This window comes from Chlorocebus sabaeus, chromosome 20 (genome assembly GCF_047675955.1).
Source record: "Chlorocebus sabaeus isolate Y175 chromosome 20, mChlSab1.0.hap1, whole genome shotgun sequence".
In the NCBI taxonomy this organism is placed as follows: Eukaryota; Metazoa; Chordata; class Mammalia; order Primates; family Cercopithecidae; genus Chlorocebus; species Chlorocebus sabaeus.
The window spans coordinates 123671926-123792469 of NC_132923.1; the positions used below are offsets into that span (position 1 = coordinate 123671926).

Sequence of the window (120544 nt, forward strand, 5' to 3'; positions counted from 1 at the left end):
CCCACAAAGCCCCACCCTGTCTAGTTCTGCTGATATTAATGAAAAGAATGCTTACATTTGGATCCAAGGGACTTTGGGGGACACTCGAGGAAACAAGTCGTTCCTGCCATGGCAAGATTTGTGGCCACTTTTATCTGCAATATTTCTCCAGAGACTTTCTCCAGAGACCTTTCAAATCATGTTCCCATACAAATACTCCATGTGGCCCTCACGTTGTCTGTGGAAAGGAAGAAGAAAGGTATTTTTTCCTCAGTTTCAGGATGAGGAAATCAAGGCTAGGAGTGGTATTTCTCAACAGGTTTGTTACTGAGAGCCCCTCTTAATATTTTACCACCATACATTCCCCTGTTTTGCAAGCCGTTGCCAACTAAATACTTGCATTTATTAAGGAGAAACTCATCTTTGTTTTTCTTTTGTTTTTCTTTTTTTTTTTTTTGAGACGGAGTCTCGCTTTGTCCCCCAGGCTGGAGTGCAGTGGCCGGATCTCAGCTCACTGCAAGCTCTGCCTCCCGGGTTCACACCATTCTCCTGCCTCAGCCTCCCGAGTAGCTGGGACTACAGGCGCCCGCCACCTCGCCCGGCTAGTTTATTTTGTATTTTTTAGTAGACACGGGGTTTCGCCGTGTTAGCCAGGATGGTCTCGATCTCCTGACCTCGTGATCCACCCGTCTCGGCCTCCCAAAGTGCTGGGATTACAGGCTTGAGCCACCGCGCCCGGACATCTTTGTTTTTCTTAAAGTCACCTATGAATGCCAGTTCTGCACAAAAGGACTAGCGCTACCATTAAGTTCACTGCCAAGAATTGCAGAATTTAATGCGGGAGACCTCCTCAAAGACAAAGGCCTAATTTTCACCAGACTTTTTTAAATTTGGAAAAGACTTCCTCTTCATAGTATCTGGGGACCCGGGCTGAGAAGTCCCCAGAGAGATCAAGTGGCTTGTGAAAGATTCTGTGGCTAATGGTGGGGCCAGGACCAGACCCAGGGTCTTGATTCGCACAGGCCAGTGCTCCAGCCAACCAGACCACTTGGCAGAGAGGGCTCGTGTACACGCTCGGACATACAGATACACGGCATGCCCATGCAAGATGGCAGCCCAGCCAAATGCAGGTGTCATGAAACAATGATGCTAAGGGCTCAAACCAGTAATAGGTTCCCCTCAGTACAGGAGGGAGCAGCCAAAGCCAAGCCTGAGATTGGCAGAGTGCAACAGTTCGGTTCAGGCTGCTTTTGCAGAGTTGCAAGGGTGGGAGATGTGTTTATTCTGCCACCTGCCTGCACTTTGTGTGACTCTTCTGTAATGTATGCATCATTGACGTAGGCAGAAGCATTTTCATCCACTCTGGGAGCATTCAGAGCACTCCTCCGGGCACCTGCCTCTTTAAGAGCATGAGACCGGGGTGGGGAAGCTGAGCCCTTGAAGCTGGGGATGGCAACGGCAAATTGGGCACCCTGGGAGAGTGGAGACAGAGATGGAGAACTCAGGGAGGTCTGGCTTAGTGGCCTGGAATGTAAGTAGGGGAAGAGCTGTAGGACTCCAGGTGCCTCAAATCTTCCCCCTGGGTCTCCCCCGCCTCTTCCCCAGGGCTCCTGCAAATATGCTCATCTGTTGAGCCCTTGGCTCCATCCCAGTGGATCAGTGCTTTCATCCCATGGCTCAGAGGCATCAAGTCGGCCTGTACCTTTGGAAGAAGGCCGAGGGCTTAGCTTTATGGCTTCAGAATCCGAGGCTCCACCAATCCCCAGCACGGCCAGGGGCCAGGGCAGGGTCTCCGGGGGCCCGCTGCCCAACAGCTGTTCCCTGGGTTATTTTGGTCTAGTGGGAGTCTGTCAATTCCAGGCCATTTGGACCAAAATAGCCAACAGCAGGACAATCTCTTGGTAGCTCTGTGGGGACCCCTCCCCATACAGAAGTTTCTATAATGAGAAGGAAAGGAGTTTGGCATGGGGGTGGTGAAGAGGGAATTTTCCTGCCAGTGTCGGAGGCTGATATCAGCAGTTCTTCACTGTCCTTTCATCTCAGCCTTGGCACATTCCCGACCGCCTCCCTAGGCTATCCAAGGTGGGGTTTTGAGGGGGAGAGATGAAAAGATAATTTTTGAACTTTGTTATTGACTTCTTGGTCCTTCCTCAAAGCTGGTGAGATATATATTACCCTTTCCCATTTCACAAATGGCGCTACCAGGTTCAGAGAGGCAGAGGCACTGGTCTGAGGCCACACAGCTTGGAAGCCAGAACTGGCGACTCCAGGCCTCAGAGCCTCAGATGCTGGACCTGTCAGACCCGCAGCTGATCCTTGTGTGGATGCCGGTTCCATCCAGAAGTTCGGGGCCAGCATGAAAGTGCTGACTGGCCCTGGCCTTCCTTTAGGCCATAGCGGGGGCCCTGGCAACCACCTGCCTCACTCACCCTCCGGCCTAAGATAGTTCAAGTGCAGGTGGGGGAGGGAAAAGGGAAGACTAGCCACTATCTCTCTCCTTGGAACCCCGCCCAAATTCAGACCAGCAGCCCCTGGCGCTGCACCCGAGAGACTGCGGGGATTGCCCCCGGAGCAGAGTCAGAGTGACCCAGGTCCCGTTCCCTTCGGCGACATGGGGTGGCGTGCAGGGAGCGTGATTTGGCACCAGGCGGGCGCGAGGGGGCGGGGCGCACTCCCAGGACACGCCTTAAGAAAACCGCTCCTGGGCTTGGTAACTGAACTTAGACGTCAAGTGTAGCCGGCCCAGTGCAAGCGGCGTCTTACTTCCCGATCTCGGAAATCAGCTGCCAGGGTGGGGCCGCGTTTTGGCGACGGCCACTCGGCCCCCCCTACCGCTCCTGCCTCTCCCAAGGGATTTTTCTAGCGGGTGAATTTCCTGTCCAGGGAAATCCTTTGGTGAGTCCCTCGCCCCTCCCTCCCCGCCCCTCCCCTCTCCGTCCCTACTGTCCGGGCTCCCCCAGTCCTTCTGCGCCGCGCTCCATAGCCCTCGCGCGCTCGGGCGCACGCCCTCCCCGCCCGGGCCGCCCTCCGGCTCCCGGCGCCCGGCAGCCAGTGCCTCACCGCGCCGCCTCGCGCCGGCCCGCGCCAGGACTCGCTCCGAGAGCCGCCTCGGTGTCGCCGCGGCCGGCGCCGGCCCCCAGGCCATGCGCCCCCGCGCCCCAGCCTGCGCCGCCGCGGCGCTCCGGCTCTGCAGCCTCCTGCTGCTGCTCGCGCCCGGGCACGCGTGCCCCGCGGGCTGCACCTGCACCGACCCGCACACCGTGGACTGCAGCGACCGCGGGCTGCCCAGCGTGCCCGACCCCTTTCCCCTGGACGTGCGCAAGCTGCTGGTGGCCGGCAACCGCATCCAGCAGATCCCCGAGGACTTCTTCATCTTCTACGGCGACCTGGTCTACCTAGACTTCAGGAACAACTCGCTGCGCTCGCTGGAGGAGGGCACGTTCAGCGGCTCGGCCAAGCTCGTATTCCTCGACCTCAGCTACAACAACCTGACCCAGCTGGGCGCCGGCGCCTTCCGCTCGGCCGGGAGGCTGGTGAAGCTTAGTCTGGCTAACAACAACCTCGCGGGCGTGCACGAGGCCGCCTTCGAGACCCTGGAGTCGCTGCAGGTGCTGGAGCTCAACGACAACAACCTGCGCAGCCTCAGCGTGGCTGCCCTGGCCGCGCTGCCCGCGCTGCGCTCCCTGCGTCTGGACGGGAACCCCTGGCTCTGCGACTGTGACTTCGCCCACCTCTTCTCCTGGATCCAGGAAAACGCATCCAAACTGCCCAAAGGTGAGCCGGGCCGGCTGGGCTGGGGGAGGGAGGGGGCCAGGGAGAGGCCACCCCAGACCCCAGTCTGGGTGCGAGGAGCCTTAGGTTGAGTTTGGAAGAGGAGGCTTGGGGGATCCTGAACTTTTCCTGGGTCTCCGCTGAAGAAGTGGGTGGAGAGGGACACATCTGGAATTCTTTGGAGTTTCTGAACCCCGAGGCTGGACTTCTTCCCCTGTTTCTCCAGTAACTCACTTTCCCAAGTTAGGGACCTTCCCGTTCTCGGGATGCCCCGGATCATCTCCCTGGGCTTTGGGTCCTAGGACTGGCGGGTGTGGATTACTTGTAGGTCTCTGGTAAGCAGAACGCAGCCTACTGTATGGGAAAAGGCCCTATTCTCAGTACCGTGCACGGGGAGTCAGCCAGTTCCACGGGCTCTCCAGCAGCCTCCCGAGCCTAACCTGGCCTCTCAGCTTCTCAGCTCCAGTTTGCTCTTCTGTCTAATATGGGTGAGGAAGATTTCTGATGAGGAATAATGGCAGCCCATTAAGAGCCAATGATGCAGTCATGATTTGTAGTTCTCTGTGGCTTTTCAGCCAGATGTGAAAAAGCTGAACCAAAATGGAGTGGGCTGGTGCCCCCTTTGCTTTCCTGGTGCACCCTTCCAATGGCAGCATGGGTATACATACCCGCTTGGCAGACGGGAACACCAGGGCAGAGGGAGTTAAGGGGCCCCATTAAGGCCCACAGGAAGGGAGCAGGGGTGGAGCTGAGAAGGAGGGGACCCCAGCATCCACAGGGATGAGTACCCAGAGTGAGGTGGCAGGTGGGTGTCCTTCCCCCAAGTGGATTCCAGGCTTCCACTTGTGACCCTGTGAGCACCAGTGCCCGCAGTGACCTCTCAGAGCTGAACTCTGTCTCCCACCTTGCTCCCAAGATTTCAGCAGAATTGGAACCGCAGCTGCAAGGCACACATCATCAAAGGTGACATACATGCAGATTTAGCTTCAGAATATCTTTTTTTCCCCCATTTATGGAGAAATCGAGGATGCTGCTCATCTGTGTGCTGAACTCCTGCATTCATATCTTCATTCCCAACTGTCATCAAACACACCCCCTGCTTCGGGGTGCTCGCTCCTCAGCAAAGGCAGGCCCCTGAGCCAACACTTTCAGCCCAGGCTGGCTGAAATGCCGAAAACGATCTGGCCTGCAGGGTGCAGAGTCCCCACCTTTAAACTGTGTCCTCATCCACTTGTCTGGCTCCCCAGACCCTCCCCACCAGTAGACTCGGTCCTGGAGACAGGAGTGACCGGATGAAGAGCTCACGGTGGGATGGGGTGCACCTCAGTTCTGCTTGCTTCCGCCTTTCGTTTTCAGTGGGGTTGACACCATTCACCCCTGTTGTTGGTTGGGTTGGTTTCTTGGCTCCAGTTGTCTTCCAAGTGAAGGCAAGGTGTTGTGAAATCAGGAGCTGTGGGTTTGTCTCAGTTCTGCCATGGTGGCTGTGACCTTGAACAGGCCACTTGTCCCATCTGGGCCTCAGTTTCCTCATCTCTAGAATACTTGAGTTGACCTCTAAGATCTCCAAAGAGCCCTGGATTTGGAGTCTGAAGACATGGGTTTAAGTCCTGGCCTAAAATCTGGGGGACTCTGGGTGGGTCACTCCAGTTTTTTTTTTTTTTTTTTTTAGACAGAGTCTCGCTCTGTCACTCAGGCTAGAGTGCAGTGGCACGATCTCGGCTCACTGCAAGCTCTGCCTCCCGGGTTTGAGCCATTCTCCTGCTTCAGCCTCCTGAGTAGCTGGGACTACAGGCGTCTGCCACAATGCCCAGCTAATTTTTTGTATTTTCAGTAGAGACAGGGTTTCACCCTACTAGCCAGATGGTCTTGATCTCCTGACCTTGTGATCCACCCACCTCGGCCTCCCAAAGTGCTGGGATTACAGGCGTGAGCCACCGCGCCTGGCCAGGTCACTCCACTTTTTTAAGCTTCACCTTCCCTTTGAGTGAAATCAGGATATGGGTAATGCTGTGCAGTCCATCCGACCCAGTGGTTGTCGGGATCCAAACAAGGTGATGTGGGTGAGAGTAACAAGAGCAATCGAAGCAAAATGTTCCTCCTCCTGCTCTCTGTGATGTGGGGAAGAAACTGGACTAAGATGGGAAAGACTGGAGGAAGGATGGACAGGTTCAGAGCAAGGAGCTGTGTCCAGGGCCCTGGGAACAGGGGTTGGGGGTGTGGCTTTGTCTCAGCCAGTAGGGAGAGGATGGACGCAGCTCCAGGGCACCTCGCAGGGTGCAGTGCCACGAGCAGCTCTGGTCTCACTGCCACTGTCCATGCTGTGTGGCCCGAGAGTGTCTCCTAAACTGTGAGCCAGATGCAGGGTGGGTGGTGGAGGTCCCAGCACATACCTTGAAGTGAGACCCACATTCAGGTTTGGACTCAGGTTTATAATCCTAGGCAAGTCCCTGACCTCTCCAAGCCTCAGTTTCTCTGCATCTGGATTCAGAATGTGGTAACGGTGTCCTCTGCCATGCTTGCTGTGAGATTTAAATGAGATCATCTCTGTAAAGGACACTGTCTTGCTTAGCGTGCAGTAGGTGCTCAATAGGTGTTCATCGCCCCCTCCCTCCTCCTCCTGCATTTGTGCTTTTTCTACTTTTCACAGAGACAGCTCAGAGCCCAGACCGGCACCAAGCTGCTTGCCTTCAAATCGTGCCTCTACTTCTTACTGATTGTGTGATCTTTTTGTACCCGTTTCCTCACCTGTAAAATGGGGCTGATATAGTACCCACCTTCTAGGCTTGTTAGGAGGGTTAAAAGAGCATTATTTATAAAGGACCGAGAACAGTGCTTGGCTTACAGTGTGTACTATATCAGTGTTTTAATTGGCGCTGTTGTTATTATCCTGTTTTGACTAAAGAAGTGATGTAGTTTGCCTTAGATCACACAGAGAGTTAAACCCAGAGCTGGGGGTGCACCAGGATCTCCTGGCTCAAAGCACCTTCTCCCTGAGGACCACCCACTTCCTGCCAGAGAAAACCAGGCTCCATTAGGGTACAAGTTCCGGGGCTTTCTAGGCAGGCCTTCCGCCTCTTCCGGGGAGGAAACTGAAGGAAGGAGCAAAGAGGAGCCTGCCCTTGCTTTCCCTTGCCTCCCTGCCCCCTTGTCCCCCAGATAAGCAAGACAGAGCCCAGAGCGTTCTCCCTGTGACCTTGTCTAGCTGTGACAGTTGCAGACATTGTGCTGTCTGCCAGGTGAGCCTCCCCCTGTGGCCACAGGGCTGACGGGGAGCACTCAGCCCCAGAGCATGCAGCAGAGGGGAGGAAGAAAAGGCTGTCAAGGCCCAGTGGTACCCTCCGTCCAGGCCCTTCCATGGTCCAGGGGCTGGGGGAATCTGAGTCTGAGGACTGAGGAGGAACTGCCTTGCTGGTGGGAGGAGGGCCAAGGGATGCCAGAATACCCAGCAGCCAATCAGCAAAAACCAAAACACAACAATGCAACAAACCAAAACACCCAAGATGCCCTATTAATGTTGAATTTCAGATAAATGACAAATAATATTTTAGTATAAGTAGGTCCCGTGTAATATTTGGGACGTATCCAAAACATTATTTATTGTTTTTCTGAAATTTAACATGAATTGGGGATCCTGTATTTTATCTGGCAACCCTACCACCCTACCTTATGGGTACCAGCCGTCTTGTAGTTTACAAGTGCTGTCTCTTTTAATACAACAGCAGTGCCTAGCAGATACCTTTACCTACGGCTCACCCAACAGGAAACCAAAAGAGGTACAAAGAAGTGAAGAGGTTTGCACAGGTTACATAGCGGCTGAGGTGAGCTTGAATTCAGGAGTGTTGAACCCACACCCAATTCTTTCTGATAGGCATAGAAAACAAGAATGAGGCCAGGCGCAGTGGCTCATGCCTGTAATCCCAACACTTTGGGAGGCCTAGGCGGGCAGACCACTTCAGGTCAGGAGTTCGAAACCTGCCTGGCCTACATGATGAGGCCCCCGTCTCTACTAAAAAAATACAAAAAAAGTTAGCTGGGAATGGTGGTGGGCACGTATAATCCCAGCTACTCAGGAGGCTGAGGCAGGAGAATTGCTTGAACCTGGGAGGCGGAGGTTGCAGTGAGCCGAGATTGTGCCACTGCACTCCAGCCTAGGTGGCAGAGTGAGACTCTGTCTCAAAAAAAAAAAAAAAAAAAAAGAGGGAGAATGAGAGTATCCCCAGCACGCCCCGCCCCCGACATCACTGATCCATTTGGGTGACAGTGGCCTAGTCTGGTGGTTCTCCTGTGAGACAGTGGGGTTCCAGGCAGTTTAGGACAGTGTATCGCCAAAAGGACAGTGATGATCTCTTTTTTTTTTTTTTTTTGAGACGGAGTTTTACTGTTGTTGCCCAGGCTGGAGTGCAGTGGCGCAATCTCGGCTCACTGCAACCTCTACCTCCCAGGTTCAAGCGATTCTCCTGCCTCAGCCTCCCGAGTAGCTGGGATTACAGGCGTGCATCACTACACCCGGCTAATTTTGTATTTTTAGTAGAGATGGGGTTTCACTGTGTTGGTCAGGTTGGTCTCGAACTCCTGACCTCAGGTGATCACGCCTCAGCCTCCCATAGTGCTGGAATTACAGGTGTGAGCCACCATGCCCAGCTGATCTCTTTTTAAGTATTAGAAAGGGCTCCAGATCTGGAAGCCAAGGCAGAGCGGGAGAGTGAGGAGGGCTCAGAGGAGACCAGGAAGCAGTGCAAGGACACTGTCTTCACCTGGCAGTGATCTTCAAAGCCTTTCACATCGTCCCATTATCTTCCCTGCATAGCAGCCCAGCCAAGTGGGCAGGAGATAAAGACACAAAAGTCGGGAGCACCATGGTGTTTCTCAAAGTGTCACCTGAGAACCACCTGCATGAGAATCTCCAGGGGGGCTTGTGTGAAGTACAGATTGATTCACAGGCCCCTAGATCTACGACTGAATGAGGGCCTGGGGGTAGGGGGCTGAGGCCTGGGGATCTGCATTTTAGCAAGCTCCACACCTCCAGGGGATTCCTATGCATGCGAGAGCTGGGGCTTTTCGCTGGCTCTGTGGTGCAGTAACTCACTGTGGGACTGTGTATAAGCTGCCTGTCCTCTGTGCCTTAGATTTTTCTCTTATAAACAAAGAGTGTAGGTAGGAAGACCATAAGGCTCCTTCCAAGTCTGAAGTTCTACAGTTTTAGGGAAGGGGAGATTGACCTGGTTTTAAAAGTTAGGAAGTCGAGGCCCCCAGGGGAGGTGACCGCCAAAGGCCCCTCTGCTGGCGTTCAGGGGACCGTAGTCTCTGTGCATTTGGGAGGGCAGAGCTCTTGGGTGCACTGGGGCTCTGGGCTCATGGGCCTGAAATGCTGTCACAGTGTGGAAGGACTTTACACATGTTGTCTCTAGCCCTGGTCCTGGGCCATAGGGAGAAAATGCCGCTGGGTTTGAGAAACCGAGGCCAGTGGGCATGAGGCTTGGTAGGGGTCACTGGACTCTGGGCTTGGCTTTGGAGGGGCACAGAGCAGCTGACACAGCCCACAGCATGCCTGGGAGTGTATCGTAGGAGGAGCCCTTGCAGGTGCCAAGGTGGGAGGCTGCATTCACCCAGGCACCCTCTGGCACCTCTCTTTCTAGCCGCAGCCACGTGTAGCCTGAAGGTCACAGCCTACAGCACTAGGAAAGAGATTCGAGCTGATTCTCTCGCTGTATGACCTTGATGCACGGAGGTGTAGGGAGGGCAAGGCTGGGAGGAAGGATGGACTGGGGCGGAATTAAACAGAACCACATGTCATGCCTTGGGTCTGTGGTGAACCCTGGCTCCTGGGTGGAGACAGCTTCCCAGAAAAGATCCACTAAAGAGTGTCTGGAGCATCTGAGCATTCAGGGGCTTGGCTGCCCCATGGGGCAGACCCTGAAGGCACCATCCTGTCTAGGAAGGGCATCATGGCAGGCAGGTCACATCATTTAACCCCATCAGCTTACCAGGCCTCACTTGGGGCTTGCTGGGGGAGCCGCTCCCTATCTCCCCGAAGCTCCACTTCTGTTTTCTGATGTCAGACCCTGTGAGGGCCTGGGTTGGTCAGAGGAATGAGGAGTTCTTGTCATACTGACAGCATAAATGGTATTTCAGCCTGAGGGACAAACCCGGTGCTTGCCTGAAGGTCACACTGGTCGTTTCTCCCGGTGACTCTATTTCTTTTTCTTCTTTGAGAAAATAAAAGCAGCTTTATGTTCCTGTTGATAAAAATAACAGGCTCCTGTTATTAGACTGGGGAAATGCCAAAAGTATCATGAAGAAAATAAAAGGTATCCAGAATCCCCTTGCTATTAAAGTTTTGCTATATTTTATTCTAGTTGTATTCTTACATATATGTATATTTAAACAGATTGATATGATACTATACATTCGCAAAATGATTTTTTTCTGTTACTGAATTGGGGGCATTTCCTGTCATTACAGTTGTCGGAGGATTTAACTTGAAATGGCCTTGAGAATAGATCATTTTATAGATTTATGAATTGGACCCATCCCCTGTTGTTAGAAGTGTGGGTTTGTTTCCTTTTATTTTTTGTATGTAGGCAGTGCTGAGCTGAATATCCTTACACATGGAAAGTCTGTGGAAACCTCTGGTTATTTTATTTGGGGTGGAAACACAGGGTAAAAGTCTATGCTTTTTTTTATTTTTTTGAGACGGAGTCTCGCTCTGCTGCCTAGGCTGGAGTGCAGTGGCGCGATTTCAGCTCACTGCAACCTCCGCCATCCAGGTTCAAGCTCTTCTACTGCCTCAGCCTCCACAGTAGCTGGGATTACAGGTGTCCGCCACCATGCCCGGCTGATTTTTGTATTTTTAGTAGAGATGGGGTTTTACCATGTTGGCAAAGCTGATCTCGAGCTCCTGACTTCAGGTGATCTGCCCACCTTGGCCTCCCAAAGTGCTGGTATTACAGGCGTGAGCCACCGAGCCCAGCCAAGTCTATCGTTTTTTTTAAACCCCTGAATGCCTTAGTGGTGCCAGCTGCCTGGCACCATTAGTAGAGAGTACACATTTCCCATTGTTTGTGTTTGTTTGTTTTGAGATGGAATTTCGCTGTGTCACCCAGGCTGGAATGCAGTGGCATGATCTCAGCTCACTGCAACCTCCACCTTCAGGTTCAAGTGATTCTCCTGCCTCAGCCTCCCAAGTAGCTGGGATGACAGGCGCATGCCACCACACCCGGCTAATTTTTGTATTTTTAGTAGAGATGGGGTTTCACAATGTTGGCCAGGCTTGTCTCAAACTCCTGTCCTCAGGTGATCCACCCACCTCAGCCTGGCAAAGTGCTGGGATTACAGGCATGAGCCACCGTGCCTGGCCCCCAACATTTTTTATTCTCATTTTAAAAAAATGTTTTTCAATTTGCTGGGCAAAGCAACAACATCTCCTTATTGCTTTAATTTGCGTTATTTGCTTACCGGTCAAGTGAACATTTTGCGTGTGTTTATACCTGAGAGAGCCGTGTTCCTGGGCAGAGGCTTACTGAGGTCTCAGTTTTCATGCAAGTAAAAGCTGTCCTGCTGTTGCTGAGTCGGTGCAGGTCCTGTGTGCCACAGTTCACTGCATGTTTAACTTGTCTCTTAGAGTTGAGTCACTGGGGTGTCACCTTTCTCACCATTATCAGTGTCCAGGAGCCAGGTGCCAGCTCTTATGGGCACTGTGGTCTGGCTTTCTGGTGCCAAGCCAACTGCAAGCTTCACCTAAGGCAACCTCACCGAGGGGTCTGCCTTAGGTGCTCCCTGGAGAGCCCCCACAGGGTCATCCTACTCTGGCCTCAAAAACCAGATCTTTCTGAAAATGTTCCACTCATCCAGTTACTCTATCAATGAACTCAAAGGGACCCCTTTTTGCTGAACAACATAAGACAGTGGACAGATAGCCCCAGGGAACCCAGGAGGGGATTTGGTTTGGAGAGGACAGTATCACCAGTAGGTACAGCAGGCAAGTTCCAGCCGACTCAGTTACCCAAAGTGTTAAGCCCTTTAAGCCAAGTGGCTGTGTAAGTTCCTGCTGTCCTAGCATCTTGTGGTCTGGAACATGGTTTGCAGGGATGAGGTGCTTGCCCGGCCTTATCAACCTTTGGGTTGGTGCAGGCTGTGAAAATGCATCAGGGCCAGGCGTGGTGGCTCAAGCCTGTAATCCCAGCACTTTGGGAGGCCGAGGCGGGCAGATCGCCTGAAGTCAGGAGTTCAAGACCAGCCTGGCCAAGATGGTGAAACCCCATCTCTACTAAAAATACAAAAAACTAGCCAGGCACAGTGGCACACACCTGTAATCCCAGCTACTTGGGAGGCGGAGGCAGGAGAATCGCTTGAACCTGGGAGTTGGAGGTTGCAGTGAGCCGAGATCATGCTACTGCACTCCAGCCTGGGCGACTGAGTGAGATTCTGTCTCAAAAAAACAAACAAACAAACAAACAAAAAACCAAAAGCATCAGGACCTCCAGCCTGCTGCTGTCAGCCGCACCCTGCAGGAGACTAGGAGGGTCTCAGTGGGGCTGTGGGAGTGAGTGAGCCGAGGAATGCACATTCCTAAGGGTCATCCAGGGACAGGCCCAAATCACTGGCCTTTGTTTTTGTTTTCAGCAAATACCCCTCGGTGACTTCAGTCAGCAAAGCATATCCGGATTGCCTTCAGCCAAGGCAGGGCCCAGAATGCACATTCTCAGGGTTTCATTCTGAGATTGGGTTGTTGCCATCTTGGTCAAATCCCTGGTAGCCTCCTGCTATGCAGGAGGGAGGGAGCGGCTACTCTGCCCCCATCTGCGGGAGTGGTGCTAGGAGGGGAGAGGAGTCCTGGAGAGGCGCTGCGATGTTCTTCCCTCCTCTGCTAGGCACAGCGGGCGTGGCTGATGGACAGAGTTCAGGATGCCGAGGCCACAGGTCTCAGTTTAACCCCAGCTGAATTGGACAGCTTTGCTTATCAATTCACAGAAACAGAAACCAGCGTCATCTGGAGTAAGCAAATAGGAGAATTACCCTTAAAGACGCAGGTTTGGCCAGGAACCCTTGGTCCTCAACAGTCAAGCCCCAGGAAGTCATGGGAGCAGAACTGGGGCACAGGAAACACGGCACCCACTTTCCTTGCTGATATACTTGTCTCTGCTTCTCATACTGTTTTTTCTTTCTTTGTTCCTCTTTTCTTTTCTTCTTTCTTTTTTCTTTTCTTTTTTCTTTCTTCCTTTATTTCCTTCCGTTTCTTTTCGCCTCCCTCCCTCTCTTTTTCTTTCTCTCTCTTCTTCTCTCTTTCTTTTCTTTTTCTTTCTTTTCCCTCTTCCCCTTCCCCTCCCTCCTTCCTTCCTTCCTTTCTCTTTCGTTCGTTCTTTCTTTCTTTCTTTCTTTCTCTTTTTCCCCCTCCATTTCCCTCTCCTCCCCTCGCCCTCTCCTCTGTCTTTTGACATAGTCTTGCTCTGTTTCCCAGGCTGGAGTACAGTGGCACGATCTCGGCTCACTGTAACCTCTGCCTCTCGGGTTCAAGCGATTCTCATGCCTCAGCCTCCTGAGTAGCTGGGATTACAGGTGTGTACACTACCACACCCAGCTTTTTTTTTTGTATTTTTAATAGAGACGGGGTTTTGCCACATTGGCCAGGCTGGTCTCAAACTCCTGGCCTCAAATAAAGTATCCCCCTTAGCCTCCCAAAGTGCTGGGATTACAGGCGTGAGCCACTGTGCCCAGCCTCATGCTGTTTTCTTATTTTTCTCTCTGTGTATTGATGAGCTTTCTCTGTTTTCCTATCCGTGTAGCAAAAAATATGTGCTATGGTTACCATGGGTCTGGGGCAGTGCTGGGCAGCCACCCCCAGGCTTCCATGACTGTCTGTGCTTCCAATGAGCTGTCTGATGGCAGATAAGTCCCCTGATGTTCCTGGTCCTCAGTGTCCCCTGGTCAAATGTAGGTGATAGCATCTCTCCTTTGACCTCAAATGATAGTCATATAAAGAAGCTTTTGAGCGATTTCCTCCATCACATATAGAAGCTTCCACCACATATAGAAGCTGTTATTATTTTGTCTTTGTTTAAAGCATAGAAATGTGGCCAAATAGACCAGATACGTATACAGACTTACAAAACCCACTGAACTAAGGAATTGCCTGTCAAATCCCAAACGTGTGACAACCCACGCAGACAGCAGGATCTGGGAAAGCACGTCCTCCCTGCGACTCTCGGCTGGCTCTCGTACTTTGGAGGCTGCCAATCAAGAGTCCCCTGGCGTCCCATCTTCTCCATCCTCCCAGCTGGATATGTGGTAAATGTCAAGGTCAGGTAGTCAGGACCTCGAGGGAGCTATGGGCCATTCAAGATGAAGGGGCAGCTTCTCAAAGGCCAATAGAAACCGAACAGACAAGGACCGTGGTCCCAATCACGGCTCCAACGTTAGCTCCCAGTGGGATCTAAGAGCCACGTACTTCTCTCGGCTTCATCCTTCTCATCTCCCAGAGAGTGGATTTTCCCAGATAAGGAGTGAAGGAGTGAGACCCCAGATGCCCCTGGGTCCGCTGGGTGAGGTTAGCAGGAGAAGCAGCCGGTTGGAGTCAGCAGAGAATATAGGTATATAAACAATTCAGAGCGGGCCGGGTGCGGTGGGATCAAGCCTGTAATCCCAGCACTTTGGGAGGCTGAGGCGGGCAGATCACCTGAGGTCAGGAGATCGAGACCAGCCTGGCTAACACGGTGAAACCCCATCTCTACTAAGAATACAAAAAAAAAAAAAAAAAAAAAAATAGCCAGGCATGGTGGCGGACATCTGTAGTCCCAGCTACTCGGGAGACTGAGGCAGGAAAATGGTGTGAACCCAGGAGGCGAAGCTTGCAGTGAGCCGAGATCACGCCAGTGCACTCCAGCCTGGGCGACAAAGCGAGACTGTTTCAAAAACAAACAAACAAACAAACAAACACTTTAGAACGCTGGCTGAACTCCAAAACATGTTCCTCCCACTGGCCACCAGTGGTAGATCCCTGCTGTAGGTGACCAAGAAGGCCCCTTTTCGTTCTGATGTAAGCTGAGCTGGGGCCTTTTGTGCCAGCCTCCTGCAGGGCACAGGATGAAAGAGTCTGAGGCTCCCAGCAAAGGTCCCCTGGGTGAGTTCCTGTGGCAATGTCCCACCACCCCAGGACATCTCTTTCAAATCAGGAGGTGCAAGAGTATGTTCCTGTCTTCATATGAAAAAATACCTTCCTTTGTGCGTTATTGGAAAGAATAGCATTGCTTTTTCATAAGACCCCAATGAGATGATGTGTGCTTTTAGATGTTACCATCGTAAGTGATCATCTACATCAGAAGTGAAAGTTGAAGGTGGTCGCCTGGAGGGGGCAGAGGGCTTAGAGCCGAGGGTCAGGACATCCTTGTTGACTTGACAGGTCACCTAACTTCCCTGGGTGTTTGTTCCCTTGCCTGTCATCCTGAGGGTTGTCGAGAGGATCGAGGAAACATAGATGTGAAAAATCTTTAGAAGAGAATGGAGGAGCGCTTGCAAATGAGGAGGGCTCGTGTTAGCCCAGTAAAATGACAGTGGTTTATAGACCGTTCCTCATCTCCCCTTCCAAGTCACATGGAAAGCCACAGAGTAACAACAGGACAGCCAGACAAGGACAGAGGGTGATGGTCCAGGCCACAGGAACTGCTTGCTGATGGGAAACCCTGGCTCCAGCGTTCATTTGTGTGTGCACGAGTCAGAGGGAGGAGGCGGTGAGGGGGTGAGGAACCCTCTTGGCCAGTGCCTCTTGCCCTCTTGGCCAGGGAGCAGCAAGGCTGGGGAAGCAAGCGGGGGCAGGTATGGGAGCCCCGAGGTCAGGGGAAAGAAGTAAGTTCCCTAGAAAACTGACCAGAGGGATAGACAGCCTAGTGTCAATAGTGATTTTCTCTGGGTGAAAAGGTGGTTTTATTTTATTTTATTTTTTAAATAATTAATAGACTTTGGCTGGGTATGGTGGCTCACACCTGTAATCCCAGCACTTTGGGAGGCTGAGGTGGGCAGATCACCTGAGGTCAGGAGATCGAGAGCAGCCTGGCTAACACGGTGAAACCCCGTCTCTACTAAAAATACAAAAAAAAAAAAAAAAAAAGAATTAGCTGGGCGTGGTAGCATGCACCTGTAGTTCTAGCTGCTGGGGAGGCTGAGGTGGCAGAATGGCGTGAACCCGGGAGGCGGAGCTTGCAGTGAGCTGAGATTGCACCACTACACTCCAGCCTGGGTAACAGAGCAAGATTCCATCTCAAAATACATAAATAAATAAATAAATAAATGAGCCCGGCGTGGTGGTGGGCGCCTGTAGTCCCAGCTACTCGGGAGGCTGAGGCAGAAGAATAGCGTGAACCCAGGAGGCGGAGCTTGCAGTGAACTGAGATCGTGCCACTGCATTCCAGCCTGGGTGACAGAGCGAGACTCCATCTCAAAAAACAAACAAACAAACACAAAAATGAGCCGGGCATGGTGGCGCACACCTGTAAGCCCAACTGCTAGGGAGGCTGAGGCAGGACAATTGCTTGAACCCGGGAATTGGACGTTGCAGTGAGCCAAGATCGCGCCACTGCACTCCAGACTGGGAAATAGAGCGAGACTCCATCTCAAAACAACAAACAAAAAACCCCCCAAAAAACAAAAAAACCCAAAAATTATCTGGGCATGGTGGCGCGCACTTGTAATCCCAGCTGGTAGGGAGGCTGAGACAGGAGAATCACTTGAACCCAGTAGTTGGAAGTTGGAGTGAGCCGAGATCACACTACTGCACCCCAGCCTGGGCAACAGAGTGAGATTCCGTTTCTAAATAAATAAATAAATCATAGACTTTGTTAAGAGCAATTTGAGGTTTATGGAAAATTCAGCGGACAGTAAAGATTTCCCTTTACTCCTGACCCTGCAGTTTCCCCTATTTTAACATCTTACAGTAATATGTCACCTCTGTACCGTAAACACCTAAGTACTATCTATAGTATATATACTCTATATTTATGCTGTATATATTCATATATATATTAGTATGCCACATACTATTTAGTATATACTAATACATATGCGTATATATATTAGTATGCCACATCCGTACCATATATTGCATAAACCAATGTGACCGTGACTATTCACTGAAGCCCACAGCAAGTTTACATGAGGGTCCACTCTGTGTTGCATATTCCATGGGTTTTGACAAGTGGATTATGTCATGTCATCCTTCACGATCATAGAATCACGCAGAATAGTTTTACTGCCCCTAAAAATCTCTGTGTCCCGCTCATTCATTCCTCTCTCCTCCCTCCTCAACCCCTAGTGACCACTGATCTTTTCGCTGCCTCTAGCTTTGCCTTTTCCAGAATGTCGTATCATTTAAAATTTCTCTTTCGTACGCCTTCTGGCGTTCACTTTATAACCTTTTATTTTAGTATAACACCGTAAACCAAAAGGTATCTGAGACAGGTCTCAGTGAATGTAGAAAGTGTATTTTAGCAAGGTTCAGGATGTGTCTGTGACACAGCCTCAGGAGGTCCTGACGACATGGGCCTAAGGTGGTCGGGGCACAGCTTGGTTTTATACATTTTGGGAAGACATGAGACATCCGTCAATATATGTTAGATGTACACTGGTTCGGTCTGGAAAGGTGGGACAATTTGAAGTGGGGAGGGGGCCTCCAGGAGACAAACAGTTTCATTCTTTCAAGTTTCTGATTAGTCTTTTGCTGAATGCACAGTTTATAGGAATAGTCACTTACGCCACAGTCTGTCTGAGTAAAAGAGTAGGTTAAAGGAAGCAATCAGATGGGCATTTGTCTCATATGAACAGAGAGATGACTCTGAGCTCTGCCTGCCCTTTGTCCACAGAGAATTTTCTTGTGGGCAAATTGTGAGGGAGGTATGTAGCTTTTTTCTTCTCTTTTTAAATCTTGTAGCTTTTTTTTTTTTTTTTTTTCCCGAGACAGGGTCTCACTCTGTCGCCCAGGCTGGAGTGCAGTGGCATGATCTCGGCTCCCTGCAACCTCTGCCTCTCGGGTTCAAGTGATTCTTCTGCTTCAGCTTCCCAAGTAGCCAGGATTATAGGCATGTGCTACCATGCCTGGCTAATTTTTGTATTTTTAGTAGAGACGGGGTTTCTCCATGCTGGCCAGGCTGATCTCCAACTCCTGCCCTCAGGTAATCGCCTGCTTCGGCCTCCCAAAGTGCTGGGATTACAGGCATGAGCCACCGAGCCCGGCCAATCTTTGTAGCTATCTTATTTAGGAACAGAATGGGAGGCAGGTTCGCCCTACACAGTTACCAGCTTGACTCTTCCCTTTGGCTTAGTGATTTGGGTGAGATTTATTTTCCTTTCACAATACACATATGGAAAGCGTGCATACCTGCTGCGAGCAACCTCCCGTGGGTCACACTGTGGTCTGGAAGGCCGCACACAGCTCCACTCCTGCTGCCTCTCTGCCTTACGTAACTGCCCGCTCCCCTTATCTCTTCAGGCTGGGGCCGTAAGACCACCCTGCCCACTGGCCTGAGCCCTGGGGTACCGCAGTGTCCCTGTTGACTTTCTAAATCCAGTGCACACCTTTGTAACCAGCCCCTTTGTTAGACTCTCTTCAAATAATCCTGTTTGAGTGGGTCATGCCAGGATCCTGACAAAGGAAGCAAATTCCTGTAGATTTCTGAGCAAGGAGCAATGGAAAAGGATGCTCTGGGTTGAATTGTGTCTCCCTGTCACCCCCAAGTTCCTACATGGAAGTCTTAACCCTAAATACTTCAGAATGTGACCTGATCCTATTTCTGAACAACAGAAATAGGATCATCCAGCCAGGCGCGGTGGCTCATGCCTGTGATCCCAGCACTCTGGGAAGCCGGGACGGGTGGATCACTTGAGGTCAGGAGTTTGAGACCAGCCTGGCCAACATGGTGAAACCCCATCTCTACTAAACGTACAAAAATTAGCCGGGTGTGGTGGCGGGCACCTGTAATCCCGGCTACTTGGGAGGTGGAGGCAGGAGAATTGCTTAAACTTGGGAGGCGGAGGTTGCATAGTGAGCTGAGATCATGCCACTGCACTCCAGTCTGGGCGACAGAGTGAGACTAGTGAGACTCTGTCTCAAACAAACAAACAAACAAACAAAAAATGCAATAGGATCATCGTTGCAGATGTTAGTCTGAACTCAGTATGACTGGTGTCCTTATAAAAAGGGGCAATTTGGACAGACATAGCGACAGACATGCACACCGGGAGAATGCCATGTGAAGAGGAAGGCAGAGGTGGAGGTGCTGTACCTACAAACTAAGGAAAGCTGGAGATTCCCAGCAAACCACCGGAGCCAGTGGGGAGGCCGGGAACAGATTCTTCCTACAGCCCTTGAAGGGAACCAGCGCTGCCGATGCCTTCATCTCAGATGTTCAGCCTGCAGAATTCTGAGACAAGCGTTTCTGTTGTATAAGCCACCCAGTTGGTGGTATTGCATTGCAGCCACCCCAGGAGACACCTGCAGGGTATAATGCTAACAGCTCACTTGTCAGAGGCAGGGAGTGGCTTACAGCCTCCAGAATGGGTCCAGCCCTCAGGGTTTGTTTGTTTGTTTGTTTTTTGAGACAGAGTCTTGCTTCCTCACCCAGGCTGGAGTGCAGTGGCACAATTTTGGCTCACTGCAACCTCCGCCTCCCAGGTTCAAGGGATTCTCCCGCCTCAGCCTTCTGAATAGCTGAGACTATAGGCGCGCACTACCACACCTGGCTAATTTTTATATTTTTAGTAGAGACGTGGTTTCACCATGTTCGGGCTGGTCTTGAACTCCTGACCTTGTGATCTGCCCACGTCGGCCTCCCAAAGTGCTGGGATTACAGGTGTGAGCCACCATGCCCTGCCTCTCAGCTCTCAGATTTTATAATATCCAAATAAGTTGCTTTCCTTGGTTTGCATGTGGGGAAATAAGCACTAAAACACAAACTGGGCTCTTTTTTTATTTTTATTTTTTGGTTGGGGGTCCTCTCTGCTTCCTGCCCCGGAGCAGGCTCCTCCCCTGGCTTCATTTTGTCAATTATCTGCTCGATTCCAGGCGCTGAGCTGAAAACTCTTGGGCTGCGCGTCCTGATAGAAATAGAATGCAAGCTGCAGAGATAATTCCAGATGTTCCAGCAGCCATATTTAAAACAGAAGAATGAGCAGATGAGATGAACTTGGATATTTTATTTAATCCAGCATATCCAAAATGTCTTTTTGTGTGTATATGTGATGGAGTTTTGCACTCTTGTTGCCCAGGCTGGAGTGCAGTGGTGCAATTTCGTCTCATGGCAACCTCTGCCTCCAGGCTTCAAGCGATTCTTCTGCCTCAGCCTCCTAAGTAGCTGGGATTACAGGCAAGTGCCACCACACCCAGCTAATTTTGTAGTTTTAGTAGAGACAGGGTTTCTCTGTATTGGTCAGGCTGGCCTCAGGTGATCTGCCCTTCTCGGCCTCCCAAAGTGCTGGGATTACAGGCATCAGCCACCGTGCTTGGCCCAAAATGTCATTTCAACTTGTAATCAATAGAAAAATTAATCATGAGCTATTTTTCCTTTTTTTTTTTTCATATGAAGTCTTCAGAATCACTCCAGTTTATGTGGAGCAATTCCCCCAGAGAGGAAGCCAAGGTGCAAACAGGTTAATGTAAGTTGGTCACCAGCCAAGAAGTGGCAGAACTGAGGTGTGACTCCAGGATCTTTGTTGCTAACCATTTTGTGGCCCCTGAAATCTCACGTCAGAAACTAGAGTCTCTTAGCCATGAGCTCCCACGCTTGCTTCAGGCTAAGAACCAAACTCAGTGAGTCTTCCTGAGTCAGAACCTTGACTTGGAGGGAGGTAAATCAAAGGTAACTTGACCATATTAGTGGAAACCAGAGTGGATTAAACACGTGTGAAAAACAAATTTGACTTCTACCTTCTCCTATGAGAGCTTTTTCTGGAGCAGTGACCCCTTCCTGCTTGTCAGGTATCAAGTCATGTTCCTCCTCGGCTCAGAGCTCTCCAGGGGCTCCCGTATCGTGAAGAGCAGAAGTAAAAGTCCTTCCAGCGGCTCACAAGGCCTCCTGTGATCTGTCCTCCTCCTAGTTCCTTTCTGATCAAATTTCTTGCTCTTTTCCCTTCATTCACACTGGCCTGGGCACCCCAGATTCCTTGTCATTCCTGAAGCTCATCAGACACTTCCTTACCTCAGGGCCTTTGCACCTGCTACTTCCTCTGCCAGGATGACCTCCCTCTGGGTGTCAGCATGACTAGACCCCTCCCTCCTCTCAGACCCTTTCTCAAATGCCACCTTATCCCTAAGCCGCAGCCCCATTGAACCCTGTACCCCCCTGCCTCTGGCTCTCCTTCCCTGTCCCCCTGCTCCTCCTCTTCCTGTTGCACCAGTCCCTATGGGTCATATTATACATTTTACTCATTTACCCATTCACTCAGTTATAGCCACAAGAGCATGGCCTTGTCTGTTCTGTTCAGTGTTTTAGCCACAGTGCTAGGACCACACTAGCAGGTAATAGGTGTTCCATACGTATGCGTTGAAGGGATGAATGACATGGTGGGTGGATGCTGAGCCAAGGCAAAGGGAGGAGAAATGAAGAGGAATAGGCCTCCAGAACTGTCCCTTGCTGAGAGAAGCCAGTATGGTCAACTGGTTCTTGCTGGAGTGTTAGCAGCTTGAGGCTTAACCAGAGATAAATGCAGTAAAGACAGAAGGGGCCTGAGCAAGGTGGCTCACGCCTGTAATCCCAGCACTTGGGAGCCTGAGGCGGGAGGATTGCTTGAGCCCAGGAGTTTGAGACCAGCCTAGGAAACATAGTGAAACCCCATCTCTACAAAAAAAATTTTGAAAAAATAGCTAGGTTTGGTGGCACACACCTGTAGTCCCAGCTACTTGGGAAGCTGAGGCAAGAGGATCACTTGAGGCCAGGATTGTTTGAGGTTACAGTGAGCTAGGATCTTGCCACTGCACCCCAGCCTGGGTGACAGAACGAGACTCTCTCTTTCTCTTTCTCTCTCTCCATTATATATATATATAATATATATAATATTTGTATATATAATCATATGTAATTTATACATATGATATATAAGATAATATATTATATTATATAATGTATATATTATATATTATATTATATATATATCTGATAAGCGCTGTCGATCATTGAGGCATGAGTTTGTATAGACTCTCAGACATGGTGGTGCTTGGATAGGGGTGTTCAGAGAGTAGGAAGGTTGAGGCCCCCAGACCCCTTCTAATCACAATTTGTAAGCCGTTACCTGGGTTTCCTGTTCATTAGAAAATGTCAGACACTCTTTGTATTCGGAGAGTAAGACTGTGCTGATACAGGAAAATTGATGTTCAACTCTCAAGAGTGGAGACTTGGAAGAACATAATGCCTGTCTACAGGTGCCTGAGGGGCTGTCACTGAACACTGGAGACTTGTTCTGACCTCAGAAGATGGGCCCATGATTGGGAGCTACAGGGAAACAGAATTCGATGTACCATAATGAGAACTGTCTAACCGCATTAGGGCTCTGAAAATGGGCTGCCTTTGGGAGGTAATGAGGTTGCCATCACTAGGGGCATTCGAGCAGAGTCCAGATGACCACTTTTTAGTGGTGCTGCAAGGAGCATCAGGTATCAGGTGGGATTTCTGCCCACGGTGCTTCAGTCCTGTGATTCTTTCTGGAGTTCCTATTCTGGTTCTGTTGGCCATAGGAGTAGGTCTTGAAGGAGGGTCCAGGGTGCTTATAAACCAGTGACTGTGCCTCCTTTGATACCCAGAGCAGTCACTCCTCTTCCCTCCCTCCCCGTCTCCACCACGTTCCTTTCTAAACCTAAATAGACAGAGCCCTTAAGCCTGCAGCAGAGGACATGCAAAGCTCCCAGCCTCTTGCACGTCTCAGGTCTCATTCTGCTCACACCGGATCCTTGTCAGAAATTGGATCACCCACCAGCAACCAGAATCGGCTTCTAAATATGTATCACGTACATCTAGTTTATGTTCAGCTACCCTTGAGCCAGAATACTGACCTTCTCCAGCTCTTCCTGTGGGCCCGTGCAGCCTGGGCTCCCAGACATGCTGGGGCTCTCCCACCGTGTATGTCACCAGCTCATCCTCCTTCTTTCCTTCATGAATATTTGTCTTGCTTCTGCTCCATGCTTCAGAGAGACTGGTTCCAGGATCTTTGTCCCTGATCCTTCTGTGGTCTCAAATCTCATAGCAGAAACTTGTATCCCCACCCCCTTGTGTCCGTGGCTCCTGCTTTAGGCTGAGAGCCAAACTTAGCTTCCCTGCTTCAGAACCTGGCCTCGTAGGGGCTAAACCAAAGGTGACCTGAACATATAAGCAGAAATCAGAGCAGACCAAACACCTGCCGAAAGCAAATTTAAGTCCAGCTGCCTAGGACATAGCGAGGCTGACCATGGCTCAGCCCTCGTGGAGCCAACATTCCAGAAGACACATGCGTAGACTGTAGGGTCACATAACCTGCCTTTCTTCATTTTCAGGTAGGAAACCACAGCTCAGAGAGACCAAGTGACTTGCACAAAGTCACACAGCGAACTAGTGAGAAGCCGAGGCAAGAGCCAAGCCCCCCAGTTCCTGGTTCAGCACTGCTCCCCTCATATTGCATGGCACCCCTTAGAGGGGGATAGATACATCACAGTGGCTAGGAACACAGACTTTTGATTTCGATCCACCATCGTTTAAATTCAGTGCCTTTATTTACCAGCTGTGTGAGCCTGGGCAAACTGCTTCACCGATATGGGCTTCAGTTTTCTTATGTATAAAAAGTGGACAAAAATAGTCACAAGGCCGGGTGCAGTGGCTCACGCCTGTAATCCCAGTACTTTGGAAACCAAAGTTTGGGAGGCCGAGGTGGGCGGATTACGAGGTCAGGAGATCGAGACCATCCTGGCTAACACAGTGAAACCCCGTGTCTAATAAAAATACAAAAAAATTAGCCCGGCGTAGTGGCTAGCGCCTATAGTCCCAGCTACTTGGGAGGCTGAGGCAGGAGAATGGCGTGAACCCAGGAGATGGAGCTTGCAGTGAGCCGAGATTGCGCCACTGCACTCCAGCCTGGGCGACAGAGCGAGACTCTCTCAAAAAAAAAAAAAAAAAAAAAAATTCGCAAATCTACCATGAGGGCCAGAGAGAGAATCCCTGTAACAAGCCTACCACATTATATAGCAAGGAAGAAATGAGAAAATAAATAAATAAATAAATAAAGTCTAGCACAGTGCCTGGCACACAGAGCACGTCAATGCCACTGTTATTGTCACTGCAGTCAGTGTTAACACTCAAAGGACCCAGTTCCTGAGGCTCACACTGAGCCACAGATGTGTCTCAATGACGAACTGCTGAACATGGGTGGAACTGAGTGCGGACACCTGGCTCCTGGGCTCAGCTCTGCCACTGACTCACTGTGTGACCTAGGGGTACGTGTGAGTTTCTTATTACTGCTGGAACAAACGACCACATTGTAGGGCTTCTAATGACACTAATCTGTTATCTTCCAGTTCTGGAGGTCAGATGTCCAAAATGCGTCTTTTTTTTTCTTTTTTTTTTTTTGAGATGGAGTCTCCCTCTGTTGCCCAGACTGGAGTGCAGTGGCGCCATCTCAGCTCACTGCAACCTCTGCCTCCTGGGTTCAAGTGATTCTCCTGCCTCAACTTCCCGATTAGCTGGGATTACAGGAGCGCACCACCACGCCTAGCTAATTTTTGTATTTTTAGGAGATACGGGGTTTCACCATGTTGAGCAGGCTGGTCTCGAAGTCCTGACCTTGTGGTCCACCCACCTCAGCCTCCCAAAGTGTAGGGATTACAGGCGTGAGCCCCCGTGCCCAGCCCAAAATGTGTCTTACAGGCTAAAATCACGATGTCTGTGTCCTTTTGCCTTTCCAGGTTACAGGGAACCGGCACCCCCCGGCTCTTGGGCACCTCTCCGTGACCTCTCTTTACATCGGCATATCTCTTTCTCCTACTCTGATCCTCCTGCCTCCCTCTTATAAGGACCCTCATGATTCTATCAGGACTGCCTGCAAATCCAGGATCATCCCCCAATCCCAAGAACCTTAATCTAATCACATCGGCAAAGGCTCTTCTGCCTTGCAAGGCAGCATATTCTGAGGATTAGCATGTGGACGACTTAGAGGGTCAGTCTTTATCTCTTCCAGGGAAGTAACCTCACTTGTGTGTCCCCACCTGTGACAGTAGAAGGTCAGATAATGGCGAAGTCTCCTCCACCTGTGTAGGCTCATTTCTCATGAAACCTCCCCTTGTCCACCCCAAAGGCCCCACCTCGAGGTCACTTCCCCTACCACAACTCTGGCCCTGGTGACAGCAGTTGCTGCAGTATTGAACCCCGCTAAAGACCACCAGGTGCAGATATCTGCTGCTGGGAACCTAGGTCTACCATGGCCCTTGCTGCTAGAAAAATTATAAATACAGAAACAAAACAAAACAAAACAAAAGCAACTTGATTTCCGACTTGCCGGGAAAATCGGAATTACTTTTATTGGTAAATTGTTTTGCAGCTATCTGAAGCATAGAGAGCACTTCGTGAGCTGAGAGTGAGATGCCGGCATTCACAGGAAGATATCCCTGGAATAACTCACACACAGCACAGAGACAGAGGGAGAATCCCCATCCCAGGGACAGCGTGGCTCCCAGGGAACTCCCAAGAGACACAGGCCTCACGTGGTCAGAGGTTAGGCCTGGGTCAGAGGAGAGAGGGGAGTGGCAGAGCAGAGATGCCTTACACCTTTTTTTTTTTTTTTTTTTTGAGACGGAGTCTCGCTTTGTCGCCCAGGCTGGAGCGCAGTGGCTGGATATCAGCTCACTGCAAGCTCCGCCTCCCGGGTTCACGCCATTCTCCTGCCTCAGCCTCCCGAGTAGCTGGGACTACAGGCGCCCGCCACCTCGCCCGGCTAGTTTTTTGTATTTTTTAGTAGAGACGGGGTTTCACCGTGTTAGCCAGGATGGTCTTGATCTCCTGACCTTGTGATCCGCCCGTCTCGGCCTCCCAAAGTGCTGGGATTACAGGCTTGAGCCACTGCGCCCGGCCGCATTACATCTTTTATGATACAATTGTGAACGCTATGTTATGTTGGCTTGTCTGCACTTTGAGATCTGCTGGGTCTACAGAGGTGCCAGTCAAACAGGTCCTGGATGAGTAAGAGAAGAATTCATAGAGTTTCAGGGCTGGGTAATAGTATGTTTTTTAAAAGTCCCGCCCCCCCTTTTTTTTTTTTGAGATGAAGTCTCGCGCTGTCAACCAGGCTGGAGTGCAGTGGTGCGATCTCCGCTCACTGCAACCTCCGCCTTTCAGGTTCAAGCGATTCTCCTGCCTCAGCCTCCCGAACAGCTGGGATTACAGGCACCCACCACCACCACGCCCAGCTAATTTTTGTATTTTTAGTAGATATGGGGTTTCGCCATGTTGGCCAGGCTGGTCTTAAACTCCTGACTTCAGGTGATCCACCTGCCTCGGCCTCCAAAGTGCTGGGATTACAAGTGTGAGCTTCCACACCCGGCCAAAAGTGCTTTTTTTAAGAATGCAAATTTTCTCTGTTTTTTACATTATATTTTTCCTCCAATTAAATGTAAAAACAACATATTGTCTATCCATGAAATGGATTATTGTGCAGCCTTAAAAAGCAAGGGAATTCCGACATGCACTACAACATGGATGAACCTTGAGGACATTATTCTACGTGAAATTAATCACAAAAGGACAAATATTGTATGATTTCACTTCTATGCAGTACCTAGAATAGTCAAGCTCATAGAAGAGAAAGTAGAATAATATTTGCCTGTGCCTGGGAGGAGGGGGAATGGGGAGTTAGTGTTAATGTGGACAGACTTTCAGTTTGGGAAGATGGAAGGAGTTCAGGAGGTGGGTGGTGGTGACGATTGCACAACGATATGAATGTAACAACACTAGAGAAACTCTCCACCTGAAAATGGCTAAGATTTGGCTGGGCGCTGGGGCTCACGCCTGTAATCCCAGCACTTTAGGAGGCTGAGGCGGGTGGATCACCTGAGGTCAGGAGTTCGAGACCAGCCTGGCCAGCATGATGAAACCCCGTCTCTGCTAAAAATACAAAAATTAGCTGGGCATGGTGGCACACACCTGTAATCTCAGCTACTCTGGAGGCTGAGGCAGGAGAATCACTTGAACCCGGGAGGCAGAGGTTGCAGTGAGCCGAGATGTCACCACTGCACTCCAGCCTGAGTGACAGAGCGAGACTCCGTCTAAAAAAAAAAAAAAAAAAAAAGAAAATAGCTAAGATTTAAATATATCATCTTAGCCATTTTCAAGTGGACAGTTTGTTTCTCTAGCATGAAGCTACCTTCACATTGTTGTGTTATAAATTTTACCACAATTAAAATTATTTTTGGGGCTGGGCGTGGTGGCTCAGGCCTATAATCCCAGCACATTGAAAGGCCGAGGCGGGCAGTTCACGAGGTCAGGAGATCGAGACCATCCTGGTTAACACGGTGAAACCCTGTCTCTACTAAAAATACAAAAAATTAGCCGGGCGTGGTGGCAGGTGCCTGTAGTCCCAGCTACTCGGGAGGCTGAGGCAGGAGAATGGCGTGAACCTGGGAGGTGGAGCTTGCAGTGAGCCGAGATTGCGCCACTGCACTCCAGCCTGGGCGACAGAGCAAGACTCTGTCTCAAAAAAAAAAATTTGTTTTGGCCAACCTGGGCATCGTGGCTAAACCCTGTCTCTACAAATAAATACAAAAAATTAGCCAGGAGTGGGGTCACACATGACTGTCATCCCAGTCACTCAGGAGGCTGAGGTGGGAGGATCACCTGAGCCCAAGAGGTCGAGGCTGCAGTGAGCTGAGATTATGCCATGGCACTCCAGCCTGGGCGACAGACTAAGACCCTGTCTAAAAAATGAAAAATAAAAATTTTTGAACTGGTTTTAAAAAATACCCCAAGGCAGGGCATCTCACACTCAGCACAGCTGCTGTGTGAGTGAGGCTGGCTACTTCTGTGTTGTGGGTGCTGTCTTGTGCAGTATGGGATGTTCCGTGGCATCCTTGTCTTCCACCTTCCAGATGCTATTGGTGCCCCACCCAGGGTGACAACCAAAAATGTCTCCAGACATCAACAAATCCCCCTGATGGGCAAGATCACCCCCAGTGGAGAACCAATGCCCTGAAGGGTTGTTGGGCAAGGGGGTCAAATGGTAACTAGGAAGTACTCATTGTAGTTCCTGATAAATAGCAGGAGTTTCTAGAAATGTTACTTCCCATTAGGATGCCTGCTTGACAGTGTCATGGGAGGGGACACACACCCCTGCATATCCTGAGACACACAGCACGTCTCTGCTTCCAGCGTGCCGGTGAGCCCACCATTACAGATGAACCTGGGACAATGGAGACTTTAGAAGGGCAGGCCTGGGAGGGAGCCACAGTGGGTGCCTGACCATCCAGAGGCCGTGTGGAGCTCTGAGCACCATGACAGCCTATGGGAGGTACCAGACTCATGGACCATTCCTGGATTTCCTCACACTGCCTAACCAGAAGGTTCTGTCTAACCAGATCATCTGTAGTCACCAGACACAGGTTAGTTCCCTAGTACTCAGCCTAGGGCTCAACTCATAGGAAGTGTTTATTTTGGATGATGGAGCGGGTGGGGGTGGGGTGGACATGGGGAGGTGATGGGAGCAGCAGTGGCAGGGATAGTCGAGATGACAGGGGTGATGGTGATATCAGTGGGAATAGTGGAAACTCTTGCTTCCTTCCCAATAGTATAATTATCTATAAGGCCGGGCACAGTGGCTCATGCCTGTAATCCCAGCACTTTAGGAGGTCGTGGCAGGCAGATCACTTGAGGTCAGGAGTTCAAGACCAGCCTGGCCAACATGGTGAAACCCCGTCTCTACTAAAAATACAAAAATTAGCCAGGCATGGTGGCAGGTGCCTGTAATTCCAGCTACTCAGGAGGCTGAGGCAGGAGAATCGCTTTAACCCGAGAGGCAGAGGTTACGGTGAGCCAAGGTTGCACCAATGCATGCCAGCCTGGGCGACAGAGCGAGACTCTGTCTCAAAAACAAACAAACAAAGAAAATTCTATGATCATTCTCTGCTCGTTTCTTACCAGGGGAAGGACAGATTACAAAAATCACATGAACGGTCAGTCGGTTTTCCTCTCTTATGTGTGTGACTGATGTCAGTGTTTTAAGATGAGGGGTGGGACTCAGGCTAGCGTGTGGCATTTAGACACAGGTCACACCCCTGGTGCAGGGTCCCCGTTACTGCACTGCCCCTTCTACAGGACACACTCTGTGGAGCCAGGACGAGCCAGGGTGAACCCTTGACCCAAAGCTGCAGATGCAGCTTCCTCTTAGCAAAATCAGCTTATTACTCAATCAGACGAAGTGTCTGCGGTGGAGATGAGACAAGAGTTTAATTGGGAATTTTTCCGCTATGCCACTGTCGATATTTAATGAAAGTGGTGGTGGAGAACACAGGTCAGCACTATCAGAAATTAGAGCTGGTGTTCCTGGCACCCGTGTCCCCAGGAGAGGAGCAAGCCCTGCGGTCCCCTCTCAGCTGCCTCCTTACGAATAATATTTTTCTGCGGCTTGAAGCAGCTGCAGCAGCGACTGTAGCACGTGCAGCTTCCCCAGATGCTCAGGGCGAATTAAGGACCTGGTGCCTGGGCAGAGCACTACACAGGGAGTCAGGAGACCTGGGTTCCAGTCTAGACTCCAAGTGACCTTAGACAAATTGCCCAAGTTCTCTGGGCCTCTCATCTGTAAAATAAGGGAGAGGGGTAGGGAGGGAGGGGAAGTGAGAGATACCAAAGGTGGCTTCAGATCCTCTATGATACTGTGAAACCAAGGCTGGCTGTGGCCTGAAAGGCCAAAAAGCTGCTGTTATTTCCTGGGCCTTTGGGATTGGAGTTCCTGGAGGCTGGCAGGGAGGGCAGGGGAAGGTATTCTACCAGCATAAGCTGGGCTCTCTTAGCCAGGGAGGGGAAGGCAGAAGAGAGGGATGGGGAGTAGTAAGCTCTTGCCAAGAGCAGAGGGACCAATGCCCAGTGGTCCCTGGAGAACCTTCCATGTTGGTCCTTCCTCTAGGCCATGGGAGGAAGAACCTGCCTTCCCTGGAAGTTGTAGCTGCAGTAATGGCTGCAGGATATTTTATTGTGTAGATGAGCCACGATTTACTCAGTCCCGGGAGGTTTCCAGTTTTCTCTCCTAGAAGCAATACTGCTGTGAACAGCCTTGCCCACATTCTTCATGATTTCCCCAAGACACATTCCCACAAGTTGAAGTTTGTGGAAATGGGTGGGGTTGGATGGGCTGGATCCACCGTATTTCTCTCCAATTCCCCCTTTGCACGACGGCCTCTCACCTTGGGAAGACTTGCAAAGCTCATGTCACAGCTCCTGGGCAAGCAGTTCACAGAAGGACACATCCAAGTTTCCAGTAAGCACGTAATACAACGTTCAGCTCTCCTGATAATCAGATAAATGCAAACCATATCAACAATATACCCTTTCATGGCTTATCAGATTGATAAAGATGAAAGAGTGACAAAATCCAGTGTTGGCACAAGTTCAAGGACTCACCCACAACCTTCAACTTGTGGGAATGTATCTTAGGGAAATAATTAAGAATGTGTTCAGCCAGGCGCGGTGGCTCATGCCTGTAATCCCAGCACTTTGGGAGGCCGAGGCGGGCGGATCACGAGGTCAGGAGTTCAAGACCAGCCTGGCCAACATGGTAAAACCCCATCTCTACTAAACATACAAAAATTAGCCAGGCATGGTGGCAAGTGCCTGTAATTCCAGCTGCTCAGGAGCTGAGGCAGGAGAATTGCTTGAACCCGGGAGGCGGAGGTTGCAGTGAGCTGAGATCCCACCACCACTGCACTCCAGCCTAGGTGACAGAGCAGGACTCCATCTCAGAAAAAAGAAAAAAAATGTGTGCAAGGCTGTTCATAGCAGCATTAGTTCTAAGAGAGAAAACTGGAAACTTCTTGGGGTTGGGTGAGTAAATCATGGCTCATCTACACAGTAAAATACCCTGCAGCCATTAAAAATGATATCTTATAATTATATTTGTTGAATGGAAAGATGTTCCCAGTATGGTTATCCGACAGAGTGGTGGAGTATATTTCTACTTGGTAGTTTTATGTACATACATACACACACACCACACACACACACACACACACACACACAGAGTCTAGAAAGGTATAAGCCAAGTGTTAACCATTTTTTTTTAAATTCTACCTTCTCTTTGATTATTTTTATTGTCTCAGTATATATGTGAGCTTTGCCTATTAAGTGGAGTTAGGAAAACAAAAATATATTTTTAATGACAAAAAGTGCTTACCAGAGCCTGTTGTTAATCTGAGTTACGCAGTTCCCAGGAGGCCAGATGAGGGGAAAGGCCCTGAGAGATCCTCTGGCTGCAGGCCTGTTTGTTAGCAAGGGGCCGGTCCAGTGCAAGAGATTAATCTCAATCTAACATCCGCTGTGTCACTGTCTATTTCTGGAGAATGGCAGCTCCTCACCCTCTCCAGCTCAGGTGTCAGCTGCTGGGGAGAAGGCATCACTCAAGGGGAGGGAGTCCAGACAGGTGGTGACAGGCAGGCCACCGAGCCGCCCTGCACAAGGGAGATGCCTGTCTCTTCTGATTGTGCCCTGGAAGAGAAGGAAGTCGTGGTTATAAGGGGAGGGTGCTGTGGACCCTGTTCTGCCTAGGCCAGAATGAGATGGAGCCCACTTTGGTTTCAGTGGGTTGGAGGTAGACCCATCACAAGACGAAATGTAGGAAATCAACTTCCCACTAGTTGAGCCTGCCCATTGTGGGAAGGTGAGATCCGCATGACTCCCGCTGCCTCCCGAAGCCCTCGTACCACCACGCACGTGGTTTTATAGAACAGCAGGACCCAGTTAAATGATCTGTCGCTGTGGGACAAAGGCTGACAGTTAGGACAGGAGCCCAATTCGTTCTTGAATTCCATTGTCCTAGAATCCATCGGTTGGGTGTCTTGAGCATAAAAAAAGCCAACTCTGTCTAATGTAGGGAGGGAAGGAATTTGTTGCAGGGATGTCAGATAGTTCACAGAACTGAAGAGAAGCCTGGAGAGGCAGGCTCAGAAGAGAATGGGGTAGCTCTGCAGGTGGAGAATGCAGAATGAATGGACAGTTTCTCCAGGCGGGGCTGCTGGCTGGACTGAACGGGTTCCAGCCTTCTATTCATTCAATCCACCCAAGACTCAGTGTCCTGGGACAGACAGACTCTGGCTCAGTGTGGGTTGGGTACCAACCTCTATGCCAGGAGAGGGCCACACATTTTAAGAAAGTTAGGCTAGGTGCAGTGGCTCACACCTGTAATCCCAACACTTTAGGAGGCTGAGGCAGGTGGATCACTTGAGTCCGGGAGTTCAAGACCAGCCTAGGCAACATGGCGAAATCTCGTCTCTACTAAAAATACAAAAATCAGCCCAGTGTGGTGGCGCGTGCCTGTAGCCCCAGTTACTTGAGAGGCTGAGGTGGGAAGATTGGTTGAACCCAGGAGGTGGAGGTTGCAGTGAGCCATGACCATGCCGCTGCACTCCAGCCTGGGTGACAGAGTGTGACCCTGTCTCAAAAAAAAGAAAAAGAAAGAAAGAAAGAAAGGGAGGGAGGGAGGGAGGGAGGGAGGAAAGGGCATCAAGACGTATTTAATGGGTGAGAAGTGATTGCCCCAAAAGAAGCTGGGGATTTGCCTCAGGAGAGATGAAGAGGGAGAAGCCAGGGGGCAACAGGCGGCTATGAAATATGTGATACCTATAGTGGGTTGAACCGCATCCCCTGAAAAGGCTCGTCCAAGTCCTAAGCCTTGGTGCCTATGAATGTGACCTGTTTTTGGAAAAAGGGTCTTTGCAAATGTAATTAAATGAAGGATCTGGAGATGAGGACATCCTGGATTGAGGGTAGGGCTGTCCCAAATCCAGTGGCAGATGTCCTTGTAAGGGAAAGGCAGAGGGAGACTTGCAAATTGGAGACTCGGAGCAGAGGCTGTGTGGAGACAGAGGGAGAGGCAGGCATAAGCCAAAGGATGTCAAGAACCACCAGAAGGGTTTGAGACCAGCCTGGCCAACATGATGAAACCCCCTCTCTACTAAAAATACAAAAATTAGCTGGGCGTGGTGGCGGGCACCTGTAATCCCACCTACTCGGGAGGCTGAGGCAGGAGAATCGCTTGAACCCGGGAGGCAGAGGTTGCAGGGAACTGAGATTGCGCCACTGCACCCCAGCCTGGGGACACAGCGAGACTCCATCTCAAAAAAAAAAAAAAAAAAAAAAAAAAAAGGAACCACCAGAAGCTGGAGGAGGCCAGGAAGGATTCTCCCGAGAGCCTTCGGAGGGAGCCCAGCCTGGCTGACACCTTGATTTCAGAATCCTGGCCTCCAAAACTATGAGTAATAAATTTGTTTTAAGCCCCTCAGTTTGTGGTAATTTGTAACAGCAGCCCAAAAAACAAACACAGCATTCAACCCTCCTAAAATGACCTTTTAGTGTTCTTTGCCCTGAGTACTCCAGGCTCAGGCCACCAATGGAGGCAGCATGGGCCCCAAACCGGGTTGACAAGACATTGTGCAGCTTTGGCATCATTATAGGACCCTCTGGGTCTTAGTGTCCTGGCAATAACTTGTGCAAGCATTCTTCTTCTTCTTCTTCTTTTTTTTTTTTTTAAGACGAGGTTTTGCTTTTGTTGCCTAGGCTGGAGTACAATGGCGCGATCTCGGCTCACCACAACCTCTGCCTCTCGGGTTCAAGCGATTCTCCTGTCTCAGCCACCTGAGTAGTTGGGATTACAGGCATGCACCATCACGCCTGGCCAATTTTGTATTTTTGATAGAGACGGGGTTTCTCTATGTTGGTCAGGCTGGTCTTGAACTCCCGACCTCAAGTGATCCGCCTGCCTCAGCCTCCCAAAGTGCTGGGATTACAGGTGTGAGCCACTGTGCCCGGCCTGTGCAAGCATTCTTAAGGCAACAGGAAAGGGTACTGGCTAACTGCATAGGCACTAGAGTGAGATCACCTGATTCTAGATCTTGGCTCTTCCATTCCTAGCTGGATAACCTCAAGCAGGTAACATAACTGTTCAGTTTGCTTATCTGCGAACCAGGATCCTCCCAGGACCAGCCGCAGAATTTGTTTTGTAGACGAAGGGCGTGCAGGCAATGCAGGGCGCTTAGAAGAGTATCTGGCCCATGGTGAGGCTGCGGGACAGGCTGCCCGATGCATCTCCACTCTGTTTCCAAAGATCAATGAGAATTTCCGCCTCCCAAGAGAGGAAAGCATGAAAACATACACAGCTTCTCTCTCCTCCAGAGAGTTGCAAGTTACCTGCTGGTGAATTTGGGGAAAAGAACTTTTGTCCTGGAAGGCAGGGGCCTGTGCCGGTCCAGCACCATCGGCCACTGGGGATCCATCTGTCTGATAGGGGAGCTGGCTTCAGAACTCCTTTGTGACTACACATCTAAGCCATGTTCTCTGATCCTGTCTTTATTCATATGTTGATTCAAAAATATCATTTACAAGTTCCAGTCCTAGGTATACAGCAGGGAACAAAACAAAATGCTGGACCTCACATAGCCGACCTGGGGGTGGGGGAGGAGCAGGGAGGCAGAAAATAAATACCTGTGCAGAGAAAACTAAAGAGGGAAGGGGGAGATGGAGGATGATGGGGTGGGGAGAGCACCTGCTTTGAATGGAGGCAGGGAGGCCTCTTTGAGAAGGTGACTGCCTAGAGTCGCCTGAAGAAAGGGAAGGAGTGAGCCAGGCAGAGCAGGCAGGTACAGAGGCCCTGAGGGTGGCCTCTGCCGGGGTGTTTGAGGAACGGCAAGCAAGGCAGAGTGGAGGGGTTTAGCAGGGGTGATATGGACTGTGGATTTCATTTTAAGAGAGATGGGGAGCCACTGAGGGTTGTTGAACAGAGGAATGACTAGAGGTACTTATAATAAATCTCTCTACACACACACGCACGCACGCACACACACATGTGCTCGCTCCCTCTCCCCTCTCCTCCCCTCGCCTTCGCACTCCTCCCTGCTCCTCCACTCCCCACTCCTCTCCTCCCTGTTGGTTCTGTTTCTCTGGAGCACCCTAACACGGGCACCCTCCTCATATATCTGGAGTCAGATGCAGGCTCAGTCTGCAACTTCAAAAATCTGAACAATGCTAACCACAGGGTTCTTGAGTACGTGTGTGGCCAGGTACCGTGGTGAGAGCTTTTCAGATATTCCTTTGTTTCATGTTCACAGTGTCATCTCCAGGTGGTACTCAGGGTGGCTGGGCCTGGCCCAGGGTCACACAGGCACCAGGTGGTACAGTGGCCCAGCCTGGGGTCCATCCTAACCCTAACATGGGCAGCATCTCTCCATTCTGTTTTTCGGGGCATCCAGGAAGCCCTTCTGACAAGGATTTCCAGAAACTGTGCTCCCTGGATGCCCCGAGGCTTCACCCAGCACTTTGGGAGGCCGAGGCAGGTGGATCACCTGAGGTCAGGAGTTCCAGACCAGCCTGGCCAACATGGTGAAACTCCATCTCTACTAAAAATACAAAAATTAGCTGGGGATGGTGGCATGCACCTGTAATCCCAGTTACTCGGGAGGCTGAGGCAGGAGAATTGCCTGAGCTCGGGAGGCAGAGGTTGCAGTGAGCCGAGATCATACCACTGCACTCCAGCCTGGGCTACAGAGCAAGACTCTGTCTCAAAATTAAATAAATAAATTAATAAAAATGTAAAAAAAGATATTGTGCCTCGAAGGGGCTTGTTGGGAGGGGCAGGGCCAGGCTGGTACAGCCCTGGGTCTCGTGCCTGGGAGAGTGAGAGGCACAATGCAGTGGCTGAGCTGCAGAGCTAGACCAGCTGGGGTCAGGCCCAGCTCTGGCATTTCCCTGCTGCGTGGCCCCGGGCAAGTGACTTGCCCTCTCTGTGCCTCCGTTTGGTCAGCTGTAAGATGGGGACACTTGCAGTGGCCTTCTGATTGGGTTGGCCTGGGGAATAAACAAGGCGAGTACATTCTGTGAAGCTTCAAGTGTGTCAGGCACACACCAGGTGCTGTGAAGTATTGGCTTTCCTTCGCTATTCTTAACTTAGACAGCTGAAGGGATGGGTCAGAAAAAGAACATTCCAAGGTCAAGCAGGAACATTGCAGGGATCCCATCCTTACCTCCACATGCCGCCTGCCAGCCCGTCCTTCCACTGTCCTGCTGGTCCAGCCCCCAAAGCCCCCTCTGGGCTTGCCCTTGACCTCTCCTGTGGGGCTTTGCACTTTCTTTTTTCTTTTTTCTGAGACAGAGTCTTACTTGGTAGCCCAAGCTGGAGTGCAGTGGCGTGATCTCGGCTCACTGCAACCTTTGCCTCTGGGGCTCAAGAGATTCACCTGTCTCAGCCTCCCAAGTAGCTGGGACTAGAGGCGTGTGCCACCATACCTGGTTAGTTTTTTTGGTATTTGTAGTAGAGACGGGGTTTCACCATGTTGCCTGGGGTGGTCTCAAACTCCTGAGTTCAGGCTATCCACTGGCCTTGGCCTCCCAAAGTGCTGGGATTACAGGCGTGAGCCATGGTGCCTGGCAGGGCTTTGCACTTTCTACTTTAAATGTTCTCTTTTGTGCCTGTGTCCTGATGCCTCTTCTGTAAGACCTAAGCTCTGTGAGGCCAGGGCCACCTCTCTCTGTCTCTCTCTCTTCCTCCCTCTCTCCCTGCCTCCCTTCCATCCTCCCTTCCTTCCTTTTGTATCCTGAATGGCACGTAGCATGAAGCCTCACCTGTTTCGCTAAATGCATGAATTAAAGGAAGCCATTTAATAACTAAATGTCTATTTATTGATTAAAAATCGGCCTGCCTTAGAAGGTTATCTTAGTCTTCTCAGGCGGCCATAAGAAAACACCATAGATTGGTGGCTTAACAAGCAGGCATTTCTTTCCTCACAGTTCTGGAGGGTGGAAGTCTGAGATCAGGGTGCCAGCAGGGCTGGGAGAGGGTCCTCTCTGTCTCTGGAGAGGGCCCTCTTCCTGGCTTGCAGATGGTCGCCTTCTTGCTGGGTCCTCACATGGCAGAGGGAGAGAGAGAGAAAGAAAGAGACAGAGACAGATTGGGAGAGCTTTCTGGTGTCTCTTCTTATAAGAATACATTAGCCGGGCGCGGTGGCTCACGCCTGTAATCCCAGCACTTTGGGAGGCCGAGGTGGGCGGATCACGAGGTCAGGAGATCGAGACCATCCTGGCTAACATGGTGAAACCCTGTCTCTACTAAAAATACAAAAAAAATTAACCAGGCATGGTGGTGGGTAGTCCCAGCTACTCTGGAGGCTGAGGCAGGAGAATGACGTGAACCCGGGAGGTGGGGGTTGCAGTGAGCCAAGATTGCGCCACTGTACTCCAGCCTGGGTGACAGAGCGAGATTCCATCTCAAAAAACAAACAAACAAACAAACAAACAAACAAAAAACACCATAAGAACACTAATCCCTGGCCAGATGCGGTGTCTCACATCTGTAGTCCCAGCACTTTGGGAGGCCAAGGTGGGTGGATCATTTGAGGTCAGGAGTTTGAGACTAGTCTGGCCAACATGGTGAAACCCTGTCTCTACTAAAAATACAAAAAACATATTAACGGGGCCTTGTGGCACACACCTGTAATCCCAGCTACTCGGGAGGCTGAGGCAGGAGAATCACTTGAACCCAGGAAGCAGAGGTTGTGGTGAGTCGAGATCGCGCCACTGCACTCCAGAGAGAGAGTCCATCTTTTGGGGGGGTGGGGAGGAAGAACACTAATCCCATCAGGACGTCCACACCCTAATTACCTAAGCTCATCTAATCCTGACTGCCTCCCAGAGGCCTCACCTCCAACTACCATCACACTGGGGGCTAGGGCTTCCACATCTACATTTTGGGGATCTAAATGTTTAGTCCATAATAGCCACCTAATGGCTGGGCCTGGTGGCTCACGCCTTTAATCTCAGAGTTTTGGGAAGCTGAGGTGGGAGGATTGCTTGAGGACAGCAGTTCGAGACCAGCCTGGGTGTATTAGTCTGTTCTCATGCTACTAATAAAGACATACCTGAGACTGGGTAATTTATAAAGGAAAGAGGTTTAATGGACTCACAGTTCCACATGGCTGGGGAGGTCTCACAATCATGGTGGAAGACGAATGAGGAGCAAACTCATGTCTTACATGGTGGCAGGCAAGAGCGTGGATAGAGGGGAACTCCCCTTTATAAAAACGTCATGGTAGTGAGACTTATTCACTACCAGGAGAACAGTCTGAGGGAAACCTACCAACCCCATGATTCAATTATCTCCACCTTAACAGTTGGGGATTATTATAATTCAAGGTGAGATGTGGGTAAGGACGCAGCCAAACCATACCACTGGGCAACATAGCAAGACCCCATCTTTACAAAAAAATTTAAAAGTCTACATAATGGCTGTATACTTAGTAGAGCATTTCAGTCTAAAGCAGTGATCCTCAACTGAGGTGACTTTGTCCTTCCCAATCCAGGGGATATGTAGTAGTGTCTGGAGATAGTTTTTTTTTTTTTTTTGAGATGGAGTTTTGCTCTTGTTATCCAGACTGGAGTGCAGTGGTATGATCTCAGCTCACTGCAGCCTCCACCTCCTGGGTTCAAGCAATTCTCCTGCCTCAGCCTCCCAAGTAGTTGAGATTACAGGCATGTGCCACCATGCCCAGCTAATTTTTGTATTTTTAGTACAGACAGGGTTTCGCCATGTTGGCCAGGGTGGTCTCGAACTCCTGACCTCAGGTGATCCACTCGCCTCGGCCTCCCAAAGTACCGGGATTACAGGCATGAGTCACTGTACCCGGACTGGAGACAGTTTTGATTGTCACACTGGGTGGGGTGTGCTGCTGGCATCTGGTGGGTGGAGGCCAGCAGGGATGATGCTAAACATCCTACAGACACAGGACAGGCCCTATGTCAAAAAATGATCCTGTCCCAAATGTCAGTAATGGCCAAGTTGAGAAACCTTGGTCTAAACAAGGGTCCGCTAGGGGAGAAGACGGGGCCCTGGAATCTGCCTATGCCAAGTCCAGAGTTGTGCTGTTGGCTTCACAGCCTTTGTAGACAGCTTTTGTAGCAATACCCCCCTCAGCCTTGTGCTGGGCCCTGTCTGCCTGGCAGACTGTCTTTGTCCAACTCTTCGTATTTCTCTGCCCTTTGTGAGCTATGAAAGCTCGTCAAGTCAGTGGATCTTATTATGAAAGCTCCACTAAGCACTGCCGTTCCAAAGTCCCCACTCCTGGTGGGCTTGTGTGCACCATTTTCCAAACAAGTTCATTTCTTCTAGCCACACAGAAATGTGAGATGACATTTTGTAAAACTGTCACTTTGCAAAGATGCCAAGATGAGTCTCAAGGCACCAGAACTGACTTGGGAAGTCGTGGCTTGCAAAGGTTGGATTTAAATGGCAGGCGCTGTGGGCTTACGTTGTTGGGTTGTGGTGGTTTTCTGGTTGATACCGCTTCCTGAAGATGAGGATTTCTAGAAAATTTCTCCAGCAAAATAATGATCTGTCACTTGTTTGGAGGCTGCAGATAATCTGCTGGCTTTAGAAACTGTCTGTGCTTCACACAGTCTGTTGGTGTCCATCTTATTTATTTTCGTAACGTTTTTGGCTGGGGTGGGCTGTTACGAGGCAGGTTGATTGATGTTTTTCCATTTTTTTCATTGAAGACATCAGTGTCTACAAAAAAAAAAAAAAAAAAAAAAAAAAAAAAGACCAGTATAACTTTGTTTTAAAGTACTCCTGTTTTTATTTTTAAAAAGATAAAACTCTCCTCTTTTATTCAAATACATTTAAAATTCTCAGAAGTAGACAGAAGTTTGGCCTCTTTAAGAAAAAGAACCAGTCAAAAACAGTAATCAAGTGTAAATTGAGGAGGCCTGCACAGCTCTGGTCCAGCTAATTCCTTGGGTATATAAAGCAGACACTGATTCCGGGAAAGGAGGGAACGGCAGAGTCTTGTTGCTAGGCAATGGTTCCCATGGGACAGAAGCATCGATGGGTTGGCTGTAGACTACATAAAAGATGGGGCAGGACAGAAGGAAGGAGGATGCTCAGACACTATTCCTCCATCTTCAGTTTCTGAGATGGAGAAGAAAAGACACACAAAACCCCCCAGGGTGGTTGCAGGCTTGCTGTGTAATTAGCAGGGCTGCTTTTTGCAGGACAGAAGCCTGCTAATTAGCGAGGTGTGAAGATATCATTTCAATTTTCACATGATGCTGGAAATGGGTTAAGGGTCAGCTTTTTGAAACCTGGAAGCACTAAAAAAGAGAGTAGGTGAAGGTTTTCCTGAGAGTTGAACGAAGCCAGAGGCACGCAGTGGCTGAAGGCAGTTGAGCTTCATGTCAACATGGCGTTCTTGCATCTCTCTGGCTGTTCTCACTGGGAAAAGGGCACCTTGTTAATCAAAGGGTAAGAGTAAGCTTCCATAGCCAAATGGCTGGGTTCAAATCCTGGCTTCATCACTGTGAAGCTGTATTGCTAAAGTCAAGCTATGCAAATGCTCTCAGTTTTCTCATTCATGAAATGGGCATAATAACAGTACTTAATCTTATAAGATTGTTGTGAGTAAAAACGTGTGTAGCAATTAGAACAAGATCTGCACATAGTAAGTGCAACATGACTATTAGTTACTACTACTTTATTTTTCTCTCCTCTTCCAGATCAGAAACAAAAGATCTGAGCTCTTTATGCATTCTAATACCATTCATTCTCTTATTACTGAGGTTTGTAAAATCATGGTCATCATTTGAATTTGAGCATAGCTTGTATTGTGTATCAGTCAGGATGATTATGCTTGGTAACAAACAGTCTTCAGCAGCTCTGTACCACATAAGCTATTTCTTTGGTTCATGTCCAAGAACGACTGGTAATGGAGATGGGGAGGGGTGCTCTGTTCATAATATTTATTCAGAGACCTTAACCATCAGGGGCTTCATCTCAACACATGCTGTGTTTCTTACCTAAGCTAATGCTAAATTATCCTATGTTCACTAAGCTTCCCCTGGCTACATTGGGTTCCCCAAATGCTGAGCTCTTTCCCAACTTTTTTTTTTTCTTTTTGACACAGAGTCTCACTGTGTTGTCTGGGCTAGAGTGCAGTGGCGTGATCATAGCCTCAGTCTTCCAAGCTCAAATGATCCTCCTGCCTCAGCCTCCTGAGTAGCTTGAACTACAGGTGTGTACCACCACACCTGGCTAAATTTTAAACTTTCTGTGGAGATAGGATCTTGCTGTGTTGCCCAGGCTGGTCTCGAACTCCTGAGCTCAAGTGAGTCTCTCATCTTGGCCTCCCAAAGTGCTGGGATTGTAGACATGAGCCACCACACCCGGCCTCTTTCCCAGCTTCTTGTCTCTGCCTAGAGTGTTCTTCTCATGGCCGGTTCATCTCATCCTTTCAACCTTAACTGAAATAATACCTCCTGACCATCCCTTCTAAAGACAATTATTTGTCCCAGACTTTCTTTATCATTCTACCCTGCTGTTTCATCCTACACATTTTACATATGTCTTGAGCTATTCATTTATTGTCTAAAATGTAAGCTGCATGAAGGCTGTGTTTTGTTTCCTGCTGTATCCCCAGGGCCTAGTACATGACAAATACTCAAAAACATCGGTGGCATAAATCAATGTCTATCTTGTTGAACTAGAATTTACACTCTCTGAGGGTAGAGGACTTAGTTGCCTTGTATATCACCAACCCCTTGGTCCAGGAAAAGTACAAGATCAAGCCTGGGCAACATGGTGAAACCCCATCTTCAATACTTCGTTTTTTTTGAGATGGAGTCTCACTCTGTCACCCAGGCTGGAGTGCAGTGGCGCGATCTCGGCTCACTGCAACCTCCGCCTCCCGGGTTCAAGTGATTCTCGTCCCTCAGCCTCCTGAGTAGCTGGAATTACAGCCACACACCACCATGCCTGGCTAATTTTTATATTTTTTAGTAGAAACAGGGTTTCACCACGTTGGCCAGGCTGATCCCGAACTCCTGACCTTAAGTGATCCATCCACCTCGGCCTCCCAAAGTGCTGAGATTACCGGCATGAGCCTCCACGCCCGGCCAGTACATTTTATTAAATGAATAAATGAGCATATGGAGAGCCACCTCTCATGGTGCCCAGTTTCTCATCTCTCAGGCAGGTCTCCCTTTTGATTCATGTGAGTTGATGGAAGGTACAAAATCCACTGGTCTGTCATTCTCAAAGCTGCCTTCTACCACACGTGATGGCCGGTGCGATTCCCTAAAAGCGGTAGTTTAGTGATAAGGGAACCGTCCTCAGGAGGTGTCTCTAAAATGTTATAAGCCCATTATGCTAGGATGGGCTTACTGGCAGCTTCTGTCACTGTCATGTGATGGCAGCCACGGGAAGAAAGCATCAGTTTCCTGTGTCTGCATCACCTGCGTCCCTGGCGCTTCTCTTCTTGGCTTTCTTCCCCTTTCTCTTCCTTTTGGAGACGTAGTGGCTACAGGCCAGGTCTCTGGAGACAGACTGCTTGATTTGTCATCCAGGCTCAGCCACTTACTAGCTGTACAGCTTTGGGCAAGTTACATTCCCACTCTGAGCCTGTCCCCCGTCTGTAAAATGGGGATGATAATGGAACATACCCCCATGGAGTGGTTGGAAGGATTAAATGAATCGATATAGCCAGATGCTTAGAGCAGTGCCTGGCCTGTGGTAAGGTCTGCGTAGCGTGTATATGTTAGTAATTATAAAGTTCTTGCTCAGCACATACTCACTTGTGGTCTTTTTCTAGGCTGGAGGGTTTGAAACATCTTCATAAATTAGTCAAACACTCTTCAAGTGAAATTGGGAAGACAATCCTAACATGAAAACAGTTTTGAAGGGCTCCTCTGAGGCCAGGTACGGTGGCTCACACCTGTCATTCCAGCACTTTGGGAGGCTGAGGTGGGCAGATCACTTGAGGCCAGGAGTTTGAGACCAGCCAGGCCAACATGGTGAAACTTCATCTCTACTAACAATACAAAAATTAGCTGGGTATGGTGGCGCACACCTGTGATCCCAGCTACTCGGGAGGCTGAGGCACAAGAATCACTTGAACCCAGGAGGTGGAGGTTGTGGTGAGCCCTGATCGTGCCACTGCACTCCAGCCTGAGCAACAGAGTGAGACTCTGTCTCAAAAATAAATGAGTACATAAATTTAAAAAAAAAAAAAAAGGGCTTCTCTTGTCCTAGTGGAAGTGAGTGTCCTAGAAGTTCTCAAATCCCTTCCCATCCTCCTCTGACAACTAGAAAATAATGCTTCTTGAAGTGGGCCTCAGGATTCACACAGCATCAGAAACACCTGGTTATTAAAAATGCTTATTAAACATACAGAGTTTGGGGCCCCACCCCAGACCTACTGAATCAGATTCCCCATGGGTGGTGCCTCGGAACCTGCATTTTAACAGTCTTTAGGTGACTCCTAAGCACATGGAAGCTTCCTCCAAGCTTCCAAGTACCAAGTACTATTTGAAGGCCACCTTCAGATACATCCTTATGTTCTCCACCTGTCAAGGGAAAATTCTTTCGGGGTTGTGGGGTTCCCACAATGCCATGCTAACTCTCCTTTCACTTCCACTCAGAGGACAGTGAAAAGGACAGTATCTAACTTGGAAAATGGCACTACCAAGTGGAGGGTCCATCCGCTAATTGGCACTGACCCATCCCACTGTATCTGCCCCAACCTCCACTCCCTGCTACTAACCGGGTCTGGATTAGGGTCTACAGAGGTCCTAAACCTGAAACAGATAATGGTGCCCTTCCATCCCCGCACTGAGTAATTCAAAATCAAAAGAGTACTAAACCTGGTTGGGCGCGGTGGCTCAGGCCTGTAATTCCAGCACTTTCGGAGGCCGAGGTAGGTGGATCACCTGAGGTCAGGAGTTCAAGACCAGCCTGGCCAACATGGTGAAACGCTGTCTTTACTAAAAATACTAAAATTAGGTGTGGTGGTGCACGCCTGTAATCCCAGCTACTCCGGAGGCTGAGGCAGGAGAATCACTTGAACCCAGGAGGTGGAGGTTGAAGTGAGCCGAGATCATGCCGTTGCACTCCGGCCTGGGCGACAGAGACTCCATCTCATAAAAACAAAGCAAAACAAAACAAAACAGAAGGAGGCCGGGCGCGTGGCTCACACCTGTAATCCCAGAACTTTGGGAGGCCGAGGTGGGCAGATCACAAGGTCAGGAGATTGAGACCATCCTGGCGAATATGGTAAAACTCTGTCTCTACGAAAAATACCAAAAATTAGCCGGTCGTGCCGGCAGGTGCCTGTAGTCCCAGCTACTCGGGAGGCTGAGACGGGAGAATGGCCTGAACCCGGGAGGCAGAGCTTGCAGTGAGGCCAGATCGCACCACTGCACTTCAGCCTGGGCGACAGAGCCAGACTCCGTCTCAAAAAAAAAAAAAAAAAAACTGAAAATAGGTCAGTGAAGATCAGCACGTTCCAGTTTTTTCCCATGGTGATCACTCTAAGGCCTTTTTTTTTCAAAGTTTAAATTCCATTTAAATTAGTCTTTTTCCCCCTTTTATTTTTGGGAGGATGCTTGCATATTGCTAGCTTTGTAAGCACCTGCCTTGTCAACTTTTAGGCAACCTTGAGCTGCAGTCTAAACCCCTCTCTCCTCTGCCTGCCTTTTCTCAGGCCTTGATGAAATCCAGTGCTCCCTGCCCATGGAGAGCAGGAGGATATCCCTGCGCGAGCTGTCGGAGGCCAGCTTCAGCGAGTGTAGGTTCAGCTTGTCGCTCACAGACCTCTTCATCATCATCTTCTCCGGCGTGGCTGTGTCCATCGCGGCCATCATCTCCAGCTTCTTCCTGGCCACCGTGGTGCAGTGCTTCCAGAGGTGTGCACCCAACAAAGATGCGGAGGATGAAGACGAGGACGAGGATGAGTGAGCCACCTCCTCCCTCCCACTCCTTACTCTCCAGCACCGAACCAGAAGCTCTCTCCAAGAGGAGAGGGAAATGCTGCAAATGGAAAAGCACTGGCCACTGTCCGTGAACGAACAGAGCCTGTTCCATGTCTTGGCCCCTGGGTACACCTGCTGGGACCACCAATCTCAGAGTTTAGAATCAGCAGAGCAGAGAAGCCCAGGAAGGATGGAGGGAATTATTCCTGGAGCATAACATGCCTCTCAGATTGAGGTGTGTGCTGGGGGAGAAGATGACCGAGTCAGGCTTCATCGCTGATGACTAAAAGCCTCCCCCAGGAGATATGAAGACTGGTAGCTTTTCAATGGCAAAGACGATTTTGCGCCACTCTTTTTCTGACCCGTACTGGGAGATCATGAAGCATCTGCCTTCCTTCCAAGAAACAGCAGCTCAAACAGTGGAGATTCAAATTCGGGTCATTCACCACAAGAGCGAGAACTTTGATCTTTATATAATAGGCCTCAGCAACCTTGGGATGTTATACTGAGAACTAATAAACTCATGTGCACTAGACACAATGTTTATTTCCCCCCAAATTTTATATGTTGAAACCTAATCCCCAATGTGATGGTATTTGGAGGTGGGGCTTTGGGGAGGTGATTAGGTTTAGATGATGTCATGAGGATGGGGCCCAAATGATGGGATTAGTGCCCTCATGAAAGGTGGCCCCAGAGAACTCCTTCACCCCTCCAACACTTGAGGATGCAGCAAGAAATTAGCCGCCCATGAACCGAGAAGCAGGCCCTCACCAGAACCCAACCACGCTGGCACCCAGATCTCAGACTTCCAGCCTCCAGAACTGGGAGAAATAAATAAATATCTGTTGTTTATAAGCCAGTCAATCTCTGGTATTCTGTTATAGTGGCTGAAATGGACTCATGAAGAAGCTAAGAACTGGCCAGAGGGTGTCTGTTGTTAATTTTGGTAAGCTTGTTGGAAAACTTTGAGTTGACATAACTCAAACCCTGATCTTTATCCTAAGCAGTAGCGACTTGTAGAGGAAGAATTAGTTGCTTTGTACCGTTGTGATGGTGCCTCTGCTCAGCATCATTTTTCCTTCTGAAGTACAGACAGGTGGTTATCCATCACCCGCTTCCTGAGTCCATTCCCAGCTACTCTCTATGTTGGCACAGTTCTGGACTCATCACCTCCAGATCTTTGGGTAAACTTGCCTGGAGGCCAGTATTCCACGCAGCATGTTGCATTGGATCAACCAAATGGTTAAACAAACAAACAAAACAAAACACAACACTGGGACTTAGCCTCTGAAAAACTCCCATCAGTGGCCCTTAGGGTGTATGTGACATAGCTTTGGTGCACAGGCTATGACAGGCAGTGTTTTCCAGGATGTGGAATGCAGCACTTTGGTTCAGAGACAATATGAAACAATCTTACGCTCCAGTGCGTTAATACAAGATAGCTTGTGTTAGCAGCATTGGATGAGGCTGGGGGCTAAGACTTGGATGAGGGGCTCACGCCAACTCTCGAGATATTTTTGAGAATCATTTCTCCATTGTTTCCTATCATATATTCCTGTTTCTTTCCTCCATTGCTCCCTTCCATCTTTGCCCTCATAAATAGCTATTGAGTGCTTGCTAAGTGCCAGGCACTGGTGCAGGCACTGTGGCTATGCATTGTATAGAAAACGCAGGTTCCCTGCTCTCTTGTGCTTTACATTCTTATGGGTAGAACATAAAAAAAACCAGGGAAACAAAACTACCATTGCAGGTAGAGTTAAGTATCATGAAGGAAATAAATGAGGTCCGTTGACAGAGAGTCACTGGGAGAAGACACTCCAGTGGAGGCAGTGGGGTGTGTTAGGGTTCTCCAGAGAAACAGAACCAACAGCAGCCAGACAAAGAGATTTATTGTAAGGAATTGGCTCAGGAGATGATGGAGGCTGAGAAGTCCATGATCTGCAGTTGGTGAGCTGGAGACAGGAGAGCTGATGGTGTAGTCCCCGGCCAAGGGCAGGAGAAGACTCAGCTCAGCAGTCAGGTAGAAAAACAGTGGATTCTTCCTTCCTCCACCTTTTTGTTGTATTCAGGCCCTTATTGGATTAGATGAAATCTGCTTTACTCAGTCCACCTGTTCAAATGTTAATCCCATCCCAAAACACACAGACACACCTGGAAATAGTTTAACCAAATATCTGGGCATCCCATGGCCCAATCAGGTTGACACAAAATTAACCATCACATCGTAGAAGGCTTATGATTGGGTGGCTTTTGGGCTGAGTCCTGCTTCCCCCTTCTCCTGCCTCCTAACCTCCTCCCTTCTTTCCTACTCTCCCACTCTCTTTCTCCACTCTTCTCCCCTTCGGCCTAGAGGAGACTCTGGGTCACCCCTCTGCTCCCCAGCATTGCAGTCTCCAGTGGAAGAGACCCCTGACTCAGGAGGGCTACCTTCTCACAGAGACCCTGGGCCAGCGGAGAAGTGAGTGGCATCTTCCAGGACTCCATGGTAACCTCAGCTCCTGTGAGAGCCCCATCTATGGTCTGTGACCCTCGGTACACATACTGCTCCCCCTGGGAGTTTTAGATGCAACACACACAATCTAAAGTCAGCACCTCCCCAGCCTGGCCACAGATTCAGCTGAGACCTACGTGGGGTTGGAATTGCTGCCATGGCCTGCTCCCTACCCCAGGAGCACCACTACTGAGACTTAAAGGCTTGAACCCAACTGGGTTTTGGCCCCCACCAAGGTCATAATATGTACCTCCAAGAGTCCTGGGGACGTGGTACCCTAAACTGGGGAAATAGCACTAGACCCTTGTTCTAGTAGGTTCTAGTGGATGAATTCCCATTTAGTGAGTCTACTTTATTCCTTCTGTCTGCCTCAGGTGATTCATGCTAGTCAGCAGGTTCAGTTGTTTCCTTAGAAGGCACAAACCCTGCGTGGCACAGGGGCCAGGTTCCTTCACGGAATAAACGAGTGAGCAGGGGAGGGGCAGTCGTTTCTGCTGGCTGTACTAAAGAATTTTGGAGTGAACATGATTCTTGAGAAGAAGAGAAGCTTTAAAAGATGTCCAGGGCCGGGCGCGGTGGCTCAAGCCTGTAATCCCAGCACTTTGGGAGGCCGAGACGGGTGGATCACGAGGTCAGGAGATCGAGACCATCCTGGCTAACACGATGAAACCCCGTCTCTACTAAAAAATACAAAAAACTAGCCGGGCGATGTGGCGGACGCCTGTAGTCCCAGCTACTCGGGAGGCTGAGGCGGGAGAATGGCGTGAACCCGGGAGGCGGAGCTTGCAGTGAGCTGAGATCCGGCCACTGCACTCCAGACTGGGCGACAGAGAGAGACTCGTCTCAAAAAAAAAAAAAAAAAAAAAAAGATGTCCAGTTAAAACGGTCCTTTACTGCCTGCATATAACATTTTTATAAAACATTGAGAACACAGGGGACCTGGGAGTGGGGAGGATGTGCAGTCAGGCCCAAGAAAATAAACTGACCAGGAGCCACAGCTCAACTGAGAAAATGCCTTTTGAGATGTGACACTGCACAAACAATAGGCAATGATTTAAGAGCTCTCTGACTCGCCATTGAGTCTCAAGTTACTGCCATTATTAACAGTGACAATGCTCCACACCAGTTTAGGGTCTCCCACATCTCCAAAGGTCTCATTTGGGTCTCCGCTCAAACATCACTTCCTCAGTGTCAGCCTTATCACACCACCCTGTATTATTTTCTGCACAGCTCATACCGTGATCTGATCTATGTGTGTGTTCACATGTTTATTGTTTTCCTTCCTGGACTAGAACCAGAGCTCCCCAAGGGCAGAGACTTGGGCAGCTCATGTGCCCAGCATTTAGAACCATGCCCAGCATGGTCGGGCGCGGTGGCTCACGCCTGTAATCCCAGCACTTCGGGAGGCTGAGGCGGGCGGATCATGAGGTCAGGAGATTGAGACCATCCTGGCCAACATGGTGAAACCCCGTCTCTAGTAAAACAACAAAGATTAGCTGGGTGTGGTGGCTCATGCCTGTAATCCCAGCTACTCAGGAGGCTGAGGCAGGAGAATTGCTTGAACCCAGAAGGCGGAGGTTGCAGTGAGCCGAGATCGTGCCACTGCACTCCAGCCTGGGTGACAGAGCGAGACTCTGTCTCAAAAAAAAAAAAAAAGAACCATACCCGGCACATAGCAGTGGCACAGCCAGCATAGGTATTGGTTGAAAGAGCAAGCAAATGGTTTGCCACACTAGGTACCCCACAAACCTGAGGTCTATGTACGCATCCTTACAACTCCAGGTAAGAACCACTATGGTCCCAGTTTTGTAGATAAAGAAACTGAGGCTCAGAGAAAGTAGGTAGATTACAGGAAGCAACTGAGCCCGAAAAGACTTGTGGCTATTGGACTCCAAAGCCTGTGCTCTTGGTTCTGCTCATAGTTCGTGTGTATTAGAGGCATTCTCTGTATGAGATGCTGGACCAAGCCTTTATGTGGATTTCCTCCTGTAAACCACTCAAATTGTATGAGGCAGGTGCCATTACTACCTAGTCTTTACGATTCCATCACTTCCATTTTGCCATTGAGAGAGCTGGTTTGGGTCTGGGAGTAACTTGCCGGGGGGATGCAGTCTGTCAGTGACAGAGTGGAATTTGGCCACAGGTGCTCTGACCCCTGCATGCACTGCCTCTCTTAGCCACCTGCATTCCCTTCTTAGGTCAGCAGGTGCAGGCCTGGCAAGAGCAGTGTGGAGGGACACGTTTCTTGAGGCTGCATGCTGAGCTTCTGGAAGAGCAGCCTGCAGTTGCCATATGCACCCAAGATAACTTTATTCCAAGCCTCAAATCCAACATCTCAGATCCCCCCCAATGAAGAGTCAAAACCACCAAAATGTCTTACTGTCTTGCTCTCAAGACCTTATGACTAGAGGATTCCAGCATCACAATCAAATTCATCAGTAATGAATGCTGTGATGACAGCGGATACCACTAGTACAGCCCTTGGACCTGGGCAAGAGGGGCGCTATCTTGGGTCCAGTGCTTTAGGGGGCCCTGCTCCAGTCCTCCTCCAAGCTTTAGGGGGCCCTGCTCCAGTCCTCCAACTGTGCTCTTCCCTAGGGAGCAAGGAAGCCATGGCCACCCACACATGTCCCTTTCTAGAACATTTTCTGGGTACTTGGGGCCCCCAATTTCTGGCAAAAATGATTGCAAGCTTAGATGTGGGCATCTTCCCAGCATCCCTGCTTTAGAGCAGGCTGAGTGGCCACACAGGATGGTGGCGGGGAATGTGAATAGAGGTTGGATGTGAGGGTGGGAAGTCCACACAGGTGTGCATAGACCCCTAAGGTGCAGGATGGAGCTGGGGGTGGGAAGAGAAAGGGAGCAGGTTCCAATCAGCTCAGCTGTCCCCACAGTGCCGTATTCTGCAGCAGATTTCCAGTAATTTAATAATTTACCATTTAAACCTGGTCTTCGAAGTCATTAAGAAGTTACTTTTGTCGGCCGGGCACGGTGTCTCATGCCTGTAATCCCAGCACTTTGAGAGGCCGAGGTGGGCAAATCACCTGAGATCAGGAGTTTGAGACCAGCTTGACCAACATGGAGAAACCCCATCTCTACTAAAAATACAAAATTTGCTGGGCGTGGTGGTGCATGCCTATAATCCCAGCTACTTGGGAGGCTGAGGCAAGAGAATCACTTGAACCTGGGAGGCAGAGTTTGCCGTGAGCCAAGATTGCACCATTGCACACCAGGCTAGGCGACAAGAGTGGGAAAAAAAAAAAAAAAAAGAAGGTACTTTTGTCAAGGTAACTGGATAGAACATTTTTTTTTAAAATTTATTTTTATTTTTTGAGACAGAGTCTCACTCTGTCACCCAGGCAGGAGTGCAGTGGCTCACTCCTTGGCTCACTGTAAGCTCCGCCTCCCAGGCTCACACCATTCTCCTGCCTCAGCCTTCAGAGTAGCTGGGACTACAGGCGCCCGCCACCACGCCCGGCTAATTTTTTTGTATTTTTAGTAGAGATGGGGTTTCACTGTGTTAACCAGGATGGTCTCAATCTGCTGACTTCGTGATCTGCCGGCCTCAGCCTCCCGAAAGTGCTGGGATTACAGGCGTGAGCCACTGCGCCTGGCCAGAACATTTTGTTTTTTTGCAGTTTATGTGTATTTGTGACTTGTAAATATTTAGATATCAGCATCTAGAGGGCATTTGCACTCTTGTCCTGGCTTCACAGATGTTCCAGGTGACTCTGGGTACCATAGCAGGGACCAAGGGGGTGGCCACATGCCCTGCCTCTGGCCCCAGGATGCAGTAATACTTCAACCTTGCAGTGCTGGTCCAAACTAGGCTTTATCCTGGAAGAAGGACTAAGAAATGCATGTGCGCAGACTGCTTTCCCTGGTGACAGAGAAGGGTTTGCATGGAACATCCATGCTGCTGTTGCCACTGCCTCCTTTCACCCTCCCTCTCCTCCCCAGTGTCCCTACAGGCTCAGATGCTTAACGTGACAGGCACCGATCTTAGGTGCAGTCACTGGCTGGGGGCAGGTGGTTTTCCAACTCTGTTACATTTAACTGGACCCAGAGCATATCCAGGCTCTGAGTCTCATTAATATCCTGCTACTGCTCAGAGCCAGCCACCAGCCCTGTGCCTTGGCCATAAACTCTTTTTTAGTGGCCTCTAGCGGCTTTGAGTGTTAAGTAATTTATTATTTGCAAAGTGGTCTATTCAAACACCTGTATGGTGAAACCTAACCAAAGCAAACCTCTGTGGGTTTCATTTGCCTGCAATCCACAAGGTATCTTTTTGTTCTTTAAGTCCCCAGACCAATAAACACACAAGCAAACTTTACATTGTTTTTCCATGGAAAAGATTTTTTTTTTAATAAAAAGGAGCAGTGTTCTCTACTGTTTGCAAATGCAATCTATTTTTTTTTTAATAAACATAACTTTCCAGGGTGCAAATGAGTTATTATATTTTGGCTGGAAAAAAATACAAGGTACTTTTAGGGTAAAACTTTATACCCACATTCAGGACCAGTAGTCATGAACTCATTTGCTCTCTGTAGTTCCACTGGAACCCAAGCTGGGAGTTGGTTTTCCGAGAATCATTCTCTCAGAGTTTGACACTCAGCACAGAGCTCTCATCCCTGTCTGAGTCTCTGATTGTGAATAACCACCGCAGGAAGCAATCGCCTGTTAACTGGTCTCCTACAGAGCCCTTCAGTGGAGCGTCCCCTCTGTCCTGACAGCCGAGTGGCCTTGGACATGCTATGGATTCTCTTAGGGCCACAGGTCCTCCTCTGGTAAACAGTCACACTGATTGCTTGGCAGTCAGTGAGAGCACAATGAAGTAATGAGAGGGACTTCCCTGCAAACGTGGGTTCCCTTCTCTCCTCCTCCAGAATCCTGGTGGTGCCTCCTCGAGAATTCACAGGTGGATGGAAGAGGATTCAGTGGCAACAGGACCCTAGCCTCAGAGCCCAGTTCCCAGCAGCAGATAACAGAACGGACAGCCAGCAGCCTGAAGACCTTAGTTCTCATTTGTACTGTTTCATAATTAGTCCGCAGGCCCCCCTGCTGTTGGCTTAATGACCCAGCTGCACTTCAGTGCTTGAGAATCTGCATAAATGTCAGAGGCGGCTTTTACACATGTGACCCACACGCCCCAGAGTCCACTCACCTGGGCATACAAATGAGGCCACATGAATGTCCAAATTATGCTGTCCTGGTCATTCAACCACCTGAACGCAAGATTTCACCCCAGTGAAAGAGCACCTTCCCACGCTCCATGCTCCAGCCCGTGGGCACTAAGGACTTCTGGGGACGAGGAGGCTTTCTTGGGCTTGAAGCCAAGCCTCACTCATGTGCAGGGTATCTGCTGAGAGCTCACCCTTACCCTGGGGCAGTATGGCCTCCACCGGCCCTCTTGGGGTCCCCTTCCTGAAACTGTCCACCCTGCCCAGGTATTTATTTACTTCTTTATTTTTGAGGCGGAGTCTTGCTCTGTTGCCCAGCCTGCAGTGCAATGGTACAATCTCGGCTCACTACAACCTCTGCCTCCCAGGTTCAAGCGATTCTCCTGCCTCAGCCTCCCCAGTAGCTGGGATTACAGGCATGCGCCATCACACCTGCCTCATTTTTATATTTTTAGTAGAGACGGGGTTTCACCATGTGGGCCAGGCTGCTCTCAAACGCTTGACCTCAGGTGATCCACCTGCCTTGGCCTCCCAACGTGCTGGGATTACAAGCGTGAGCCACCACACCTGGCCCCTGCCCAGGTGTTTAATCCCAAACTGCCAATCCCTGGAGGTGCCCTCATAGAATGAGCTTCCTTTTGGTTCGTACTCACCCCACAGGACCACAGTGTTTCTCCCGGAAACAGGGACAGTGTCCCCTCCGCGAGGTCACCCCACAGGACCACAGTGTTTCTCCCGGAAACAGGGACAGTGTCCCCTCCGCGAGGTCAGCCCTACTCCCTAGGCTAACCTCAGGGCCAGATTTCCTCCTATCACCCCAGTTTCCCCATCGCTCCAGTCTCTTCTCTGGACATCAAAACCTCCCTTTCATCAGCCTCCTCCACTCAGGTTAATCAATGTAAGAAATGAGGTTCCCCGGGGCAGGGAAGATCCTGAAGCCACAGCAGCCGGCCAGCTTCCTAACTCCAGAGCAGGCTCAGGTGGGACAGTGCGTGGCTGTGAGCCTGCACCTCTGCTCCTTCCTGATCACCAGGGAGACTGCAGGGTTCTTTCTGCTGGTGACCAGAAAGCCGTGGACTCCACACATCCTTAGGAGCTGCTGCCTGAAACGGCGAAGAACGCAGGGACTGGGGCACCACAGGACATCTCCCCTCCTCTCCATGGAATCCTCTGTCCCCAGAGATGCCCTAGACTGTGAGCTCCATGAGGTCAGGACTAATGGATGTCACTCATCAGTAAATCCCAAGCCTTGATGCAGGCTTGGCAGACAGCAACCCTCAATTAGAGCATGAACTGAGGAACACGGATGCAGCTCCTAACCTGCAGAGGGCCATACCGTGTGGCCTGCCTTAAGGAAGTAAGTCCAAGGTGGGTTGAGGAGGCATGGCAGAGTCCAAGCTGGGGCCCAAGCTAGAGTTGATTGCAGTTGATCTTTTCAGAAACCCGCAACGATTGAAGTGGTTCTAATAGAATATTTGGAAGTAGTGTTACCCAAGTATTAGAATAGCAGAGTAACAAAATATTCAAGCCGACTATCAGAGTATTCACATTCTACTTGAGTATTTAGGGGGCAGCTGAGCTGGGCCCGCTGCCCACCCAGCCGGCCCTTAGGTTCTGTAGTGCTGTCATGAGAGGTCCCAGACTTTGCCAGCCTGCCCTGTCCCTGTCCCCATCACTCAAGTCCTTCAGCCCCTCAGTCCTCCTTCGGTTTCTGACCCAGGCCTAGTTTGCTCCAGCCAGAGGGTCCTCGCACCTGGACATCCGCTTGCAAGATGCTTTCCCCAGAGATCTTTGCTCCTTCTAGGCCTCCAGGTCACTGTCTCGGCTTGGAGAGGCCTTCCCTGCCCATCGCTGCCAAAGAAACCCTCACTTGTTGCCACTCTCTGTAATGGTTAATTTTAGGTGTCAACTTGGCTGGATGAAGGGCTACCCTGGTAGCTGGTCAAGCGTTACTTCTGGCCGTGCCTGTGGGTGTTTCCAGAGAGACTGGCATTCGAGTGAGTGGGCTGAGTAAGGAAGACCAGCCCTCAGCCAGTGTGGGCAGCCACCATCCAATTGATTGAGGGCTGGGACGTAACAAAAAGGCAGACAAAAGGCAAATTCACTCCTCCCTCTGGCTTCTGGAGCTAAGATGCTTTTTTTTTTTTTTTTGAGACAGAGTCTTGCTCTGTCGCCCAGGCTAGAGTGCAGTGGTGCAATCTCGGCTCACTGCAAGCTCCGCCTCCTGGGTTCACACCATTCTCCTGCCTCAGCCTCCCAAGGAGCTGGGACTACTTGGACTACTGGGACTAGGCGCCCATCACCACGCCCCGCTAATTTTTTGTATTTTTTAGTAGAGACAGGGTTTCACCATGTTAGCTAGGATGGTCTCGATCTCCTGACCTCATGATCTGCCTGCCTCGGCCTCCCAAAGTGCTGGGATTACAGGTGTGAGCCACCGCGCCCGGCTGCTAGGCTGCCTTCTTATCCTACTCTTAGATATCAGAACTCCAGGTCTCTGGCCTTTGGACTCCAGGACTTGCACCAGTGACCCTCAGGTTCTCAGGCCTTTGAACCTGGACTGAGTCACACTATCAGCTTGCCTGCTCCAGCCTGCAAACAGTCTACTGTGGGACTCTTCAGTCTCTTTACTCCCATGAGCCAATTCTCCTAAAAATCTCTCTCTCTCTCTCTATCCATCCATCCATCAGTCATCTATCATTTATCTATCTATCATCATTCTATCATCTATTATCTATCTGTCCATCCATCTATCATCTATTATCTATGTATCCATCCATCCATCCATCATCTATTATCTATCATCTGTCTATTGTCTGTCACCTATCATCTATCTATCTATCTATCTATCTATCTATCTATCTATCTATCTATCAATCATCTAACATCATCATCTATTTACCTATCTATCCGATTGGTTCTGTTTCTCTGGAGAACCCTGACTAATACACCATCTAATGCATTGTCACCCTGTTTGTCTTTACAGCATTCACCACTGTGTGGGCTTCGTGGGTTTTGATTGTTTGCTTGTATACTGTTTTCCCTTGCTAGATTATAAACCTCAAGAGCAAAGTCCATGCCTGTCTTGCTTACTCTGTATGCCCAGAGCCTAGACCTGCCTTGAACTTGGCAGGAGCCTGATTAATATTTGTGAAGTGGATGGTGAGTGCGTGGATGAATGGATGGATGGGTAGGTGACTGACCTGTGGATGGGTGGGTGGGTGGATGAGTGGGTGGATGAGATAGATGGGTGAATGGGTAGATGGGTAGGTCATAAATGTCCTATCCTTTCCAAAGATGTGAAAGCCACACATAATGTGTAAGAAATATGACCAAGGAAGGATTTACAAGACTCATACTGAGCTCATTAAAGAAAAATTCCTCTTCTTCATCTTCCCTGGGGCACAGTTCTGAACCCAGGGCTGTAGCAACAGCAGGAGCCATTTGTGGTGTTTCCTTTCTTAGCAGTTGCCTATTCCTGTTGTACCTCGGGCTGCTGGTTACAGATGCAAACCCCAGACTTCACAGCCTGCCTTTCCTGTGAGAGGCTGGGGGAATAAGCCCCTTAGTTGGATCACCATGTCTGGTCAGGCTGCCCTCTCCTTTCTGAGCCCTCCCGCCTCCTTGGCACCGCCAGCCTTGGCATCGGTGGCTGGGTACTGAGTGATTTCCATTTGTGACCATCTGACCTCTAATTACTTCTGTTAATTACTTGGACAGGCTTTCTGTGCCAAAAGGGCTTAAAACCCAGGGACAGCGGGAAGGGGATGTCCTTCATCTGTCCTTGTCCACCACCTGTCCCTGGAGGAAGGAGGCGGTACACGGTGCAGGTTATTCAATTTCCCAACGATCTGTTCTCTCTCAGATTCTGAGCCATGACTGAGGTCCGTCTGTCATTCTGATAGGTTCCCTTGAAGAGCTTATTCTTTGACTAATCCTGAATCTTCTGGTGACTGATTGCCTGATGGGGGAAACAAGTGTGAGAGCAGGAGAAGGAGGGAGGGGGGATGTGCCTCGTCATCTGTGCCGTGCGGAATTAACCACTTCTGTTGTTTTGGGGTCCCCTCTCTGGTTCTTATATCCAAGGAAAGGCCAGCGTGGAGCAACCCAGCCCACGGTACAGAAGTTCAAGCGTGGCATAAAAACCAGGCACAGTGGCTCACGCCTGTAATCCCAGCACTTTGGGGGGCGGAGGCTGGCAGATCACTTGAGGTCAGGAGTTCGAGACCAGCCTGGCCAACATGGCAAAACCCTGTCTCTACTAAAAATACAAAAATTATCTGGGCGTGGTGGCACACGCCTGCAATCCCAGCTACTCGGGAGACTGAGGCAGGAGAATTGCTTAAACCCAGGAGGCGGAGGCTACAGTGAGCTGCAATCACACCGCTCAGGAGGTTGCCACAGGAGAATTGCTTGAACCCAGGAGACGGAGATTGCAGTGAGCCAAGATTGCCCCACTGTACTCCAGCCTGGGCGACAGAGCGAGACTCTCTCAAAAAACAAAACAAAACAAAACAAAACAAAAAACCCACAGCTCCCACTGCCCCTCAAACCATCACCTGATGCCCATGGTACCTGTCCCCAGCCCTCCAGTGCTTCAAGGGAGGGTGTAACAGGCACCCATGTTATTTGAGTCTTCACTTTCCCCCCATTTCCCCTATTTGTCCTGGCTAAATCCTCCTTATCCTAGATGCTTCTGACTTGAGACTCCATTCATTCATTCATTCATTCATTCATTTGTGATTTATTAAGTATTAACCCATGCAAGGGACTGGTCACAGAGCAGCAAACAGAACACACAGTTTCTAACCACAAGCACCTTTCTATCAGAGAAGACAAATAAACAAGTGCTCGCAACAAATGTAATGAGTTTCGAAAGGAAACATGGGCTGCTTGGGGAGCCTAGAACTGGGACCATCTCAGGGTCAGGGATCAGGAAAAGGCTTCCTGGCAAGAACTGCAGAACTCTGAGCACATAACAACTCCATCCAAACACCTGCACTCAGAGACAGCTGAACTCCAGCACGACGCCAGCACCTTCTTGGGATGCCTGCCTAGGAAAGCCCAGGGCTGCCAGTCCAGCAACTGACATAGGACCTGGTCTCCCTTTCTTAGAGCATTTACTGAAAGGGGCTAATAATAAACTCTTTTTTTTTTTTTTTGTCCCTTTGAGATGCATTTGTATCTCCTGCAACTCAGAAGTGTCTTTCTCCAGGACTTACAGTCACTTCTTGAAATGTAATCAGGAAGGATGGCACCTCCAATTCCCAGACCCTGTAGGAATTAGAATCCTGACTTTAGTCATTGCCAGGCCGAAGACACTGGCCTCGTCACATTCACATCGACCAACCTTTTGTGATTTTTCACTTCTAGGCTCTACTAAGCCCATCTTTCACTCCCTCACTCTGCCTTCAGAACACCGGGTCCCGCCTGCACAAATCAGGATGGAGCTCAGCCCTTTCGGCCACGGTTTGGATATCATCTGTTTTCACTGCTTTAACTCACACCTGGCTTTGTTTCTCTTTGGTGCTGTGGGAGGGGCATTGTGTCTGAAGCTGAAAAGCTGAGCAGCAGTTAGTCCGTCTGGCTTCGTGGATGAGTGTGAGGCACAGAGGCAGGGCAGGCAAGAATGTTCCAGAGAATAAGGGAGAGGTCAAAAGAGGCTTGGACAAGCTGGAGTCAGAAAGGGGAGGAGGTCTTTGGTCCACCCTGTCGGCGCAAGGCCGTCCTAGCCCTTTTTATCCCCAGTGACCGCCTCTCACCGAGGTGTCAGGAGCCTTTGGCTTCACTGGAGCTGCTCCCAACCCATCCAGCCTCCTTCCCTCTTCCTGATCAGCTCTACCCAGCAGGCTCTCAGCCTGCCCTGCCCTGTCCCTGAGGGGCTGCTTTGGGGCTGTCCCAGCATCCACGAGGATGCTGCTGACGCATCCCCCCAGCCCCCATTTAAAAACAGAGTTAGGCTGGGCACGATGGGTCACACCTGTCATCCCAGAACTTTGGAAAGCTGAGCTGGGTGGACTGCTTGAGCTCAGGAGTTTGAGACCAGCCTGGGCAACACAGCAAAACCCCATCTCTACAAAAAATACCAAAATTAGCTGGGTATGGTGGCATGCGCCCATAGTCCCAGTTATTCGGGAGGGTGAGGCGGGAGGATGGCTTGAGCCCAGGAGGTTGAAGCTGCAATGAACCGTGATCATGCCCCTGCACGCCAGCCTGGGCAATGGAGCAAGACACTGTCTCAACGAACCAACCAACCAACCAACCAACCAACCAACCAACCAACCAAAAACCACTCCTTTGGAGCACTAGGAAGACTAAAAAAACGCCAAATCTAGTTATGATTCACATACCATAAAGTTCATCCTTTTAAAGTGTACAGTCAATGGTTCTTAGTATTCACAAGGTTGTGCAACCATCACCACTGTCTGATTCCAGAACATTTCATCACCTCAAAAGAAACTCCTACCCATTAGTAGTCACCCCCATTCCCCGCTTTCCCCAGCCCCTGACAGCCACTAATCTATGGCAACCACTGTGTCTGTGGACTTGCCTATCCTGGACATCTATGAATGGAATCATACAGTACATGGCCTTGGGTGTCTGGCGTCTTTCACTGAGCATCACATTTTCAAGGTTTATCCATGTTGCAGCATGGATCAGTGCTTCCTTTTAACCAAAATTTATTTTTAAATTTTTATTTATTTACTTTGAGACTGGGTGATAACACTGGCTAATTTTTGTATTTTTGTTAGGAAAGGGATTTCACTGTGTTGCCAAGGTTGGTCTTGAACTCCTGGGCTCAAACCATCTGTCCACCTCGGCCTCCCAAAGTGCTGGGATTACAGGGGTGAGCCACTGCACCCAGCCAGCACTGCCTTCTTATGGTTGAATAATACTCCATTGTGTGGATAGACCTCATTTTGATTGCCCATTCATTAGCTGATGGGCACTTGGATTGTTTCTGCTCTTTGGTTTGTGAATAATGCTGTTGTGAACATTTGTATACATTTTTTATTTTTGAGACAGGGTCTCACTCTGTTACCTAGGCTGAAGTGCAGTGGCATAGTCTTGGCTCACTGCAGCTCCAATCTCCCAGGCTCAAGCGATCCTCCCACCTCAGCCTCCCAAATAGCTGGGATTACAGATGTGCCCTACCATGCCCTGCTAATTTTTGTATTTTTGGTAGAGTCGAGGTTTCACCATTTTGTCCAGTCTGGTCTTGAACTCCTGACCTCAAGTGATCCACCTCTCTCAGTCTTCTAAAGTGCTGGCATTACAGGTGGGAGCCACCCCACCTGGCCTACTTATGTACATATTGTTATTATGAACATATGTTTTCAGTTATCTTGGGTGTGTATGTGGGAGTGGAATTGCTGGGTCACATGGTAACTGTTTAATGCTTTGAGGAACTACCTGTTTCCCAAAGTGACATCACCACTTTCCATTCTCACCAGCAATATTCAAAGGTTCCAGTTTCTCCACATCTTCAACCCCATTGACTATGGTCCATCTTTTTGACTCCAGCCATCCTGGGGGTGTGAAGTGGCACATGGCTACTTGTCCCTTCATCCTCATTCACCCCTCCCTGCTTCTGGCTTTGTGTATACAGCGGTACCAGACTCCTCTCCAGCTCCTCCTGGAGGCTGGTGAGAAAACCTCGTAAGTTGAAGAGAATGCCTCAACCTCAGGGGCTCAGATTGCAACCCCTGCTCTTCTTGAAGCGCCACTGAGAAACACTTCACCAGGGCAGGTAACCCAGAGCTGTGAGGCTGTGGGTCCAGGTTCTTTCAGGTGAACAGGCCCAATCATGAGGCCCAGGTAAAGAACCTTCTGGCTGCAGCATTTCCTGTCCTCATCGTCACAACCTCTCTTTAGTGGAGAGTCTGGTCTTGAACCATGCCCCAACAGGGAGGCCAGCGCCCTGGGGAAAGGAAGCAGGTCTTAGAACACCTACTCTGACCTAGGTGGGGTGAAGATGGCTTGTTTGTAGGAGGGCAAGGCTTGGGGTAAGGGGGAGCCTGGTCTCAGCCGGGAGACCCACGGAAGGGATGCAGCTCCTTCCCCTCAGCTTTCTATACTCTTACCTGATGGCACAGGCACGCACTAGCATGTAACTCCAACTGCAGGCGTTGCAGCAAATGGTTGCTCCAATTCACAGTCCCTGCTGGCAAGGTGTACACTTGCCCTGCGAAAGGGCTGCCCCCTGCTCACCACTGACTCTTCACATTTTGCTCCCAAATTGAGTTCCTTGATGCTATTTCCTGGGCTGCAGTCAAGACTCCTTATTTGCAAACTCCAGCCATGCTTGTGGCTCCTCAAAATTGGCCATTTGTGTCATTGGTCTCCAGAAAAGTGACTAGGTTCCCCAGTACGGTTTCAGCTTTGACGTGTTCCCTAGGTCTTGTCACCTCCTGCTGTCTAGGTGGGAGCTCTCGGCTACTCCAAGCCAGCAGAGGGGCCTGAGATCCCTCAAAAGATGGGGGTATTCTTTAATGCAATACAGTAGGTCCCCCTTATTCGAGGTGGATGCATTCCAAGACTCCCAGTGGATGCTTGAAATTGTGGATAGTCGGCCAGGCACCGTGGCTCATGCCTGTAATCCCAGCACTTTGGAAGACTGAGGCGGGTGGATCACCTGAGGTCAAGAGTTCGAGACCAGCCTGGCCAACATGATGAAATCCCATCTCTACTAAAAATACAAAAAATTAGCTGGGCATGGTGGCAGACGCCTGTAGTCCCAGCTACTCAGGAGGCTGAGGCAGGAGAATCGCTTGTACCTGGGAGGCAGAGGTTGCAGTGAGCCTAGATCATGCCATTGCACTCCAGCCTGGGCAACACAGCGAAATTCTGTCTCAAAAAAAAAAATTGTGGATAGTGCCAAACCCTAAATATACTAGGTTTTTTCCTATACATACATATCTATGATAAAGTTTAATTTATAAGTTAGGCACAGTAAGAGATGAACAATGATAATTAATAAAGTAGAACAATTATAACACTATATTGTAACAAAAGTCATATGAATGTGGCCTCTTCTCTCTCAAAATATCTTAATATTTTCAGACTATGGTTGACTTCGGGTAACTGGAACCCCAGAAAGCTAACTCACAGGTAAGGGAGACACTGTAGCTTATTATAACTCAGAACCAAGAAAGAAATGAAGGAGGGCAAGCAGTGAGTCGACAGTGCCACCAGAGCGGGAATCCAAGCTGCTTTGCTCTTCTTTCTGAAGTGGTGTATGTAAGATTTTATTTACTTACTTGTTTACTTGTATGTTACCGGACAGAGAGTGCTAGAATCGCAGGGAGGCATAATTCTTTTTTTTTTTTTTTTCTTTAGAAGGAGTCTTGCTCTGTCGCCCAGGCCAGAGTGCAGTGGTGTGATCTCGGCTCACTGCAAGCTCCGCCGCAGGGAGGCAGAATTCTAATACCACCCCCAAGATTCAGCCCCTGGTGTGTACACCCTGCCTAATCCCCTCGAGTGTGGGTGGGACAGACGATATGATGGATTTCACTCTCGGGATAAGGATGTAGGATGTGGCCAAAGGTGAAGGGATTTTGCAGCTGAAGACTTTGGGTCAATCCAAAAGAAGTTATCCTGGGTGAGTCTGAACTATTGGGTGACCTCTGTAAAGGAAGATCTTGAAGAGAGACTCTGTCTCCTGCTAACCTTGACGAAGCAAGCTGCCTTAAGTTGTACAGCTTCGAGGAAGTGAATTCTGCCACTGCAAGCCTCAGATGAGATCCCAGCCCCGGCTTACCCATCAGTTGCAGCCTGGTGAGACCCTGAGCAGAGGGCATGGTTAAATTCTGCTGAGACTCCCCACCCTCTAAACCCAGGAGACGATACGTGGGTGTTGTTTTTCAAGCTGCAAAATGTGTAGTGATTTCATTAGAGCACATTAATAGATGGGGGGTGGGAGGAGAAAGGCATCTTGGTCAGAAGCCAGTGAGTATCAGGAGATTGGAATCAAAGACAGTATCTGTTTTCTGAATGCTATTTGAAAGGATGGGGAGAGAGTGGATTAAGGAAGATTGACTGGGGCAGATTTTTGTTGTTGCTGTTGTTGTTTTTGAGACGGAGTTTTGCTCTTGTCGCCCAGGCTGGAGTGTAATGGTGTGATCTCGGCTTACCACAACCTCCACCTCCTGGGTTCAAGTGATTCTCCTGCCTCAGCCTCCTGAGTAGCTGGGATTATAGGCATACGTCACCACGCCCGGCTAATTTGGTATTTTTAGTAGAGATGGGATTTCTCCATGTTGGTCAGGTTGGTCTTGAACTCCTGACCTCAGGTGATCCACCTGCCTTGGCCTCCCAAAGTGCTGGGATTATAGGTGTGAGCCACCTCGCCTAGCCCTTAACAGCTCTACTAAGATATATTTGACATGTAAAAGTGTTTAAAGATTATAATTCTATATGTATCTATCTATCAATCAATCATCTATCTATCCCTATGAAATCATCACCACAGTCAGGATCATGACCATAGTCCCCATCCAAAGGCTTTCCTCCTTCCCCCTTGGAATCCTTCCCTCTCCCCATCCCATCCTCAGACAAATGCTGATCTGCTTTCTGTCCCTATAGGGGATTTTAGATTTGCATTTTCTAAAATTTTTGTGAATGGAACCATAGAGTACGTTCTCCCCTTTGGGCCGACTTCTTTCACCCAGTGTGACTATTTTGCGATTCATCCGTGTTGCTGCGTGTATCAATAGTTCATTCCTTTTTATTGCTGAGTGGTCTGGAATACTCTTTGACCTTAAGAAGGTCACTCGATCTCTCTGGGCCTCGGTTTCCTGAGTGGTAAATAGACACCAGATTCCTGAGGAACCACTACCTGCCTGTCTTTCTTCCTGAGATTCAGAACACTGTGTACATCTTCCAGGACCTTCCTGTCCAGCCTGGGATTTCTCCCTGTGCAGTTACTGCCTCAGAGTCGGAAAAAAATCTCCTTGAGATCTTAATTTGTGGAGAGAGAGAACGTCGGAAAGCCCAGGGTTCTGGGGCCCTCTGTGCTGGTCGTGACCTCACAGGCAGCAGCAGCTCTATCGCCCTGAGCGGTCGGGGTGCTGGGAGGAGAACTCGGCTCCAGTGTTGCAGACACAGAGGATCAGTTGCAATTACAGGGTCGACTGCTGTCAGCCCTGCCCTCCTTTCTGCTGCGATCCTGCATGAGGACTATAAATAGTGCAGTGGGTGATTAGGGCTGAGAGTGGGGAGGCAGTGGGGGAGCAGCCCCTGCCCTAGAAAAGAATGGAAATACGTTGTTTTTAAAGAAAAGAAAGAGAAACAGAAACAAGAAGCACTTCTGGATCTCCTTGGCCAACTTAACCCCGAGTCTTGTTTCCAATAGTTCCATGCAATTCCCATATGGAAAGGGAAGATAGCAATTTTTATTTTTATTTTTTTTGAGACAGAGTCTCACTTTGTCACTCAGGCTGGAGTGCAGGGGCTCGATCACAGCCCACTGCAGCCCTGACTTCCTGAGCAAATGTGATCCTCCCACCTCTGCCTCCCAAGTAGCTGGGACTACAGGCACGTGCTGCCATGCCTCACTATTTTTTTCTACATTTTGTAGAGACGGGTTTTGCCATGTTGCTCAGGCTGGTCTTGAACTCCTGGGCTCAAGTAATCTGCCTGCCTTGGCCTCCTAAATTGTTGGGATTACAAGCATAAGTGCCTCACTCTGCCAAGTCTTGAATAAACATTCTTAAAAAAAAAAAATACAGCAATTAGCTGGGCACAGTGGGGCACACCTATAATCCCAGCTACTCCGGAGGCTGAGGCAGGAGAATCGCTTGAACGTGGGAGGCGGAGGTTGTGATGAGCTGAGATTGCACCACTGCACTCCAGCCTGGATGACAGTGAGACTTCGTCTCAAAAAATAAAATATAAAATAACATAAATGAAAAGAAAAGGAAAGAAAAGAAACAGCTAGAACTTTCAAAACAGAGAGGACACCTATTGATGGAGGTAGCCCCTGGCCCTAGAGTCACCTGGGCAAGGAAGCCCTTCCCTTGAACTGAAACCCCACCCCTTTCTGGGCTACATCCCTCCCCCTGTCAGGGAAGCCTCACCTGCTGCTGGGAGTGGGGGCATTGGATGGGCTGTACCTATAAGGTCTACTTTTCAAAGTGTCCTGGAACTCCCTCCTCTGGGCATCTATGCCTGTGGTCTAGTTTGAGCAATCTCTGGCTTTCTTGCATAAGAAACCTTCACTTTCAACAGTTACCCTGCTCCATCCCCGGGTTCCTGAGGCAAGAACAATGGCTTTCTTTGGCCAGGACAAAGGCTGTCATCCTTCTGATTCATCATAAAGCCCACTAGTGGCTTTCTGACCACCCGCTGGCACAAGTTCCTTCTGTTTGTCCAGCAAACAGGCATTGGGCATCTTCTCTGCTACAACTGGCACTGAGCAGCATCCCTGGGGCATCTCCGTGACAACCACATCTTACTTTCCATCTACCTTAAGAAAATGACCCTACGAATAGATGCTAAGGAAGGTTATGTCTCAGATTGATTGGAATCAGGATTTTAGAGCAAGAAAGTTACTTCATTTCTACTAATTTATTCCCACATTGTTTTGCTGATGTGCAAATTGAGCATAAAGAGGTAAAGTGACTGCGGTAAAGTTACAAAGCTGGTTAATGGTGGCCAGGCGCAGTGGCTCACGCCTGTAATCCCAACACTTTGGGAGGCCGAAGCGGGTGGATCACGTGAGGCCAGGAGTTTGAGACCAGCCTGGCCAACATGATGAAACCTTGTGTCTACTAAAAATACAAAAATTAGCTGAGCGTGGTGGCGTGTGCCTGTAATCACAGCTACTCCGGAGCTTGAGGTGGGAGAATTGCTTGAACCTGGGAGATGGAGCTTGCAGGGGGCCAAGACTGCACCACTTCACTCCAGCTTGAGCGACAGAGTGAGACCTTGTCTCAAAATAAATAAATAAAGAAATAAATAAAGCTGGTTAATGGTGAAGCAGGAGGAAAATCCCCGTGTATTATTCAGGACTCAGTCTGGCTACAAATAATAACAGACAAGCAAACAACAAAAAATATAACAGTGGCTTGAATGAGACAAAAGCTTATTTCCCTCTCAGACTGGGTGGTCAGTAGAGGACTTCTTGGCCACTCCACAATTCCAGGAGCCCAGGCTTTTTTTCAATGTGGCTCTGGCTTCCAGGAACCTCATGGTCCAAGATGGCTGCTTGTACTCCAGTCATCACTTCACCATCCTAGTCAGCAAGAAGAAAGAACTGAAGGGAAAGAGGGGTAGGGAATCCCCACTCCCTTTTAAGAGGACTTCCAGTGGCTCATGCCTGTAATCCCAGCACTTTGGGAGGCTGAGGTGGGTGGATCGCCTGAGGTCAGGAGTTGGAGACCAGCCTGGCCAACATGGTGAAACCCTGTCTCTATTAAAGATATAAAAATTAGCCGGGCGTGGTGGCAGGCACCTGTAATCCCAGCTACTAGGGAGGCTGAGGCAGGAGAACTGCTTGAACCCAGGAGGCAGAGGTTGCAGTGGGCCGGGATTACAACACCACTGCACTCCAGCCTGGGTGACAGAGTGAGACTCCATTCCCCCTAAAAATAATAATAATAAATAATAAATAAATTAAAAATTTTTAAAAAGAGGACTTCCCCAAAGTTCCACACAACACTTGGGTTTCTTACTGTTTTGAACTTGGCCTTCAGGCCATAACTCCTTTAAGGGAGGCTGGGAAATGTCGTTTAGCTGGGGAGTTATGTGACTGGCTGAAATGTTGTTGTTGTGTTTCAACTGAGAAGAGGGGGAGACTGAGTATTGAGAGGCATCCAGAACTCTCTTCTGAGGTCTCCCATCTATCAGCCCCGAGCTGCTTTTGTGACTCCAAGACGGTATGGGGTTTAGCATTTATACACAGAGGTGTTCAGTCTTTTGGCTTCCTTGGGCCACAATAGAAGAATTATTATCTTGGGCCACATATAAAATACACTAATGGCTGGGCGCAGTGGCTCACGCCTGTAATCCTAGCACTTTTGAAGGCCGAGGCAAGTGAATCACTTGAGGTCAGGAGTTTGAGACCAGCCTGGCCAACCTGGTGAAACCCCATCTCTACTAAAAACACAAAAATTAGCCGGAAATTGCTTGAACCCAGGAGGCAGATGTTGCAGTGTGCCGAGGTCATGCCACTACACTCCAGTCTGGGCAACAGCATGGGATTCTGTCTCAAAAAAGTAAATAAATTAATTGAATTAAATTAAATACACTAACGATAGCTGATAAGCTAAAAAAAAAAAGTCACAAAAAAAATCTCGTAATATTTTAAGAAAGTTTACAAATTTGTGTTGGGCCACATTCAAAGCCATCCTGAGCCCCACGTGGTCTGTGGGCCATAGGTTGGACAAGCTTGATTTAGGACATTATCGAACATAGTCCTAATGAGGTCATTGCCCTCTGTGCCTGCGTGTGAGGGGTCTGGGATTGTCAGCAAATGACAATGAAAACTAAGGGAAGACTGGAAGTGAAGCTGAACCCCAGGCATAGTTACATAATATCCTAGCTTGCCCAATACTATAAATAATAATATCACCTGTTGAGTGCCTGTTATATGCATTATGGGTACTATTTAATTTGCCACAAAGTCCTGAGAGTACAATTATTATTTCCATTTTACACAAGAGACACAGAGAGGGTAAATAGCTTATCCAGTGTCACAAAGCTAGAAAAGGGTAAATCTAGATTTTTTTTTTTTTTTTTTGATACAGAGTCTTGCTCTGTTCCCCAGGCTGGAGTGCAGTGGTACAATCTTGATTCACTACCAGCTCTGCCTCCCAGGCTCAAGTGATTCTACTGCCTCAGCCTCCCAAGTAGCTGGGATTACAGGCATCTGTGTATTTTTAGTAGAGGCGGGGTTTTGCCATGTTGGCTGGGCTGGTCTCGAACTCCTGACCTCAGGTGATCCACCTGCCTCAGCCTCCCAAAGTGCTGGGATTACAGATGTGAGCCACCATCCCCAGCTATAGATCTAGAATTTAAACCCAGGTAGATTAAGCTCAGAGCTCACACACTGGCCTAGCACCTTCTAGTATCTTTCTTTTTGTTCTACTGCCTAAAACCACCAGCTTAATGGAGGTACAAGCAGACGTAGAGTTTCCAGATAAAAGACACAACTCCCAGTTGAATTCAAATTTTAAAGAATTACTGGCCTGGTGCAGTGATTCACGCCTGTAGTCCCAGCTACTTGGGAGGCTGAGGCAGAAGAATGGCATGAACCTGGGAGGCAGAGCTTGCAGTGAGCTGAGATGGTGCCATTGCACTCCAGCCTAGGTGACAGAGTGAGACTCTGTCTCAAAAAAAAAACAAAAAACAAAAAAACCCTAAATTTTTTAGTATATCTCTTCCAATATTTAAGACATACATATACTCATTGTGGCTTTACTGGATATGAAGTGAATCAAATTTGGCAGTGATATTTTGAATTTGAATTTGGTAACCCTGATCAGATTGAAAAGCAAAGTTATGAGGCCGGGCGCAGTGGCTCACGCCTGTAATCCCAGCACTTTGGGAGGCCGAGGCGGGCGGACCACAAAGTCAGGAGATTGAGACCATCCTGGCTAATACGGTGAAACCCCATCTCTACTAAAAATTAAAAAAAGTAGCTGGGCGTGGTGGCGTGCGCCTGTAGTTCCAGATGCTGGGCAGGCTGAGGCAGGAAAATGGTGTGAACCCGGGAGGCAGAGCTTGCAGTGAGCGGACATCACACCACTGCACTCCAGCCTGGGCGACAGAGCGAGACTCCATCTCAAAAAAAAAAAAAGCAAAGTTGTCTGGCCTTCATCGCACCAGGCCTCAGTGTGGTCATCTGAAAGATGGGAGCTAAGGCTTTCTTAGTCAATGCACAGAAAAGAATCGTCACCCATTAATTCTGTGGAGTAAGGGCAAGGTCATGGAGTTCACACTTACTCATTAGGAACATTGCCAATAGGAGGAACTGTCTGAGCCAACTCCCTGTCTGAGTTGCTGGAGGAACCTAGGGGTTTATACTCTTGGATAATCTCAGATTGGAAAACTGCCACCACCATCTGGCCCTGAAAGCGTTTGCACTCGGATTTGTTTGGTTCTTTGGTAGCCAGCTCAGAGATTTATTTGCCGGACATTGAGGTTCTTTTTCTTCTTAGTGAGATCACTGCCTCCCAGAGGTCGGCAGCAGGGAGAACACCAAGAGAATTTTGCAGACACTGTGGCTCCAGACAAACCCCTTGAGAGGCGGGGAGGGGAGGAACAGGAGATACCGATGACACCAATATAGCCAGTTTCCTCAACTGTGAAGAAAAGATCACGCATTCTTCCCACTCTGCCTAACTCAGTAAGATGGCTGTAAAGTGATAGGGAACCACAAGGCTCTGTCCTGAGCCTCAAAACAGAAAGAATATTATAATATTAGCGAGGCAGGGTGGCACACCTGTAGTCCTAGCTACTTGGGAGGCTGAGGCAGCAGGATCGCTTGAGCCTGGGAGGTCGAGACTGCAGTAAATCGTGTTTGTGCCATTGTACTCTAGCCTGGGTGTCAAAGGGATATCCTGTCTCATAATAATAATTATGTTCCAATTTTTTCTGTACCCACACACAAATAACAACAACAGATAACATCTACTGTGCATTGAGCATGCATTGCTCTAAGTGCTGTGTGCAATTTGTTCATTTAATCCTCACAACAACACTACAAGGTGGATTACTCTATTTTCCATATTTTACAGTTGAGGAAACAGGCAGAGAGAGGTTGAGAACCTTGGCCATGGCAAGAACATCAAATCCTTTCTTCCTTAGAAATAACTGTTTAGAGGCTGGGCACGGTGGCTCACACCTGTAATCCCAGCACTTTGGGAGGCCAAGGTGGGTGGATCACCTGAGGTCAGGAGTTCGAGTCCAGCCTGACCAACATGGAGAAACGTTGTCTCTACAAAAAATACAAAATTAGCCGGGTGTGGCGGCACATGCCTGTGATCCCAGCTACTCAGGAGACTGAGGCAGGAGAATCACTTGAACCCGGGAGGTGGAGGTTTCAGTGAGCCAAGATCGTGCCATTGCACTCCAGCCTGGGCAACAAGAGTGAAACTCCGTCTCCAAAAAAAAAAAAAAAAAGGAAATAACTGTTTAGACATTAAATATTATTGTTACAATCAGATCTACAATCCCCTTTTGGGGGTTAGGGTATCTTCAGAAGAGTCTGCAGAGGTCCAAACCTTGCAATCGGTCAAAGGGCAAAGGGTTGTTTCGTGACCACTGACTTCTGTTGCTCTGGCTTCGAGCCCTGTGGGTAGCTCCTTCTGCATTGCCTCTTCTCTGGCTCTTGCTGAAAGCCATACCTCATCCTGGGGGATTTGTTACATCTGAGAATGTGGTCATGCCTGAGTCTCTGGCTGGCAGTTATGACAGTTCCGAGCACCGGGGTGACAGATGTGATTTTGGTGGCTTCTTTGCTCTCTGTTCAGAGGGTGACCAGAGCTCTGATTTATGACACCTAGCAGATACAGGGCCAGTATCTAGCCCAGACACTGGGGGTGACCCCTGCATCTTGCTCTGAGATGGAAGTGAAGGTCTTGAAAGTAGATGTTCACCTAAGGCAGTCACGAGAATGAACGGTGACAGGCACTGGACACTCTTCAAATGCTTTGTACAGAAGAGATCCCAGCTCCGAAAATCCAAGATGTTGGGTGTATTCATTGGACCAGGCTAGCCCTTAAAATCAATAGTCCTGGCCGGGCACGGTGGCTCAAGCCTGTAATCCCAGCACTTTGGGAGGCCGAGACGGGCGGATCACTAGGTCAGGAGATCGAGACCATCCTGGCTAACACGGTGAAACCCCGTCTCTACTAAAAAATACAAAAAACTAGCCGGGCGAGGTGGCGGGCGCCTGTAGTCCCAGCTACTCCAGAGGCTGAGGCAGGAGAATGGCGTAAACCCAGGAGGCGGAGCTTGCAGTGAGCTGAGATCCGGCCACTGCACCCCAGCCTGGGCGACAGAGCCAGACTCCGTCTCAAAAAAAAAAAAAAAAAAAAAAAAAAAAAAAAAAAAAAAATCAATAGTCCTTTTCCTCTTTGCAAAAAGCTTTCAAATTCCCTTCTGCAAGCTTTAGTTGAAACTATCCCTCGATTCTCATGTGTTCATTCATTCAACCACTCATTGATTCAGTCCAAAATATTTATTAAATGCCCACCATGCAACTGCCTTGAAATAGTTATTTGCCTAAACTAGTAAAAAAGAAAGTTTGGGCCTGGTGCAGTGGCTCACACCTGTAATCCCAGCACTTTGGGAGGCCGAGGCGAGTGGATCACCCGAGGTCAGGAGTTCGAGACCAGCCTGGCCAACATGGCGAAACCCCGTCTCTAATAAAAATACAAAAAATTAGCTAGGCGTGGAGGCAGGTGCCTCTAATCCCAGCTACTCGGGAGGCTGAGGCAGAAGAATCACTTGAACTTAGGAGGTGGAGGTTGCAGTGAGCTGAGATCGCACCACTATACTCCAGCCTGGGGAACAGAGCAAGACTCCGTCTCAAAAAAAAGAAAAAAGAAAAAAGAGTTTGTGCTTTGCACTATAGAATTAAAAAATGACAAGCCCCATGTATCTTGCATTTAGCCTGAGTATAAATTATGATTAGCGATTACTGTAGCAGAACACTCAAGAGAACATAATACTCTGATTTTGGGAATGCAAAGGACTCAGTGAACAGTTTGCTTTTGTGGAGATCAGCAAGTCTGTGCATTCCAGTTACCATTTCATATTGATGTTAAATTTAAGTTTACTCTGTATGTTGTCTGTTCACCAAGAGAGGAACCTCCTTCTTATAATAGTGAAAATGTGTTATGATAGATATAAGGACTGTGACTTACAACCTAGGAATGTTTGTTATAGGAAACTACATGTTATAGATTTTTTTTTTTTTTTGAGATGGAATTTTGCTCTTGTTGCCTAGGTTGGAGTGCAATGGTGTGATCTCAGTTCACTGCAACTTCCGCCTCCCAGGTTCAAGCGATTCTCCCGCCTCAACCTCCCAAATACCTGGGATTACAGGCATGCACCCCCACACCTGGCTAATTTTTTTTTTTTTCTTTTCTTTTTGAGATGGAGTCTCACTCTGTCGCCCAGGCTGGAGTGCAGTAGCGTGATCTTGGCTCACTGCAAACTCCGCCTCCTGGGTTCACGCCATTCTCCTGCCTCAGCCTCCTGAGTAGCTGGGACTACAGGTGCCCGCTACCACGTCTGGCTAATTTTTTGTATTTTTAGTAAAGACGGGGTTTCACCATATTAGCCAGTGTGGTCTCAATCTCCTGACCTCGCGATCCTCCCGCCTCAGCCTCCCAAAGTGCTGGGATTACAGGCATGAGCCACAGTGCCTGGCCTAATTTTTGTATTTTTGAGACAAGGTTTCTCCAGGTTGGTCAGTCTGACCTCAAACTCCGGACCTCAGGTGATCTGCCCACCTCGGCCTCCTAAAGTGCTGGGATTACAGGCATGAGCCACCGCACCCAGCCTATGTTAAATATATATATATTTTAAACCTGTGTATGTGGATAGAGGTGTAAGACATTATTTATTCTAGAAGATTCTAGAAGCTTGATCTTAGTCATCAAGTTGACGATAATGAAGCCACTGACTGGTACCTCCCTGGTTCAGTTTTAATCAATTAGGATAAATGACTACATTGGCCAGGCATGGTGGTGCAAACGTGTGTAATCACATTTTGGGAGGTTGAGGAAGATGGATCACTTGAGGTCAGGAGTTCAAGACCAGCCTGCCCAACATGGTGAAACCCCGTCTCTACTAAAAAAAACCAACCAAACAAAAAAAATTAGCTAGGCATGGTGGTGTGCACTTGTAATCCCAGCTACTAGGGAGGCTGAGGCAGGAGAATAATTTTAACCCAGGAGACAGAGGTTGCAGTAAGCCGAGATCATGCCACTGCACTCTAGCCTGGGCAACAGAGCCAGACATGGTCTCAAAAAAAATTAATTTAAAAATGAAGACTATTAGGCTGGGCGTGGTGGCTCACACCTATAATCCCAGCACTTTGGGAGGCCAAGACGGGTGGATCACCTGAGGTTGGGAGTTTAAGACCAGCCAGAGCAACATGGAGAAACCTTGTCCCTACTAAAAATACAAAACTAGCCAGGCGTGGTAGCACACACCTGTAATCCCAGCTACTCGGGAGGCGGAGGCAAGAGAAGTGCTTGAACCCGGGAGGTGGAGGTTGCAGTGAGCCAAGATTGCGCCACTGCACTCCAGCCTGGGCAACAAGAGCGAAACTCCATCTCAATTTAAAAAAAAAAAAAAAAAAAGTGAAGACTACATAGACCCCCAGAAGTAGAAACATACCTAGATGCACGTATTTTCATTACAATTTTTTTTGTTTATATTTATTTATTTATTTTTGAGACAGAGTCTCGCTCTGTTGCGAGAAAAAAAATTTTATCCAGGCATGAGTTATAGTAGCTATAGGGAAGTTCAATGTTAATGAAGCAACGATGTATACTAAATAAGGTATTTTTAAATAGTAACATACATAAAACAAGGCTGTGTATTGATAGATAAAAATGTGACCAGAGGCTCAAAGAACCTAGCCCTATGTTTCTCCTAGGGAAACAAGTATAGCATTTCATAATTCAGTGTTCGAGATGACTTTATAAAACATGATGATGTTGGCCGGGCGCGGTGGCTCACTCCTGTAATCCCAGCACTTTGGGAGGCCAAGGCAGGTGGATCACGAGGTCAGGAGATCGAGACCATCCTGGCTAACACAGTGAAACCCCATCTCTACTAAAAAATACAAAAAACATTAGCTGGGCATGGTGGCAGGCGCCTGTAGTCCCAGCTCCTCAGGGGGCTGAGGCAGGAGAATGGCGTGAACCTGGGAGGCAGAGCTTGCAGTGAGCCGAGATTGCGCCACTGCACTCTAGCCTGGGTGACAGAGCAAGACTCTGTCTCAAAAAAAAAAAAAAAAAAAAAGAAGAAAACATGATGACTTCAAATAAGAAGAACCAACTGTGTATATACACACATGTACACATATACAGATACACACATAACCCATTTAATCTTTACAATACTCCCATGAAAGAGAAATATTTAAGCTCATTTAACAGATGGAAAAATCAGCTCAGAGAGGTTAAGTGTCTTCCCCAAAGTCACACAGCCAATGAGTGTGCTTCAACTCAGTTCTGTTCAACCTAACGTCTCCCTCTTGCCCCTCTCCAAGCTGAGGAGGTGGGATAAATTCAAAGAACAAGATGTAAGTAGCAAGGTGGAGAATTCTGTTCTGAGAAGCTAAGCATTCAGCCCTGCTGAGCAGAGGGACCTAGAGCCCCGTCTCCCCTTCTCTCTAGCCCCACCCTCTGGAGTGGGGCCCTAGAAAAAGCGAGCAAAGCTGCCTGGGCCCTGGCAGGGCTGGTTCCACTGCGGGTGGACAGTTATATATAACCGAGAATTGATGGCTGCTGTCTCCTCTTTCTCCTTGTGCCTCGCAGAAGTCCTGCAATCCTTCATCTTTACGCAAAGCCAGCAGCTGGCAGCCCACCCCCAGCCTCAGGAGCTGCCTAGCAAGTCCCTTTACAAGCAGGTCCCGACAGAAAGAACAAAAAGATATTCACCATCGGAGAATATGCAAACAGCAGACAGCAAACGCAGAAAGAATTCATGATGTTTAGTCTGGAGGAAAAGACGCGGGGGAAACGTTGAGATAGAAGCAAAATCAGAAGAGCTGTGGGAAGCCCAGAGTCAGCAAGTAGAAGATGATGGCTCTAAATGATTCTAAGTATTTCTACTCACTGGGATTTCACCCTCCCAAAGGGAACCAGGTGCTCTGCCCTCTGGATTTCTGGGTGGGGTTGGCCATTGATGATTGGTGATGTGGCAGGATTTCTGCCTGAACACCACCTGCAACATTATTATCATTATTATTATTTGAGATGGAGTCTCGCTCTGTTACCCAGGCTGGAGTGCAGTGGCATGATCTTGACTCACTGTAACCTCCGCCTCCTGGGTTCAAACAATTCCCTGCCTTAGCCTGCCCAGTAGCTGAGATTACAAGAGCGCTCCTGGCTTAATTTTTATATTTTTGGTAGAGACAGGGTTTCACCATGTTGCCCAGGCTGGTCTCGAACTTCTGTCCTCAAGTGATCCGTCCACCTCGGCCTCCCACCCGCAACATTTTTCGAGGCAGCCAAAGCTTTTCACACAGCTTCCAAACCTCCATCCCAGACAAGCCCTTCTGTCCCTGTTTTTCCCTTAGGGAGCGCTTGTGCTCACAGGGGAAGCTGCTGCCCAGTGAGACACATCCATTCGGAGGCCACTATACCATGCTATCCCACCATCAACATCTAGAACCACCCAGAAGCCAAGAGCTCTGGAAAGAGTGGGCAGGAAGATAGAACTCCTTGGCAGTCCTTTGTTAGAAACAGTTCCTCTGACAGCTGAGCGTGGTGGCTCACGCCTGTAATCCCAGCACTTTGGGAGGCCAAGGAGGGCAGGTCAGTTCGGTCAGAAGTTCAAAACCAGCCTGGACAACATGGTGAAACCCCAACTCTAATAAAAACGCAAAAATTAGCCAGGCGTACCACGCCTGGAATCCCAGCTACTCAGGAGACTGAGGCAGGAGAATAACTTGAACCCAGGAGATAGAGGTTGCAGTGAGCCAAGATTTCACCACTGTACTTCAGCCTGGGCCACGGAGCGAGACTCCATCTCAAAAAATAACAACAACAACAACAACAAAAATAGCTCCTCCAGCTCCTGGAAATGAAAGGGGGACTATGGCTTTCTGCCAATGATTTCCAACTGAAATAGTTTTAGCAGAACATCACTAAAAAACATCTTGAATAGAACTTGATGAAGAACCTTTGATGCAAATTGGAGATGGGGGACCCAATAGAATGGGGAGCCTCCTGGCACGTCCCTCATCTCCCTGTAAGGCGTGATGGTGATGTTGAAGAAAGCAATCCTATCAGCCACAATGAGACAACAGGCACCTGGTCCTGGGTGGGGGTGCTCATTTGTCTTGCAGTCTGGCCATCGTCACCCTCCCTAGCTCAAGCTCTCCCTTGCTGGAACCAGGAGAAGTAGAGCAGCATCTTACCTGGTCTCCCAGCCTCCTCTATTCTCCTGTGTCTGATGAATCCGTCATCAAATCACTCTGTCAAACACAGCAGTGGAACCTTCCGAGACTTCCTGTAAAGGGTCAGATGGTCAATATTTTAGGCTTTGTCAACCATCTACTATCTCTGTTGATAATTTCTCGTTTTGTTTTTACAACTATTCATTTAAAAAAAAATCCCTTTATCGTTGTATGATGGACATGTAAAAAACTGTACACACAACTTTGTGAGTTTGGGAATAAGTGTGAATCCGTGAAACCATCACCACCATGAAGGTCAGTGACATTTCTGTCACCTCTCTAAGTTTCCTCCCAGTCCCTTTATCATTACTATTTGATAAATGTATAAATAACATATATTATTTGATGTACAGGTTGTACAGGTTGTATGTGTGTGTGTGTATGTTAGGAGCACAACACAGGACTTGCCCTCTTAGCAATTTATTTATTTTTTGAGACAGGGTCTGGCTCTGTAGCCGAGGCTGGAGTGCCGGGGGCCTATCTCAGCTCACTGCAATCTCTGCCTTCCAGGCTGAAGCCAACCTCCCACCTTAGCCTCCTGGGACCACGGGTGTGCACTACCATGCCTGGCCAGTTATTTTTATTTTTATTTTTTTGAGACAGAGTCTTGTTCTGTCACCCGGGCTGGAGTACAGTGGTGCAGTCACTGCTCACTACAACCTCCACATCCTGGGTTCAAGTGATTCTCGGGCCTCAGCCTCCTGAGTAGCTGGGACTACAAGTGTGCACCACCACGGCCAGCTAATTTTTGTGTTTTTAGTAGAGACGGGGTTTCACCCTGTTGGCCAGGCTGGTCTGAAACTCCTGGCCTCAAGCCATCCTACCTCCTTGGCCTCCCAAAGTGCTGGGATTACAGGCGTAAGCCACCCTGCCCAGCTCAGCTAAATTTTTGCATGTTTGGTGGAGACGGGTCTCGCCATGTCTCAGGCTGGCCTCGAACTCTTGAACTCAAACAGTCTGCCTGCCTTAGCCTCCCAAAGTGCTGGGATTACAGTTGTGAGTCACCTCACCCGGCCTTCTTTAGCACATTTTAAGGACACAGTGCAGTAGTGGTGTTAGCTACAGGCACTATGCAGTGTAGTAAATCTCCAGAACTGACTCGTCTTGCATAATTGAAACTTCATCCCCTTTGACCATCACCTCCTCATCTCCCCTCCTCCTTGGTCCATGGCAACCACCATTTGACTCTCTGCTTCTATGAGTTTGACTATTTTAGATTCTACATATAAAGGAGATCATACAGTATTTGTCTTTCTGTGTCTGGCTTTAGTTCACAGGTCTTATTCCCACAGGCTACAGGTTAGATTTGGCCCACAGGCTGTCATTGGCTGACCCCAGGCCGAGAGAATAAACTGCAGTTTGAACATGGCATTCAAGGCCGCCTGTGATCTTCCCTGAAGCCCCTTTTTGAGTTTTATCACAAGTTACTGTCCTTTCCCATGCTACGTTCCTGCCAAACCTGAGAGCTCACACAACCATAACTTCTGTAGGGCTCCCTGTACTTTTCCTTCTTCCTGGAATGCCATCTGCCAACCTCTTCCACCCACTGAAATCCTACTCTCAAGTGCCGCCTCTTCTATGAAGTTTCCTGGATTCTCCTCTGCAGGGCTTGCTGCATGCAGCTGGAAATGCCACCCCCAAGAGTTGTGCAGTGCACAACCTGTACAACCAAATGCAGTGGCCTTCTCTACCCCTAGGTACAAGTAAGCTCTTTCTCTGAAACCAAACCAATAGTCCCATCGTTTTGTTTTTTTTTTTGGATAAACATAGAAATTGACCCTTCTGGTCTTATAGCTTGAAACTCGTATTTGGTTTATCTGAGTTCTTTCCTCCAGTCTTCTCAAAAAAAAAAAAAAAAAAAAAAAACAAAACGTGTAAAAGAACTGAAACTCACCAGCTCACTAAATCTAGACAATGAGACACTGGACCCCTCATTCATCATGATTGCTTCCTTGCCCCTCCCTAGTTCCTGTTTTCTTACACATTGCTACATTTCTTCCTTGCTATATAAACCCTTTGTTTTAGTCAGAGAGATGGATTTGAGACCCACTTCCCATTTCCTCAGCTTCAGCACCTAATTGAAGCCTTCTTCCTTGGCAAAAATGGACTCAGTGATTGACTTTCTGTGCAGTGAGCAGTAGAACCTAGGCTGAACTCCTGATGTTTCGACAATACCTCCTCCAAACTTCAAAAATAATTATTTTATGAAGCGTTATTCTTATCTAGATTCATCGTTGTCCCACGTGGGTGTTCACCTCTCTACCTCCTGTTACTGCACTGTTGCTTTACTGAGCCTACCTCCTCTAAATACCTTGCATTTCTTCCCTTCACTTTTCTTTTTTTTTGAGGCAGTGTCTTGCTCTGTCACCCAGGCTGGAGTGCGGTGGCATGATCTCAGCTCACTACAACCTCCGCCTCCCAGGTTTAAGCAATTCTGCTGCCTCAGCCTCCCAAGTAGCTGGGATTACAGGCATGTGCCACCACACCCGGCTAATTTTTTTTTTTTTTTTTTTTTTTTTTTTAGTAAAGAAGGGGTTTCACCACGTTGGCCAGGCTGGTCTCAAACCCCTGACCTCAGGTGATCCACCCACCTTGGCCTCCCAGTGTGCAGGGATTACACACGTGAGCCACCATGCCCAGCCCTTCTCTTTTTTTTTTTTGAGACAGAGTCTCGCTCTATTGCCCAGGCTGGAGTACAGTGGTGCAATCTCAGCTCACTGCAACCTCTGCCTCCTGGGTTCAAGAGATTTCTCCTTCCTCTGCCTCCCGAATAGCTGGGATTACAGGTGCATACCACCATGCCTGGCTAATTTTTTGTATTTTTAGTAGAGACGGGGTTTCACCACGCTGGCCAGGCTGGTCTCGAACTCCTGACTTCATGACCCACCCACCTTGGCCTCCCAAAGTGCTGGGATTATAGGCGTGAGCCACCGCGCCCGGCCCCTTCCCTCCACTTTCTATGTTGCAGATTGAAGTTTCCAAAAATGGCTGCAGTAATAGTTCCCACCCCCACATGCCCTTCTGCAACATGACTCTGCCATGCCCCCATCAAGACGCAAGTGGGCCGTGGGTGTGGGGCGGCCCTGGGATGGCTTTAATAGTATACCGAGAAGCGAGGCTGGGTCAGCTTTGGGGGAGGAGCCTACCTGGCCTGGCAGGCTCTGTTTCTTGCCTCTTCAAATCTGGCATCATATAAGAAGCCCAGCTATCCTGAGACCACCAGGCTGTGCGAAGCCCAGCCACTGAGGGTGGGGCAGACTCTGGTGGGTACAAGCCACATGGAAAGAGACAGGAAGAAACCTGGATCACCAAGAAGCCAGACTCGTAAGCAAAGGAGCTCCCAGACACTCCAGCACTGCATACACCTCATGGAGAAGACCAGGCCACACACTAATGGCCCCAGTGGAGCCATGCAGGCCTCCCTACGTGAGGCCCCAGACATTAAGGAGCAGAGATGCTGTTCCCACGGGGCCACTCAAATTCCTGAAACGTGAGCGTGGACGGTCAGCACGGATGAATACGATGGGTGAGCCCCTGCCTTCCTAGAGCTGGCCATCTGGAAGAAACAAGAGTGTGCATCGTGGCAAACTGAGATACCTTTGTTCCGTGGAGGAAATCAACAGGGTGAGTGGTGGGAACAGTGGAGGTGGTCACGGAGGGCTTCTCGGAAGAGGTGGCACTGAAGCTGAGACCTGGAGGACCAGAAGGAACCAATGTAGTACAAGGAAATGTGAGGGAGGGTGCAGGGAGAGAACTCCAGAGAGGAGAGGTCCCCTGGCTGTCAGCTCCCCAGAGCCAAGGTTGATGCAGACAATTACAGCTCCTTGTCCCAACTCCCACCCCAACCTCCAGCAGTGGGAGATTTTATCCAGAGATAGGCAGGCCACCTCTGTCTTGCTTGGAGGTGAGTTAATGTCCCTTGCAATGTGCTACCGTGGAAGGTGACAGCTCTTTGATTTATCTCTCTCTGACACTCCTCCCCATCTGTGACCAGGCAGCACCTTAAATAGACCTGAAGTGCATTTGGACAAACCAGCCTGCATACATATTTATTCAGAAAGCAGAAACCAGTAAGGAGCTATTCGTTAGCAAAAGAATTGCTGAGAAACTGAAAGGGTTTGTCCAAATCCATGTACAAAGCGATGAGAAGCGGGGGGAAAAGATGACTGCTTAATTAACTTACTTATCACACTGACCAGATCCTCTTCAGTAGAGCTCCAGTAAATGACAACATGGAAAATCAATTTTGAGCCCCTGCAAAAACAAAACAAATTCCACCATTACCTACTCTTTTATAATGTTCTCTGATGACACCACAATATAGGCGGAATTAGGCAAAAGGGAGTTTAAAGAAAAAAAAAAGCCTGGTTGTACGGAGCACTAGATTACAGTTCTGAAAAAGCCAACAATTCTCATCTTTTTCTCTGACCTTGGAAATGGCATTTGACTTTTCAAAGTTAACGGCTCCCCCTTTAACTTCTGTTACTGGTGGAGGGTGTCCAGGTTCTTGGTGTTTTGAACAAATAATTGGTCAAAACGCATAAACAAAGCAAGGAACGAATGAAACAACGAAAGCAGAGATTTATTGTAAACGAAAGCACACTTCACAGGGTAGGAAACAAGCCTAAGCAAACGGCTAAAAAGACTGGTTATAGAGTGTTCTGGGGTTTAAATACCCTCTAGAAGTTTCCCATTGGTTACGTGCTATACACCCTATGTAAATGAAGTAATGGCCCACTATCAGTCTGATTGGTTGCGGGAAGGGACCAATCAGAGGCTGAAGTGAAGTTACAAAATTATGCCTTATGTAAATGAAGATTTGGCCCACCACCAGCCGGATTGGTTACGGGAGGGGACCAATCAGAGGTACTTTCCATTTTTCTTCAGCCACATGGAAGAAGACAGTGGGGCTGGCAAAGGGAGTAGCCTCTGGTTCTTTTGTTACTTGGGTGTGGAAAGTTGGGGTTTTCGTTTTGATTTAGTTCTAGGAAGTCACCATGAATCGGCCTTAGGTTCCCTGCCTCCAGACCGTATTCTCCTGCCTCACATCCCTGAACAAACCTGGCGGATAAGGGCCGGTGCGCGGTGGCTCAAGCCTGTAATCCTAACACTTTGGGAGGCTTAGGCAGGAGAATCACTTGAACCCCCGGGGTGCCGAGGTAGCAGTGAGCCGAGATGATGCCACTGCACTCCAGCCTGGGCAACAAAGCAAAACTCCATCTCCAAAACAAACAAACAAACAAAAATCTCTTTACACCTTCTCCTCCCTTCTTTGCCTCTAAGTATCTCGAATTTACTTCTTTGTCCTGAACAGAGTCACAATAAAATCAAGGATTCAAACTAGAAGAGATGGATATGGTAGGTTATGTTCCATGCTTACCAAGGATTAAAAGTAATGCACATCTCCCTTCTGAAGGAAGGAGCAAAGGGAGAAAGCAGTAAATCTTCAAAACATGCTCTTCTGTTGTCATTTCTTTCTCCTGATGAATAAGGGGTCATACAAGGCTGAAAACTTTTCGGAGAAATACTGTGGGTAGGAGCCACTCATTAAAGTCAACTGGAGTAGCTGTGCTAACTTTCTCCCTCAAGGGACAAAAGAGGGAGTTGAATGTTCGAGGAGGTTGAAGCCTCTGTCCGTAGCCACATCAAAGTAGGTCACGTATCTGCTCTAATAGATTCCACTGTCAAATAGGAAGCTGGCACCAGGCCCAGCCAATGATGGAAAGTTAATAGAATATTTCTCATGCAGGAGACGCTGGATTGCATGAAGATGTTGAGGACATGGAGTCAGACCACACAATGTTAAGTGGAGGAAAAAGATACTATGTTTTGACAATGAGTTAACTTTCAGCCTCCTGTGCCTTTTCATGAATACCTAAATGTTTAAAGAGAGATTCACTGAGAAGTGATTACCTCCTCCACATTGCTAATTTTTTTTTTCTTTTGGGCGGAGTTTTGCTCTTGTCGCCCAGGCTGGAGTGCAATGGCTCGATCTCAGCTCACTGCAACCTCTGCCTCCCAGATTCAAGCCATTCTCCTGCCTCAGCCTCCCGAGTAGCTGGGATCACAGGCGTGTGCCACCATGCCCAGCTAATTTTTTTTTTTTTTTTGGTACGGAGTCTCACTCTGTCACCCAGGCTGGAGTGCAGTGGCACGATCTTGGCTCACTGAAATCTCGGCCTCCTGAGTAGCTGGGATTACAGGCGCCGGCCCCCATGCCTGGCTAACTTTTTTTGTATTTTTAGTAGAGACAGGGTTTCACCATCTTGGCCCGGCTGGTCTTGAACTCCTGACCTTGTGATCCACCCGCTTCGGCCTCCCAAAGTGCTGGGATTACAGGCGTGAGCCACCGTGCCCTGCCTAATTTTGTATTTTTAGTAGAGATGGGATTTCACTACGTTGGCCAGCCTGGTCTCGAACTCCTGACCTCAGGTGATCCACCTACCTTGGCCTCCCAAAGTGCAGGGATTACAGGTGTGAGCCACCAACACCACCGTGCCCGGCCTCTTTTTTTTTTAAAAGTGTCTTCTTGAAACCAGTTTCCCTTTGCATGTCTCAGCTTTCTCCAATGGGTTAGGTACCCAGGCCCTAAACACTGGAGTGACATTGACTCTTGATACTACTGTTATAGTCCTTTGTCCTGAGAACCTGGTGTCTGCTCTCTGGTCACACAGCAGTGCCCACAGAGCCTTTCCCTCGGCCAGACACAGGTTTCCTTAGGTGCAGTGAACTTTACTGTCCCATCCAGATCTGCAGGACTAGGCACACCTAACTGCTGTGGGTGTGGATTGCTAATGGCTCAGTGACCACTCCCACTTCTAGAAAATCATCCTTGGCAGAAGTGAAATCACCTTACCAGGAAGGTTATGCAGCCTCACCCCCAGGCATCCCACCACCGTAACTCACTGACAAGGGCAGCCCCCTGGCCTGCAGGTGGGACCAACTCTGCTAAGATTCATGCTCCAGAGCTCCTGGGGGATGAGGCTGAAGCTAGTCCAGCTCCTGGGGGGTGAGGCTGAAGCTAGCTCCAGCTGCGAACCTGCCATTGCATGGCTTCTTCCTCTGCCCTGTCCTGCACCACCACTGTCCCCAGCTCTGTTCTCCTAAGACCCCCCCCCCCAATAAATCCTGTGTACCTAATCTCTGCATCAAGCCTAAGACATCCATATGTGCAGGTGCCTACAAGGGACCGTCACACCGCATAGCAATAACTCATCCTCATTATCGTCCCAGTCTTCAAATAATTTGAAAACCAGAAAGGCTTTTGCAACTGAGAACACAGCCTGATAACGAACACCTAGGGCCATTTTCTCCTCACTGGGGAAATTGTAGAGACCTGGCTGTGATGCTTTTCACTGGAGGAACAAGTGAAATTTCTCTCAAGTTGAATCAAGAGGCTTTTTGTAAACTGTTGTACTGGTAATGGCCCCACAGAAATATGAAACTGACTGGGACAAGACTGGACACTCCCAAGGGACAAAGGCAAGTTTGTCCAGTGGCCTGGGGAAGTGAACAAAGGGCTTCCCTGATACTGCTTGCTTCGTTTTTGGAAGTAGATTCCTCAGTGGTCTGAGGCCCTCATAATGTACCCAGTGCCCTGATATCTTTTTGGAAATCTCCATAGTGTCACTGCTTATATTCATATATTCCTTATGTTATAAAGTAAAAATTCTGGCTTATGTTAGCATTAGTGGAATCATTTAACATTAAGAGTTTTTTTTTGGCTGATGTTAAATAATACAAGGTCAGAAGTTTTATTAATAAACAGCATTTTCCAGAAACCTATGGCAAATGTCATACTTCATGGTGGAAACGTCAGAAGGTCTCCAGTGGCCGGGTGTGGTGGCTCACACCTGTAATCCCAGCACTTTGGGAGGCCGAGGCGGGCAGGATCACCTGAGGTCAGGAGTTTGAGACCAGCCTGACCAACATGGAGAAACCCCGTCTCTACTAAAACTACAAAAAAATTAACTGGACGTGGTGGCGCATGCCTGTAATCCCAGCTACTGCAGAGGCTGAGCTGGGAGAATCGCTTGAACCTGGGAGGTGGAGGTTGCAGTGAGCGGAGATTGCACCATTGCACTCCAGCCTGGGCAACAAGAGTGAAAGCGAAACTGTCTCAAAACAAACAAACAAAAAAAACAAAGAAGAAGCTTTCCAGGCTGGGTGTGCTATAATATGTCTGTTGACTTTGCTATTATTCAACACTGCACTAAAGATCTTAACCAAAGGATTTGGAATGGAATGAAGAAATAATGTAGATAATATGATTGTCTACTTAGAAAATCCAAGATAACCAGTAAACTTATTTGAACTAATATGCCAGTTCAGCAGTTCAGGCAGGTACAAAATCAACGTACAGATACTGGGAGCTCTCAGACATCCAATTCTTGCCCAAATACCTAACAACAAATTTATGAATGCTGGATGAACTATAATACAAACTATTTTTTATTTTTTGTTTTTTTTTGAGATGGAGACTCACTCTGTCATCCAGGCTGGAGTGCAGTGGCACCATCTCGGCTCACTGCAACCTCTGCTTCTGGGTTCAAGCGATTCTCCTGCCTCAGCTTCCCGAGTAGCTGGGATTACAGGCATGCACCACCACGCCCTGCTAATTTTTGTGTTTTTAGTAGAGACGGGGTTTCACCATGCTGGTCAGGCTGGTCTCAAAATCCTGACCTTGTGGTCTGCCTGCCTCGGCCTTCCACAGTGCTGGGATTACAGGCGTGAGGCACCGCGCCAGGCCACAACCTACTTTTAATGCATAGCTAGCCTATGAGAGAGAAAAAAAGAAAGCATTTTTGTGCTAGAACAAAATGAAGATTGCAACTAGAGTGGTGAGGAAGTGAACTAAAGTAATGTCTGCGAGGGGCAAGAAAAATGTCATGCAGGGAGTCATTATGAGCCCAGTAATCTACGGGCATAGATTTTAATACCTATATAGGGGAGGGACAGGAAAATAGGCCAGAGCCTGCAAAGGATGGCGATCTGGAATTAATACCACTACATAAAGCTGGAACGTTGCTTTCTCACCCTAAGTGAAAGGATAGATTCTCCAAGTACACCCGTCAGTGCAGGGATGGTTCTGAGTGGGAGAAAATGTTTCCCCTTGTAAACCCAATCCTCCAGCCTGTTTTAATGGGGTGGGTTTGGACCTATTTTATATTCACTGTGTGGTCTAAGAAACCCCAAGATAAGAGTTAATTACAGGAACACGTACTCCAATTAATGGGATTAAATGTTGCCTGATTCTAGAATTTCAAGTAAAACCAATTGAAATCTTTAAACTAAAGTCTATAGTAATTTTATCTTTTTGATCCGTCAGTGACCATGAAAGGACCTGAGAAGACTGCTGGTGACCCTGAGACCCCTGGAGGAACACAGGAAAAGGTGTCACTAATCCTCTTTTTCTGAAAGGGGTATTCTGTCTTCGTCATGGACCCCAAGATTTCCAAGTCTCTCTCAGGTCTGAGCTCTACCCTCTGTTGCATTTGAGCTCCCTAATATTTTTTGGCCTTTGGGGCATCAGGGTTAGTTTGCACTGTAAGAGTGCTTGACCGTGAGATTACCTAGGGTGAGTTTGTACTGTGGCAAGGCACATGACTTCTGGATGACATGTGGATGACAAGTCGCTGACTAGGGCTGCATCCTTCTGCTCCCTCTTTGGAGATGTCTCCTGTGTGATTCCATAAAAGGCTTGAATGAAGTCCCTAAGAATAGAGCGAGACAGAAATGTGGCTTGCACCCCATCTGTGACTAGTGTATGACCAGACAGAAATGTGAATTGTACTCCATTTTTGGCTAGCATGAAAAGCTGCAGATATTTTTTTCTTCTTTTCAGACAGAGTCTCGTTCTGTCGCCAAGGCTGGAGTGCAGTGGCTTCATCTCCGCTCACTGCAACCTCTGCCTCCCAGTTCAAGCGATTCTCCTGCCTCAGCCTCCCTAGTAGTTGGGACTACAGGCGCCCGCCACCACGCCCAGCTAATTTTTTATTTTTAGTAGAGACCGGCTTTCACCATGTTGGCCAGGCTGGTCTCAAACTCTTGACCTCAAATGATCTTTACCCAAAATGCTGGGATTACAGGCGTGAGCCACCATGCCTGGTCAAAAGCTGTAGCTATAAAGGAAATTGACAGTTGCTGTCAGTGTTTAATACTGCAGGGAGGCAAAAATTCCAGCTTATGGAAATCACAGATACGTGGGTTCTTTTTTTTTTTTTTCATATTTAGGTAAAAAAGCCTCAGGTTGTCTGACCTGGTCGGAGAGAAATTGGAAAATCATTGGCTATGTTGGTTGAGCAGCTCTTGGAGTCAAAACCATCCCTGCTCTGAGAGACCCAAGATACGACATGAAAATGGGATCTCGAATTTCTTTCTTTTTGTAATTTTTTGAGGCAAAGTCTCGATCTGTCTCCCAAGCTGGAGTGCAGTGGCACGATCTCAGCTCACTGCAACCTCTGCCTCCCAGGGTCAAGTTTTTCACCTGGCTCAGCCTCCCGAGTAGGTGGGACTACAGGTGTGTGCCACCGTGCCCAGCTAATTTGTGTATTTTTAGTAGAGATGGGGTTTCATTATGTTGGCTAGGCTGGTCTCGAACTCCTGACCTTGTGATCCACCCGCCTCAGCCTCCCAAAGTGCAGGGATTACAGGCGTGACCCACTACGCCTGGCTGGGATCTCTGATTTCTCTTTCTTTTCCTTTTCCTTTTTCTTTTTTTTCTTTTTTTCAGATGAAGTCTCACTCTGTCGCCAGGCTGGAGTGCAGTGGTGCAATCTTGGCTTACTGCAACCTCCGCCTCCTGGGTTCAAGTGCTTCTCCTGCCTCAGCCTCCTGAATAGCTGGGTTTATAGGTGCCCACCACCATGCCTGGCTGATTTTTTTGTATTTTTAGTGCAGACAGGGTTTTGCCATGTTGGCCAGGATGGTCTCTATCTCCTGACCTCATGGTCTGCCCGCCTTGGCCTCCCAAATTGCTGGGATTACAGGTGTGAGCTACCTTGTCCGGATCTCTAATTTCTAAAGAGCTGAGTACTCCACCTTCTGGTAGACCTGCCTTTTTTATGCATAAGCTTTCTGGCCCCGGAAGCTAAAAATACTTACAGTACTGGGGGAAAACAAACAAACAAACAAACAAAAGCACCTCAGTAAAGATAATTTAGGGTTGAGTGTGGTGGCACATACCTGTAATCACAGCTACTAAGGAGGTTGAGACAGGAGAATCGCTTGAACCCAGAAGGTGGAGATTGCAGTGAGCCGAGACCATGCTACTGTACTCCAGCCTGGGTGACAGAGTGAGACTCAAAAAACAAAACAAAACAAAACAAAACAAAACAAAAAAAACCACAAAAACCAAGCAAACAAAACAAAAGAAATGTATAGCAAGTTGCGGCCGGGTGCGGTGGCTCACGCCTGTAATCCCAGCATTTTGGGAGGTCGAGGTGGAAGGATCACGAGGTCAAGACATCAAAACCATCCTGGTCAACATGATGAAACCCCGTCTCTACTAAAAATACAAAAACTAGCTGGGCATGGTGGCACGCGCCTGTAGTCCCAGCTGCTCAGGAGGCTGAGGCATGAGAATCACTTGAACCTGAGAGGTGGAGGTTGCAGTGAGCCGAGATCGCGCCACTACACTCCAGCCAGGTGACAGAGCAAGACTCTGTCTCAAAAAAAGGAAAAAAGAAATGTATAGCAAGTCACAGAAAAATCTGGAAGACAGCACACTAGCACACACACTCTGGAGAGAAGTCTGGGATAAGGAGATCAGAGGAGATGTTTGCTCTGTGTTTTTAGAATGTTTTGCATTGAGAATTCTGTCCAGAGGGAGGGAAAAAGGATGAGAAACAAATGAAGCTCGCTCACATGTGCTTCTGTGTACCTCTTACTGTGTTGGACTTTCTTATCTTTTTTTTTTTTTTTTTTTGGTATGGAGTCTGACTCTGTTGCCCAGGCTAGAGTTCACTGGATCACTGCAACCTTTGCCTCCCAGGTTCAAGCAATTCTCCTCCCTCAGCCTCCCCAGTAGCTGGAACTACAGGTATGCGCCACCACGCCCAGCTAATTTTGTAGTTTTAACAGAGACAGGGTTTCGCCATGTTGGCCAGGCTGGTCTCGAACTCCTGACCTCAAGTGATCCGCCTACCTCAGCCTCCCAAAGTGCTGAGATTACAGATATGAGCTACTGTGCTCACCCAATTGCTGGACTTTCAAGGTACACATGGAGTGACCACAGTGACACAAGGGTTATTTTTTTCATAATCCAGTTTATTTGTTGGATAATGTTGACGTACCCAAGTTAGAATTTTTTTTTTCTTTGAGACGGAGTTTCAGTCTTGTTGCCCAGGCTGGAGTGCAATGGCGTGATCTCAGGTCACTGCAATCTCTACCTCCCAGGTTCAAGCGATTCTCCTGCCTCAGCCTCTCGAGTAGCTGGGTTACAGGCATGTGCCACCACACCCAGCTAATTTTGTATTTTGTTAAAGTAGAGACAGGGTTTCTCCATGTTGGTCAGGCTGGTCTCGAACTCTTGACCTCAGGTGATCTGCCCACCTCAGCTTCTCAAAGTTCTAGGGTTACAGGCATGAGCCACAGTGCCCAGCTGATGACAAAACATTTCCCTGCATCACATGGTCAACAGCATTTGCTACCAAGCGCCAGGTTCCATGCTCAGCAATGGGACCACAGGACGATGGAGACAAAGTCCCTGACCTTTAGAGCAATATTTAACAAGTGGGATTGTCAAGAAAGAAAAAAAATCCTTAGGCTAGGCATGGTGGCTCATGCCTGTAATCCCACCACTTTGGGAGGCTGAGGCGGGTGGATCACCTGCGGTCAGGAGTTCGAGACCAGCCTGGCCAACATAGTGAAACCTCATCTCTACTAAAAATACAAGAATTAGCTGGCGTGGCAGCACGTGCCTGTAATCCCAGCTACTCCAGAGGCTGAGGCAGGAGAATCACTTGAACCTGGGAGGCGGAGGTTGTGGAGAGCCGAGATCACACCACTGCACTCCAGCCTGGGTGACAGAGTGAGACTCCGTCTCAAAAAAAAAAAAGAAAAAAGAAAAAAAAATCTTTATAAAACATACCATACCTGTACAATTCAGTAATCATCCTCCTGGGTATTTAACAAAATGAGTAAACTCACACCTGGATGTTTATAGCAGCTTTATTATTAATTTTCAAAACTTGGAAGCAAGGGAGATGCTGAATGGCACCTACTGAACAGTAGGTGACTGGATAAACAAACTGATCCATCCAGCAAACTATTATGAAGCCATAAAAAGATATGAAATATTCCTAGCTGGGTGCGGTGGTTTACACCTGTAATCCCAGCACTTTGGGAGACTGAGGTGGGTGGATCATGAGGTCAGGAGTTCAAGACCAGCCCTGTCAAGATGGCGAAACCCTGTCTATACTAAAAATACAAAAATTAGCTGGGTGTGGTGGCGGGTGCCTGTAATCCTGGTTACTCGGGAGGCTGAGGAAGAGAACTCAGGAGGCAGAGATTGGAGTGAGCCAAGAGCGCGCCACTGCACTCCAGCCTGAGCAACAGAATGAGACTCTGTGTCGAACAAAATCAAAAACAAAAAAACCCAAAAAATCAAAGAAAGATTCCTAAATGCATGATTTTACTGTACAAGTGAAAGAAGGCAATGTGAAAAGACTCATCCTGTTAGACGTTCCAGAAAAGGGTTTTGCCTTTTTCTATGGAGACGGTAGAAAGTCCAGTGGTTGCCATGGGCTGGGAGCACAGTGGGATGAATGAGAAGAGGACAGAGAACTTTTAGGGAAACAAAACTACTCTGCATGATGCTCTAATGGTGGATACATGTCATTATCCCTTTGTTAAAATCCATAGAATGTAAAACCCAGCAATGATCCCTCATGTAAACTGTGGACAGTGGGTGATAGTGATGCATCCGTGTGGCCCATTGACTGTGATGAATGCTCTGCTCTGGTGTGGGTGTTGATCCTCTGGGGGTGCTGTATATTGAAGGGGGAAGAGGGTGGATGAGAACTTTGTTTAGTTTTTCTGTGAACCTAAAACTGCTATTAAGAAAATAGGCTGTGGTGGCTCATGCCTGAAATCCCATCAATTTAGGAGGCTGAGGCAGGTGAATCACTTGAGGTCAGGAGTTTGAGACCAGTCTGGCTAACATGGTGAAACCCCATCTCTACTAAAAATACAAAAAAATTAGCCGGGCATTGTGGTGGGTGCCTCTAATCCAAGCTACTCTGGGGCTGAGGCAGGAGAATTGCTTGAACCCGGGAGGTGGAGGTTGCAGTGAGCAAAGAGCACCATTGCCTCCAGCCTGGGCAACAAGAGTGAAACTCCATCTCAAAGTAAATAAATAAAGAAAAATAAATAAATGATAATAATAGGCCGGGCACGGTGGCTCACGCCTGTAGTTCTAGCACTTTGGGAGGCCGAGGTGGGTGGATCACCTGAGGTCCGGAGTTCGAGACCAGCCTGACCAACATGGCAAAGCCCTGTCTCTATTAAAAATAAAAATAATAATACAAAACTTACCCAGGCGTGGTGGTGCATGCCTGTAATCCCAACTACTTGGGAGGTGAGGCAGTAGAATCGTTTGAACCCTGGAGGAGGAGGTTGCAGTGAGCCAAGATCGTGCCACTGTGCTCCAGCCTGGGTGACAGAGTGAGACTTGTTCTCATAAATAAATAAATAAATAAACTGAAGTCTGGGCACGGTGGCTCATACCTGTGCGGGGGTATGAGCACAGGTCAATCCCAGCACTTTGGGATCGCTTGAGCCCAGAAGTTCAAGACCACCCTGAGCAACATGGTGAAACCTGGTCTCTACTAAAAATACAAAAATAAGCCAGGCATGGTGGTGCATGCTTGTTGTTCCAGCTACTAGGTGGGCTGAGGCAGGAAGATTACCTGATCCTTGGGAGGTCAAGGCTGCAATGAGCCGTGATCATGCCACTGCACTTCAGCCTGGATGACAGAGTGAGTCCCGGTCTCAAAATAAAATAAAATAAACTCAATATTTTAAAAAACCTGTAATGCTTCCTTCCAGTGCTAAAATTGTATTATTCTAAGTATATTTTAAAGAATAAACGATTATTGTTCAGTGTCTTTAAAATTAGTTTAAAAAATCTCTTTCGTTTTGAGAATCCAAACTAAGGTAACCATTTTTTTATTCTTTTTTTTTTTTTAGATGGAGTTTCGCTCTTGTTGCCCAGGCTGGAGTGCAATAGCGTGATCTCAGCTCACTGCAACCTCCGCCTTCCAGGTTCAAGTGATTCTCCTGCCTCAGTCTCCCGAGTAGCTGGGATTACAGGCATGCGCCACCACGCCCAGCTAATTTTTATATTTTTAGTAGAGACAGGGTTTCTCCATGTTGCGAGACTGGTCTCGAACTCCTGACCTCAGGTGATCCGCCTGCCTCCCGAAGTGCTGGGATTTCAGGCATGAGCCACTGCGCCCAGCCTGTTTTTTTCCCTGGAGATGGAGTCTTGCTCTGTTGCCCAGGCTGGAGTGCAGTGGCATGATCTCGGCTCACTGCAACCTCTGCCTCCTGGGTTCAAGCGATTGTCCTGCCTCAGCCTCCTGAGTACTTGGGATTACAGGTGTGTGCCACCACGCCTGGCTAATTTTTTGTAGTTTTAGTAGAGATGGGGGTTTCACCATTTTGGCCAGGCTGGTCTCGAACTCCTGACCTGGTGATCCACCCACCTTGGCCTCCCAAAGTGCTGGGATTACAGGCGTGAGCCACGGCTCCTGTGGCTATTAATCTGTCTCAAAAAAAAAAAAAAAGTTACATCTTTTTGGGGAGCTGGGTCAGATCGATGAGAGATTTTCTCATAATGCCCCCCCTCTAGAGCCCTATCAAGGAAGAACCTTGATAGGGCTCTTCCAGTCGTTGACCATTCTTAAAATATTACATTGCATTCTTTAGAAGTTCTATATCTTTAATATACATAAATGACAACACAAATATTTATACTCAAATAGTATTTACATAATAGTAAATTTTTTTTAAATACCATAAAATATAATCTTTGCAACCCTAAATTACACCATCTGGTCTGATCTACCAGCAGATGGCAGTCGAGACCCACGGATTGGAAATTTTGATCTTATAATCACTAGAAATGAATTGAGTCCTGCACTGCCCACCCTGCCGCCTGCTGGCTCCTGCGGCTCTGCTGTTTGGAGGAATCATGGTGAAATTGTGGCAGCGTCTACAACCTGAGCCCCACTGCATGCCCTGGGTTCTTGTTGCCTCCCTGTTACCAAGAATCAGAGGTGAAATTGAAAGATGAAAAATGCGGCTGGGTGCGGTGGCTCATGCCTGTAATCCCAGCACTTTGGGAGGCCTAGCGGGGCGGATCACGAGGTCAGGAAATTGAGACCATCCTGGCCAACATGGTGAAACTCCGTCTCTCCTAAAAATACAAATACTAACCGGGCATGGTGGCGTGCACCTCTAGTCCCAGCTGCTCCGGAGCATTGGGCAGGAGAATGGCTTGAACCCAAGAGGCGGAGGTTGCAGTGAGCCGAGATTGCGCCACCGCACTCCAGCCTGGTGAAGAGCGAGGCTCTGTCTTAAAAAAAAAAAAAAGAAAAAGAAAAAGAAAAGAAAAATGAAAAATGCTGGGACTTCTGCTGAGAAGAGAAAAAAGAACAAGATGTATTGATCTTACTGCATGCCAGGCCCCATGCCAAGCCCTAAACATGAACCATCTTATTGGATCCTACCAGGGTCCCATAAGCTGTTGGACAACATCATCCTCATTTTACAGGGAACCTGAGGCTCTTCAGGGAAGGTCACTCATCACCCACAGGCACTTGATCGTTCTCCACCCTTGGATGATGTGAGATTCCAAAACACACTGCACCAGTCTCTTCCTTGATGGGGAGAGATAGGAGGTGTTATGAGAAAATCTCTCATCAATCCGGCCATAGCGCCCCAAAAAGATGAAACTTTTTAAATGTCAGATGGAAATATTTTAAAAGTATTTGATGCCTGTATAGTTTTAGTATTTTGCTTAAAGGGAATGTGGCTGTCTTTACTGGCTACAACCAGTTCAATTCAAGAAGGGCTGCTAGTCGTCAGGGAACAAGTCAAGTGTTGGTGCCTCCCAGAGGCTCTTCCTTGATAGGGCTCTAGAGGGGGGGCATTATGAGAAAATCTCTCATCGATCTGACCCAGCTCCCCAAAAAGATGTAACTTTTCTTTTTTTTTTGAGACAGATTATTTGTATTTATTTATTTTTTTCTTTTTGTTGAGACGGAGTCTCACTCAGTCGCCCAGGCTGGAGTGCAGTGGCGCTATCTCCGCTCACTGCAAGCTCCGCCTCCCGGGTTCATGCCATTCTCCTGCCTCAGCTTCCCGAGCAGCTGGGACTACAGGCGCCCGCCACCACCCTCGGCTAATTTTTTGTATTTTTAGTAGAGACGGGGTTTCACCGTGTTAGCCAGGACGGTCTCAATCTCCTGACCTCGTGATTCGCCTACCTTGGCCTCCCAAAGTGCTGGGATTACAGGCTTGAGCCACCGCACCCGGTCTGTATTTATTTTTTTGAGACAGTCTCGCTCTGTCACCAGACTGGAGTGCAGTGGCACGATCTCGGCTCACTGCACCCTCCGCCTCCCGGGTTCAAGTGATACTCCTGCCTCAGCCTCCTAAGTAGCTGGGACTACAGGCGTGCACCACCACGCCCAGCTAATGTTTGTATTTTTAGTAGAGACGGGGTTTCACCATGTTGGTCAGGAAGGTCTCCATCTCTTGATCTCATGAGCTGCCCGCCTCAGCCTCCTGAAGTGCTAGGATTACAGGCATGAGCCACCATGCCCAGCCTAGATGAAATTTTTAAAATGTGGCATTGAAATATTTAAGAAGCATTACTGTGGGTGCATCTGAGGCAAGAGAATCACTTGAACTCAGGAGGCAGAGGTTGCAGTGAGTGGGGATCGTGTCACTGAACTCCAGCCTGGGTGCAAAAAGGCCTAGGTTTTAGTTTTCAGGTGTCCAGAAAAATGAGTTGGATATATCTGCCCAAATAGGCAGGTATTCAACAGCAGCACTGATCTAACTCCAGGTCATAAAATGACCTGTTGCCACAGCGAGAGCAGTAGTCAGTACAGAACAAGATCCTCTTGGGCTCCCTTAAATCCCTCACTCTCCCCATCAGCTTAGCCCCAAGTTGGGCAAATCTGCTCCGGCAGAGAGTACCACCAGCATCATAACTCTCCTGCGGGGCAGGATACAGCTCCAGGCATAAGTTGTCCAATCTGATTGTGTGGCACAGCAGGTTCTCCAGGGTGGCCATGGAGACGGGATTTCCACAGAAGCTGAAGGTGGTGAGCTCAAAGCAGCGGCTCAGGGCAGGCAGGATGGTGTTGACTTGGGAGTCTACGATGCCACAGTCATCTAAATCCAGGTACTCAAGGGTGCCTGCGACTTTTTCTAGCAGAACTTGGAGAGGAACAAGACTGACATTGGCCAGTCTGACGCCCCTCAGGTCCAGGGTGTTTAGTTGACCGATGCTCGGGCACTGGGACAGATGCCTCAAGTCTGATTCCAAAAGCACACAGTTAGTTATTGCGAGGATCTTTAACGAGGTCTTCAGACAGCTGGGGAGAGAGAGCAAGAAGTTAGTTCTGGGGAATCATAGGGGTGAGTGGAGGGTGGTGGAGAATGTCAAGGTGAAGGACGAAGACCATTTTGCCCAAGTCCAGGGTCATTCTGATTGTCTGGTCAGCACTTAGGATGCTGCGTGACGAAGAGCTTTGCCACTGAGATCAATTCCATTTTAGGTCTGGCGCAGTAACTCACACCTGTAATCTCAGAACTTTGGGAGGCTGAGACAGGCGGATCACTGGAGGTCATGAGTTTGAGACCAGCCTGGCCAACATGGCAAAACCCTGTCTCTACTAAAAATGTAAAACTTAGCTGGGCATGGTGGCGGGTGCCTGTAATTCTAGCTACTTGGGAGGGTAAGGCAGGAGAATCGCTTGAACCCAGCAGGTGGAGGTTGCAGTGAGCAGAGATCATGCCACTGCACTCTAGCCTGAGTGACAGAGCGAGACTCTGTCTCAAAAGAAAAAGAAATAAAAATTCCATTTCAGGCTGAGTCTTTTCACCATCATTTATAGGAATGGATCAAGTTCACAGAATCCCTAAAGCTTCCTTTCCTCATCTGTCAGGCAGAAAAACACATATGTGGGCTACAGGAGCCCAGTGGAGACGCAGGCATAAGGGACAAATCCAGGCAGGATAATGCAACATCAGCTGAGGTGGGCAGGCTGCAGGAGTCCCTGACATGCCTGTATCATCAGCAAACCATCTATTACTTTCACCATTCTTTGTGCCTGCTCCCTGACCCTCTGTTTCAGAATCATGCATTTCTCAGGTAATTAATTTACCTGGAACTCAAAACAACCATTAGGACAGGGAATTAGAGATGGGTAATTCATGTTCACCAAGCTGTTGAGCACAGAACTTATATTCTGAAATGTGCAGGTTTGCTGAGCATTCCCCTCTTCAGTGCCCACTTCACTTCCCTACTTCCCATCATCTTCTTAACAATTATCTTGTTTTTGGGTTGGGTGTGGTGGCTCACGCCTGTAATCCTGACACTTTGGGAGGCCGAAGTGGGTGGATCACCTGAGGTCAGGAATTTGAGACCAGCCTGGCCAATACGGTGAAACCCTGCCTCCACCAAAAATAATTAGCCAGGTGTGGTGACCCACACCTGTAATCCCAGCTACTCAGGAGGCTGAGGCAGGAGAATTGCTTGAACCCAGGAGGCGGAGGTTGCAGCAAGGCGAGATGACACCACTGCACTCCAGCCTGGGCAATAAAAGTGAAATTTTATCTCAGAAAAAGCAAAATTATCTTGTTTGTATTTTTTATTTATTCTTTTTTTTTTAGCAGGGGTCTTCGCTATGTTACCCAGACTGGTCTTAAACTCCTGGGCTCAAATTATCCTCTTGCCTCAGGTTCCCAAAGTGTTAGGATTACAGGCATGAGCCAGCATCCCTGGCCTATTTCTCATCATCTTAACTTAGACACACATCCTCAGGAAGAATTCACAAATGCACCCTCACTAAATCTGAACCCTCCAGTAGCTGGCTTCCTAGCATGGCAGCCTCTCTATAGCATCTACCCCAGCGGATTCCTCGGTCTTCATTGGGATGAATGTGTGATACCCATTTCAGGACAGAGCTTCCAACAGGGAAATGCACTGACATTCTGGTGTCCCCTTTACTGTTCCATCCTCATAGGCTGGCTCACAGTAGATGCCCACTGTAACAAGAAAGGCTCTGCTGTGGTCTGCAGAGAAAGCTCACCACCCTTCCTCACCTGAGCAGCTGGTCCAGGTGGCCTTCAAGGAAAGAAACAGAGTTCATATAAAGCTTTTGGAGGTAGCGCAGCTTGAGGAACTGAGAGGTGAACTGGGTAACAAACTCCTTCTTCTTCTCTGGGGAAATGTAGCGAGAGACATCCACATCAGAGAGAACAAGCCTGTGAAGATTCCTCATCTGGCCCAGGTATGGGGTAAACTCTGCCAGGACAGGTAGTGTCCAATTGCAATTCACTTCCATCTCCTGGATACAGTCTAGGTTGACTATTTTCAGGATGTTTCTGATATTGTGGAAGGGCATTCCCAACATTTTCAGCTTCTTACAGCACAGGTGTAGTAAACCTTCCCTCTGCTTGACCCATAGAAAGAGGCAGGTGAGGCATTCATCCAGAGTCCTGTTCTTGAGGCAAAGGTCTATGAACACTGTCAAGGGCTGCTGTCCTCTCATCCTTGGACAGTTCTGCACTGGTTTTCTGTTCCACATATCATTTGGTAAGCACCCACCAGCCATGACTTCAGACCAAACCATCCAGAAGTTCTCACTGACATCCTGTAAATCCAGCACTTGAAGTTTCCACCTCCTGTGGAAAAATAGAAGAGAAGCTGAGAATGTAAGGACTCACTTCTGAACTTATACTTCACATCCTGGATATCAGCTCCTCTCCTCCCTGCTTCTTCTCCCTCTCTCTGACTTTTCTCCACACTGGTTTACCCTTGAATCCTGCTCAGTTCCACTGTTTTTGTTGTTGTTGTTGTTGTTTTGAGATAAAGTCTTCCTCTTTGCCCAGGCTGGAGTGCAGTGGTGTAATCTCAGCTCACTGCAACCTCCAGCTCCTGGGTTCAAGCAATTCTCCTGCCTCAACCTCCCAAGTAGCTGGGATTACAAGTGTCTGTCACCATGCCCAGCTAATTTTTGTATTTTTAACTGATTCTGGGTTTCACCATGTTGAGAGATGAGGCCAGGTGGACTTCCTGGGTCGAGTGGGTACTTGGGGAACTTTCCTGTCTTACATGAGGATTGTAAAATGCACCAATCAGCGCTCTGTAAAATGCACCAATCAGCAGGATTCTAAAAGCAGCCAATAGTGGAGAGTATTGAAAAAAGGGCAATCTGATAGGACAGAAATGGAACATGGGAGAGGACAATAAGGGAATAAAAGCTGGCCACTCCAGCCAGCAGCGACAGTCCACTTGTGTTCCCTTCCATGCTGTGGAGACTTTGTCTTTATGCTCTTCACAATAAACCTTGCTACTGCTTATTCTTTGGATCTGTGCCATTTTTAAGAGCTGTAACAATTACTGCAAGGTCTGCGGCTTCATTCTTGAAGTTAGTGAGACCACAAACCCACCAGCAGGAACCAACTTTGGACAAATCTTGGGGGCTCGTTCGGGATCTCACCACATGATGAGTACCATCAGACCCCTTTCACTTGCTATTCTGTCCTATCTTTCCTTAGAATTTGGGGGCTAATCACTGGGCACCTATCAGCCGGTTAAAAGCGACTAGCGCAGCTGCTGGACTAAAGACATGGGTGTCAGGCTTTCTGGGAAAGGGCCCTCTAACACCCCCTGACTCTTTGGAGCTGGGAGCATTGGTTTGCCTGAAACCAGCTTCTACTTTTCCTGCATTTCTGGGCTGAGCCAAGGGTCAACAGAGAGGAAAGCCATTCAGCTCTGGGGTCCCAACAAAAAAGTTGGTTAACCCTGAAGCCATGAGTGGAGCTCTCAAAGTTACGTTGCCCAAGTGAGACTTGCCCATCTATCCTATCTATCCTGACCCTTGCCTCCTGGGTCCTAATGCCTGTCAGACAAACTTCCTCCCGCTTCTTTTTCCGAGGCTAGTCCTGCATCTAGAAACCACTTCCTGTCCCTGGTACTCTTCTAGTTTCTTCTATAAGGATTATTTCTAATATAAATTTCGGGACACTGTTCCCTTCTTTAGGCACCTGGGCTCACCAATCAGAAAGACAATTTTTGCCCACAGCCCTGTTGTGAGGGGGACAATCTGGAATTTTAGGATCCCTCCTCAGACTAGCAGGTCTAACAAAGGCTATTCCTGAAGCTAGGATATGGGGAGCCTCAGAAATTATAGACTCCAAAATTGAGGGGGATAGCCTTCCTAGTCATATGATGAGAAGTGAGGACAAAAGGCATCACTCTTCCAACCCTGGAGATCCCTTCCCTCCCTCAGGGTATGGTCCTCCACTTGAGAAATATCATCTTTATAGGACAAGGGTAAGGTCCCAATATCAACAGGAGAAAAAGCTTAGGACTAATTAGCAGGTTTTCAAGAATGCGTTGGTAAGGGCCACTAAATCCGACCTTTCTCGGTCCTCTTTGTGGTCTAAGAGGAATGGCAAGGGTGCAGGTTTTTGAGAATGTATTGGTAAAAGCCACTAAATCTGACCTTCCTCGGTCCTCTTTGTGGTCAGGAGGAAAACAGGTGTTTCCGCTGCTGCTTCGGTGAGTACAACTATTCCGAACAGCAGGGTTCAGGGACCATTGTGGGTTCTTGGGTGGGGGAAAAAATAGACCAAAACCGCAGGTGGTTTTTTTCTGGTTTAGATAGGAAACACTCAGGCATCAACAAGCTGACCCTTGAAATACATTCTAAGCCACTGGGACCAATTTGACCCACAAACCCTGAAAAAGAAGCAGCTTATTTTTTTCTGCACTACAGCCTGGCCCCATTATTATCTCTCTGAGAGGGAAAAATGGCCACCTGAGGGAAGTATAAATTACAATACTATCCTGCAGCTTGACCTTTCCTGCAAGAGAGAAAGCAAATGGAGTGAAATAGCTTATGTCCAAGCTTTCTTTTCATTGAAGGATAATCCACAACTATGCAAAGCTTGCAATCTACATTCCACAGGAGGACCTCTCAGCTTACACCCATATCCTAGCCTCCCTACAGCTCTCCTTCCTATTAATGATGAGCCTCCTCTAATCTCCCCCACCCAGAAGGAAACAAGAAAAGAAGTCTCCAAGGGACCACAACCCCCCATCCCAGGCTATCGGTTATGACCCCTTCAAGCTGTAAGGAGAGGGGAATTTGGCAATTCAGGTACATGTCCCCTTCTCCCTCTCTGATTTAAAGCAGATCAAGGTAGACCTGGGGAAGTTTTCAGATGATCCTGATAGGTATATAGATGTCCTACAGGGTCCAGGGCAAACCTTTGACCTCACTTGGAGAGATATCATGCTATTGTTAGATCAAACCCTGGCCTTAAATGAAAAAAATGTGGCTTTAGCTGCAGCCTGAGAGTTTGGAGATACCTGGTATCTTAGTCAAGTAAATGGTAGAATGACAGTTGAAGAAAGGGACAAATTCTATACTGGCCAGCAAGCCATCCCCAGTATGGATCCCCACTGGGACCTCAACTCAGATCATGGGGACTGGAGTCATAAACATCTGTTGACCTGTGTTTTAGAAGGATTAAGGAGAAATGGGAAAAACCCCATAAATTATTCAGTGATGTCCACCATAACTCAGGGAAAGGAAGAAAATCCTACTGCCTTCCTCAAGCACCTATGGGAGGCCTTAAGAAAATATGCTCCCTTGTCACCTGACTCCCTCAAGGGTCAATTGATCCTAAGTTTATTACCTAATCAGCCGCAGATATCAGGAGAAAGCTCCAAAAGTTAGCCCGGGGCCCTGGACAAAATTTCGAGGCTTTACTAAACCTGGCAACCTCAGTGTTCTATAATAGGGACCAAGAGGAACAGTTCAAAAAGGAAAAACAAGATAAGAGAGAGGCCACAGCCTTAGTCATGGTCCTCAAACAAACCAACCTTGGTGGTTCAGAAAGGACAGAAAATGCAGCAGACCAATCATCTGGTAAGGCTTTTTATCAGTGTGGTTTGCAAGGACATTTGTCCATTGAGAAACAAGACACCCCCTCACCCATGTCCACTATGCCAAGGCAATCACTGGAAGGCACACTGCCCCAGAGGACAAAGGTTCTCTGGGCCAGAAGCCCCCAACCAGATAATCCAACAACAGGACTGAGGGCACCTGGGGCAAGCGCCAGCTCATATCATCACCCTCACTGAGCTCTGGGTAAGTTTAACCATTGAAGGCCAGGAAATTGACTTCCTCCTGGACACTGGCACAGCTTTCTCAGTGTTAATCTCCTGCCCTAGATGGCTGTCCTCAGGGTCCATTACCATCCGAGGAATCCTGGGACAGCCTGTAACCAGGTGTTTCTCCCACCTCCTCAGTTGTAATTGGGAGACTTTGCTCTTTTCACATGCCTTTCTTGTTATGCCTGAAAGTCCCACACCCTTATTAGGGAGGGACATATTAGCCAAAGCTGGAGCTGTTATCTATATGAATATGGGGAACAAGTTAGCCATTTGTTGTCCTCTACTTGAGGAGGGAATCAACCCTGAAGTCTGGGCATTGGAAGGACAATTTGGAAGGGTAAAAAATGCCCGCCTAGTCCAAATCAGGCTAAAAGAACCCAACACTTTTCCTTATCAAAGGCAGTATCCCTTAAGGCCTGAAGCTCGTAAAGGATTGCAGGATATTGTTAGACATTTAAAAATTCAAGGCTTAGTAAGAAAATGCAGCAGTCCCTGCAACACCCCAATTCTAGGAGTACAAAAACCGAATGGTCAGTGGAGACTAGTGCCATCAATGAGACAGTAATTCCTCTATATACTCATCTAGTAGGATGGCACCCAGAGGCAGAAACAGCCTTCAAAACCTTAAAGCAGGCCCTAGTACAAGCTCTAGGCTTAAGCCTTCCCACAGGACAAAACTTCTCTGTATATGTCACATACAGAGTGGGAATAGCTCTTCGAGTCTTTACTCAGACTGTGGGAGAACCCCACAACCAGCGGCATACCTAAGTAAGGAAATTGATGTAGCAGCAAAAGGCTGGCCTCACAGTTTACGGGTAATTGCGGCAGTGGCCATCTTAGTATCAGAGGCTATCAAAATAATACAAGGAAAGGATCTCACTGGACTACTTATGATGTAAATGGCATACTAGGTGCCAAAGGAAATTTATGGCTATCAGGCAACCACCTGCTTAGATACCAGGTGCTACTCTTTGAGGGAATGGTGCTTCAGATATGCACATAGTGACCCTCAACCCGGCTACTTTTCTCCCAGAGGATGGGGAACCAATTGAGCCTGACAGCAAACAAATTGTAGCCCAGACTTATGCCACCTGAGAGGATCTCTTAGAAGTCCCCTTAGCTAATCCTGACCTTAACCCATGAACTGATGAAAACTCATTTGTGGGGAATGGGATACGAAGGGCAGGTTATGCCATGGTTAGTGACGTAACAGTACTTGAAAGTAGGCCTCTTCCCCCAGGGACCAGCGCCCAGTTAGCAGAACTAGTGGCACTTACCCGAGTGTTAGAACTGGGAAAGGAAAAAATAATAAATGTGTATACAGATAGCAAGTATGCTTATCTAATCATACATGCCCATGCGGCAATATGGAACGAAATGGAGTGCCTAACCTCTGGGGGAACCCCCATTAAATAACACAAGGAAATCATGGAGTTATTGCACACAGTGCAAAAACCCAAGGAGGTGGCAGTCTTACACTGCTGAAACCATCAAAAAGGTAAAGAGAAAAGGCAGAAGGAGACTGTCAGGCAGACACTGAGGCCAAAATTGCTGCCAGGCAGAACCTCCCATTAGAAATTCCTGTGGAAGGACACTTGGTATGGAACAACCCTCTCCAAGAGATTAAGCCCCAGTATTTCCCGACAGAAACAGAATGGGGACTTTCACGGGGGCATAGTTTTCTCCTCTCAGGGTGGTCAACGACAGAAGAGGGAATGGTACTCATACCCGAAGCCAGTCAGTGGAAAATACTTAAGACCCTCCAGTAAACTTTTCATATAGGTATTGAGAGCAGTCATCAAATGGCCAAATCCCTATTTACAGGGCAAAATCTCCTCCAGACCATCTGACAAGTAGTCAAAGCCTGTGAGGTGTGCCAAAGGAATAATCTCTTGGTTCATCATAAGGCCTCTCTGGGGGAACAAAGAATAGGGCACTATTCCGGAGAGGACTGGCAGTTAGACTGGTTTAACAGAGAATGGGTTAAGTTGAGAGTCTTGTAGAGGTATATAAGTTTTCAATTATTATTGTTAGACTTCACGCATATGCCTAAGTCAAGGGGATTTCAACACTTGTTGGTCTGTGTTGATACCTCTACAAATTGGAGAGAAGCCTTCTCCTGCAAGACAGAGAAGGCTCAGAAAGTGGTTAAAGTCCTAATTCATGAAATAATTCCTAGATTTGGGCTTCCCCAAAGTGACAATGATCTGGCTTTTAAAGCCACGATAACTCAGGGAATTTCCAGGGCCCTAGGGATACAATATCACCTTTACTGCACCTGGAGGCCACAATCCTCAGGGAAGGTCGGGAAGGCAAAAGAAACACTCAAGAGACACTTAAGGAAACTAACACGAGAAACTCATCTCCCATGGCCTACTCTCTTGCCCACTGCCTTGTTGAGAATCCAAAATCCTCCTCACAAAATGGGGCTTGGTCCATATGAAATACTGTATGGATAACATTTTCTCACAAATGACTTCCTACTTGATCAGGAAACGGCCAGCCTGGTCAAGGATATAACTTCCTTGACAAAATATCAACAAAACCTTAAAAACCTACCCGATGGATGTCACAGAGACAAGGGAACAGAGTTGTTCCAACCGGGAGATCTAGTGTTGGACAAGTCCCTCCCCTCTACCTCCTCATCTATGAATTCCTTGTGGGAAGGACTATACTTGGTAATTATTTCTACCCCTACTTCAGTTAAGGTAGCAGGAGTGTAATCTTGGATTCACCACAGCCAAGTTAAACTTTGGACACCCCCTGAAGAACCTATGAGACCCTCAGCTCAGGAGTCCCAAGATCAGCCAGACCAGCCTCAATACAACTGTGAACCACTGGAGGACTTGCGTCTCCTATTTTGGAAGGAAACATCCCAGACTAAAAAGGCTCCTACAACTGATCCTGAGGAAAAACCCCTTCCTCCTTAAAAAGATAAGCGAAGGCCAGGCGCAGTGGCTCGCGCCTGTAATCCCAGCACTTTGGGAGGCCGAGGAGAGCGGATCACGAGGTCAGGCGATCAAGACCATCCTGGCTAACGCGGTGAAACCCCGTCTCTACTAAAAATACAAAAAATTAGCTGGATTTGGTGGCAGGTGCTTGTAGTCCCAGCTACTTGGAAGGCTGAGGTGGGAGAACGGTGTGAACCTGGGAGACGGAGCTTGCAGTGAGCCGAGATTGCACCACTGCACCCTAGCCTGGGCGGCATAGAGAGACTCCGTCTCAAAAAGAAAAAAAAAATAATAATTGAAAACTTATATACCTCTGCAATACTCTCAACTTAACCCACTCTCTGTTAAACCAGTCCAATCCTTCCCTGGCAAATGACTGTTGGCTTTGTATCTCTCTATCAGCCACTGCTTACGTTGACCCTCCCGTTCCCGCGAAAAACTGGGTCTTTACTAACTTAACTTACCACCCCCGTTATGAAGGAAAAGACCCTCTCCAACTTCTAAATATGCAATCATTTGCCGACTTCCCCATCTCTGATAGGACCAAAAATACCCTAACAGGATGCACAATCCAGCTTTTATGCTCTTACATTTCCAACCTCACCTGTTACATGATAAATGAAAAACCCATACGCGGCCCTGTAACCATGAATACCATCTTAACTTTCCAAGTCCCTTAATGCATCCAACCCAATCTGTTATCAGGCCTGCCCCTGGGCACCTACCACCCATCAGAGTAATTACACCCTACAGCTTCAAGTCCCCATTGATCCTAGTGACTTCCGAGTCATCCAAACAGCTCCATTCAGATGGCTTGTCTGCTTCTCAGGGACCCCAAAAACCATCACCTCCTCCCTGCTTAACAAACAGTCCGGGTTTGGTAATGGCAAACATACTCCCTGCATGACCATTCACCCCTGGACCCCCTGCAGCAGCACCCCACCACTAGTGAATGCCTTCTCATCTCCTCTTTCAATTACTTTCTTGAATGGTTCCTAGTAGATACAAAATTTTTCTTCTCCAATGAGAAAATAGAACACAGGGAGCCACTCAGTTTGCTCCCAACGCCCCTTTCCAGCCGCTCACAGGAGCTACCTTGGCAAGTACTCTAGGAGTATGGGAAACTGAAAACAACAAACTCACACTGCTTTTTAACGTACACAACCAGTTCTGCCTACCCAGCCAAGGCATATTCTATAAGAATATGGAATTTCAACCTATATCTGCCTCCTCACTAACTGGACAGGCACCTGCACCTTAGTCTTCCTAAGTCCCAACATTGACATTGCCCCAGGAATCAGACCCTATCAGTGCCCCTCAAAGCTCAAGTCTGTCAGCACAGGGCCATACAACTAATAACCCTACTTATAGGGTTAGGAATGGCCACAGCTACAGGAACCAGAATAGCTAGTTTATCTAATTCATTATCCTACTACCACACTCAAAGGATTTCTCAGGCAGTTTGCAAGAAATAACAAAATCTATCCTTAATCTACAATCCCAAATAGACCCTTTGGCAGCAGTGACTCTCCAAAACCGCCAAGGCCTAGGCCTCCTCATTGCTGAAAGGAGGACTCTACACCTTCTTAGGAGAAGAGTGTTGTTTTTACACTAACCAGTCAGGGATAGTATGAGATGCTGCCCAGTGTTTACAGGAAAAGGCTTCTGAAATCAGACAACGCCTTTCAAACTCTTATACCAACCTCTGGAGTTGGGTGACCTAGCTTCTCCCCTTTCTACATCCAGTGACACCCATCTTGTTATTACTCGCCTTTGGGCCCTGTATTTTTAACCTCCTTGTCAAATTTGTTTCCTCCAGGATCAAGGTCATCAAGCTACAGACAGTCCTACAAATGGAACCCCAAATGAGCTCTACTCACAACTTCTACCTAGAACCTCTGGACTGACCCACTGGCCCTTTGACTGGCCTAGAGAGTTCCCTTCTGGAGGATGCTACAACTGTAGGGCTCCTTCTTTGCCTCTATCCAGCAGGAAGTAGCTAGAGCGGTCACCACCCAGTTCCCAACAGCAGTTGGGGTGTCCTGTTTAGAGGGGGGATTGAGAGGTGAGGCCAGCTGGACTTCCTGGGTCGAGTGGGGACTTGGGGAACTTTCCTGTCTTACAAGAGGATTGTAAAATGCACCAATCAGCAGGATTCTAAAAGCAGCCAATCATGGGGAGGATTGAAAAAAAGGAACTCTGATAGGACAGAAATGGAACATGGGAGGGGACAATAAGGAAATAAAAGCTGGCCACCTCAGTCAGCAGCGGCAACCTGCTCGCTTCCACGGCAGCCTTCCACACTGTGGAAGCTTTGTTCTTTTGCTCTTCACCACAAACCTTGCCACCACTCACTCTTTGGGTCCATGCCATCTTTAAGAGCTGTAACACTCACCTTGAAGGTCCATGGCTTCATTCTTGAACTCAGCGAGACTACAAACGCACTGGCAGGAACCAATTCTGGACGCAATGTTGGCCAGGCTGGCCTCCAACTCCTGACATCAGGCGATCCACCTGCCTTGGCCTCCCAAAATGCTGGGATTACAGGTGGGAGCCACTGTGCCCAGCCTAGTTCCCACTTTTAGTGGTGCCTTTCAGTGCCACTAGAAGACAGGTTCCTGTTACCTCAGTCGACCCCTCGTGGTGAACAGTCCTTTCCCTGAGGAGCTGGGCAATGGCCAAGGCCTCTCTAAGCTTCCTCACCAGCACCATCAGAAGCCTGTGGGTCCCCCTTGGACCTCCTCACTCCTCATGACCCAGCTGTTCCTTCTGTTGGACACCTGGGCCCTCCCCACCAGCCCACCTGGGCCACCTCACCTGAGACGAACCCTCTGGGTAAGCAGTGCATCAAGTCCGTCGAGCACAGCTTGGAAGGTCTCTGGGCAAGGCCTCTTCATCAGAGACCCCAGAGGAAGGTGGAGGAAAGGCCAGGCCTGCACCATCAGCTTCAGGGCCTCACAGTGTCTCCTGCTGAAGGCTTCCATGAACAGAGGGGGAAAAAGTTCTGTGGGCAGCTCCTCCAGGGTGGAGATGGTCAAGGCCTGGTCCATTGCTGGGCTTAGCTCAGCAAAGCAGTTTGAGAAAATTAAAGAATGTGAGGCCAGGCGTGGTGGCTCATGCCTGTAATCCCAACACTTTGGGAGGCCGAGGTGGGTTGATCACTTGAAGCCAGGAGCTGGAGACCAGCCTGGAAACACAATGAAATCCTGTCTCTACTAAAAATACAAAAATTAACTTGGTGTGGTGGCTCATGCCTCTAATCCCAGCTGCTTGAAAGGCTGAAGCATGAGAATCGCTTGAACCTGGGAGGTGGGTTGTAGTGAGCCAAGATGGTGCCACTGCTCTCTAGCCTGAGTGACAGAGCAAAACTCTGCTTAAAAAAAAAAAAAAAATTAAATTAAATTAAAGGCAGCACAGGATGACCAATTAAACGCTACTATGGTGGTCACAGCCAAGTATAAAGGACTCCAGAGAAAAAGTCTCTAGTGTCAGGATAATCTGGTCATGGGTGGGCAAAAATTACCACTAGGACATAAGCAAGTCTCAAGACAATTTTCATGCAACTCGGAAAGACTTGGTCACTGGTGGAACAATGCGGGCGCAGGCCGCCACCAAGTATAAAAAGAATTCTGTACAAGGAATGCTTGTCAAAGCAAATCACTTCGCCCAAACTTCACATTCCAACAGAATTTAAGATTTCCTTTGCTCTGGAGATATTATTAAGAAGTGGAATGGGATCCTCAAAATTCTAAGGCATCCCAGACAAAGCTTCTGGGACTCCAACCAGCTATACATTCAAAATTCATGGTTATTCTCATATGCATTTTTTTTTTTTTTTTTTTTTTGAGACGGAGTCTCGCTCTGTCGCCCGGGTTGGAGTGCAGTGGCCGGATCTCAGCTCACTGCAAGCTCCGCCTCCCGGGTTTACGCCATTCTCCTGCCTCAGCCTCCCGAGTAGCTGGGACTACAGGCGCCCGCCACCTCGCCCGGCTAGGTTTTTTTTGTATTTTTTAGTAGAGACGGGGTTTCACCATGTTAGCCAGGATGGTCTCGATCTCCTGACCTCGTGATCCGCCCGTCTCGGCCTCCCAAAGTGCTGGGATTACAGGCTTGAGCCACCGCGCCCGGCCTCTCATATGCATTTTTAAACTGATGGGAAAATTACACACCCAGGATAATTTATGGCCACTGTGGGAATTATTGGAAATCTTTAAGACTGTTTTTCTTACAAAACCACAATTGTAGGATTAAAGAGTCTGAATGGGATGCTAGCATGTAGAGGCTTCTCAACTCTTTCTCCCCTTTTTTGAGGGTTGGGGGGTGGGTTGGGATCTGCCTACTGATTTCAAGTAGTTGGATTTTTTTTAGCTGTTTGCTTAAGACTTTTTTTTGTGGGGGGGAAAGGTCTCTGTTGCGCAGGCTGGAATATAGCAGTGGTGGGAGGATGGCTCACTACAGCCTCAAACTTCCAGGCTCAAGGGATTCTCCCACCTCAGCCACCCAAATGCATGCCACTACAGATGCATGCCACCACGCTTGGCTAATTTAAAAATATTTTATGGGCCGGGCGCGGTGGCTCACGCCTGTAATCCCAGCACTTTGGGAGGCCGAGGCGGGCGGATCCCAAGGTCAGGAGATCGAGACCACGGTGAAACCCCGTCTCTATTAAAAATACAAAAAATTAGCTGGGCGCGGTGGCGGGCACCTGTAGTCCCAGCTACTCAGGAGGCTGAGGCGGGAGAATTGCGTGAACCCGGGAGGCGGAGCTTGCAGTGAGCCGAGATTGCGCCATTGCACTCCAGCCTGGGGCACAGAGCAAGACTCTGTCTCAAAAAAAAAAAAAAAAAAAAAAAAAAAAAAATTTTATGTAGATGCTGGGGACTGGTGGTTCATGGTTATAATCCCAGCACTTTGTGAGGCCAAGATGGGTGGATCACTTGAGGTCAAGAGTTCGAGACCAGTCTGGCCAACATGGTGAAACCCCACCTCTACTAAAAATACAAAAATTAGCCAGGCATGGTGGCAGACAACTGTAATCCCAGCTACTCAGGAGGCTGAGGCATGAGAATTGCTTGAGCCTGGGAGGTGGAGGTTGCAGTGAGCCGAGATCACGCCACTGCACTCCAGCCTGGCCAACAGAGCAAGACTCTATCCCCCACCAAAAAAAAAAAATGTTTTGTGGAAATGGAGTTTTGCCATGTTGCCCAGATTGGTCTTGAAACCCTGGGCTCAAATGATCCTCCCACCTTGGCCTCCCAGTGTTTGGGTTATAGGCATGAATTACTGCTCCCACAGTTATAGGCATGAATTACATTTCCCAATTCTGAAATGACATAAAACAGCCGGGCGCGGTGGCTCATGCCTATAATCCCAGCACTTTGGGAGGCCGAGGCGGGCGGATCATGAGGTCAGGAGATCGAGACCATCCTGGCTAACACGGTGCAACCCCGTCTCTACTAAAATACAAAAAAATTAGCCGGGCACGGTGGCGGGCGCCTGTAGTCCCAGCTACTCGGGAGGCTGAGGCAGGAGAATGGCGCGAACCCGGGAGGCAGAGCTTGCAGTGAGCCGAGATCGTGCCACTGCACTCCAGCCTGGGCGACAGACTCTGCCTCAAAAAAAAGAAAAAAAAAAAGAAATGACATAAAGCAAAGCACAAATCAAAATGTTTGAAATAAAGACAAAACTGCATTTAAAAGAAAAAATTCAAAGCTTCAAATTGTTCATACAAAAAAAAACAAAAAAGAAAAACAAAAAAACAAAAACAAAAACACAGGATATAACTCTGTGCCTGCACTGTCACTATCCCACACGGGTTGACTGTAGATCAAATGGGCTTGTCCTTGTAGAGATTAGGGACTTACCAGATGTGGACTGAGTTTGCAGGGTGCTCAGACCTCAGGAAGAACCGAGCTGTAACTCCAGACTTGAAGACTTTGGGTCTCTCCTGTGGGTCTTTAGAAGCTTTTATTGACCTTTCTAATCACAACTCCCATCCACACCCCTCCACACATCCACTGCTAAATTCCAATCAAAAAGTGATATCTGATTGCATTTCTGAAGCTCCACCCAGTTAATCCTGATTGGGTTTTTGGTTCTCCACAGATTAATGGATTGAATCAGATATCCATTCATATCAGATATGATTCATTTCATGAATCAAGAAAGTGACAGCATTAGGGATAGGATGGAAGTCAAGAATTCATTCATTCAAGGCTCGGTGGCTCACGCCTGTAATCCCAGCACTTTGGGAGGCCAAGGCAGGTGGATCACCTGAGGTCAGAAGTTCAAGACCAGCCTGGCCAACATGGTGAAACCCTGTCTCTACAAAAATAGAAAAATTAAGACCAGGCATGGTGGATCACCCCTGTAATCCCAGCACTTTGGGAGACTGAGGTGGGTGGACCACCTGAGGTCAGGAGTTCGAGACCAGCATGGCCAACATGGTGAAACCCTGTGTCTGTCTCAAAATAAAATAAAATAATTGGCTGGGCATGATGGTAGGGGTCTGTAATGCAGCTACTTGGGAGGCTGAGGCAGGAGAATTGCTCGAACCCAGGAGACAGAGGTTGCAGTGAGCAGAGATTGTACCATTGCACTCCAGCCTGGGCGACAGAGGGAGACTCTGTCAAAAAAAAAAAAAAAAAAAAAAAAGAAAAAGAAAAAAGAAGAAAAAAAGAATTCATTCATTCATGAACTCCACAAACACTGATGGAATTTTACTAATATGTGACCTGCACAGTCCTGAGTGTGAGGCAGGGAAGGGTTTGATCAAGATATTAGAGAGAAAAATAAAATCTGAAAGTAGTATCGTTGGGAGATCTTTGGCCACATCAAAATTATAAAAACACTTTACAGTGGCCGGGCGTGGTGGTGCACACCTGTAATCCCAGCACTTTGGGAGGCCAAGGTGGGTGGATCATGAGGTCAGGGGTTCGAGACCAGCCTGACCAACATGGTGAAACCTGGTCTCTACTAAAAATACAAAAATTAGCTGGGCTTGGTGACATGCACCTGTAATTGCAGCTACTCAGGAGGCTGAGGCACTCCAGCCTGGGCGACAGAGCAAGACTCCATCTCAAAAAAAAAAAATGCTTTATAGTGAAAATAGATTTGTAAAAACAGAGGTGTCGTCCCTACAAAATCAGAATAAAAATCTCCATGTATTGAATGGTCTTCTGGGTTTTATATCGCCTAATGTAGCAGATTATACACTCATTCTGGTGGAAGAGAGGTGCCACTAAGGGCATGAGTGATCTCAGGGCTTAGGTTAAGACTTCTTTGGAAGAAATTCAAACTATACCTATAAACTTTATAAATTTAATCAGTGAAGAAGGGAGGGGAAGAAACCAAAATAAACCAAGCTTGCAGCGCATTCAGCATTCATCAGGAGGTCAGCTTGCTCTCTGACCTGCTTCCTCATGGTTGCTGGCAGTCTGCTGTCCCAAAATCATGTAGACCTTAGATTATTTCTCCCTTAACTGCCCTGCAGGCAACAATTTAAGCATTGTAAAACATTAACTTTTCATCTGAGATATTCTTTCAGGTTCTGCACGTCAGTGAAACTACTGATGCCAGCTGATCTAAAGGGCCCTGCAAGGCACCAACTCACCAAAGAATGCAGTTTCAACATCCTGATGACTTCATACCTCTTACCGCCACCAAAATACACCAACTTTCCAGTCCCTTGCTATCCATGATCCCCTGAAAACCTTGAGTAATCCTTGGGGAGATGAATTTGAGGATCTCCTCCTAGCTTCTCATTCAGACACCCTGTGATCATTAAACTCTCTGCTGCAAACCCTGCTGTCTCAGAATGTTGGTAAGCTACTGTGCTGCAGGCATAGGAACCTGATGGTCCTGTAATAAAGTCATGTCAAAATTACAAAGGGAAGTGAGGGTGGGGGCTGGGCAGGGTTGAGCTGGGTGTTTTAATGGGATCCTGGGAGTGAACCAAGACTTGGTAAACATGTTGGGGGTTATTGAGGGGGTGAAGGAGGAATCTATCCAACATTGCACTTATACCCCTTTGGTTTTGATCCTTAAGAGCAAGGATGAGTCTTTCAAAACAATTTATATAATCTTCCTTATTTTTCCTTTCAAATCTTTGTCTTCTTTTACCTCCCTGGATAATCTCACATTTATTCCCATTGCTTTGCTCATTTCATAATAAAAGTCCTTATTTTTTTATTTTTATTTTTTTACGGAATCTCTTTCTCTGTTAAGCAGACCATATATTTTGTCACCACACAAGATGAGTAACCTGGTTTTATGGAGAGAAAGGGTCAAAAGGATCCCATTCTTAACCAGCTGGGGGTGATATGAAGGTTATGGTTATTCTTTATCATATCTGCACCTGCATATTGCCAGTGAAAACCTGCAGGTCACACTGGGTAGGCTTCCCAATTAACCACCAGTGGAAGGTCTTAGGATTGGCTTACATCCTGTCTCTGAGTAAAGAATCTGATCGTGAGTTCATGAGTGCCTCAAACTCTTCAAGTACTGGTGAAGGCTTCACCTACAGACGGTGAGAAGGACACTGATTTGATTCTGATCATGAAGTTTTACTGGTTGTCTTGCAAGGAAAATATTTTAGCCTATTATGTTGTCATCTAAGGTCAATGATGGTAGCCTCTGTATTATATATTCCAATGGAAAGGACACATTCAAAAAACAAGTCTATTTGAGGCTTGCCAGGTCAAGAAAACAAAAACAAACAAACAGAAAAACCAAACTGATATGAGGAGTCCCATTCCCTTCTTTTAACCTTTCTCACAAAAGCATTCCAACTTGTAACAGACTTTGGTACACACCCACTTTGTCAGTGTGTTTTCCAGGTCGATCCTCACATTTAATTTCCAATGAAGCTTTATTAATTATTTCTGCCTCAACAGCCTTAACTTCCATTGACGCCAAGTTGCATGGTAATGGTTTGGATTGGGGTGGGAAGAAAAAATATTTCTATGAATTTTATAAAGTTATCCTCGCATGCCATCTCCATTGAAGAATGAATAGGCACCAGGCGCGGTGGCTCATGCCTGTAATCCCAGCACTTTACGAGGCTGAGGTGGGCGGATCACAAGGTCGGAGATGGAGACCATACTGGCCAACATGGTGAAACCCCGTCTCTACTAAAAATACAAAAATTAGCCAGGCGCAGTGGTGTGCCTCTGTACTCCCAGCTACTCAGGAGGCTGAGGCGGGAGAATTGCTTGAACCCAGGAGGCAGAGGTTGCAGTGAGCCGAGATTGTGCCACTGTACTCCAGCCTGGGCAAGAGTGAGACTGTCTCAAAACAAAAACAAACAAACAAAAATATATGTATTTGGAGTGTAGATAAAACTGTATTAGAGGAAAAATCAAAGACTATATCTGTTCATCTGAAAAACAGGCAGGAGAATTCTCTGTGTTGCCTTGACCTGCGATGTTGCCATCCTGACTGGCTGACTGTGAATCATAGGCGTGCCCTTTGTGGAGGTCCCTGACTTACCAGATCTGGACTCAGTTTGCAGTGTGCTTGGACCTCATGGAAGTCACTCATTGGAGTGTGCTGTGGATCTCTTCTGGGGGTGCTCACAAGTTTTCTTGAACCTTTCTCATCACACTTCCCCTTTTCAACCACCAACTTCCCATCAGAGAGTGACGCCTGTTTGGATTTCTGAAGCTCCACCCAGTTAAGCCTGTGAATTCAGGTGGCCATTCAATCCTTTGAATATCCAATCATGAAACTGAAAGTGTTGGTATTAGGGTGCAAGTCAAGAATTCATATTGATAATGTTGATCCAGCCAAAGATCTCTGAACTATAAAGCTTTCGTTTTGTTTTTCAGTCTAATCTCAGGAACAGATTGAACCCTTCCCTGTCTCAAGCTCAAAACTAGGAAGGTCACATATTAGAACAACTCCTTCTCTGTGGAGGGCATTAATGAATGAATTCTCGACTTCCACCCTAATCCTAACAAACACTGATGGAATTTACTAAGGGACTGACTGATAAGGAGGGTGGTGTGTGCCTGTAATCCCACTGAGGAATTCATATTGAGGAATTATTTTCTTATTTTGCTGAGAATATTTTTAAAATCCTGAATGAGTCATTGAATTTTTTCAAATGTTTTTCCTATATCAATTAAGATGATCATTTTCCAGTGCTTTTATTCTTATTTACTTGTTTAAATACATTGGTTGAATTCAAATGTTCAACTAATTTTTTTTTTTTTTTTTTTTTTTTTTTTTTTTTTTTTTTTTTTTTGGTAACAGAGTCTTGCTCTGTGGTCCCGGCTGGAGTGCAGTGGCACGATCTTGGCTCACTACAACCTCTACCTCCTGAGTTCAATCAATTCTCCTGCCTCAGCCTCCTGAGTGGCTGGGATTACAAATGCATGCCACCACGCCTGGCTAATTTTTGTATTTTTACTAGAGAAAGGGTTTCCCATGTTGCCCATGATGGTCTCGAACTTCTGGTGATCTGCCCACCTTGGCCTCCCATAGTTGTTGGGAATGCAGGTGTGAGCCACTGCGCCCGGCCCAATCATGCATGTTTGGTCGATATTCAAATGTTAAAACCACGTTCATTGTCCTTTTGGTCATTTTTATAAGTTGCTGGAAGACATATAGGCAGATGGGATTGGAAGAAGGAGAAGAGTGGAGAGACAGGTGGCCCTAAAGCGGGTGGAAGGTGCATATGCCTTCATTTTGCTGAGGACTAAGTTCTGAATTTTTTATCTTGCCCAAATTCATAAGGAGTCTACAGAGTCATGCCCTAAAATCATAAATTTTCATCATATGAGTTTTGTTTAGCCCTGTATATGGCGACTTGTTTTCCAATCTGACTCTCACATAATATCCCATGACAGAGGGAAAGCCAAGATATTTTGCTCCAAGGCATGTTTCTTTGCCATGTCATGAAATGGCTCTGCAAAACTGTCCTTTGTAGGGGAAGATCTTTGTGTAAAGAATCTCTATTAACACAGCTAGATCTTTTTCTCACGGGCCCTCCCAATACTGAAGAGATGAACTGTCTGGCACCTTTTAAGGGTCTGAATAGGAAATATTTGTCATGTATTATCTCTAAAGGTGACCACTATAAGACTTCAAAAGAACCTTGGTCTCCACAATCTTTTATTTAACTCTGACCATTTCCTTTCTTATGGATTCCAGGACTTTAGACAAACTCAACCAACTGTCAACCAGAAAATGTTTAAATTTACCTATAGTTACCTATAGCCTGGAAGCCCCCTACTCTTCAGTTGTCTCTCCTTTCTGAGCCAAACCAATGTAATTCTTTTCCTTCCTTCCTTCCTTCCTTCCTTCCTTCCTTCCTTCCTTCCTTCCTTCCTTCCTTCCTTCCTTCCTTCCTTCCTTCCTTCCTTTTCTCTCTCTCTCTCTCTCTTTCTATCATCTTTCTTTCACATGGAGTCTCACTCTGTCACCCAGGCTGAAATGCACCGGTGTGCTCTCGTCTCACTATGGCCCCTGTTTCCCGGGTTCAAGTAATTCTCCTGTCTCATCCTCTCGAGCAGCTGGGATTACAGGCACACAGCATCACGCCCAGCTAATTATTTTTAGTAGAAACGGGTTTTCACCGTGTTGGCCAGGCTGGTTTGTAACTCCTAACCTCAGGTGACCCACCCGCCTTGGCCTCCCAAAGTGCTGGGATTACAGGCGTGAGCCACCACACACCCGGCCATGTATTTTTTTCTTTCTTTCCTTTTTTTTTTTAAGATGGAATCTCACTCTGTCACCCAGGCTGGAGTGCAGTGCTGAGATCTCAGCTCACTGCAAACTCCACCTCCTGGATTCAAGCAATTCTTCTGCCTCAGCCTCCTGAGTAGCTGGGATTAAAGGTGTGTACCACCATGTCAGGCTAATTTTTGTATTTTTAGTAGAGATGGGTTTTTAGCATGTTGGCCAGGTTGATCTCGAGCTCCTGTCCCCAAATGATCCACCCACCTTGGTCTCCCAAAGTGCTGGGATTACAGGCGTGAGCCACCGTGCCCAGTGGACCGGCCATGTATTTCTTAAATGTATTCGATTGATATCTCATGTCCTCCTAAACTGTATAAAATCAATGTGCACCCCGAGCATCTGGGGTACTTGTTCTCCAGACCTCTTGAGGGTTGTGTCATGGACCATGGACATTCATATTTGGTTCAGAATAAATCTCTTCCCATATAATACAGAGATTGACTCTTTTTGTAAGCATTACTATTATTTTTTTCAACTGCATACATATTATGTATGTGTATTTATTATATACAGTGTTCTATTGGTATGTATCATTTATTTTACTACTTATTTAAGTTTGGAAGGGAGAGCTTTCTTTTTCATAAAAGATGGCCATGGCCAGGCAAGGTGGCTCACAGCTGGAATCCCAGCACCTGATCCCAGTGGGTGGATCACCTGAGGTCAGGAGTTCAAGACCAGCCTGGCCAACATGTTGAAACCCTGTCTCTACTAAAAATACAAAAATTAGCTGGGTGTGGTGGCCCACATCTGTAATCCCAGCTACTTGGGAGGCTGAGGCAGGAGAATTGCTTGAACCTGGGAAGCAGAGGTTGCAGTGAGCCCAGATGGTGCCACCGCACTCCAGCCTGGGCAACAGAAGGAGACTCCGTGTCAAAAAAAAGAGTGGCCATGTGTCGGATGGCCACTCTGATGGGAGGAGCAGCATCAGGTGGTTGGTTGCTATAAGTGGTGGATTCTTAAAGAGCTGGTTTCTGTTTGACCCTTAGGGAAGAATGGCTAATGGTGGTTAGCAAGGGAGGGGGTATAGTGAAGTGTGTGGAACTCCCTGCCCACCATCTTGTTCTCCTTGAGAACTCAGTTTTCAAGGATAACTGGGGGTCCTTCTTGACCAACAGGGGGTCTGTTTCTTCGGTCAGGGGGCTTAGAAATTCACTGTTATTTCTCATTTTCCCACCGTTTGCCAAGATATGCCAGAAGCAGCATCAATGGCCAGTTTTAATTTGTCTTGTGGATTACAGGGTGGCAGAGCTACCTGCCTCGGTCCACCCAGCCCCTAGGTGGGACTCCTAGGGACATGAGATTCAGAGCCAAAAGACTTACAGCCAATTAAAGCATCCTAGGCCAGATGAGCATGGTGGTGGGCAGGCATGCATCAACCCTTAAAACGTTTTAAGCAACATAAGCCTAAAACCAAAGCCAAAAAGCAAGGTTACAAAACTGACTTATCTGTAAGTTCTCTGCATTGAGCTACTGCAACCTTGGTTTCAGTTAGACTTGTAGCGACTAGCTATACAAAACATAAACTTTTTTTTTTTTTAATAGTGTCTCGCTCTGTCACCAGGCTGGCGTGCAGTGGCCTGATCTTGTGATCTCGGCTCACTGCAACCTCTGCCTCCCGGGTTCAAGGAATCTTCTGCCTCAGCCTCTCAAGTAGCTGGAACTATGGGCGCCCCCCGCCCACCACACCCAGCTAATTTTTGTTTTTTAGTGGAGACAGGGTTTCACCATGTTGGCCACGAGGGTCTTGATCTCTCGACCTCTTCATCTGCCCACCTTGGCTTCCCAAAGTGCTAGGATTACAGATGTGAGCCACGGCGCCTGGCTGTACCCATTCTTGAGTTGGAGAATTTGAAATAATTTTGTCCCTCAAAACCAGCCCTTACAATTTCATGCATCCACGTCTTCCACAATAATCCCTTGGCCTGAGGGGTGCGGCACATCTGTAGTTTTAGAAGCAGTACATTGGCAATGCAAAACAGATCGGGCCCAGTGGGATTCTAAAACAGGGAGAGTCCCAGGCTTTGTTCAATCATTTCTAGTTTTCAGAATAACGTGATTCTGGTTTTCTCAGAGGAAATGAAAGAATGAGAGGTAAATAACATTAATAATTTGACAATCAAAAGTAAATTTGTGTGTCACAATGAAAAAGAAATCTATTTCATTAAAGAGTCAATTAAAAACAACATGAAGAAAATTATCACTCGGTTCTTCTTTAGAGACATATCGCAGCCAGGAAATAATTCAGGATTTAGCCCAACTTGTAGGCAAATAATAAAAACTCAAAAACGGAAGTCACAGTTGAAATCTAGGAACAAGTGTATTATAGTTTTCCTATGAAACATGTTTTTTTCCTCTCTAGCCTCCATTTCTGCCAAAGGAAAATTACAGTAAAAACAACTTGTGGGCCAGGCACGGTGGCTCATGCCTGTAATCCCAGCACTTTGGGAGGCCGAGGTGAGCGGATCACCTCCTGAGTTCGGGAGTTTGATATCAGCCTGGCCAACACAGTGAAACCCCCGTCTGTACTAAAAATACAAAATTTAGACTGGGCACAGTGGCTTACACCTGTAATTCCAGCACTCTGGGAGGCTGCGGTGGGCAGATCACGTAGTGGCATGAGCCACTATGCCGGGCCCCAGTTAAACTCTTTCTTTACTGTGATGCCATGGTGTCAGTGAGCTGGTTTAGTCTGTGCGGTGGGCAGGAAGGATGTGTCCAGCAATGACAGCAGTAGACATTGTTGGGAGATGGTCACAGGCTTTTGTCATGAGGCCCAGCAGATGCTCCACAGGGAACTATCGAGTGGAGAATGTGTTTCTACCAGCACCTTAGCTTCCATTCGACAATCTGTAGTCTTGGGCAACATTACTGGTTCCCATTTAGCACATCCAGTTAATATTGCTTGAAGGGTGAATGTACATGCCTCGTGTTTCACAGTACTAGGTAGGGAAAATACTCTGCAGTCAGATACAATTTTTGGCTGGGTGTGGTGGCTCACATCTGTAATCCTAACACTTTGGGAGGCCGAGGAAGGCAGATCACCTGAGGTCAGGAGATCCAGACCGGCCTGGCCCACATGGGGAAACCCCGTCTCTATTAAAAAAAAAAATTACAAAACTTAGCCAGGCGTGGTGGTGGGTGCCAATAATCCTAGCCACTGGGGAGGCTGAGGCAGGAGAATCACCTCAACCCGGGAGGCGGAGGCTGCAGGGAGCCAAAATTGTGCCAGTGCACTCCAGCCTGGGCAACAGGAGCGAGATTACATCTCAAAAAAAAAAAAAAAATTAGCTAGGTGTGGTGGTAGGTGCCTGTAATTGGGAGGCTGAGGCAGGAGAATTGCTTGAACCCAGGAGGTGGAAGTTGCAGTGAAAAGAGATCGTGCACTCCAGCCTGGGCTACAGAGTGAGACTCCGTCTTAAAAATATATATATATATATATATATATATAAAATATATATAAAACAGGTAGGTAGAAGAGTCACTACTACTTTACATAAAGCCTGTTTTATTTTAACTTGCATAATCTTACCAACCCCTTTATTTAAATGTACTGGTCTCAGGAATCTTTTTTCTTCTTTACCCCCAGACCATGTTGCCCTTTCTAGTGAAAAAGAATTTGGGATCCCTGCAGGGGTTTGAGCCCAGGGACTGGAATCCTTTGTCAATCTTTTCTTATATATCTATCTCAACATTGCCCCAAGTGATTGCGGTCGGCTAACTTACTTACTTACTTACTTACTTACTTCCTTCCTTCCTTCCTTCCTTCCTTCCTTCCCTTCCTTCCTTCCTTCCTTCCTTCCTTCCTTCCTTCCTTCCTTCCTTCCTTCCTTCCTTCCTTCCTTCCTTTCTTCCTTCCTTCTTTCCTTCTCTCTCTGTCTTTTAATCTCTCTCTCTCTCTTTTTTTGAGAGGATCTCTTTTGCCCAGGCTGGAGTGCAGTGGCAAGGTCAGCTCACTGCAGCCTCAACCTCTTAGGCTCAGGCAATCCTTCGACCTCAGCCTCCTGATTAGCTGGGTCTACAGGCGTGTACCACCACGGCCATCTAGGTCAGCTTTCTCATTGTGATCTTTGCCTCCTCCTTTCTAAGAAATTTCAGGCCGGAAACGGTGGCTCACCCCTGTACCCCAGCACTTTGGAAATGTGAAGTGGGAAGACTGCTTGAGCTTGGGAGGTTGGGAGGTCAATGTTGTAGTGAGCCACGATCTCGCCATTGCATCCCAGCCTTGGCATCAGAGTAAGACCCTGTCTCAAAAAAAAAAAAAAAAAAAAAAAAAAAGAAAAGAAGAGTAATTTCTCCAATGTTGGGTAAATACAGAAAACTGGATTGGGCTCCTTTGATGTTGAGGAATCATTAGGGGGTCCCTTTGGTCTGCTCAACCTTTAGGAGTATTAAGACCTATGTTTTAATCTTATCAGTTTCCATTTTATTTATGTTGTTTTTTAATAATGAGGGCTAAACTCGATTTTTTTATCTTGTCCAAATTCCTATCTAAGGGGTCTGGGGAGTCATGCCCTACAAATCATAAATTCTTATCAGATGGGTTTTATTTAACCCTATATATCATGAGTTACGCTGGGCATGGTGGCTCACATCTGCAATCCCAGCACTTTGGGAGGCCAAGGAGGGTGGATCACCTGAGATTGGGAGTTCAAGACCAGCCTGGGCAATATGGAGAAACCCTGTCTCTACTAAAAGTACAAAATTAGCCAGGTGTGGTGGCACATGCCTGTAATCCCAGCTACTCGGGGGGCTGAGGCAGGAGAATTACTTGAACCTGGGAGGCGGAGGTTGTGGTGAGCCAAGATCATGCCATTGCACTCCAGCCTGGACAAGACAGAGCCAATTTATCAAGACGGGGGAACTACAATAGAGAAAAAGTTAATTAACACAGACCAGCTGTGTGGGAGAGCGAAATTTTACTACTCAAATCCGTCTCCCGGAGCATACAGGGATCAGAGCTTTTAAGGACAACTGGGTGGGTTAGGGAAAGCCAGTCATCGAGGAGTGCTTATTGATTGGGTCAGAAATGAAATCTTTGGGAGTCAAAACTGTCCTTTTGCACTGAGTCAGTTCCTGGGTGGGGGCCATGGGATCAGATGAGCCGTTTTACTGACGTGGGTGGTGCCAGCTGATCCGTCAAGTGCAGGGTCTGCAAAATCTCTCAAGCACCAATGTTAGGCTTTACAATGGTGATGTTATTCCCATGAGCACTCTGGGGAGGGCCAGAATCTTGTAGCCTCCAGCTGCGTGACTCCTAAACCATAACTATACCAGGCGCAGTGGCTCATGCCTGTAATCCCAGCACTTTTGGGAGGCCAAGGTGGTTGGATTACCTGAGGTCAGGAGTTTGAGATCAGCCTGGCCAGCTTGGTGAAACCTCGTCTCTACTAAACATACAAAAAGTAGCTGGGCATGGTGGTGGGTGCCTGTAATCCCAGCTACTTGAGAGGCTGAGGCAGGAGAATCACTTGAGCGAGATCGTGCCATGGACAGCAGAGTCAGACTGTGTCTCTAAAAACAAACAAACAAACACCAAATAAATTGTTGTGTTTCTTTTTTTTTTTTTTTTCTTTTTGAGACAGAGTCTTGCTCTGCCTCCCAGGCTGGAGTGCCGTGGCACAATCTCAGCTCACTGCAACCTCTGTCTCCTGGCTTCAGGTGATTCTCCTGACTCAGCCTCCTGAGTAGGTGGGACTACAGCCACACAACCATGCCCAGCAAATTTTTGTATTTTTGGTAGAGACAGGGTTTTACCTTGTTGGCCAGCAATAGGGAAATGATACAGAACAGCTGGGCTCCCAGCTAAACCCATCCACAAATCTGGAACCTTGGCCCTAAGTGAAAACAGCTAACCCCATTTTTCTCTCCAAATGATTGTCCT

The 120544-nt window shown here is 48.2% G+C and overlaps 2 protein-coding genes and 1 long non-coding RNA gene across 5 annotated transcripts; 1 reads left to right on the plus strand and 2 right to left on the minus strand.

Moving 5' to 3' along the window:
- The first annotated feature begins 2525 nt into the window (after positions 1–2525).
- LRRC38 (leucine rich repeat containing 38) lies at positions 2526–75897 on the plus strand. 2 transcript variants are annotated; one of them, XM_037985018.2, is made up of 2 exons: positions 2526–3753; positions 73895–75897. In XM_037985018.2, the coding sequence occupies exons 1-2, from the start codon at positions 3123–3125 to the stop codon at positions 74065–74067; spliced, it is 804 nt and encodes a 267-aa protein (XP_037840946.2). In that variant the 5' UTR covers positions 2526–3122; the 3' UTR covers positions 74068–75897. The 2 variants fall into 2 exon arrangements, with proteins under 2 accessions (XP_037840946.2, XP_007978674.1); XM_007980483.3 differs by lacking the exon at positions 73895–75897 and adding an exon at positions 44453–45575 and having other exon boundaries at positions 2684–3753.
- On the minus strand, positions 74608–83422 carry LOC119619420 (uncharacterized). 2 transcript variants are annotated; one of them, XR_005235904.2, is made up of 3 exons: positions 79970–83422; positions 79724–79794; positions 74608–79232 (listed from the first exon to the last, which is right to left on the minus strand). It is a non-coding gene; the product is annotated as an uncharacterized lncRNA (long non-coding RNA). The 2 variants fall into 2 exon arrangements; XR_012089783.1 differs by having other exon boundaries at positions 74608–79794.
- Positions 83423–93055: 9633 nt separating this feature from the next.
- On the minus strand, positions 93056–105963 carry LOC103225569 (PRAME family member 20). Its single transcript, XM_073007830.1, has 3 exons — positions 105739–105963; positions 95884–96465; positions 93056–94151 (listed from the first exon to the last, which is right to left on the minus strand). The coding sequence occupies exons 1-3, from the start codon at positions 105903–105905 to the stop codon at positions 93590–93592; spliced, it is 1311 nt and encodes a 436-aa protein (XP_072863931.1). The 5' UTR covers positions 105906–105963; the 3' UTR covers positions 93056–93589.
- Between the last annotated feature and the right edge of the window lie 14581 nt (positions 105964–120544).

Excerpts from the sequence above, each read along its gene's own strand:
- LRRC38 (XM_007980483.3), top strand. The coding sequence starts at position 3,123 with ATGCGCCCCCGCGCCCCAGCCTGCGCCGCCGCGGCGCTCCGGCTCTGC. Across the intron at positions 3,754-44,452 it reads CGCATCCAAACTGCCCAAAG|GCCTTGATGAAATCCAGTGC; the intron begins GTGAGCCGGGCC and ends GCCTTTTCTCAG.
- LOC103225569 (XM_073007830.1), bottom strand. The coding sequence starts at position 105,905 with ATGGAAGCCTTCAGCAGGAGACACTGTGAGGCCCTGAAGCTGATGGTG. Across the intron at positions 96,466-105,738 it reads ACCCAGAGGGTTCGTCTCAG|GAGGTGGAAACTTCAAGTGC; the intron begins GTGAGGTGGCCC and ends ATTTTTCCACAG. Across the intron at positions 94,152-95,883 it reads CACCTGGACCAGCTGCTCAG|CTGTCTGAAGACCTCGTTAA; the intron begins GTGAGGAAGGGT and ends CTCTCTCCCCAG.